This window comes from Microcaecilia unicolor, chromosome 9 (genome assembly GCF_901765095.1).
Source record: "Microcaecilia unicolor chromosome 9, aMicUni1.1, whole genome shotgun sequence".
NCBI lineage: Eukaryota > Metazoa > Chordata > Amphibia > Gymnophiona > Siphonopidae > Microcaecilia > Microcaecilia unicolor.
Window position 1 is genome coordinate 9,780,948 of NC_044039.1, and position 144,179 is coordinate 9,925,126.

The 144,179-nt window shown below is 44.7% G+C and overlaps 1 protein-coding gene across 2 annotated transcripts; it reads left to right on the forward strand.

Moving 5' to 3' along the window:
• Positions 1 to 14,151: 14,151 nt before the first annotated feature.
• TPH2 (tryptophan hydroxylase 2) lies at positions 14,152 to 97,541 on the forward strand. 2 transcript variants are annotated; one of them, XM_030214697.1, is made up of 11 exons: positions 14,152 to 14,256; positions 20,527 to 20,703; positions 24,978 to 25,161; positions 25,260 to 25,360; positions 40,969 to 41,036; positions 42,395 to 42,591; positions 46,601 to 46,736; positions 55,698 to 55,824; positions 90,773 to 90,868; positions 97,091 to 97,224; positions 97,367 to 97,541. In XM_030214697.1, the coding sequence occupies exons 1-11, from the start codon at positions 14,152 to 14,154 to the stop codon at positions 97,539 to 97,541; spliced, it is 1,500 nt and encodes a 499-aa protein (XP_030070557.1). The 2 variants fall into 2 exon arrangements, with proteins under 2 accessions (XP_030070557.1, XP_030070558.1); XM_030214698.1 differs by having other exon boundaries at positions 20,551 to 20,703.
• The last annotated feature ends 46,638 nt before the right edge of the window (positions 97,542 to 144,179 follow it).

The window sequence follows — 144,179 nt, forward strand, 5'->3', positions numbered from 1 at the left end:
GGCCTGCCTCAGGGAGTCCCTGTGTGTTGATGTTCAGTTGATTCCTGAAGAAAGAATCTCTTTATAATTGATGACCACTCAGGAACCTATATGCAATACTATAATGTATTATTCTTTACCATGTATGTAATGCACCTTAATGCAATACCATTTGTAATTCTGTTAACCGGCAATGGCAACCGCAAGCCACATTGAGCCTGCAAATTGGTGGGAAAATGTGGGATACAAATGCTACAAATAAAATCTGAAATATTTAGTAAAGCTGAAGTTTGCTCTGCTGAAGTAACTTCACTGTAGCACGTAAGTACGAGCGACACCGCTCGAACAGTATCTGATCCTGCGGCAGGCCAGAGCGGCCAAAACACGACTTGTGTCGAGTCCAGTTTTTATCAATAAACTCTTGCTGTGAACTTTTTCTGAGTCCAGTAGTAGTTTCATTGACATTCATCGTGTCACCTTCGCTGTGCCTTTCTCCTGGTTCAACCATTGCGGAGGTTTGTTTTCTTCGGTAGTTCTGGGTTACCATGCGCAATACGACTTGTGTCGAGTCCAGTTTTTATCAATAAACTCTTGCTGTGAACTTTTTCTGAGTCCAGTAGTAGTTTCATTGACATCATCCATCGTGTCACCTTCGCTGTGCCTTTCTCCTGGTTCTACCATTGCGGAGGTTTGTTTTCTTTGGTAGTTCTGGGTTACCATGCGCAACCCTTTAAAGGGCCCCCCCCCCAATTGTATTCTAAAAATCTTTGTAACTACAACAATAAAGTGAACAAAAATAAGTTATCACTAGCCAATGACAATACACTTGGGGACCCTTTTACAAAGATGTGTTAGGTTCTACACATATGCAGTGCACGCCAGAATGAGACTACTGCCAGGCTACCGCATCCCCTTGGTGGTACTTCCAGATTTGCCATGCTCCCATAACACCTGAATGATTTATTTCCTCCCAGTCATGGCATTTATGGTGGTAATTGGCAGTTGGCGCAAACCGACCACACATGCAGTGCATGAGCCCTTACCGCTAGATCAATGGGTGGCATTAAAGGCTCAGGTCAGTTTTAGGCACGTGCTGGTTTCACCTTTTTTTGCAGATGCAGTAAAAACTGGCCCAGTGTGCCCCCCCCCCCCAAAATATGCGCCTACACTTCCACAGGCCACTTTTTACCGTGGCTTAGTAAAAGGACCCCTTTGAAGACAAATGTGTTTCGTTAACCAGCATCAAAAACCTGATTTTAAAAAATATACTTGTTTTCCAAGCTTTAACAAATTCACTCCATTGTTTACTAAGCTGTGCGCAATGCCGTCGGGCTGTGTTGGCATTAGCGCACGGCAGCCACTAGTGTGGCTTAGAAAACGGGGGGGGGGGGGGGGGTCAGCAGTTTTCTTCGCTTACTTGGAAATTGATACCAAATAGAAGGGGCAGCAAAGACAAAAAAAATCCCATCATGCACCTGCACTAATCTGGCAAATTTTCTTGAAGGAACTTTTAATCTGCAACATAGTAACATAGTCAATGACTGCAAATAAAGACGTGTTGCATATTTCCATTCGGTGGAAAGATGGTGCTGGTTACATGTTCCAAAACTGCATTTTTATTCTTTCCAACCCAGTGGACCCCTGGAATCGAGAATGTTTGTATTTGTCTTTCTCGGGCAAAAGTCTAATGATATAGGAATTCATTTGGCATGAAGGAGTCAGGGAGTTCAAAAATAGGTCAAATTGGATTGGGGGTTCCAGAGAAATAAACTCCCCACAAAATATGGCCTAATGTATTTCTATGGGAGAAACAGTTCCAGCACTGCAGCATAAAATATTTGCTACACTGAAAAATAGCAGCTAGGTAATTGCTGCTTTCAAACTGTTTCTCTCTGGCAGCCACACATATGCACACACATAAAACAATAATTCTGTGGGGTATGCTCTGCACCCCTATTTCTAATGTGCTGCCGTGTAGTGATATAAATATTGTGAAACCTAGTTCCTGAACTGTGCACATTACTTAATGGTTGCTGGGTATGTGACTACATTCCTGTTATTGTGGAACAGTGGCAGCCATAAAATCTATCTTTGGAAAGCTGTTGAGAGTAGTATCTAGTGGGTTGATACATTATTACATATGGATTTCATTTTATTTTTCTTTCCGAACCAACAATGTATGGTTACCATCCCTTTCTTTTCTTTTTAACTGCCTTTATGAAGAGGTTTCAGCAAAGGTGGTGTACAGCAAGTGCTGTTTTGACATAAAACGTAACATTTTTCTTAATAGCATAACAATAGTATAAATACCAAATCTAAACATGCATTCAATCCATGAGGAAAACTTGGAGACAGAGGTGGGAAACTACAGACCAGTAAGCCTTACCTTAGTAATAGAAAGTGATGCTGAAGGAAAGGATAATCAACTTTTTAGAATCCCATAAGTTAAGGTACAAGGAAAATTATTTATTTACTAGTAAAAAAAAAAAAAAAAAGGCCCTTTTCTGACACAAATGAAACGGGCGCTAGCAAGCTTTTCCTCGGAGTGTGTGTGTGTGTGAGAGTGACTGTGTGAGAGAGAGAGAGTGAATGTGTGTGTGTGTGACAGAGAGAGAGAGAGAGAGAGAGTGAGACTGGGTGAGAGTGTGTCTATGACAGAGAGAGAGTGTGTGTGTGAGAATGAGTGTGTGCCCTGGTCCCTCCCTTCCTTCCTCCCAGTTCCAGGGTCCCCCCTCCCTCCCTCCTAGTTCCAGAGTCATCCCCCTCCCTCTCTCCAAATTCCAGGGCCGTCCCTCCATCCCTCATTTCCTGTTTCCGCAAGGGCGGGACCAGAGCTGAGAGAGAGAGAAGGGCCGAGCCTGCACGCCTTTTACCGCTGCTGCCGTCTGCTGTGAACCCGACTTTGTAAGTGAAGATGACTTTTAAAATTCGGAGGGAGGGGGCCTGGAAGGAAGGGAGGGACAACGACACCCTCATGTGTGTGACTTCGCGTTCCTTTGCCTGGCAACTCTGCAGCGTTCCCTTCCAGTGATTGGTCACTGCTGGTTGTGACGAACCAGGAAGCACGCAAACGTCAGGACAGGAGATGGATACAGCAGGTAGCATGAACCCTTCACTGCCACGGAGTCAGCTTCAGAACGTTGGAGGTGCTTTTTCATTATAGTAGATTTATTAAGGGGTCCTTTTACCAAGCTCCTTTGAGCAGGGACCGTCCTTCTTTGTTAATTTGTACAGCGCTGCGTAACCGTAGTAGCACTCTAGAAATGTTTAGTAGTAGTGCGGTAAAAGAGTGCTGGTTTGCGTCAACATATATTTTTGACTTGCACTGAGGCTCCCGTTTATCGCAGTGGATAAAAGACTGTCATGCTCTGGAAAAGAAACTGCCATGCGGTAAGTGAACTACTTGCCACATGGCCATTTCGGGGAGGGGGGGTGAAATGGATGGCGGTAAAGGTTCCTGCGCTAACCCGGCGGTAACCGGGTAGCATGCAGCGCTGCCTGTTTACCGCGAGGTAAGCATCGGTGCTACAAAAAGAGAAACTTTTTTTTGTAGCACCAGAAATGGCACGCGCTGGGGGTTGGGAAGTACATCCTGGCTTCAGCGGTAGCCCGGTGGTAGTTCCAGGTTGGAGCACGGCAAGCCTGTTGCCGTGCGGCAACCTTTAGTAAAAGGGCCCCTTAATTTGTTATATAAGTCTGGAAGTTATAGAAGTGATGCACATTCAGGTACAATTAGGATGCAGACATTTACGTTCGTGAAGAGAGTAAGGAAGAAAATCGCCTTTTCCAAAATTTGACAGGCTTTAGAGCTGGAGGACAGGAAAGAATGTTGCAACGAGGGAAACTTCAGCAAGTACTTTTTCATGAAGAAGATGGTGGATGCCTGGAATATTCTTCAGGAAGTGGTGGGGTAAAAAACAGTGCTAGAAATCAAAAAGGTGTGGGATAAACACAGAAGTTTCCTGTACGGCGTAGATTTAGATTTATTATTTACTACTACTTAACATTTCTAGAGCGCTACTAGGGTTACGCAGCGCTGTACAAATTAACGAATAAGGATGGTCCCTGCTCAGAAGAGCTTACAATCTAAAGGACGAAATGTCAAGTTGGGGTAGATGAGATTTCCTGAGAAGAGATGTAGTGATTAGGTGCCGAAGGCGACATTGAAGAGGTGGGCTTTGAGCAATGATTTGAAGATGGGTAGGGAGGGGGCCCGGCGTATGGGCTCGGGGAGTTTGTTCCAAGCATGGGGAGAGGCGAGGCAGAAGGGGCGAAGCCTAGAGTTGGCGGTGGTGGAGAAGGGTACTGAAAGGAGGGATTTGTCTTGAGAGCGGAGGTTACGGGTAGGGACGTAAGGGGAGATGAGGGTAGACAGGTAAGGAGGGGCTGCAGATCGAGTGCATTTGTAGGTGAGTAGGAGAAGCTTGAACTGTATTCGGTATCTGCTCGGAAGCCAGTGAAGTGACTTGAGGAGAGGGGTGATATGAGTATATCGGTTAAGGCGGAAGATAAGACGTGCGGCAGAGTTCTGAATGGACTGAAGGGGGGATAGATGGCTAAGTGGGAGGCCGGTGAGGAGTATTTATTTAGAAAGATGATTATTTATAGAGATGGAATAAAAGCATAGAGAATTTCCACTCACAGTAAAACTTAAATAACTTTGAACATTTTAAAGAATATTTTAAAAAGAGGCATAAATGAGTGGTAGACTGCAATGGGGGGGGGGGGGGGGGGGGTGTTAGTTATGACCTTAATAACAGAAGCGGGTAACCTACATGGAGTCACATGTACAAACCTGGGCAGGCTGGATGGGCCATGCTGGTCTTTTTTTGTCATCACTCACTATGGGGCCCTTTTTCTAAGGCACACTGAAAAATGGCCTGCGGTAGTGTAGACACGTGTTTTGGGCGCACGCAGAATCATTTTTCAGTGCACATGTAAAAAAACCCCCTTTTTAAAAAAAATGTTTGCTGAAAATGGACATGTGGCAAAATGAAAATTGCCGTGCGGCCATTTTGGGTCTGAGACCTTACCGCCACCCATTGACCTAGCAGTGAGGTCTCGCACGGTAACCAGGCGGTAATGGTCTACACGCATAAATTACTGCCTGCGTATCAGAAAATCAAAATATTTTTCGGCATGCTTAGTGGATGCACGTCAAAAATGAAATTACCGCAAGGGGGGGGGCAGTGTCGGGGAGGGGAGGGCTGCGGGTGGAGGCATCGCAAGGACGTGTCTGTAAGACAGAGAGGAGGGGGAACTGGAACTCGGGGGAGGGACAGAGGGAAGGAGAGAGAGAGAGAGAGAGAGGGAGGGAGGGCCTGGAAATCGGAAGGGAAGAAAGGGGGCCGTGGGACTTGGAGGGGACAGAGGGAGAGAGTAATGGGGGGAGAGAGGGGTAACCTTGCTTGCGCCCATTTCATTTCATACCGAAACGGGCCTTTTTTTACTAGTAATAGGAATAATAGGATACAATGAGGCATATTTTCAAAGCACTTTGGGAGGCTAAGTTCCATAGGTTTCTATGGAACTTTGGGAGGCTAAGTGCTTTGAAAATATGCCTCAATGTCAAACACAGTGGACCAATCACATAACAGTATGATAAATGTCAGCAGGGTCCAGATGATGTCATAATAGGCAGCATGGAAGAACATTCATATAACACATAGATGTCATATAAAACCCCTTAATAGGCAATGTATTAGAAAATTTTTTTTGTTTTTTTAAAGGGGATGGGATTTGATATACTGCCTTTCTGTGGTTACAATCAAAGCGGTTTACATATGCCCCCTGTTTCTATAAAGGTCACCAAAAATTGTGTGCGCAAATTTAGGCATGTTCCTGATTTGTACACACTATTTAAAAGAATAATGAGGCAATTTAATTGGGATCCACACCTTAAATTTACACACGGTCCAAAAAATGGATGGCGGTAAGTGCTCCCCCCTGAAATGGCCACGTGGCAAGTGGTTCACTTACCACACGGCCATTTCTTTCCCAGCAAAGTGGTGTGGTAGCCGTATCAGTCCACTTTTAAAGGTAATTAATAGAAATCAAACAAAATAAAACATGGAAAAGAAAATAAGATGATACCTTTTTTATTGGACACTAGTAAAAGAGGCCCGTTTCAGAGCAAATGAAACGGGCGCTAGCAGAGTTTTCGTCGGCAACACCACCCCCCCTCCCTCCCTCCCTGGCCAACCCCTTTGTTGGTCTGCCATTGCTCCGCCCCCAACATCATGACGTTTGACGCGAGGGCGGGGCCCAGAGCGATTTCCCACCCCCCACCCCGCCTCCCTCCCTGCCAACCCCTTCGTTGTTCTGCCATTGCTCTGCCCTCGAGGGCGGGGCCCTGAGCGATTTTGGTGGCTTCACCACCACGAACCTTCAAACCTTTTTGAAGGAAGTCAGGGCTTGGCTTCACTGACGTCAGTGTCCTTAGAACGTTGAGGGTGAGTTTTATTATAGTAGATAATACATTTCTTGATTAGCTTTCGAAGGTTGCCCTTCTTCGTAGCTTTAGGTCTTTAAACAGGAAGAGCTTCCTGTGGCCATATTGTGCGAAACCTGGTGACGCTGACAATGACAGTTCAATGTTTAGCTGGCAAGTACTCAATATTTTAAGCTTATTTTAAAATTTCCGATCTGAGGAAGAAGGGCAACCTTCGAAAGCTAATCAAGAAATGTATTAAGTTATGTCCAATAAAAAAGGTATCATCTTATTTTTTTTTCCATGTTTTATTTTGTTTGATTTCTATTGATTTCCCAGCAAAAAAAACACAGCCTTTTACTCACTTCAGTAAAAGGGGGTCTCTGCGTGCATCAAAATACGTGCTGATCCTAGCAAAGGCCCCCTTTTACCACAGCCTAGTGAAAGGACCCCTGCATGCCTTAGGTCCTTCAGGCTTGCCATACTGGCATCCAGAGATTGGACTCATTCTCTAGGAGCCAAGAGCTCATTGTGGAGTGGAGGAGTGGCCTAGTGGTTAGGGTGGTGGACTTTGGTCCTGGGGAACTGAGGAACTGAGTTCAATTCCCACTTCAGGCACAGGCAAGCTCCTTGTGACTCTGGGCAAGTCACTTAACCCTCCATTGCCCCATGTAAGCCACATTGAGCCTGCCATGAGAGGGAAAGCGCAGGGTACAAATGTAACAAAAATAAAATAGATACTATTGGAGATTCTACATGGAATGTTGCTATTCCATTAGCAACATTCCATGTAGAAGGCTGTGCAGGCTTCTGTTTCTGTGAGTCTGACGTCCTGCACGTACGTGCAGGACGTCAGACTCACAGAAGCAGAAGCCTGCGCAGCCACATTGGTGATCTGCAAGGGCTGACTTCTACATGGAATGTTGCTAGTGGAATAGCAACATTCCATGTAGAATCTCAAATAGTAGCAACAGTGGAGGAGTGGCCTAGTGGTTAGGGTGGTGGACTTTGGTCCTGGGGAACTGAGTTCGATTCCCACTTCAGGCACAGGCAGCTCCTTGTGACTCTGGGCAAGTCACTTAACGCTCCATTGCCCCATGTAAGCCGCATTGAGCCTGCCATGAGTGGGAAAGCACGGGGTACAAATGTAACAAAACAAAAAAAAATTGTATTGAGTACATACATACAATGGACCACCAACTGGTAGGCGGTCATATGCATAGAACTTGGTATGAAACGCTGGATAGCTCCTATCTCACTGCTGGACTGCTATCTGGATCCTAATAGTGTTGAGTTTTTATATATTTAAAGTTACTAAGGTAGGAAGGGATGTTTAATGTAAAGTCATCCAAATTTATTTGGTGTGGTTTTTTTTTATATTGGTTAGTAAATGAATTGCAAGGGGACTACAATTCATCTGTTAATTAGGTCAGGCTTATTCCCTTCTTTACCTAAGTCCTAAATTAACTGTTGTGAAAAATTTCTCTCGTCTTATTGGGAGTAGTTTATAAGATAAAGGATGTGTCAATGAGGGGAAGAAGATGGGAGAGAATAAATTTACGAGGAGTTCAGAAGCCTCTAAAGACCATTGGGTACACTAAGACACGAGGATTTTACAATTCAGCCCACAGACTCTCTCACTGGCAGGCCACTGCATCCATGTTCACTCCTGAACTGAGAGGTGTGCCTTTACAGTTCGTGATTCTTTCAAATACCTGTGTGTTACCCTCAACACTAAAATGACCTTCACTTCTCATTAATATTTTTGTAGCGCCGGTGTGCACCCGGTGGTAATTGGGCAGCGCAGCCCTTACTGCAACTTCAATCAATGCCGGTAAGTACTCCCCCCCCCCCGGCGCAAAAAATGGCTGCGCAGCAAGCGCTTCACTTCCCACCAGACCGCTGTGGTAAAAAAAGGGGCCTCGGTATGTGTCAAAAAACACGTGCTGATGCCAGTGCAGTCCCCCTTTTTGCCGCAGCCTCGTAACAGGACCCCCAAATTTCGATTAGCTGCAGCTATCCCTAACTTCTACGGATTGGGTAAACTTTGGTTAGCAGCTTAACGTATGCTAAAAACATTGGATGACTCACCGTGGTTCCTTTTAATATCCCTGCTGTGTTATCCTACATCAGTTAATAACAAGTCCACACATTTAGCAAAAGGTAACGAGTCAAACTTGACATCCCTGGCTGTCTTTCATTTCCTTTGCAGGAAATTAATCCAGAACACCACGATACCCTTTTGATCCTGCTCAATGCTGTCCTTTTGGAACTTTTAACGTAATATTTCAGGGATCTATTCTGGCTTTATGTATTTGGAATAGAAGAGTAATTACTTAAGCATGTTAGTTTTGAAACACTGTTTTAGGGAGAAAACCATTAAAGAAATGTTTTAAGGAAAGCCCTTGATTTTAAACACAACGTAACATAAATGCAGCTGTCCAACCCAGAATGCACGGAATAGATCTGATCTGCACGTCCAGGATGATGATTTTAAACAATCGTCACACCTTTTAGGTTGGAGGGGTCAACCCCTTCATCTCTATTTCTGTCCCCAAAATTTCTAATTGCTGATACTGTGTTAAGCGAAATATTGGCGGGACTTTGGTCTTACTGACCGACTCCATTCTATGGCTTACCCTTTGCAGCTGCTTCCTAATCATTTTCCTCATTTTATCATAGTCTCTCTTTTGAAAGGTATGAGAATGGTGTGGAATTTGCGTTACAAGACGCATGAGGAGAGACTTGCTGACCTGAACATGTATACCCTGGAGGAAAGGAAAAACAGGGGTGATATAATACAGACGTTCAAATATTTGAAAGGTATTAATCTGCAAACGAACCTTTTCCGGAGATGCGAAGGCGGTAGAACGAGAGGACATGAAATGAGATTGAAGGGGGGGCAGACTCAAGGAAAATGTCAGGAAGTATTTTTTCATGGAGAATAGTGGTGGATGCTTGGAATGCCCTCCCGCGGGAGGTGGTGGAGATGAAAACGGTAACGGAATTCAAACACGCGTGGGATAAACATAAAGGAAATCCTGTTCAGAAGGAATGGATCCTAAGGAGCTTAGCCGAGATTGGGTGGCAGAGCCGGTGGTGGGAGGCGGGGCTAGTGGTTGGGAGGCGGGGATAGTGCTGGGCAGACTTATACGGTCTGTGCCCTGAAGAGGAAAGGTACAAATCAAGGTAGGGTATACACAAAAAGTAGCACATATGAGTTTATCTTGTTGGGCAGACTGGATGGACTGTGCAGGTCTTTTTCTGCCGTCATCTACTATGTTACTATGAAAGTGAATTCTTAATGCTGCAGTTTTCCGTAGTGTTTGCATTCAATTATTTGTAAGGCATTGCATACATATTTGATGCAGTATCATTTTCCTGGCTCTTATGTACCATTTTATGTTTGACACAAGAGTCTTTATAAGTAAACAAACATACAAACCTTGTGAGGTCTTTGTATAGTAACCAATGTATACATTTTTATCTGTTTTTCAACTGTATATCTACATATGCTTTTTTATTATCGTATTATTTTATAAGTATTGTACCTTGTAATATTATTTATTACAAATTATTTTAACTCTTTAAACACTTTAAGTTTCTCGATAAAATATGTTTTTGTTTTTATTTAATGTTTATGTGTATATATGTGTTTTGTAGACTCCTGATACAGGCCTGACGGCCGAAACACAACAGTTGTGTCGAGTTTTTTTTCATCAATAAAAACAAGTGTTTTTAAGATCCATCTCTCCAGGCTTTGTATTCCCGTGGTCAAACATCCCACTTTCGCCTATTCCCATGACTAGGGCAGACCTAAAAATAACTGCATATTTCCCATTTCAGAAGGGGGATGCATGTCTGTGCCCAGAAAGTTTGACATTTACCCCAAATGTCTAGGTTGCAGAAAAGTGCCCCTATACAGCAGCGCTCCACTGGAGGAATTAGGAGAGGTCACCACCTTCATCCCCTTGTGGTTGATGTCTCTAACCCCCTCCCCAAAGGAATAGCGGGGGTCTGTGACAGGAACAATAAATATTGTGTAGCTGTGTCATAAGAGCCCTTTACTGTGTTAGACATTTATGATTCCAAAATGGCTGCTTCTCCTGCATTGTAACTGGTGTATAAATACCTGCTTCTCCATTAGTAGATCCTGTTCTAAAATACCTGGACGTCTTAGTTATCGTTTGTACATTACATCCTTCTCCGAAATCTGCCTCCATGTATCGTATTTCTTTTTTGCTTCTTAATTATAGTTTGATTTTCTACCGGGATGTCATTTTGTTCAAAGACTTATTGATATGCCTAATGCGCCCTACAGATCTGGCCTATATTTTACCTCCGACTCTCTACAAAATGTAAAGATCTGTACCATTTCCCACAGTATGTCTCCCTCGACCAAGTTTCTGACTCTAAAGCGTGCAGTCACTTGTGGCCCAGCGCATTTCATGTCCCAAACGCCTCCCTCTCCACTTCAGAATTTATGTATTCTTGTGATACCTTCATTATCTGTCTACCTTGATCTTGTCACTGTTTGGGCTCTCAATTTCCTTTGAGAAGAAGAATGTCCTCATAGTCGTGAAAAGTATTTTCTAATGCAATAGCGTTTCTTAAGTGTTAATGTAGGAATAGGGTAGTATAGGCCGAAAGTTGCAGAAGTCCATCGGTTTCAATCTTCTTCAATCTCTTGTCTCACTTGTCTCTATTATATACAACAAACTCATTTTCCTCAGTGTCAATCTATTCATTTTCAGTCAGTTCTTTAAATATTCCCTTTCATGGATACAGTGTACTGTATTATTTCTCTTAAATGTGTGCGAACACAGGCAAGGATACAGATTATTACTGTTGGGTTCATCTTTGTAATGAACTTACGGACGTTTGTTCAACGTAGCTTCGCCAGACATTCTCTATGAAGCAGAGAATGTTGAGGTTTTTTTTTTCTATTTTCTTCTTTATAGAATTTCAGTACACATTTTACTATGACTGTTTATTTGCTTTTATGATGCTTCATTTGTATACAACACTCTGTTAATAAAGACGGGGAAGATTTTTCCCCTCGGGTAAAAATTCATCATTTAGTGAGGAAATTCAGGTAGATTAAGTCATTCTCCATTCTGTTCTCTTAGGAGAGCATGATTTCACATCTATAAAATATGTAACACAAAGTATTTTACTGAATGTGTTTGAAATCAAAGAATGGAGAAAAGACTTGTGTCCGATAAGCCTCCGCTGCTTCCATATCACTTCTTATTGGGAGAGTGTTATCCTTTAGAATTTCATGGGCATCTTTTGGCTGTTGTGGGCTGTAGATTCAGTAAATGGCACTCAAGGGTATTTGCTTAGTGTGCCCTTTACAGAATAGTAGCTTGGTACACATTGGGTGTGAGAACTTACTCATGCCAAAAGCTGACACAAACAAGTAGAAAACCAGCGACCCTGTGGTCAAGGGACCATGGTCTGCCTCCCGTAATATCCATCCAGAGAAGCAAGGGCGGGCCTCTGCATTGATCTATTGGAACTAATGGAAAGGACTAATTTTACCTTCCATAACGTCCCACAGATCAATTCAGAGACAAGTGGGATGTACCAAAGCCGTCCCCAGGTAGAGTGGGACCATAAAAACAGAACAAACCTCGACCGGAAGCACCGGTGCCAGATTCCAGAAATGGAGGCTAGATGAGGGACAAGACCCTGCAACCATGCCATCCCAAAATGGTGCCACATATGTCCTCCAGCTATCCCGTGGGAACATCGCTGACCAGAGCCATAAGCAAGCATACCCGACGATCGGGCAAGGAGAAAGTCTCAACCAAGAAGGGTGCAAGACCCAAGGATGAATGAACAAGGAAGGTTGATGCCCCGAGACTAACCAAGGGCCGACCTTCTGAGTCCAGTATCCAGTGACAGAACAAACTGCACCAGCCAGTGATGGAGCCAGACCCGACAAACCCCAATAGTCAGAGGCAGTAAGAGTCATACTAACCAGCAACCAGACCAAGTGTAACAGCCAGAGAGTGCAAAAACTCAACCATTGAACACAAGCGCCAGGCTAGTGAGCGAATATTCCCTGTGAGGCAGAAAGAACTGGAAGAATCTTCCTTGAAAAAGTCAGGAAAAAAAAACAGAGGCCGGGTCCCAAAAACCGTAGCAACAAAATTGTTGCTTATTATCAATTTGTGTGCGTGTGGTTTTTTTTTTTTTACAAAACTGACTCAACAAGCCTGCAGCGAGGCTCTGAGAGAAGCGCACCTGGGCCAGAGAGCCGACCCCCCCCCACCCCAACTGATCCCTAATTCTTCTGCAAATGTTGACTGAGCACTACCAGAAGCTGTCTGAAAGCAAAGCAAAGACTAGCTCGAACCGTGGGACGGCAACTGCCTGGTTGTGGCACTGAAACCTGGCTGTTTCTTCTTTGTTGTTGGGTTTTTTTTTTTGTCAGCAATCCAAGATTGTGGGTGATGGACAGCCATCAGCTTCTGAGCCTGTGAAAAATGCAATGTGGTCCTCCTGGCCGAGGGGTAAGCCTCCCAAGAGTACCAAGAAGAGCAGTAGCATACAAGCCGACGCCCGCACCCTGCCACAAGAACATGGGAAATCATCCCATCCCAATGCAGCAAGTATCCGGACACAGAAGCAGTGCAAAGACCGCTCTCACTGGGGGAAAATAATAAGCAACAATCACCACTCCAGCCATGTAGAACAGCTCACAAAATGGGGCAAACAGAATCCCAGCTCCTGCAGGGTCCAGAACTAAGCTGCAGACGTGAGGACCCTCCCCCCTTTTTAAAAACATTTATTTTGAGACAGGAGTTCCAGGTAGCAGGAGTAGAGTGACAAAAGGGAAGGGGGAGGGGAGGGACCTGGCACCAGCAGGTGTGCCCCACACTGGCCAAATACAGCCACGACCCCCCCAAGCTCAACTACGGGAACAGGTAAGAAGCGTCTCAATCCAGACAGCTGCACAGGATAGGTCCATCCACCTGCTGAGATAAGAGAGAATACTGAAAGTGAGGCTGCTGCACAGTATCCTTTATGGCAGATGTCTCTATCTCCACCTGCTGGTAGAGGGACATAACCCACTCATCTCTGGATTGATCTGTGGGACGCTATGGAAATATGTATTTAGATGAATAGAATTTTGGGGGCAAGTCTGGGGGGAAGAAAGGTGCATTTATGATGACTCCTCCACTCCTGCATGATCTAGATACCTGTTTTGTCAAATATTTGCTTTACAACATTTGTTAGGGTTTGAACTCAAGTTGCCCCCCTCCCCCCGGGCCAAACAAAATAGATTCTTGAAACTATGAGTAATAGGGTATATGCATCTGGTAACAGCAAATAACATTTTTTTAAAATGGTGCTTAGAGATATATTTGTAGCCATTTCAGTTTAAAGGATTTTAGTGACGGCAGTAACATTTTAAAAACTAAGCACAGAAAACCTCTTTGGTCCATCAAGAAAATCCTTAAAAACCACCTCATGTTCACTTGTTCTTTTATTTTCTTTGTATGCCTTGGGGAAAAAAAAAATCAGTGCAAAGGATAGGATTCCATTCTGAAAGATAAGCCAGGCTTTTGAACGCTTTAATCTCCTGTTAGCTATCAGCTGGCAGTAATGAGTGAGTCCTAATCTCTGCTCCATCAGAGCTGAGCCTAGCATATAAATAAGGCCCCCTTCACTTTCCAACACCACACTCATCCTTTCCCCCTGCCAAACAGGAGGGGCTTTCCACTGCCCCAATGCAGCCAGCCATGATGATGTTTTCCAGTAAATACTGGGCAAGGCGAGGACTCTCTCTGGACTCAGCTGTGCCCGTGGACCACCAGCTGCCTGGCCATCAAACAGTGAGTTACAGACTCTACACAAGAGGAGAGAGGATTTTCTGGGTCTTCCTGAATTTGATCAAACATTTGTTTGAAAAATGCACATATAGCAGTATCGATAGTTATATACACCCCAAATGTGTGTGTGTGTATATATATATATATATATATATATATATATATATATATATATTATATTAACATCTCACAGGAGCTGAATAAAAATACATTGCCGTTACTGGTGACTTGTTAGCTCAGTGAAGTACAGGAAATCCTAGTACCTGATGAGCTGAGAAAAACAGTTCATGGGATAGTCTGGTTATGTTGCAATGTTTTAAAATACAGAACCTTTCTGTTACCATACCAGCTGGGTACAAACTGTGTTGTGAATTTCTACCCTTAGAATTACATTTTTGGAATTCATGGCTGGATGTCTGATGTAGTCAGATTAGGTTCTGCTCTACCTGAGCAGTTAATTGGTAAATCAGAAAAGGAACAGTTGAATTTGGGGATTTGTTGAAGGGTTTGCTCTGATGAGTCTTGGTCTCCACATCCCACCAACCCTTCTGTTTCCGTATAACGTGTTTTGTTCATAGGGTTGTGCAATGCACGGGCAAAGGTTTTCTCAGGCTTGCCTATCAATTTATTTCATTTCAGACTTCTGTTTCATATTGTTTAAAATAACTCTCCTGCAGTCCATCCTGTGATTGTCTTTAATCTCTCATTATTTTTTTTTTGTAAACAAAGGTAGAATTTAATCTTAAGTGACTCATAAATGAAACTCAGTGACCAGAAGGGAAACAATTTGTACTATTGCTATTAAAACATTGCCTTTTCTGGTTGGCAATTTAATGGTGTACAGCACAGTTATTTCCTTTAGATTATCTCGTAATGGAAAAATTAGAAAAGCGATGTACTGAAGCACTTTCAAGGGCGGAATTTGAAATGGAAGTGAAAGGACCGTTCTTTTGCTAAGAACAGTAATCGGAACTAATGAAAAAGGGGAATTGAAAAAATGTCACACATGAGGCTTATTTTGAATGAGCAGCTGTTGAATATTCTGCTTATGATAAAGAATGGTATTTCCTCAAAACACGCTGATCTAATATTGCTATTTCAGATGATTGCGAGTTTAACAATCATAGGGCCGTGTGCGCAAAGGTGCGCTAGCATTTTTAGAGTACGTTAAAAATTAGCATGCGCTAACTGTATAGATGCCTATAATATTCCTATGGGCATGTAAATGGTTAGTACGCGCTAAAAACGCTAGCATGCCTTTGCGATGTTTGAGGCATATTTTCGAAGCACGCCAAAATGGAGTTACCACCTGGCTACTGTGTGGATCTTGTGGTAATTTCATTTTTGGCATGCATCCGATACCATTTGACGCACATAGGTCATTACCACCTGGTTACTGTCTTAGATTTTACTGCTAGGTCAATGCTGGCGGTCAGGTCGTAGACCCAAAATGGACGTGCGGCAATTTTGATTTTTCCGCACATCCATTTTCGGCAAAATGTTTTTTAAAAAATGCCTTTTTTACAGGTGCGCTGAAAAAGGGATGGGTGCGCGGCCAAAACCAGCGCCTACACTACTGCGAGCCATTTTTCAGTCCACCTTAGTAAAAGGACCCCTTAGACTTACAAAGTTCCATAGTAACCTATGGAACTTTGTAAGCCTAAGCGCTTTGAAAATGAGCCCCAGAACCTATCACTGTGTGAGCAAACTCTGCAAAATTTACTGCCTTCATTTAGGAGTGTGTTCTGCCCTTGTTTTTATATTCCTTCCCAAATTAGCTCAGCCCTAACCCAGAGGTTGCAGACTGCAGCTCTCCACAGAACTCAGCTAATGTGGACCTTAAATCAGGCCACTCGAGATCGCTGTAATGAAAAAAAAGTGATCTTGCAAAACTGTCCACTCCGCAGACTTCACTTACTTAGGAACCAAATGGTGGAACTCCTGACCACCCAAAATAAGAAATATACAGGAATATCCTAGATTCTGCAAAATCCTCAAATCATTCCTATTCAAACAAACCCTCACAAAGAACGACCATATCTCAAACAACTAATTATTACCTGAATTGGTTATTACTCTATTTGCCATTAACTTTCTCTTTGCTTCATGTACAATTTCTCATTCATAATAGATTTTCTAAATGTTAAAGTTCCATAATTATCCCAGCACATTTATGATACTGTATTGTACAATTGGATTCTCACAACAAATTACTTTCTTATGCATTATTCTTTGTTATATTTCCTATAGTGTTTATTGTTTTTTTTTTTAATGTTTTTATTAACTTTTCTTTAACTTTACATAACAGCATTTTAAACAGCACAATATTCTAGTCATCAGCTCATAAAACAGCTTCAAATTTCCCCATTCCCTCCCCCTCCCCCCTCAGAGCATCTCAGGAATATATCAATCTCTTCGTGTACCGTAAGTCCCCCAGTGATCAGATCACAAGTCTAGTCCTTGCATTTCCAGATATGGTATACATGATTTTAAAAATCTCGCCATTCCTCCACGCCGCAAGGCTGTGAGCTTATCCATCAGACAACAGTAATCTACCTTTGTCAGCACTTGGTCCATCGAGGGTGCCACCAGTTGTTTCCAATGCCTTGCAATTAATATCCTGGCCGCTGTAACAATATAGGAGAGCAAACAGCGGGGTAAACCACGGCTGTCTTGTTTCGGTACATTCAATAAGCATAGGCCTGCAGTTAGTGTGACCTCAGACCCCAAGCCACTTCGCAATCTCGCCTCCTATAGTGTTTATTGTAAGCCACATTGAACTCAAACTTGCTTGGGATAATGTGGGATATAAATGTTGCAAATAAGTAAGTAGAACTCCCCTGTCCCTTTCCCTCTGAAGGTTCCCAGTCAGCAGTGGGGAGCAGAAACTCAGATCAGGCATCAAGTGTGATGATGCTCAGCACTTTTCACTAAGCTGGTCCTAGATCTATATTTTTTATGGTGGCTATTACCTACACAATAAAAAAATGATTTATATCTATATATAGAGAGCGAGAGCGAGAGAGAGAAAGATATGGTCCTTTGAAGGCAGTCATAAAGATGTTAACTGTAGACATGCCTTGGATGTTTTTGGAAGACGTTACCTCTCACCCTTTGACCATGTCAGCACATCAACCCCCTTCCCTTTCACACCCCCAATGGAATGTGTGGTGTTTTTTTTTTGTTAAATAATTCCTTCATGTTTTCCGACTGGTATATTTTGCTTAGTCTGTTCTGAGGTTGTTTGCTCTTGGAAGCTATTCAAGCAATACATGAAATTAGTTCAGTAGAAATTCATCACCTTAAGTTCTTCTAAAATGTAGAAAAATGATGGTAGATAAAAACCATACAGCAGGGGGTAGTCCACAGTCCAGTCGGGTTTTCAGAATATCCCTAATGAATGTGCATCGCCTCCAATAACTGGGCGAGCTAAATCCTTAGATGCCAACAATTAGTAGGACCAATCTAACCACTTTTGTTGACTCTTAATTATTGTCTAAGGTGACTTGATGCATTGTAAACCAATCAAATTAATATTCCAAACATACTTTGCTGTTTTTAAAATATAGATATTTTAAATTTATTAGGTGCTCCCACAGTCGTATACTGGACAATTATGATGTTTTGATGAAAATCATTGCGCCAACAGCGCTATAACTTTCAAAAAATATACACGAAAGATGACATAAATGCTAACTTATCTTCAAAAGATGTCCTGCTGGAGTTCGCCTCATCTACGAAAACATCCCAGATGTGGTTTACCCAAAAAATGTCACCCTCATGATAATCAAATCTTAAAACCAACGCTAGTGGAATAGGACAGCAATAATCCATTGTAGACACGTCAATCTCTGTCCAGAATCTGCTATCAAAGTCCTAACAAAAAAAAGTCCAAAAATAGATTCTAAATACAAAACGATAGTGTCCACTCTAAAACAATCAGCTTTTTATTGACCATCTCTCCTCTTACAGTGTTCTAGTTGATCTCTTGAGATTATGAAGTTCAAAACTCTTTTGCTGTATTATATTCATTTAATGAACTTATGCTGAAAAACTTTCTTCCAACATACTTCCAATGGATTTCATGCCTCAGTCTCTTATCGATATGCATATGAGAGATTTGCCTGTCACATCCATTATATGCAAATCTCTTCATGCATATTCATTAGAGATATCTTGAAAACCCGACTGGCCTGTGGACCCCTTTGAGTACCCTTTCCATATAGCCTATCCAATCTGCTCATCCACACCATCTTCTAAGCTCTACAATCCCTCTAACTGGAAAATCTTCTGTACTTGTCCCATGCTTTCCTGAGTTCAGATACTGTCTTCATCTGTCTATCTCTTCCACTGGGAGAATGTTCCATGCATCCACCAGCTTTTCTGGAAAGAAATATCAATGCTTCTCAACCCAGTCCTCAGTTCACACCCAGCCAGTCAGGCTTTCAAGATATCTACAATGAATATGCATGAGATAGATTCGTATGTACTACCTCTTTGATATCCAAATCTCTATCATGCATGTTCATCGTGGATATTCTGAAAACCCAACCGCCTGGGTGTGTCCCAACACAAGGACTGCATTGAGAACCACTGCTTTAGATTACTACTGAATCTCTGCTCTCCCCTTTCACCTTCATCCTCTGCCCCCTCATTCCAGAGCTTCCTTTCAATTGAAAGAAACTTGCCTCCTTTGCATTATTGGCACAGAGATAATTAGAAGTCTTTTGTCTCCAAATAGAAACATAGAAACATGACGGCGATAAAGGCCATATGACCCATCCAGTCTGCCCATCCTCTGTAACCCCTAATTCTTCCTGTTCCTAAGCAATCCCACATGCTTATTCCATGCCTTTTTAAATTCTAGAACAGTCCTTGACTCCACCACCTCCACCGGGAGGCCATTCCACGCCTCCACCACCCTTTCTGTGAAATAATACTTCCTCAGGTTACTCCTAAGCCTAGTCCCTCTTAATTTAGTCGTATGCCCCCTCATTCCAGAGCTCTCCTTCATTTGAAAAAGGCTCTCTTCCTGTACATAAATGCCCTTGAGATATTTAAACGTCTCTATCATGTCTCCTCTCTCCCAGCGTATACATGTTGAGGTTCGTAAGCCTGTCTCTATAATTTTTGCGTTCAAGACCACTTATTAATTTCGTAGCCGTCTTCTGGACTGACTCCATCCTGTTTATATCTTTCCGTAGGTGCGGTCTCCAGAACTGCACGCAGTACTCCAAATGAGGCCTCACCAGAGACTTATACAGAGACTTTTTCCTGCTGGTCATGCCTCTCTTTAAGTACCCAAGCATCCTTCTGGCTTTGGCCATCGCTTTTTCTACCTGTTTGAAAGCTTTAAGGTCATCAGACGCAATCACCCCCAAGTCCCGCTCTTTTTATATCCTTCTTTTTATTCCAAAGTATAAATATTGAGGTCTTTAAGTTGTCCTTAAACGCCTCTTGGTGAAGACTATTGACCATTTTTAGTAACCGCACTCTAAACAGACCTCATCTTGTTTATCCTTTTGGAGGTGCAGTCTCTAGAATTGTGCAAAGTACTCAAAGTGACATCTCAGAGAGTTATACAGCGGTTCTATCACCTCCTTGTTCCTGCTGGCTATTCCTCTCCCTATGCATTCAAGCATCCTTATGGCTTTTGCTGTCACCTCATCTATCTGTTCGGTGTCTTTAAGATTCTCAGATAAGATCACTGCCCACTTCTTTCCATAGGATCAACTTAATACATTTTGGGCCCTGTTTACTAAGGTACACTAGTTCTAATTTCCAGCGCACGCCCATTTCCCGGGCCATTAAAAAAAAGTCCTTTTTTCCAGCTGCGGTAAAAAATGGCCCAGTGCGTGCCCAAAACACACACCCACACTACCGCAGGCCACGTTTTACAGCAGCTTAGTAAAAAGACCCCTCATTGTGGCTATTCTGAAAACCAGCATATGGCACACAGCTCAGAACACCTGTAAAATGACTTTTGCACTTCTCTTAAGAAATCGTGGGGAAAGTAACCTTCACGGTGTGGCAAGAACGTGCCCAACACCTTACTGAGCACTGGAAGGTCCATGTTGCTCTTGATCTGCTGTCATCCACTCCGTTACTAGATTAGGGGACCCAGTGGCTGCCACCAGTAGCATTGCAGACGTCCCAATCCTGCCATAAAGAAACAAAATAACGGGAAGGTAGCTTTGAAAAGAAAAGTCTCCCCCCCCAAAAATAAAGCATTGTTTTAATAATAAACAAATGACTGTGGAATATAGAATGTAGAAGTCTGTCTTTATCATTATGCAGCTAAACAAAGCCAACTTTGGTAAAATCAATGAACAGCATGCAAGCAAAGGAAGTGGTAAAGGTGAAACCTCGACGGAAAGTGGGAAGACAGCTCTTGTGTTTTCAATAAAGAATGAGGTTGGTGGATTGGTGAAAACCCTGCGGCTATTCCAGGTAAATGTCCAGTGTTGGGATGGTTCTGTTCACCGGATTGGGATTACCATTTGTTTGCTGTCTGATATGAGATGTAATTTCCAGGAACAAAAATTTGATTACTATCGTGTTAAGGACCATGAACAGCAAATCCTTTTTTTTTTTTTTTTAAATCAAAATGAGAATGTAAAATACAGGACTGCAAATATGTATTTTGAGAGTATTAACATGACATACTCTTTGCCTTAATACCATACGTTATTGTCTGAAGGTCTATTTGCCGCCTGCTTCTGGCCACTCCATCTGATGCTGTAGTGCATGAATGGCTGTGAAGCGGTGTAGACTGGACAACAAGACAGAAATAGGCCTACTTTAATAAAATGGGCCAGATTGACCTGAAATATCTGAAGGCAATGAGTCCATAAATCATTAAGATGGACTTGGGGAAAATCCACTGCTTATTTCAGGGATAACCAGCATAAAGTCTATTTTACTGTTTTGGGCTCTTTCCAGGTACTTGTGTCCTGCATTGGCAATTTTGGAAACAGGATACTGGGCTTGATGGACCTTTGGTCTGTCCCAGTATGGCAACATTTATGTTCTAATGTGGTGGGAAACAAAGAGGCTGGAAAAAGTGGTGTCTCATAAGACACAGATCTGCTAAGGGCAAAACTTGTGATATGATTGTGGTTGATTTTTTTTTCATTTTTTTGTTACATTTGTACCCCGTGCTTTCCCACTCATGGCAGGCGCAATGCGGCTTACATGGGGCAATGGAGGGTTAAGTGACTTGCCCAGAGTCACAAAGAGCTGCCTGTGCCTGAAGTGGGAATTGAAATCAGTTCCTCAGGACCAAAGTCCACCACCCTAACCACTAGGCCACTCCTCCACTGTTGCTACTATTTGAGATTCTACATGGAATGTTGCTATTCCACTAGTAACATTCCATGTAAAAGTCAGCCCTTGCAGATCACCAATGTGGCCGCGCAGGCTTCTGCTTCTGTGAGTCTGACGTCCTGCACGTACGTGCAGGATGTCAGACTCACAGAAACAGAAGCCTGCGCAGCCTTCTACATGGAATGTTGCTAGTGGAATAGCAACATTCCATGTAGAATCTCCAATAGTAGCAACATTCCAAGTAGAATCTCTAAAAGTAGCAACATTCCATGTAGAATCTCCAATAGTAGCAACATTCCATGTAGAATCTCCAATAGTATCTATTTTATTTTTGTTACATTTGTACCCTGCGCTTTCCTACTCATGGCAGGCTCAATGTGACTTACATGGGGCAATGGAGGGTTAAGTGACTTGCCCAGAGTCACAAGGAGCTGCCTGTGCCTGAAGTGTGAGGTACTAGACGTAGTTGTCACATGCGTCAAAGCTACCATCAAATTGACAGTTAGGTATCTATAAGGTAATTCCTGAGTGCCATAGCACTGGCAGTGGGCTAACAGTCTGACTCTCATGCTGGAACTGTCTCCCAAAACCTTGTAAATTTTCATCCTACCTACTTACAATTCTGAAAATTGTTAAAACTCATTTCTTCACTAACTCATTCCAGAAATTATTACATTAGTTAATATAACAATAACTAGTTGACATATTGTAAATCTATCAATATGTAAACTACTTGTAATTTTATTTGCTATACTATTACTCTCAGCCACTTCATCACATTACTTCAAACTCTGTATTTTTAATCTAAACTGTAAGCCACATTGAACTCGAGCTTGTTTTCGGGATAATGTGGGATATAAATATCACATGACAGTTGTTAAAGCCTACAGTTGGCTCCTCCCTAGCTCCCCCTCCTCCTCCCCAGTGTCTACTGGATCCCTTTGCCAAGGCAACCCCAAAATATGCCCCTTCCCCCCAGCTTCCCTGGGGAGGCCTAGGAACCCATATGGTTAGTAGTATCTTCCCTCCCCCCCCCCCCCAGAGGAGAGTGTCATTGGGAGCTGAAAGCAAAACAATGTTGGGTAATTTGAACTCCAAAGGTGCACTAACGTTTTTAGCAAGCGCGTGCTAATGCATAGGAATATATGGGTGTCTCTAGCATTAGTGCACGCTAAAAGCGCTAGCGCACCTACAGCGTAGCTTAATAAACAGGGACCTAAAATTGTTTGAAGCTGTGGCTGAAAGATTGGATTTGATTCTCCGCATAATCAGTAGCAAGAAGGAGGTTGGAATATGGATCTCTCCTCTGGACCCAATATCTCACACTTCCTAGACAGTTCATATAAAAAATAAATAAATGTAAAAAAAATATATAGAAAATAATGCACTGGTTATTCTTAACAAAGATGAGGAAAAGTAGAAAGAATTGCAGCTCTCTAGGTTTCTTATTCAGCGGCGACAAAATCTGTGCAACGCTGTTCACGGGACAAACCAGTGTGATGATGTAGAGTTGAGGATGACTTTCATTTTTATGGAGTCGGTTTTAAAGAACCCCAAAGCTAGCAAAATATGTTAGCTAAGGTGTGCTAACAGATTTAGCACGGCCTAACGATTAACATGCCCTAAATACCACACAGCCCGTTATATTCCTATTGGCTGCATGGCATTGACTGGGCACTAATCATTAATGCACGCTAAATCCGTTAGCGCACCTTAGTAAAAAAAAGATCCCTTTCTCTTATGCATTTGTATCTTCTCTGTCCAATGAAGGACTTTGTGCAGAGAACTAAGTGGCTCTTTTACTAAGCCGCATAGGCGCCTACGCATGCCCAATGTGCGCCAATTTAGAACCACCTGGCTACCTTGTGGCCTGGGCGGTAATTTCATTTTTTTTAATGCGCTTCACTACGCGCGCTGGAAAATATATTTTATTTTCCTGCACGCAGTGCTATCCGGGCAGTAATCGGCATTGTACGTGTGTAGACGATTTACCGCCTGATTAATGCGTGAGACCTTACTGCTAAGTGAATGGGCGGGTAAGATCTCAGACCCAAAATGGACGTGTGCCAATTTTGATTTTGCGCATGTCTGTTTTCAGCCAACAAAAAGGCATTTTTTTAAACAGGCGCACACTGAGAAATGGATCTGCGCGCATCCAATACATGCGCCGTACACTAGCTGGGCAGACCATTTTTTCAGTGCACCTTAGTAAAAGGACCCCTAGACTATCTGCGCTGCAGATCTGATGTGTTGATCTGAAAAGTGCTATTAAACAAACTCTTTTGGTTTGAAACATGAAATTCACCGCTTGCAGTGTTGAAATTATATACTTTCAGCCTAATTGTAGTGTTTTGGCACATGTTATTGTAAGTCCAATATAATACTCTTTTTCTGTACGTATGGAAATAAAGAATAATAGACAAAAACAGAATATAAAGCGATTAACCTTCTTATTCTGTCTTGACGAGAGGAAGGGGGTTGTCTAGCCCGCAAAAAGTAGTCAAAAATATATTAACCACATAAACACTACCCTACTGTGATAGACTGAAGGTCCATCAAGCCCAGTATCCTGTTTCCAACAGTGGCCAATTCAGGCCACAAGTACCTGGCAAGAACCCAAAAGATTTTGCAAGAGCTGCTCAGCAACGTTGCCAAGTATTTCTAGCTATGTGTGAAGAAATGTGTGGGGTTTTTTTTTCCCCTTTGCAAATGCCTTGTTAAGTATTTGGGTGCTCATTATATTTTCTATCTCAGAGCATTTCTAGATGCAAAGAAATTACTTAATCCTGTGTCTTCAACTCCAAACTCGAGAAGGAGTCGAAGATGGATAGTCTAATGAACATCTCTGCTGTTATTAATGCTTAAAACCTTTTTCTTTAAATATTTTTCCTCTGTTATTCCCTTATTTTCTTCCGTCTCCCTACAAGTTTGTGGTCTAATGGGAACTGTTTCTTTCTATGTAATCTTGTTATTTCTCATTGTTTCAGCTCATATTTCCGTAATATGTGTTATTTTTGCTTATGATTTTGGAAATTGCAATAAATATAACATTTTAAATAAGAGTAAAATGGATTTTAAGCTGCTTATCCCAGGAACGAGCAGTGGATTTCCCCAAGTCCTCCTTAATAATGGTTTATGGACTTTTCTTTTTGGAACATGTCAAAACCTTTTTTTAAACCCCGCTAAGTTAATCACTTTTAGTTTGCCCAATAAAAAGGTATCACACTACATACTTTTTTTGTATTTTTTTTTGTATTTATTGTCCTTCATTTCTATACTTTCAGGTAAACTGGCAATCACATTAGTTTCTATAAATATTGTTTCCTATTGTATAATTGATAAAAACTAATGATTTTAACTTCATTGTGTAAGATGCCCAATTGTTCCTCTTTCCATAGGAGAAACGTGTTAATATGGTCCATATTGAGTCCAGGAAATCTAAGAGAAGGAACTCCGAGGTGGAAATATTTGTGGACTGTGAATGCGGTAACAAAGAATTTAAGGAGCTCCTTCAGCTGCTGAAGTTGCAGGCTGACGTCCTGTCTCTCAACCCAGCCGACAAGATCTGGACTGAGGCAGAAGGCAAGGCTTTTTTTTACATGTCGGCCTCTGTAGGGATACAAACTGCTCATACATGATGCCCTGTGCCTAACGTGTGACATACTGCGTGTCTTTAACAGAGCTGAAGGATGTTCCATGGTTCCCTAGGAAGATCTCGGAGCTAGACAAATGTTCGCACAGGGTTCTGATGTACGGATCGGAGCTGGATGCTGATCACCCAGTAAGTGTACAGTAAAACACGTTATTCAGAAGAATGAAATCTTTGGGGGGTGAAAATATTAACGCTGTATAAGTTCAAGTAGGTTTATGAACAAAAAAAATAATTTCAGGATCAGTTACAGGCAGTACACGAGCACTGGTTACTCCAATTGTACTTAGTTCATCTCTAGCTTGACGCTGGGAGATCAATCAATATTCTAAAAGAAGGAATGTGATAAATTGGTTGAAATAAAATCTTTAAAATAGACGATATAGAAGCCTAAATCAAATAATGGTTTGAGAAAAGTTCTGTTTAAAGATGGATTGCTTTTTGCTGATGGGAATGAAAAAGGGGTGAAGCAGAATTTGCAATGCAAAAAGAACAAAAAAAACTCATGTTCCAGTTTGGATCTACCACCCGGGTACTGAGTGGCCAGGGTGGTAATTTTATATTTTACGTGCGCCCACTATGCACGGCGGAAACTTTCTGGTGCATGGTGCTAACAGGGCAGTAATCAGCATTGTACGCACCAGGGGCATAGCCAGACTTTGGCGGTTGGGGGGTCCAGAGACTGAGGTGAGGGGGCACATTTTAGCCCCCCCCGGTGCCGCCGACCCCCCCGCCATTTTTAACCTTCCTGCCACCACCACCACCACCTTTGACCCCCCCAGTGCCAACCCTTTCGACCCCCTCTTCCCGCCTCCGCCAACCCTCCCCCGCTGCCAGCACATGCAGCAAGTCAGACTCACAGAAACAGAAGCCTGCCCTTGCAGATCAACAACGCGGCCGCGCTGGAGAAGAGGACCGGCTGGCGGGGGAGGGTTGGTGGTGGGAGGGGGGGTCAAAGGCCAAATCTATGGGGGCCCATGCCCCCGTGGCCCCACGTAGCTACGCCCCTGGTACGCATGCCGATGGTTACCACCCGGTTAATGCATGAAACCTTACTGCTAAGTCAATGGGTGGCGGTAAGGTCTCAGGCCCAAAATGGACGAGCACCAATTTTCATTTTGCTTCACGTCCAAAAAAAAAAGGCCTTCTTTTGCAGGTGCGCTGAAAAATGAACCTTTGTGCGTCCAATACATGCGTCTACACCAGCGCAGGCCACTTTTTGGCGCACCTTATTAAAAGGACCCCTCAGAGTGGAACGAGAGAATCTCACAGGGCCGGTGTCTAATGCCACCTCCAATAATCCAGTCTGATGGCAAAAAATTAACATGCCACTTAGACATTCAACCACATTTCCATGGGGCCAAAAATGAAATTTTAACCTCAAAAATGCATACAAAATTCTATGGGAAATGTTCAAGCTTAGATTTAATCACATTGCATCCAGCATTTGAAACTGTATGCAAAGTTTTAACAATTAATACACTGAATTTTTCAAGTTTTTGCATGACTGGAAATCAGGCTTAGTAAAGAATATATAATCCACTGGCTTTGACATGGTTCAATGACCTATGTTACTGCCGCCATTGTATGCAATTTCACTCATGCATATTCACTGTGCATATTCTGAAAACTCAAACAGCTGGGGGATTCCCCCTGGACAGCTTTGGGAAGTACTGGCCTACGTGAATAGGTCAGTGAAATTCATTCCTCTAATGGTTAGATGTTCATATCACAAATCATTGAAACTGTGGCCTTCAATAAATAACCTAGTTAAACATCAACTTAGCAGAGACGTGAACGATAAAGTGAAGAAACCCAAAAGAGTTTTATTTGCTAGAGGGTGAAAGGTGGCTGAGCACAGACTGGGAGAGGGACCTTGGGATGATAGTGTTGGAGGATCTTAAGGCAGCGAAACAGATCGGGAGAGGGACCTTGGGGTAATAGTGTTGGAGGATCTTAAGGCAGCGAAACAGATCGGGAGAGGGACCTTGGGGTAATGGTGTTGGAGGATCTTAAGGCATCCAAACAGATCGGGAGAGGGACCTTGGAGTGGTAGTGTTGGAGGATCTTAAGACAGAGAAACAATGTGACAAAGTGGTGGCTGTAGCCAGAAGGATGCGAGGCTGCATAGAGAGAAGTATATTCAATAGGTGTTAATGCCTTTGTACAAGTCATTGGCGAGGCCCCAGTTGGAGTATTGTGGTCAGTTTTGTTGGATTATTTGTAGTAAATAATTAGCAGATTTTAGTACACACAGCTTCAGCTTTAGAAATGTTAATTTCTTTCTTCATCTCTCTCTCATTCACCCCTGAATAATTCACTGCTGAGTCACTTTAAAGTTGAAGTAACAAAACATCTGTTTACTCACAGTTTGTAGTTAGATTATAATCAGACAGGCTTATATATACATATTACTATACATTTGTATTATCAGCTCCTTCCATGTGCTTAGATGGTAATGGATGCTCACACCACCATAGATCCTCTCAGGTTAGGAGAGATCATGAGCTCCATGTGCTGCATGTGCTGCATCTATCCCCCACAGGAAGTTGCATAGCTGTGTGACCTCTCTAAGTAATTCACATCAGAGGTCACAGAGTAATCACAGAGAAATAATAGGTGACAGGCAATGCATGTAAAAAATACAATACATTCCAACAAACCCCTTCTCATGCATAACTGTCATGCAATTATTTATTCATACAAAGTCCAAGCTTTATACGCAGATTCACAAAATGTTCTCTGGGTAACGGTTTGGTCATGATGTCAGCTGTCATCTCACTGGTGTGACAATAGTGTAGACTGATGACCCCTTCTTTTGCCAACTCTCGCACGTTGTGGTATTTCGTTGCGATGTGCTTGGTGCGTGACTGAACCTTGTCATTCTGTGACAGTCGGATGCAGCTCTGATTATCTTCCATTATCTGGATTGGTCTCTGTTCAGCTATTCCAAAATCCAGCAAAAGTTTTTCAATCCACATCAGTTCTCTGCACGCTTCCGATACGGCCACGTATTCAGCTTCTGTAGAAGACAAACTCACAATACTTTGTTTATGACTGGCCCATGAAATTTGTACATTTCCATACATAAACACATATCCACTTGTGGATTTATAATCAGAATGATCCCCTGCCCAATCTGAATCACAGTAACATATTAGTTTTGGATTACTATTGGCTGAAATCTTTAATTTACAATCAATGGTACCCTTTAAATACCTTACCATCCTTTTAACTGCAGTCCAATCTGATTTGGTAGGTGAGCTGACCCTTCTGCTCAAAATTCCTACTGCATTTGCTATATCAGCCCTGTATGTGGTAGCTAGATATAAAAGCTTACCTATGGCTGATCTATATTGGATGTTATCTGGTAAAGGTTCTCTTACTGTTTCATCCTTCAGAAAATCAGTGATCATGGGAGTGCTTACAACTTGGGCATCTTGCATACCTAAACTTTCAATAAGCTCATTTATTTTCTGCTTCTGGCTTAGAAGATAAGAACCATCATTTTGTTTCTCAATTTCTATACCAAGATAGTATGACACATTACCAAGTTCTTTTATCTCAACATTGAGGTTTAAACACTTTACAATGTCCTTGTACTCTTGCTCACTTTCGCTTGCAATGAGCAGATCATCAACAAAAGCTAAAATGTATGCATATTGTCCATTTGTGCACCTAGTGTACAAGCATTTATCTGCTTCACCTTGCTTAAATCCTAAATTGGTCAATATTTCATGCAATTTTTCATTCCAACATTTTGCACTTTGCTTTAATCCATAAAGACCTTTGTTTAATTTACACACTAGCTGTCTTTGTTTTGTATTTATGAAACCTGTTGGCTGTTCCATGTACAAGTCTTCAGTTATATCTCCGTGAAGAAATGCTGTTTTCACATCAATGTGGTTGACTTGCATGCCTTTTGAGACTGCAATGCTCAGAAGTGTTCTGATTGTCGTGTGTTTCACTACAGGTGCAAACACTTCATCAAAATCTTCTCCATATTTTTGAAGATATCCCTTTGCCACTAATCTGGCTTTATACCTTTCCACTTTTCCTTGTGCATTCCTTTTTAACTTGAATACCCATTTGCATCCTATAGCTTTCTTGCCAGGAGGTAATTTTGTAAGAATCCAAGTATTATTTTTATCCAATGCATCAATTTCTTCTTGTGCAGCTTTATGCCATTCAGCAGCTTCTTCTGCTGGCATTTTCTCAATCTCATCCCATGTTAAGGGCTCTTGAGCTTCTGCTGACTTTGTTAGGTAAGACAGTCTTGGGGGTGGAACACCTTTGTTTTCCCTGGATGAGCGTCTGACAACAGGTTGGTCTGACCTTTCCGCATCCTCTAAATCTGAGAGTCCTTCTCCAATTGATTCCCCTTCTCCAACTGTACTGTCTTCTTCAATGATCCTTTCTGTGTCTGCTTCCTCTGCCTGTTCCTCGTTAGATACAGATGAGTTGCTTTCAGACATCTGCCTTGGTATGGCATTTATATACACTGGCATGTCTATTATGGTTCTAGTTTCATATTCTGGATGATAAGGCTCATCTGGGATAATCCAGCCTTTATCAACCCTTTTGTTTTCATCAAAATATGTAACATGTCTTATGCCAACAATGCCAGTTTTCAGATTCAAAATTCTATATCCTTTGTGTCCTGGAGCATAGCCAACTAAAATGCCCCTTTCTGTTGTGGAATCCAGCTTATGCCTTCTTTGCTTTGGTACATGAGCATATGCTGTACTTCCAAATGTTCTTATGTGTGACAGGTTTGGCTTCCTACCATGCCATGTCTCATGTGGTGTGCGCTCAGCGCCTTTAGTTGGCATTCTGTTTTGTAGGTACACTGCTGTGAGAATGGCTTCCCCCCATAGTCTTTTAGGGAGATTGCTATCTGACAGCATACATCTGGTCATTTCCACAAGTGACCTAAATTTTCTCTCTGCAACAGAATTTTGCTCTGGTGTATAAGCTACTGTTGTGATATGCTGAATGCCTTCTTGTTCTAGAAATGTGCGCATGCTTTGTGAAATGAACTCACCACCATTGTCGGTCTGAAGAACCTTTGGTTTTCTTTCAAATTTATTGCTCACCATGGCTACGTATTTCTTCAGCATGTCTGTGACTTGACTTTTCTCTTTCAGCAAATAGGCCACACAATATCTAGAGAAATCATCCAAGAATATTAGCACAAATCTGTTATTTCCCAATGATGGGATATTAAACGGTCCACATAAGTCACTGTGTATTAAGTCCAGCACTTTATTACTCCTATTTCCTGTGTATGCAGGAAATGAGGGTCTCACACCTTTTTGAGTAACACAGTCTATGCATTTCTCCATTTTACCAGCATCTGCACTTATCTGAATGCCGGTGGCCAGTTGCTTACTGTAAAGATCCTGGATCACCTTAGAATCACGATGTCCCAGGCGGCGGTGCCAGATTTCCGGACTACATTTACCATCATTCTTCCTTACTTGCGCCATATGTGAGGCTTCACCTGAAATGCTCAGTTTATAAATATCATTATGCATAAAAGCTTCAGCATACACTTCATCATTTTTAGAGATTGTGCACTTACTGTTTTCAAAATGAATCACAAATCCCTTCTTATCTAATGTAGATACACTAAGCATATTGCAAACTGCTTGGGGAATATACAAGACATCACTTACAGGAATTTCTTTAACTTCATTAGACACTTTGCATTTTAAGAATCCAATACCTTTTGCTTGGATCTTAGCAGTCCCTGCGTTTGCAGTTTTAAGAATACCTTCCTCTGGACACATTTCCTGAAAGAAATCCTTACAATTGGTTAAATGGCATGTGCTCCCTGAATCCAAAATCCAAGTACTTTCATTTGAATTATTATTTACCATAGTCAAAGATTTTTCTGCCATTAGAAAGCCCTTGTGTTTATCTTTGTCCTTCATACATTTCCTGGTTTGAAAATTCTTTAGTTCCATTGGCTTAGGTGAGCTAGAGGAAGTGTTTTGTGTTTCCTTACACCATTTAGATACATGTCCCTCCTTTCCACATGAGTAGCAAATCAGCTTGCCCTTGGGTGGAGTTTTCCCATAGCTCCGCCTTCCTCTGTTCTTTGCCAAGAAGTTTGTTTCATTTCTCTCTGACTTGCTTTGAGAACACATCTCCTCAGAATCATTTATTATGCATTCCTGCCTTAGTTTTGATGTTGCCTGTTCAAAAGATTGCCCTTCAATGGCCTCATTTACAGACCTAAAAACATCAAACTTCTTTGATAGTGAGGTAAAAAGAAATGCTCTTTTCAATGCATCACACATGGGAATTCCAGAAAGTTCTAGCTTTTGAAATGAAGACATAAGATGCATAATGTGATCATTACATTTACTTTTATCCCTTAATTTGGTTTCATTCAACTCTGCCAACCAAATTGGTTGCTGCTTTGCATATGTAGTTGCATACATAGTTCTCAGCTTATATAAAATGTCCTTTGGTGTATCTTTTCCCTCCACTAATATGGCTTGTTTCTCTGAGAGAGCTTCCAAAAGCATGCACTTCACATAATAGTTTGCATTGTCCCATTCAGCCATATTTTCAGCTGTTCTGTCTTGGTCTAAGCATATATCTAATCTTTTTGCTCGAAGGAGACATATGAATCTTAGTTCCCACTGCCGATAATTAAATTCAGTTAATTTAGGCACCTTGAGAGAATAGAACAATGGTGAATTTCTTCCCTCAGCCATTTTCTTAGCCTTCTGTCTGCTGTGTGGGGGGAGAGAGAGACAGACTGAATCTTTCCTTTAAAACTTAAGAGAAAAATGTGGCCTTTTTTTCTGCCTGGTAATATTTCTCTTCTTTTTCAATTCCTGGACCCTGGGCCCATAACCCTTTTGTTGGATTATTTGTAGTAAATAATTAGCAGATTTTAGTACACACAGCTTCAGCTTTAGAAATGTTAATTTCTTTCTTCATCTCTCTCTCATTCACCCCTGAATAATTCACTGCTGAGTCACTTTAAAGTTGAAGTAACAAAACATCTGTTTACTCACAGTTTGTAGTTAGATTATAATCAGACAGGCTTATATATACATATTACTATACATTTGTATTATCAGCTCCTTCCATGTGCTTAGATGGTAATGGATGCTCACACCACCATAGATCCTCTCAGGTTAGGAGAGATCATGAGCTCCATGTGCTGCATGTGCTGCATCTATCCCCCACAGGAAGTTGCATAGCTGTGTGACCTCTCTAAGTAATTCACATCAGAGGTCACAGAGTAATCACAGAGAAATAATAGGTGACAGGCAATGCATGTAAAAAATACAATACATTCCAACAAGTTTTAGAGATCATATCTCACTAAGGAGAGCAAATGACTTGAGGCGGTTCAGAGGAAGGTGACAAAAATGATATGGGGCTTGTGCCAAAAGACTTATGAGAAGAGACTTGAAGATCCCAATATGTATATCCTAGAGGAAAGAAGAGATTGGGGGGGATATGATACAAATGTTTAAATATTTAAAAGGTATTAATATGCAAACTAATTTCTTTCAGAGATGGGGAAGTGGTAGAACTAGAGATCATGAGTTGATGTTGCAGGATGGAAGACTTAGGAGCAATGTCAGGAAACAGTTTTTCCACAGAAAGGGTGGTGGATGCCTGGAATGAGGTTGTGAAGACAAAAATGGTAATGTAATTCAAGAATGTGTGGGAGAAACACAGAGGACCACTATATAGAAAGGATGGAGTCCAATTAAAGCAAAACTTAAATGGCCTCATGGGAAATAGGACCAATGCCAGGCAGACTTCTATGGTCTGTGTCCCAAAATTTACAAATATAGAGAGAGATTAAGAGAGGCATTTTCGATATGAAATCTAAATCTGATTTTGGACATTTTGTGAAAAACATCCAAGAATCCAGTAGTAGCGAACATACCCATTTTCAAACCAGAAAAATGTCCAACTTTTTGTTGGGAAAATAGCCATTTGGTAGATGGTTTTTGTGCTCAGTGTGTCCATCTTTTAGGACCATTGTAGGAAAAAAACAATCCAAGGGAAAAATGCACAGAAACAAGCCATTGGGATGTATGGAGGCCAGCATTCTTAGTAGACTGTCCACACAGACATCCCAAAAGAGCAGTGGGGCACCCTAGAGGGCACTGCAGTGGACTTCAGATGAAGGGTCCCAGGTACACATCTCACTGTTACCCTCTCATATTGTATAGTGAGCCCTCCAAAACCCATCAAAAACGTACTGTACCCAACTAGACATCACTACAATAGCCCTTATGCCTGCAGGTGTCACCTATATGTAGGTACAGTAGGGTTTGGGTGACTTTTTGAGGGCTCACACATTCCACCCAAATGTACCCGTTAGAGTGGGATATGGGCCTGGATCCCCTTCTCTACAGTTCACTGCACTGACCACTGGGCTATTCCTGGGACCTGCCTGCTGCTCTGATAGGAATATCTGAAGCTGTCATAGAGCCCGGGATGTATTGTCACATCTTAGGGGGGAGTAAGGGGTTTATGCCTTAATCCCTCCACTGGGCATTTGGTCATTTAGGGCACCTTTTGGTCACTTAGTCATGATTGAAAGAGGTCTAGCCAAAAAGTCTTAGGGATCCTTTTACAAAGGCTGGCTAGTGTTTTTAGTGTGCAGTAAAAATAAACGCTAGAGACACCCATATACAATCCTACAGGTGTTTCTAGCAGTTAGCGCATGTTAATCCTGAGCGTGCACTAAAAACGCTAGCGTGCCTTTGCAAAAGAACCCCTTAATTTTGACCCTAGACCTTTTCATTTTATTCTATTATTGCAGAAAAACATCTATCTATTGGTACCACCCATGTCCCACCCAAAACACGCTCCCTTGAAATTTGGACAAACTGTGGAGCAAAACATCTAAAATTGTGGTGTCGAAAATTGCAACTTGGATGTTTTTAAGAGAAAAACGTCCTTCTGCCATCTTATGACCTTTTTTTGGACTTTTTTTTTGTTTTGAAAATGAGCCCCTTTAAGTATACCTGTATCTAATCATGAAGGGGTGTGTGCAGAGGGCCAGCTTCAACTCTGGCCTCCCTGTTCGGCAGACTAGCCTGCTTATTTTCGAAAGAGATCGACGGCCAGCTTCCGACACTAATCGAACCCAGCCAAATCGGTATAATGGAAAGCCGATTTTGGCTGGCTCCAACTGCTTTCCATCACAGAGCCGGCCAGTTAAAGGGGGCGTTTCGGAAGGGTATGGAAGGCGGGAAGTGGAACCTGTGCAGAGGGCCAGTTTCAACTCTGGCCTCCTTGTTCGTCAGACTAGATGGACCATGAAGGCATTTATTTGTTGACACTTACTATGGGGCCCTTTTACTAAGGAGTGTCGAAAAAATGGCCAACGCTGTTGTGGGTGCATGTATTTGGACGTGCGCAGGCCCATTTTTCAGCGCCCCTGCAAAAAAGACTTTTTTTTTGCCAAAAATGGACGTGAGGCAAAATAAAAATTGGTGGGCATCCATTTTGGGCCTGAGACCTTAATGCCACCTTTTGATTTAACAGTAAGGTCTCGCGCGTTAACCCGGCGGTAATCATCAGCATGCGTACACTGCCGATTACCACCCGGTTAACGCCACACGGTAGAAAATGGAATTACCACCCGGGCCATGCGGTAGCTCCAAATTGACGCACGTTGGATGCGTGTAGGCGCCTATGTGCTTTATGTTACTGCTAGCCGTTGAGCCCGTAAAAACGGGCTAGTAAAGGAATGGGGGGGGGGGGTTGAAAGGCCCCCCCCCCAGATAGGTCGCCGCCACCGCCCCCCTCCGCCCGGGCCGGGTACGTGGCTTGACTATTCAAACCGCCGGAACGCAGCACACAGCTCATCTGAGCTGCCGTCAGCCTTCCTTCTTCTCTGCGTGTGTTCCGCCCTCGTGTGACGTAACGTCGGCGAGGGCGGGACACAGGCAGGTAAGGAAGGCCAACGGCAGCTCAGATGAGCTGTGTGCTGCGTTCCGGTGGTTTGAATAGTGAAGCCAGGTACCCAGGCCGGGTGGAGGGTGGGTGGCGGCGGCGGCGACTCCGGATGGGTGGGGGGAGCGGTGGCGACGGCGGTTCCCTCACTCGCAGGTGCGCAGGTTCCCTGTCACGCCCCATCATCACGTATTGACGCGGGGGCGGGACAGAGAGGGTCTCTACTACGCATTTGCGAGTGAGTACGCCTCTTGCCATTTATATGTTTGATGTAACATGCTGACTAGACTATCCTTTCATTTTCATGGGGATGAAGCACAGGAGAGTTTAAACAAACCTTGGTAAGTGCCTGTCGGTTGTCTCTTCTCCGTACTGTGAGTATTTCACGTGCATTAAATTCTCGATAGTACACAATGGGACAGGACAACGCTGATATGTGGGTGGCTTCAGCTGTCTCTTCTCTGTACTGTGAGTATTTCACATGCACTAAATTTTCAATAGTACACAATGGGACAAGACAGCACTGATATGCAGTTGCTTCATGTATCAAAGACTTCATCGATCCAAATTGTTCATTCGTATCAGAATTTGGCTCCAGCTCAAGTTGGCAATTTCATTTTAAGCTGATTTTTATGTCTGCTGGAAACACATGGGATGTCACGGGAGCCCAAATTGAGACTGATGTGTCTGATATTTGATGGAATAATGCAGGTTGCATTAGTAGTCATGAGACATATAGCTCAGGTATACAGTGCATTTTCTTTACTGCTTTAGCAATGATCAGAAGAAGGCTTAATGTCCCGTTTTTGAATCTTTATAGCGCAAGCTCCACTGCGATCAGAATGATGCGTTCGTTTGCTTTAATGAGAGATGGGTGTGCTTACAAATGTCGCCCCGTGAAACAGTGGGACATGATATGGTATTTTGCAGCTTTTTCATGAAGTGCATAAAACGTTCTTTACTGTAAATCTGTGATTGATTGGACAGCCCGAGTCACATGAGGCAGCTCAAGTGCACAACTGAATGCCCGGTTAGCAAAGTTCAGGTACAATTAAAATCTGAACGTGCAAATAAGGAAGAGGAAAATGATTTCAGGCTTCATTGGTAATGCATTATAGGGTACACACCTTATGGGATTCAGCGAGGCTAAAAACTATTAATTACTCATAAATGTATTTTACGACATATGAGTTATATTCAGGCCTGTACTTTTGACATTCTCTGACTTTACTGAAGGCAGAAAGCAGTATGTCTTATGTATTAACATCTGGTATGCCTACAGCTGAGCTGTGCTTGAAACAGACACACAAACAAAGTATACAGGGAAGTCAATAAATCAGGTAAAGTTTTACTGTTTTGGTGTTGTACTTTAATTCACCCTGTTGATTCTCTTTGTCTCTCTCTCTCTCTCCTTCCTTCTCTCTCTCTCTTGCCTTCCTTCCTTCTCTCTCTCTCTCGCCTTCCTTACTTCTCTCTCTCTCTCTCTCGCCTTCCTTCCTTCTCTCTCTCTCGCCTTCCTAACTCTCTCTCTCTCTCTCTCTCGCCTTCCTTACTTCTCTCTCTCTCTCTCTCTCTCGCCTTCCTTTCTCTCTCGCTTCTTTCTCTCTCTCTCTTCGCCTTCCTTCTCTCTCTCTTCGCCTTCCTTTTCTCTCTCCTTCCTTCTTCTCTCTCTCTCGCCTTCCTTCTCTCTCTCTCTTGCCTTCCTTCTCTCTCTCCTCGCCTTCCTTCTTCTCTCTCTCTCGCCTTCCTTCTCTCTCTCTCGCCTCCTTCCTTCTTCTCTTCGCTCCGCCTCCTCTCCCCCCTCCTCTCACCTTCCTTCTCTCATCGCCGTCCTTCTCTCTCTCTCTCTCACCTTCCTTCTCCTCTCCCTCTTCCTTCTCTCTCTCAGCCTTCCTTCTCTCTCTCTCTCCTCTCTCTCTCTCTCTCGCCTTCCTTCCTTCTCTCTCTCTCTCTCTCTCTCGCCTCCTTCCTTCTCTCTCTCTCGCCTTCCTTCCTTCTCTCTCTCTCGCCTTCCTTACTTCTCTCTCTCTCGCCTTCCTTCCTTCTCTCTCTCTCGCCTTCCTTACTTCTCTCTCTCTCTCTCTCTCTCTCGCCTTCCTTCTCTCTCTCGCCTTCCTTCCTTCTCTCTCTCTCGCCTTCCTTCCTTCTCTCTCTCTTTAAGTTAGTACCATGCTCCTAAATTAGCCTTTTTGAAAACGTGCTTGGTCTGAGTGTATAACTTTATACTTAAATTGCACTAAACTCCTAAATGTAGGAGCATAAAAAGTGGGTGGGAACAGAGGCAAATTTGGGTGGGGAAAAAAGTTAGGGGTTTAGCACTGATTTTTAGCACTAGGCTCATAAATCTAGGCAAACGAATGGCAGTCCTAAATTTATAAGCGTAACTTTATGCTCCTAAATTTAAGAAGAATTTTCATCTGAGAATTTATGCTCCTAAATCTGGTTGAAAATAGGACGCAAATTTAGGAGCCTAAAACCTAAGAATTCAGCTGTCAATATTCAGCCACTGGCGCTCCATGTTATGCTGACCTCTGCCAGGTTTACGCCTGGAAATTCAATGCTGGGCCATGTGTGGGCTTTTGGCATTGAATTTCTAGGTTTCCAGAGCCAGCTATACCATAGCTGGTTAAGGGGACCTTTTACTAAGGCGCATAGGCATGTACACTGGTCCAATGTGCGCCAAATTGGAACCACCACCTGGCTAACACATGCCCCAGGTGGTAATTCCATTTTTGATGCACGCCTAAAACACGTGGTGTGGCGCTTACCTGGCAGTAATCAGCAATTTATGCGCACTGGCCGCTTACCGCCCGATTAGTGTATGAGTCTTACCACTAAGTCAATGGGTGGCGGTAAGGTCTGAGGCCGAAAATGGATGCACGCTGGTTTTAATTTTGCCACGTCCATTTTTGGCCACAAAAAAATGCCTTTTTTCCAGGCATGCTGAAAAATTGACCTGCGCGCGCCCAAAACATGCACCTACACTAATGCGCCTTAGTAAAAGGGGCCTCTAAGTGAGATATTCAGTACTTGATTAGCTATGGGGCACTGCGTAAAGATAGACGGAGCCACCGAGAGACAGCTGCAGCCACCCCCCTCAACTCGGGCCGCCATCTTGTAAATTATCTACCTGCAGGATGGGGTTTTAGTACCTTTATCTATCAAACATGATGACCCTACCTCAGCGTCTACGGACTAGTGCTTCCTCTCGGAGTTGGACCGGACTGGTTGCCTAACTTCTGCTGCTCTGCAGCTCGCGTTGTGTGCCAGCTGGGACCGGGTTATCACGTTAACGGGTTAACCCTGAGTCTCAGCCTGCAGATCATTCCTGCCGCGCCCCGTAGTGTGGAAACAGGAAGTGACACAGTCAGGAGGAGGAAGGGTGAGGCAGCAAGAAGGATGAGGACCTGCAGCAGCACTGCAGCAGAGAAGACAACATGACATGTTACACGTTAACGCAATAACCCAGGAAACTAATGAATGCATTGCAGCCTTCTTTCTTCTGCCTGCTCGGTTCGGCTGCTAGCGCCACCCCTGACTGCCGTGAAGCCTTGCCGAATGCCAACGCAGCAGCACCAGGCCCAGTGAATATTGCCCTCCCTGCCCCCCTCTGGGCGGCCCTGAAGATAGGACTGATTTTTATGCAATCATACTTATGTGGTAACCTTGGCCACTTTGACACTTAACTGGCCAAGTGCTGATCTGCCACAGTAAGTCCTGGGAGACTGGGGGGGGGGGGGGGGGTCAGATGGGGAAATCTTGATGGGGGGGGGGGGGGGAATGGAACAGAGGTGTGGCCCAAAGCAGCTGTGCTTTTGGATTTCCGATAGCTTTGCTGCCCCTACTGCTTCCTATTTAGGTGGTGCAGCACTCTTGACCGTCATGACCCGCGCACTAGCTCCATGCCTCTGCTCGGCCCTGAACTTTATCGTACCGCTTTTCTACTGACGTTCCAGAGAATTTACACCTAGTGTGGTTTTGAAAACGGATCCACGAGCGTCCCAAAGGAGCCAGATGCAGATTAACAATTATCCTATATAATAATTTGCACCTCCAACGTTCTGAAGCTGACTGCCAGGAAGTTGAAGCCCGGTTCATAATGTCTGAAGCCTTCTGGTGACGTCACCGTGTTGTAGGAGGGAGGTGATGAGGAGGGGGTGGAGGGGGGAAGAGGAAGGGGGTGGAGGGGGAAGGGGGGGAGGGGGCACTGGAACCTTGCTAGCGCCCGTTTCTTTTCTGTTGGAAACGGGCCTCTTTTACTAGTGATAACTATTATGAGTAGAATGAAGCATATTTGTATTGTTAGACTTGTGTCCACGGTTTATTATGCCTTTGGGTTTTAGGAAACACTTGTTACTGTGGGGCCGATGCAGGAAGCTACTGTGAGCTGAAGGGTGTGGTTACTGCGGGTTGTACTTTCTCCACATACCCCCGAATGTAGCGCACCTAGAGACCCACTCTGAAATCCAAGCGTATTCTATAACAATGCGCATAACTTAATTGGCTTAACAAGCTAATCAGCATTGATAACAGCTCTTAACAAGCAGTAATGAGCACCAATTGGCAATAATTAGAATTTACACGCACAACTCGCTAAGCATATTCTGTAATGCAGTGCACCTAACTTGTAATGCACACGGGCAAAAAGGGGCCATGGCTATGGGTGGGGAAATGAGCATTTCATGGGTGTTCCAAAATTTACTTGCATAGTTATAGAATATGGCCCAGTGTGCCTAAATCTGCATGCCGAGATTTATGCCATATTTTTATTGATGTAAATGGAGGTGCGTAGTTTTAGGCACTGAGAGATTTTATTTATTTGTTTCATTTGTACCCTGCACTTTCCCACTTGTAGCAGGTTCAATGCGGCTTACATAGTAGTAAAACAAACAAAGTACAGTGCAGAGAAAACAGGCTAAGCTAGTAGAGTAATGGAGATGTGTAGGTAGGTAATATTAAAAGGGAGAGGGGGTAAAGGAAGTAGGGGGAGGTGCTAGTTTAGTCAAGATTAAGAAAATCAAGGGATAAGGTCTGGGTATGCACAGGGAAAAATAGGGGGAGGTATGGTCTGAGTCAATGCCGTTGTCGCAGGACCAGGTGATGAAAAGGTGGGTACGTATGGTTAGGTCGTGGCATTTGGATAAGCTTCCTTGAATAGATGGGTCTTCAGCGATTTTCTGAAGGGTAAGTAGTCTTTAATAGAACGAATGGGTCTGGGTAGGGCGTTCCAGAGTTGATATCAACTATTCTATATACCGTGCCAAACTCTAGGCATCGCTTATAGAATACACTTAGTTGGCATTGATTTTTGCGCTGATTTTTAGGTGCCATATATAGAATCTCCCCCATAATGCAGGAAGGGGTTGAGTATGGGAGTTAACATGGACAAAGGGTTCTTTCCAGATTCTTTGAAGCAAGCTGTAGTTAGGCCATTGTTGGAGAACAGTAAATTGGATCAATCCTTGCCAGATAGTTATAGACTCACTTGTTCAAGAAAAGGAGATTTAAGATCAATTTCAATTTGGCTTCTTTCATAAATACAACACTGGAACTCTTTTAATTCACTTTTGGACTCTGATACATAGTGGTTTTGATTGAAGTCCCCAATTTCTTATGATTTCCTTGGACATTACGGCCACCTTTGACACTCTTAAAGTGTTTGGAAGCTTTGGGGATTATCTCGTTCAGTTGGACTTCATTGGGAAGCGCGGTGATCAAATTACAGAACGTAGTGTTAAATGACATGTTCCAACATATTAATGGTACATTCCTGTTTTTCTTTCCTGCTTAAGGGGTTTAAGGACACTATATATCGACAAAGAAGAAAGCACTTTGTAGATGCTGCCATGAGTTATAAATAGTAAGTAAAAATACTCTGCTTTTTTGTCAACTGCTATTTTCATTAGAAGTAAAAGAAAGGCAGAGATTGTGTCCGTTAACCAAGCTGTGACAGATTCATGGTACCGAAAAGGTTGCTTCTACCGTCTCCTGTAAGTCAACGTTAACATTAAGTCTTTCTGCCCCAGAAGTAGATGTCCTGCATATTTGTGAAGTATTGCACAGTTGTTATCCAATCAAAGTGACTGTTTTAGGCGTGGCTGTCCCAAGGCCAGATAATAATTGGAAAAGATTCAGATAACTGATCTTACAGCCGGACACAGCTGACAACCAGAGATGAGTTCTCCGATAAATCAGCTGCCTTGCCTGGTCCTTGGAGATTCGTACCATATCCACACCTTGCTCACACAACTGTTCAATAGAGGTGTGCAGCCTAAAATGTTCATTTTGTGCACTTTCCCTTATCATTTATGAATTTTTTTCATTTTGTTTATTTGCTTTATTTGGGGGGGGGGGGGGGCAATAAGTGCACTATTGACACTATAGACAAACATGACTTTGGGTTTTTCCTATTAATTTGACTTAAAAACAATATGAAATGACAGGACATTTCATTTCATATGAATGCATATCTCTGCTCCTTTGGCAATGTCCGGGTAATGTCCACTTAGGTGTCCTGCCTCATAAGAACATAAGAGTAGCCATACTGGGTCAGACCAATGGTCTATCTAGCCCACTATCCTGTTTCCAAACAGTGGCCAAGCCAGGTCACAAGTACTCGGCAAGATCCCCAAAATGTGCAAAACATTTTATACTGCTTATCCCAGAAATAGTGGATTTTCCCCAAGTCCATTTAATAACGGTCTATGGACTTCTCCTTTAGGAAGCCGTCCAAACCTTTTTAAAACTCCGCTAAGCTAACCACCTTTACCACATTCTATGACAACGAATTCCAGAGTTTAATTACACGTTGAGTGAAGAAAAAGTTTCTCCGATTCGTTTTAAATTTACTACATTGTAGCTTCATCGCATGACCCCTAGTTCAATTAGCACCATTAATTGATTATTAGCATTCAATTATCACCACTTAATTGCTTATTTGTCGATTTAAGCTACGTATGTAAATATGGAATACACCCGCTGTGGGCCAAGTTTCAGTGCGTGCTTTTTGGCACCAGGTGCAAAATCCTGCATTAACTGTTGGGAAGGCTGCCTTTAATGTTCTCTTTAAGCTGTGCGAGAGAGATTTTGTATATGCTGAGGAAATGTGTAGCTAAGCACGGGAACGACAGGAATTTTTCTATTACAAAGGCCTTTAGGATCACACGGTTAGCAGAAACAATCACTTGCCTCTGAAAGTTTGTTTTTATTTCTAACTAGTGGTCAGCCCATTCCCAGAATCGAGTATACAGCAGAAGAAATCAAAACATGGGGAACGGTATTCAGAGAGCTGACGAAACTCTACCCTACACACGCCTGTCGAGAGTACTTGAAAAACTTTCCGCTGTTAACAAAATATTGTGGATACAGAGAAGACAACGTACCACAGCTGGAAGATGTTTCTACCTTTCTTAAAGGTAAGCCCTGAGTTTTTCTTTTGACATTGGACAAGAGGGGCTGTGTAAAGATATGTCAAGAAGCAGTCCTTGTCTTCTTAAAGGCACAAGACCCTTGTCTTCTTAGTGTAAAGGCTACGCATTATTCAATTGTATTGATGCAGGTTTCTGAGCAAAAGTCTCCAGGGCTGGGCAGAAAGCCATATTGAAGGCTCAGTCCTGTTCATGCTCTCAAGTGATAGTACATTTTTCATATTTATTTGTTCTGTTTGACTTTAGCTCACACGTTTTTCAGTAGTAGCTCCAGGTGAGTTACGGTCAGGTATTTCTCTGTCTCTAGGGGAATTCTACATTTTGGTACTTCCCTTTTAGGTGCACTGAACGTCATTTCTCTAGCAGCATCTATGTGTCAGGATGCCATTATAGAATACTAGTGTAAATCCAAACTGTGATACCTAAATTTAGGCGTGATCCACACTTTAATAGGTCCAGATGTACTCCACACATTAACCACACATATATATTAAAATACTTTCAGAAATAATTAACTTCTCTTGCCACAATAATTTCTTAGGGCAATCCTCATAGCACTAAATTCTTCATCAGCTTACTTATTTCGTTTATACATATATGTTAAGTACTTATCTTCAAAAAAACTTTTCGGACTGGGGGTGTTACCCATTATTAGTAGCTAGGTCTCGTTGCATAAAATGGGACCTGTGATAAAATAGCACGAGTTAGTGGTAAAATAACCTGTCCTAACAGTAGCCCATGTTGATAACTTCCCCCCTTAGTGTGAAGAGTTTCAGTCTCTGGTAACCAGAGCTGATATTGTGAAATGCCTCAATCCACTACTGCCTAAGAGCCAACCTCATCAGTGATGTCACAATGGCTTGATTGTCCTATATTTGGCTCACTCATTACATATAGCAGTGATTTAACCAGAGCTGAGATTGTGATGTCATAATGCCTCATTCCACTACTGCCTAAGAGCCAACCTCATCAGTGATGTCACAATGGCTTGAATGTCCTATATTTGGCTCACTCTTATTACATATAGCAGTGATTTAACCAGAGCTGAGATTGTGATGTCATAATGCCTCATTCCACTACTGCCTAAGAGCCAACCTCATCAGTGATGTCACAATGGCTTGATTGTCCTATATTTGGCTCACTTATTACATATAGCAGTGATTTAACCAGAGCTGAGATTGTGATGTCATAATGCCTCATTCCACTACTGCCTAAGAGCCAACCTCATCAGTGATGTCACAATGGCTTGATTGTCCTACATTTGGCTCACTCATTACATATAGCAGTGATTTAACCAGAGCTGAGATTGTGATGTCATAATGGCCTCAAGCCACCAATTCCAAAGAGCCAACCTCATCAGTGATGTCACAATGGCTTGATTGTCCTACACTTGGCTCACTCTTATTACATATAGCAGTGATTTAACCAGAGCTGAGATTGTGATGTCATAATGGCCTCAAGCCACCAATTCCAAAGAGCCAACCTCATCAGTGATGTCACAATGGCTTGATTGTCCTATACTTGGCTCACTCATATTACATATAGCACTGATTTTGATTTCTAGAGAGATTTCTTTTTTTTCTTTATTCAAGGGGAAAGTTATAAACATGGTCTACCATTAAGACAGATTATTTTACTGTTATAAAATGGGACCTGTGCTAAAATAGCACGAGGTAGTGGTAAAATAACCTGTCCTAACAGTAGCCCATGTTGATAACTTCCCCCCCTTAGTGTGAAGAGTTTCAGTCTCTGGTAACCAGAGCTGATATTGTGATGTCATAATTCCACCAATAAGAGCCAACCTCATCAGTGATGTCAGAATGGCTTAGCTCACTATTATTACATATAGCAGTGATTTAACCAGCTGAGATTGTGATGTCATAATGCCTCATTCCATCAATGCCTGAGCCAACCTCATCAGTGATGTCACAATGGCTTATTGTCCCGTACTTGGCTCACTCATCGCATATAGCAGTGATTTTGATTTCTAGAGACATTTCTTTTTTCTTTAATTAAGGGGGAAGTTATAAACATGGGCTACCGTTAAGACAGGTTATTTTACTGTTATAAAATGGGACCTGTGCTAAAATAGCATGATTTATTGGGAAAAACAACCTGTCTTAACTGTAGTCCACATTAATTACTGTGCCCCTAAATTGTAGAACCAACAAAATACTAAGGGCATCTGTCTTAATGATGTAAGAAAAGATGTGAGTTGCTATGAAGGTTTAATGTCATCAGGTTTAGTTTGGCTCGATCCTTCCAGCAGCCTTTTTTTCAACTGCTTTATAAAATGATAATGTTATTAAAGTGTTTGATTAGTAATCAGCAATCACGAGTTACAGAGCTATCCAGGCTGATTGGCCATGGTTGACTACACTGGAGCAAAATCTCTTCTCTTGAGAGCGGCATCTCCGAAAATTATTTAATGAAGAAGAAATGCAGCAGGTCCAATGGCAAAACATTTTTCTCCAACTAAATCGGTGAATTCTGGCACTTGTGGACATGCACTCTAACAACATTAATAATGCAATCAGCAGCGAGAACAAATAAAACCATTAAGAGATTACTTTCAATGCCTGATGTTTAGTTAATTGTAGAGTCTGAAAGCCCCCTCTGTTCAGGCACTTTATCACTTTAAGTAAAGCGGGATGCTGCTTTTCCGATCTTATCTGTATTGGTCCCTCCGAGCACTGATACATTCAAACTATGAACGGTATGCAAGTTAAGTAAAGGGAATTTTGGCTGAGGAGACCTTTAGAAACAGGTGGACATGGGCATGAGACAAAATGCATGCCGAAGAAATGTGGAAAATGAACACTTGGGAATCAAGAAATGCAGCCCAGGGTGGGAGAGACGAGACACAAATAGAATATAATTCCATAACAAAATGCACCTAGATTTAGGTGTCTATTCTATAAAGGAAAGTACGTGCCTACTTTTCTTTCCAGAATACGAGTGTAACCCGATACTTATGTGAGTATGCATTGCGGTGCAATCTGTTGTAAATGTTTGTGCCGAATTGCAAGATACACATGCATTACTTCTAGTGTTCCAGGTGTATAAGTATCTGTGATGTAAGATGCGCATATGGGGCCCTTTTACTAAGCTGCAGGAAAAAGTGGCCTGCGGCAGTGCGAGCGCATCTTTTGGGTGCATGCCAGGCCAGTTTCTACTGCATCCTGGAAAAGGGCCTTTTTTCTTAATGGGTCAGAAAGTGGATGTGCGACAAAATGCAAGACAGAGCGCGTCCGTTTTCGGCCTGAGACCTTACCCACCACCCATTGACTTAGCGGTAAAGTCTTACGTGCTACCTGGGCGACAGACATGCAGTGCGCATCCACTGCCGTTTACCGCCGCGTAAGCCCCATGCGGTAGAAAATAGAAAATATTTTCCACCGCGTGTTTTTTGACGCATGCCAAATTCAGAATTACTGCCTGGGGCACGTGGTGGTTGAGTGGTAATGCTGATTTTGTGCGCACTGGACACGTGTAGGCCATTGCACACCTTTGTAAAAGGGCCCCAAGTGAATTTCTTTTTTTAGTTTCATTATTTTTATTAATTTTAAATATAACATCCATCCAAATACAGTACAGAATAATAGTTTTTGTATTTCCTTGACTTATTGGAAATAAAAGGGTTGAAATAGTACCGGTTTGCTGCGCTTCCTAGATATTCCAAAGTAAGGGGCGGAGTCCGTGATGTGACTGCTGCTAGTGGGGTGCAGAATCTCTCTTCTCCGCTGCAATCTCTGACTTCCCCTTCACCGCTAGGCTCACGCCCCAACTCCTGGCCTCTCTCATCTTTCGTATGCACTATGGTAGGTGCTTCTCTCCCAAAACCTGTGCCAATTGAGCTCCTTGCTGTGCATTTCTCTTGATTTTTGTTCCATATACTGCTGAAGCGATGCACTGAATTGCAGGTCTCTAGTTTGGATATTTGTGGTGCGGGTGTGTCAGGATCACACTCTCATGCTACTGTTTTTTTCCTCTTCAGAAAGATCGGGCTTCACGGTGAGACCAGTGGCTGGGTACCTGTCTCCCAGAGATTTTTTAGCTGGACTGGCTTATCGAGTTTTTCATTGCACTCAGTACATACGGCACAGCTCGGATCCTCTCTACACACCAGAACCGTATGTATCCACCCCCTATTTGAAGGGAAACATGAGAAACCAGCCATATGGTCTGTTAGCTGGTGGGGATGGAAGGTAACCAGGCAGAATTAAGAGGGCTAATTGATTGACAGCTCAAGGCGAGATACATTCAGGTACACAAGGTACTTTCTTGTCACAGGACGGCTTATAATCTAAGGGGTCTTTTTTTTTTTTTTTACAAAAGTGCACTAAACAGGTAGGATGCAATTCTATACCATGGCACCAGTAGTTAGGCCTTTGTAATATAACATGAAACACAATATCATTCTCCTTTTAAAGGTAGGAAAAAGCCAAGATTGGGTGGCAGAGCCAGTTGTGGGAGGCGAGGCTGGTGGTTGGGAGGCGGGGATAGTGCTGGGCAGACTTGTATGGTCTGTGCCAGAGCCGGTGGTGGGAGGCGGGGCTGGTGGTTGGGAGGCGGGGATAGTGCTGGGAAGACTTATATGGTCTGTGCCAGAGCCGGTGGTGGGAGGCGGGACTGGTGGTTGGGAGGCGGGGATAGTGCTGGGCAGACTTATACAGTCTGTGCCAGAGCCGGTGGTGGGAGGCAGGGCTGGTGGTTGGGAGGCGGGGATAGTGCTGGGCAGACTTATACGGTCTGTGCCAGAGCCGGTGGTGGGAGGCGGGGCTGGTGGTTGGGAGGCGGGGATAGTGCTGGGCAGACTTATACGGTCTGTGCCAGAGCCAGTGGTGGGAGGCGAGACTGGAGGTTGGGAGGCAGGGATAGTGCTGGGCAGACTTATATGGTCTGTGCCAGAGCCGGTGGTGGGAGGCAGGGATAGTGCTGGGCAGACTTATACGGTCTGTGCCAGAGCCGGTGGTGGGAGGCAGGGATAGTGCTGGGCAGACTTATACGTCTGTGCCAGAGCCGGTGGTTGGGAGGCAGGAATAGTGCTGGGCAGACTTATACAGTCTGTGCCCTGAAAATGACAGTTACAAATCAAGGTAAGGTATACACAAAAAGTAGCACATATGAGTTTATCTTGTTGGGCAGACTAGATGGACTGTGCAGGTCTTTTTCTGCCGTCATCTACTATGTTACTATTAGGCATATTTTCAAAGTACTTAGCCTTCCAAAGTTCCATAGGTTTCTATGGAACTTTGGAAGGCTAAGTGCTTTGAAAATATGCCTCTATGTATTACAAGGTGTTTGCTCCCTGCTTTTCAAAACACTGGCTTATAAAACCTCCTTTTAATTTTATAAACTCTGTCAGGAACACGCAGCTGTTCAGAAAACGTTTGAAGTTTCAATATCACTTATAATCTGTTTTATAGCTACTTTTTTTTTTACTTTTTACTTTACCAAACTCACTTCAAAATGTGATTAATAAAAGAAATCACTTATCTCAGGGACTCTTTACACAATGCAGCTCACAAACTCTTATAGAGCAGCCCAATACATAAAGTCCACATGGCAGTCCAATATAGAAATTCCATCTTCTGACGTGGCCGCTATTTTGGACTTCAATGTGAACTTTATGTATTGGGCTGCTGCATGGTGTGAAGAATACCTGAGATAAGTGATTTATTCTATTAATCACACTTTGAAGCGTAAAGTAAAATGAAAATAATTGGCTATAAAACGATCATTAGTGATATTGGAACTTTAAAAGTTTTCGGAACAACTGCCTGTTCCTGACAGAATTTATGAAATTAAAGGGAGGTTTTATAAGCCAGTGACTGAAAGAAGGGAGCAAACACTTTATGGTAAAGCTACTCAAATTTCTGAGGCTTTTTTCCTACCTTTTAAAAGAAGAGAGAAAAGGAGAAAGCTATTGTGCTTGATGTTATATTAAAAAGATCTTTATAAGCTGTCAAGGTTATCAATAGAAATCAAACAATATAAAACATGGAAAAGAAAATAAGATGATACCTTTTTTATTGGACATAACTTCATACATTTCTTGATTAGCTTTCGAAGGTTGCCCTTCTTCATCAGACCAGAAATAAGCAAATGAGTTAGCTGACACTGTATATACACATCTCCTACCCACCCTGCTAGACCATCTGTGAGGGACCGATATATACACTGTCAGCTAACACATTTGCTTATTTCCGATCTGACGAAGAAGGGCAACCTTCGAAAGCTAATCAAGAAATGTATTAAGTTATGTCCAATAAAAAAGGTACCATCTTATTTTCTTTTCCATGTTTTACTTTGTTTTATTTCTATTGATTACCTTTAAAAGTGGACTAACACGGCTACCACACCTCTCTACTTAAGCTGTCAAGAAAATTTGAATGTTAGTTAGAATATTACAGTGGTATCTATAGGATTAGTTGACAGCTTGAATTACTGTCCTCAATTGTTTGGAGTAAACCAACAGGTGCCATATTTGCACAGGTAGTAAATCTATTCTACAAGAACAATTGTGCGTGTGTTTTCATAGAAACTAACATAAACCCACACTGGTAATGCTCCTAAATTTACACTCCTAAAATTTATGCTCCTAAATCATGAGCGTAATCTATTTTGGAGCATAGATTAGGCTCCTAATTTAGGAGCACAAATTTAAGAGCGTAAATTTCGGAGCTTAACCTTTATAGAATAAGGCCCAATATGTGAACCTCTTTGATTGTAACCACAGAAAGGTGGTATATCAAGTCTCATCCTCTTTCCCTAATTGGCTTGTTAAACAATTTAGTTGTGCCTGCATGTCTCAGGATAGCACGCAATTTTGCACATGTAAATTTGTACATCATTTATAGAATCTGAGGGAATATATAAACTGCTTTGATTGCAACCTCAGAAAGGTGGTACATCATATCCCACCCCTGTTCCCTGGAGTAGCCTAGTGGTTAGTGCAGTAGACTTTGATCCTGGGGAACTGGGTTCAATTCCCACTGCAGCTCCTTATTATTCTGGGCAAGTCACTTAACCCTCCATTGCCCCAGGTACAAAGAAGTACCTGTATATACTATGTAAACCGCCTTGAATGTAGTTGCAAAATACCACAGAAAAGCGGTATATCAAGTCCCATTTCCCTTTCCCTATTTGAGATTCTACATGGAATGTTGAAACTATTTGTAGATTCTACATGGACCGTGCAGGACGTCAGACTCACAGAAACAGAAGCCTGCGCGGCCGCGTTACTGATCTGCAAGGGCAGGCTTCTACATGGAATGTTGCTAGTGGAGGAGTAGCCTAGTGGTTATTGCAGTGGACTCTGATTCTGGGGAACTGGGTTCGATTCCCACTGCAGCTCCTTGTGACTGTGGGCAAGTCACTTAACCCTCCATTACCCCAGGTACAAAGAAGTACCTGAATGTACTATGTAAACCGCCTTGAATGTAGTTGCAAAATACCACAGAAAGGCGGTATGTCAAGTCCCATTTCCCTTTCCCCTTACTTTAGTAAAAGGGCCCCTTCATTTGTACCCGAGATGATGGAGGGTTAAGTGACTTGTCCAAGATCACAAGGAGCATCCCTGGGATTTGAACCCCAGCCTCCCTGGTTCTCAACCCACCAATGCTAACCACCTAGCTGCTACTCCCCTAATGAGATAGAGGTGCCAGAAGCTTCCATTTCTAGTTCCTGCAAGGGAACCTTTTTGAACACGTCAGAAGTATTCTTACGTACCTGAATATAATGTGTCAACCGCTTTGATTGTCCCCACAGAAAGGCGGTGTATCAAGTCCCTTTCTCTTTTGCAATGTTTTCAAATGTTAGCTTGTTTGCCAGATGCTGCAGCGGACTTGGGTTTCTCATAGTGATCTTACTTCCTGGAGAATACATCTTCCAGCCCCTTTTTCATTCTAGCCCAGGATATCATAGGCATGTATCACTATGAGAAAAAACAATTTAATGAGTCACATGCAGCCAGCAGTTGTCAGCATTAAAAAACATTTTTTAATAGTATTTCAATAATTCAATCAAATAACCAAGCTTGTAGAAAAATATTTCAAAACGCAACCATTATATCAATAGGGAAAAAAAACGATACTAAACACTTTACAATACACTTAACTCAAGTCTATCATTATATAATCCTGGCGAAACAATAAATAAATACATCAGAAGAAATAGAATAGAATATGTGTCACCTTTGAAGCAGATTATCTATTGCCCCTATCTAATCAGGTGGACCCAGCAAAGAAATCTGCCCAGATACCCCCTTAGAACTGAAAAAGATTGCCAAATGAGAGGGTTTCCTAACACATTTCACAGAATGGTAATATTATCAGTGGAATTGTGCTGGGCCCTATCCAGACATTGGCACAGAATATCTTCTTAAAAATCCTCACTGTAAACTTAGCCTCAACAGACTCCTACTATCTGGCTATACAGCTCTTGAGTTACAGGAGTTCTCACTGTCATCATAGGCTTAAGAAACCTCTGTAGTTAACAGTTCTTTAGTCCAAAAAACTTTAAGTAATGACACTTATCTCAGCGTTTGAGTCGTCTTCAAACTGCCGTCATTTGGTCTTCTTCCCATGGCTGACATTGGCCAAGGTTTCGGTTCTTCTCTCTCGACCTGCTCCAGTGTCCGTGGAAATGTCGATTCTCAGTGGACGACTTCCAAGGTCCGTGGAGCTAGCGGTTCTCAATGGACGACTTTCACTGCAGTCTGGTCTCCAGAATCGCCATTTCCACGGACCCTGAAGCAGGTCGAGAGAGAAGAACCGAAACCTTGGCCAATGTCGGCCGTGGGAAGAAGACCAAATGACGGCAGTTTGAAGACGACTCAAACACTGAGATAAGTGTCATTACTTAAAGTTTTTTTGGAATAAACAACTGTTAACTACAGAGGTTTTTTAAGCCTATGATGACAGTGAGAACTCCTGTAACTCAACAGCTGTATAGCCAGATAGTCCATAAGTACATAAGCACCGCCATACTGGGAAAGACCAAGGGTCCATCAAGCCCAGCATCCTGTCTCCGACAGCGGCCAATCCAGGCTTCAAAAACCCAGCAACCCCCTCCTCCAAAATGTATAATGTTCAATGGACTTTCCCCTCAGGAATCTGTCCAAACCCCCGTTAAACTCCGTGAGGCCAGCTGCTGTCACTACATTCTCCGGCAACGAGTTCCAGAGTCCAACTACACGCTGAGTAAAGAAAAACTTTCTCCTATTTGTTTTAAATCTACCATATTCTAGCTTCATCTTGTGTCCCCTGGTTTTGTTGTTGTTTGAAAGTGTAAACAAAGGCTTCACATCTGTCCGCTCTACTCCGCTCATTATCTTGTAGACTTCTATCATATCACCCCTCAGCCGCCTTTTCTCCAAGCTGAAGAGCCCTAACCTTCTCAGCCTTTCCTCATAGGGAAGTCGTTCCATCCCTTTTATCATTTTCATAAGTACATAAGCACCGTCATACTGGGAAAAGACCAAGGGTCCATCAAGCCCAGCATCCTGTCTCCGACAGCGGCCAATCCAGGCTTCAAAAACCCAGCAACCCCCTCCTCCAAAATGTATAATGTTCAATGGACTTTCCCCTCAGGAATCTGTCAAAACCCCCGTTAAACTCCGTGAGGCCAGCTGCTGTCACTACATTCTCCGGCAACGAGTTCCAGAGTTCAACTACACGCTGAGTAAAGAAAAACTTTCTCTTATTTGTTTTAAATCTACCATATTCTAGCTTCATCTTGTGCCCCCTGGTTCTATTATTGTTTGAAAGTGTAAACAAACGCTTCACATCTGTCCGCTCTCCTCCGCTCATTATCTTGTAGACTTCTATCATATCACCCCTCAGCCGCCTTTTCTCCAAGCTGAAGAGCCCTAACCTTCTCAGCCTTTCCTCATAGGGAAGTCGTTCCATCCCTTTTATCATTTTCATAAGTACATAAGCACCGTCATACTGGGAAAAGACCAAGGGTCCATCAAGCCCAGCATCCTGTCTCCGACAGCGGCCAATCCAGGCTTCAAAAACCCAGCAACCCCCTCCTCCAAAATGTATAATGTTCAATGGACTTTCCCCTCAGGAATCTGTCCAAACCCCCGTTAAACTCCGTGAGGCCAGCTGCTGTCACTACATTCTCCGGCAACGAGTTCCAGAGTCCAACTACACGCTGAGTAAAGAAAAACTTTCTCTTATTTGTTTTAAATCTACCATATTCTAGCTTCATCTTGTGCCCCCTGGTTCTATTATTGTTTGAAAGTGTAAACAAACGCTTCACATCTGTCCGCTCTCCTCCGCTCATTATCTTGTAGACTTCTATCATATCACCCCTCAGCCGCCTTTTCTCCAAGCTGAAGAGCCCTAACCTTCTCAGCCTTTCCTCATAGGGAAGCCGTTCCGTTCCCTTTATCATTTCCGTCGCCCTTCTGTTGAGGCTTTTTCCTCTGTTTCAATGCACACTATTTGCTTAGTTTACAGTGAGGATTTTTAAGAAGATAGTACTTGGGTAACGTGATCCTAGCTGATGCTCATTTATACTACATTGGCACAGAATACCCAGGGGTTACCCGAATCAGCCAATGTGCAACAGTAGGTACCCAGATATCTAACCAGTTAACTTGGGTCAGCCTGGTTAATTAGCACCAAACAGCACCTGTGTGTCTGTTGAATCTGAAATGGGCGGTGGAGCTGTTTTATTTCCCCCCCTAAAGTAGTCTTCTGTTACGTTAAGATCTCCAGATTTTTTGTTAAATTGACTGGGAACAGGGCCTCCAAGGCCTCGGAGTTGCTGTTCCTCCAGCTTGCTTTTGTGGACAAGCTTTTGAAGCTGCGCTTAATTGGTGTGCTGGGGGCTCGACGAGCAGGAGAAGGACTGAGGGAAGAGTTCTCTCTTGACTGACTTCACAGATCCAAGTTAATTAAATGAAATACTGCCGGACTGCGCTGGCAAGTAACGGTGCTGGTACTTCTTCTTTTTAAAGATGATCAGGTTTCTCCTTCTGCTCCCGGCTAATTACGGTGCTGCTTTAGAATCAGCTTATAAAAAATGGAAAAGGTTCATTGCTTGAGTTATTCAAACAATATGCTGTTTGCCTAGTTAATTATTTATTTCCCTCTTGGTTCTTTGGGCTTCCAACTCAGTCAGAACTGGGGTTGGTATCTGTTGCCGCGAACCTTTATTTGCAAATACCTAGAGATATTTTTACCATATCTATACACCCACCCCACTTCTTAGGGCCTAGTCATTGGAATGACAGCCCTTAGTTGGGTTGCCCATTCATAAATGCTCTTCTGGAATCCTGCCATCTTGGGCACTGAGGGCCGCATTCTATATAAGACGCCTAAAAAAAATCCAAGCGGTAAATATTTCTGGCTAAGCGTATTCTATAAGCGGCACCTAGGTTTAGGCGTGGTATATAGAATTTGCTTAGAGGACCTTTTACTAAGGCACGTGGAGGGGCATAATCGAACGGGGCGTCCAAGTTTTCCTGGGGACGTCCTCGCAGGATGGCTCCGTGAAGGGGCGGGGAAACCCATATTATTGAAACAAGATGGGCGTCCATCTTTCGTTTCGATAATACAATCGGGGACGCGCAAATCTCAACATTTAGGTCGTCCTTAGAGATGGTCGTCCCCGGTTTTCAGCGATAATGGAAACCGAGGACGCCCATCTCAGAAACGACCACATCCAAGCCATTTGGTCGTGGGAGGAGCCAGCATTTGTAGTGGACTGGTTCCCCTCACATGCCAGGACACCAACCGGGCACCCTAGGGGGCACTGCAGTGGACTTCACAAATTGCTCCCAGCTGCATAGCTCCCTTACCTTGTGTGTTGAGCCCCCCAAACCCCACTACTCACAACTGTACACCACTACCATAGCCCTAAGGGGTGAAGGAGGGCACCAACATGTGGGTACAGTGGGTTTCTGGTGGGTTTTGAAGGACTCACAGGTTAATAGGGTAGGAAGGTGCCAGTTTTATAAGGTCACTAATGTGTCCAGGCACCAATCCTGGAGAAAGTGCACCTAGATTATGTCTGCTTTGAACAGGCTTTTGTCCTCTGATTCTATAGAAGTTGCCAAAAGTTTGCACGTGCAAATTTAATAGAATCATGAGCCAGTAAGTGCCAATAACGGGCTTTTTAAGAAAGAATTATTGGCACCAGTTGGATTTAATTTGGACTTCTGCACATAAATGTAGGCACTGGATCTACGCCTAAAAGGGGGCATGGAAGTGGGAGGGTCATGGGCATTTTGGGAGTGTGATTTTGAGTTACACGTGCAATTATAAAATATCGGTGCTTTTGTGTGTAAATTTAGATGCCCGTATTGGCACTGCATTTTTGTTGGTGGAAATGGCGGCACCTAAATTTATGAGCGACCTGTTGGCTTCAGTGTTATTCCTTTTTGCCATGATGCGAAAATGGATAGGGAGCCAGTGAAGGGTCTTGAGGAGAGGGGTAGTATGAGTAAAGCAACCCTGGCGGAAGATGAGATGGGCAGCAGAGTTTTGAACCGACTGGAGAGGGGAGAGGTGACTAAGTGGGAGGCCAGCAAGAAGCAGATTGCAGTAGTCTAAACGAGAGGTGACAAGGGTGTGGATGAGGGTTTTGGTAGAGTGCTCGGAAAGAAAGGGGCGGATTTTACGGATGTTGTAAAGAAAGAAACGACAGGTCTTGGCAATCTGCTGGATATGAGCAGAGAAGGAGAGAGAAGAGTCAAAGATGACCCCAAGGTTTCGAGCTGAGGAGACAGGGAGAATGAGAGAGCCATCAACAGAAATAGAAAATGGGGGGAGCGGGGAGGTGGGTTTGGGGGGGAAAATGAGAAGCTCGGTTTTGGTCATATTTAATTTCCTGCTGCACAAGTATGTGCCCTGCTTGCACTTCCATGCGTGTCTGCAAGTGTTCTATATCATATGCGCACAAATGGCAGCTCAATTTCGGGGATGGAGCAGTTAATCTAACATACTTAGGGGCTGCTGTTTCAAACAATAGCAAAGTGCTTTCTTTTGCAGGTTAAGATGCTGATCAGTCTGACTCAGGTTTACTGAATATTTCTCTCTTCCCTTTTTTTTTTTGTTAATTTTAATTCTTATCAGAGATACGTGCCATGAACTCCTGGGACATGTGCCTTTGCTTGCAGATCCAAAGTTTGCTCAGTTTTCGCAGGAAATAGGTCTGGCCTCTCTCGGAGCGTCCGATGAAGATGTTCAAAAGTTAGCGACAGTAAGTCTGTAAAAGTTTCGTTTTTTGTTTTTTTTTAAACGCTCTCAGTTCCTGCCAAGTCCTGTATGAAAGGTGTTGCACCAGGGGCGTAGCCAGATGGTCAAATTTGGGTGGTCCTGAGCCCAAGGTGGGTGGGCATGGAATTCACATCCCCCCCCCAATCCCCTTCTGGTTTGCTCCTCTCTCCACCCTTCCCTGCCCACAGACCCCAAATATTAAATACTTGAGCAGGTGGGGATCCCCAAACCCTGCTTTCTGAAGATTTCTTTCAAACGGCAGCACTTGCCTCGAACTGATGCTGCTACCACCGGCTTGTCGTGCATGCTCAGTGCTTATGCATGTGTGAAAACTGAGCATGTGCAGAAGGGCCGGTCTCCAGGCAAGTGCCGCTGGCTGACATTTGGAAGAGCGCTGGTGCCCAAGGAGAGAAAATCTTCAGCTGGCAAAGTTTGGGGATCCCCACCTGCCACAGCAAGAGTGTAACAATTTTGGGTGGGCCTGAGTCCAAAGTGGGTGGGCCCAGGCCCATCCAGGCCCACCTGTGGCTACGCCACTGTGTTGCACACTGGTGTACCATGGGCCACCACGTTTACAATGTGTCTCCCTAACGCATACCACATTGCAAAGGCCCCAGCTTTTGCTTTTTTGACCTTCCTCCACTGCCCCCTCAAGCTGGTGTCTGGAGTCCATGGCCCCTCCCATTCTCCCTTCCCTGTGCCACCAGTGTTGCTGTTCTGAAGCGTATTGGTGCTCTGTTTTGGTTTTCTGTGAATTAATGCCACTGGCATGTCAGGAACTGGACAGAGGCACTTGTTCCTGTTCTTAGGATGTGGAGAGGGGCTGGGCTTCAGGAACCTCTTAGACAGATTGTCAGAATGTCCATCATGGATGTGCATGACATCTATATTAATAATTCTCACCTGGAAAACATTCTGAAGCTCACTCTGTGGGAGGGAAACAGTGAAGGCTAGGCTGTCAGCTCACTCACTCTCACTCATGCACCACTCACAGACCCGCCCTCAGCCACGCCCCTTCCGGACATAATTCGCGACCCCAACGTTCTAAACGAAGCCTACAAACTGGAAGTGTGAAGCGCCAGAGATATCCTTTTTGCCCATGGCTCAAACCCGGAACTGTGAGGCGTCCTGTGGCCCGCCCTCGCGTCAGAACGTGATGACGACGAGGGCGGAGCACAGTCCAAGGGCACACGCGATCTCACTCTGCCCCTCGGTGGCCATGGTTCAGACGGGACCCTCATCACACAGCGCCCAGGTGCCTGGAGGGGGCTTCGGGCCCAGCTGGGTCGCTGGGCGGCGGTGCCAGGTGGGTCGCTGACCACGGGACAGCTGGGTCGCTGACGATGCGTGCGGATGGGGTGCCGGGGCTGGAAACGCGATCTCCCCGTGCCTGCATGGGGGTTGGGGGACAGCTGGGTCGTTCACGATGCGTGCGGATGGGTGGGGAGGCTGCACGCGCCGGCCCCCACGAGGATCGCTGCACACCAAAACCTGGAGGTTGGGGGACAGCTGGGTCGCTGACGATGGGTGGCGATGGCTGGGGAGGCTGCACACGCTGGGAGACATGAGCGTCCCTGCACAACACAACCTTGCTAGCGCCCGTTTCATCTCTCCCAGAAACGGGCATTTTTTACTAGTATTTGCATAAGTTGGGAGGTGGAACATGCAAATATATTGCCCGAGGACCCACTTCCATGAAGGACAGGCTGAGCTGCTAGTTCTGCTGATCTTAGAAAACTGAAACTGCAAGTTTGCGAAAGCAGTGAACAGAAATCCAGGACTGGCACAGCCGGTTCCTTATGACCTGGAGCTACCTGGTTACTTTAATTTAAACCCAATGTAGTCTTTTTCATGAACCGTAGCTGTATGGGGATCGTTTGTGCTGATGAATCCTTTCAACACTGGAGCCCTTCCCTGCACACTGGCACCGCTGAAAGCTCGGTAACTGAATCCAGCACAGTCAATGCACCGAATTCCCCTGTGAGAGACATCCTTTAAACATACGCATTCATTCAGCCCTCACTTTCTCCACTGCTTTTCCTCTCGGAAAGCAAAAATGCCAACATGTAACAAACAAATCAAACATGCAGTCTCTTGTCAGCCCCATGCGTCCACCTAGAAAGCCAAATAAAAGTGTAAACTCAATAGGATGTCAGATGGCCCTTCGTATTGAGGAGCTTTGATGTGACCAGAATGGCTTCCCCTCGCATCACCCTCCATATGCCACGCTTTAAAAAAAAATATTCCTTTTGCATGCTATAAATGAAGTGGGAAGAGGGGAGACAATTAAACAATTCACCAGATCACTGAGCAGCACCAGGCTGGAAGAGAACAGCCAGACATATGGACAAGCCATTAAAAAGCCCCAACTCTGAAGCCAACCAAGCATTTAATTTTGCTGCCCTGGCCAGGCAGTCTGCCAGCACATCTGCCACGCCTGGCACCTTTACAAGCATTAAATACCATCCCCCCCCTTTGTCTTGCATATGATGGATGAAAATTCTTCCAATTGTGGACTTGTAGGCAGATATAAATTAGTCTAGCAGCCAGGCGCTCTGCTAATTAAGCTAGTCTCGTCAGTGCTTTCACTGAAGCCATTGATTATCCTTCTGGTGCTGATCCAGAGGCACGCCTGGTGTTTGAAGGATGGAAATGCCATGTTTCTAGACGACCATTGCTAGAGGCGGGCGAGCCACCTAAAATACGCTTCCAGTTCGGGAATGGAAGGGGTTTTCTCAACTATGCTTTTGGATTCAGCTCACTCCTTCTTTTTTCAGTTTTAGCTCAGGGTGAGGTACATTCAAGTACAGTAGTTATTTTCCTATCCCTCCCTCTCCTTCTCTGCCCATATCCAGCAGATAGCCAAGACCTGTCGCTTCTTTCTCTTTAACATCAGCAAAATTCGCCCTTTCCTCTCGGAGCACACCACCCGAACTCTCATCCACTCTCTCATTACCTCTCGCCTTGACTACTGCAACCTACTCCTCGCTGGCCTCCCACTTAACCATCTATCCCCCTTTCAATCCGTTCAGAACTCTGCTGCACGTCTTATATTCCGCCTGGACCGATACACTCATATCACCCCTCTCCTCAAGTCACTTCACTGGCTTCCGATCAGGTACCGCATACAGTTCAAGCTTCTCCTCCTAACCTACAAATGCACTCAGTCCACAGCCCCTCATTACCTCTCCACCCTCATCTCCCCTTACGTTCCCACCCGAAACCTCCGCTCACAGGACAAATCCCTCCTCTCAGTACCCTTCTCCACCACCGGCAACTCCAGGCTCCGCCCTTTCTGCCTCGCCTCACCCTATGCTTGGAATAAACTTCCTGAGCCCATTCGCCAAGCCCTGCCCATCTTCAAATCCTTGCTCAAAGTCCACCTCTTCAATGTCGCCTTCGGCACCTAACCATTTTACCTCTATTCAAGAAATCTAGACTGCCCCAATTTGACTGCCCTATTTGACTGACTGTACATTTGTCCTTTAGATTGTAAGCTCCTTTGAGCAGGGACTGTCCTTCTCTGTTAAACTGTACAGCGCTGCGTAACCCTAGTAGCGCTTTAGAAATGTTAAGTAGTAGTAGTAGTTTTAAGGGGGCATCTAGAGGTAGGTGCCACTTACATGTGTCAAAGACTCCATCAAATTGACAGGTGCCTAAGAGACTCAATTTCAAAAGAGAAAAACATCCAAAAAGTGGCATAAATCTGCATTTGGATGGTTTTCTCGCAAAACATCCAATTTTTAGACGTCTTTCTATGAAGTCTGTCAGAAATGCATTCAAATAATAAGGGAGCATTGTCAGGGGTGTGTTAAGGGTGGGATCTGGCCATTCCTAACACTTGGATGTATTTATTCGCTTCTGATTCTTTTGCGTTCCTGAGAATAATATATACTCCAAGCAGCTTATACAGATGTGTTTTTTTGCCATGATGGAAGAAAACAAAAACATCCAGGGCTATAAGTTGGATGATTTGGTCTAGACCTGTTTTATTAACGAATAAGGCACAAAAAAGTGCCCTAAGTGACCGGATGACCACTGCAGGAATAAAGGAATGACACCCCTTACTCCCCCAGTGGCCACTGACCCCCTTCCACCCCGCAAAGATGGAAATGAAACGGTACATACCAGCCTCTATGACAGCCTCAGATGTTATGGCCAGTCCTATTAGAGCAGCAAGCGGGTCCTTGGAAGAGCCTAATGCTCGGTGCAGTGCGCTTTAGAGAAGGGGACCCAGGCCCATAATCCACTCTAACTATTACACTTGTGGTGGAAAGTGTCAGCTGACCCCCCCCCCCCAACTCCACCAAAACCTACTGTACCCACCTGCAGCCATAAGGGCTATCGTAATGGTCTATAGTTGGGTACATAGGATTTTCTTGTGTTTTGAAGGGCTTACCATACAATATAAAGGAGTAATGGTGAAACCTAAGGATAAGTGATTGATAGGTGTAGCCCAGGACAGTGGATATAGATACAAGATGGTTCACAACAATTCTAGAACAGAAAATGGCAAAACAGACATATAGATTCTGTTAGAAAGAACTGCAAATGGTTACTTATATCACAGCTGGCTGCAAATTTTCTGATGGCAGAGAATTTCTATGCAGAAAGGCACAATAAAGTGGCATATCTCATCCGTTTGGAAATGTTACTGCAAAAACACTGGAATCATGGCCATAAGAGAATTACAGAGAATTATAGAGAACATAAGTACATAAGTAATGTCATACTGGGAAAAGACCAAGGGTCCATCGAGCCCAGCTTCCTGTCCACGACAGCGGCCAATCCAGGCCAAGGGCACCTGGCGAGCTTCCCAAACGTACAAACATTCTATACATGTTATTCCTGGAATTGTGGATTTTTCCCAAGTTCATTTAGTAGCGGTTTATGGACTTGTCCTTTAGGAAACCGTCCAATGAAGAGACTGCCACCTGGAGTATCAGCATTCCATACTGATTTAAAAAGCTGGCTGTGTTGGAAGAGTGTTATTAATGCTTGATGGTACCTCCTGATCATCTGCTATTCAAAAGAAGTTATACGTTCACTCAGGGCCGGTCAAACCCAGTAAGCGGGGTAAGCACCGCAGGGGGGAGCTTGCCTTCAAGGGCGCCGCTGCGGTGCCATACTGCACCGCCCTTGGGGGTTTAAATCTTTAATTTACCTCCGTCCCAGTGGCCGTGTCATTTCAAAGCCCTGCCTGTCTCTAGGCTTCCCTCCCTTCATGAGTTTGTTCCGCAGAGTCCCGCCTTCTGATGCCATTTCCTCAAGGGCGGGACTCTGAGGGAACAAACTCACGAAGGGAGGGAAGCCTAGAGACAGGCAGGGCTTTGAAATGACGCGGCCACTGGGACAGAGGTAAAATAAAAAAGACTTAAACCACGCAGGGTGGCAAGAAGAAAAAGGGGGATGTTGGGGGGAGAAGAGGGCGGGTAGGTGGCCATAAATGGGAGGGGGATGGGGGCGAAGGAGAATCGCTGGACAGGGGCAGGGTGGGAGAAGAGAGAAAGGAGATGCTGGGGGGGGGGCGCCAACATAGTCTGCAGGGGGGCGCCAGAGACCCTAGGACCGGCCCTGCGTTCACTGGTGAACGCTAAGCTTCCTTATCTGTGGATTCCCAGCCACTGTATTATCCATAGAGCTGGCATAAGCACTTGTGACTAAATGTATTCATTTGTGACATTGATATCCCACATCTCAAATAGGATTCAAGTTCAACGTGGCTCACAATATAACAAAAGTAGAACCGATTACATAGAACAAAGTAGATATATATATAAATACAAAATTTCTAATAACAGCATAACATGAAATCCTGATCATATGACATGTTTGTAATACATAGGATAGAATATGAATATGGACAGAGTTGTTGTTATTGCAGGTTTAGTTATTTCTATTGTTAGAGGTCGATCTTATCAAGTGAGTTTTCAATAGTTTACGAAATATGAGATAGTCTTCAGTTTGGCGGACTTGTTTGGGCAAAGAGATCCATCTGCAGTGGTGTTCCTTGGTCGTCTGCCACCCGGGGCGGTCACCACTATGCACCCCTCCCCCGGGTGCATCGTCTTCCGTCCTCCCCGGGTGCAGCACGACACTGCTCCAGCGCATCATCTCAAAGCTGCTCCCCCCCCCCCCCGGGTGCATTCTTCTTGCCTGCTGGGGTGCAGGGAGCAGTCACGCAGCTGTTGGCTCCACTGGTTTCCTGCTCCCTCTGCTGTTACTTCTGGGGCGGAAGGAGCAGGGAACCAGCAGAGCCGACAGCCGCGCGGCTGCTCCCTTGTGCACCTGGGGCAGACCGCCCCCCCACCGCCCCGCCCTTGGTACGCCACTGTCCATCCGGTTGTACTTTGGTATGAAAATCCAGCATTGTGGATAGTTTTTTATCTATAAGTTTCGTGTGTAAATGTGCACCTGCCCACAATCCACCCCTCTGCCTATGGATGCATTTACTTGCATAATATCTGGTAGGCATGATGCATGCGTATTTATAGGTGGGTCTTGCCAGGTATTTGTGACCTGGATTGGCCACTGTTGGAAACAGGATACTGGGCTTGATGGACCTTTGGTCTGTCCCAGTGTGGCAATACTTATGTACTTATGTAATCATTTACACGTGCAAATTGGTATGTAAATGTTAATACACTTTAGTAAAATGAGTTTATTTATTTGTTTCATAAAAGTTGATATACCATCTTTCAAACAAAAGTGTATCAAATCGGTTTACAATTTAAAGTGACATCCAATCTGAAAAACTCACTAAAACCAATAAAAACAAACACTAAAAAAAAAGCAACACAAGGCACAAAAATAATAACACAGCAATGAAAAACTAAGAAAACCCCATGCTAATCAACTGAAAGCAGAGACACAATAGGAGAAATCCTCCCCTCCCCCCCATGATTCCGGGGTGCTACTATCACTATAACTAAGAAAACCCCATACAAATAAACCAAAAGCAGAGACACAATAGGGGAAATCCTCCCCCCCCCCCCCCATGATCCCGGGGTGCTACTATAACTAATACTATTAAGGAGGTGGGGATAGTGCTGGGCAGACTTATACGGTCTGTGCCAGAGCCGGTGGTGGGAGGCGGGGCTGGTGGTTGGGAGGCGGGGATAGTGCTGGGCAGACTTATACGGTCTGTGCCAGAGCCGGTGGTCGGAGGCGGGGCTGGTGGTTGGGAGGCGGGGATAGTGCTGGGCAGACTTATACGGTCTGTGCCAGAGCCGGTTGTGGGAGGCGGGGCTGGTGGTTGGGAGGCGGGGATAGTGCTGGGCAGACTTATACTGTCTGTGCCAGAGCCGGTGGTGGGAGGCGGGGCTGGTGGTTGGGAGGAGGGGATAGTGCTGGGCAGACTTATACGGTCTGTGCCCTGAAAAAGACAGGTACAAATCAAGGTGTAAGGTATACACAAAAAATGGCACATGTGAGTTTATCTTGTTGGGCAGACTGGATGGACCGTGCAGGTCTTTTTCTGCCGTCATCTACTATGTTACTATGTCTAAACAGCCATGTTTTCAGAGCTTTTTTAAATCTTGGGACTGAGGCCTTCATCCTCAGATCCAAAGAGAAGGCGCTACGTTGCTAAAAGCTGCTTTACTTGAACAGGGCCAGAATCTTGAACAGGAGGGGGATAACTAAAAAAAATTTGTTTGCGAAAGCTGTAGCTGTCTGATGAGATCATATGGGATTATGCAAATATTGTGGCCTGCCGCTCACTATTGCCTTGATGAGACAAAGCTAAAATTTTGTATTTGATTTGGGCAGCACAGTGAAAATGATCCCTCCCTGGACACAGTCGGGGAGTTTGTTCAATATTGGCTCCTGTGCCCCGAGTCCTTTTCTCTGCTCAGATCCTCCCTGCATGCCACCACGTACACGCTTTCGCTCATTTCTTTGCTAGTCTTCATAGTTCCTGTCGTTTCCACCTTCTTTGTCTCTTGTCCGTCAAGACTTGTGTCCCAGCAGTTTTCTCTGCGCTTCAGTCTCCCTGACAGTTTGACATTTTCCCAATGCAGCCTGTCCTCGCTTATCATTACAAGCCAGCAAACTGAAGTTCTTTCTGGAATTTGTTTGTTCCTTTGCGGTCTCTCTTTCCTTACATCAAACATTTTCCATTTGTTGTAGCAGCCGTTTCACGAGCTTGTTAGTATTAACGGCAAATTGTGGCGCCCAGCTCAGAGCTTGTCCGATAATACTGGTGAACAGCCCGATTTTACCAGATTGTGTTCACATTATACCAAAAGTGTTTTATCTACAGTGGCACTAAACACTATCACAACTGTTGGAATTTGTAGAAACTTGGGGTTGAGGGGAGGCACATTCACCAATGGATTATTATTATTTGTAGCATTTGCATCCCACATTAGCCCACCTATTTGCAGGCTCAACGTGGCTTACGTTGTTCCGTAATGGCGATTGCCAATTCCGGAATGAGAAATACATAGTTATAATGCAGGCGACGGAGTGGATTAGGCAATCAAATAAAGAGGATTCATTGTCGTAATGAGAAATAAACAAGGTATTTCGTTAAAGTTCAATCTTCTGGGCAGGGACTGTCTTTCTTCATGTTCAATTGTGAAGCGCTGCGTACGACCAGTAGCGCTGTAGAAATGATTTGTAGTAGTAGTAGTGATAGGTTAACTTAAGCAGTCAATAATAGAGGGTTCGGTTTTGTCCAGTTCTGGTATGGGTTTTGTTGTCTGGTATTTAGGATGGATCATTGTGGTATGCCTTTTGGAGCAGGTTGGTTTTCAGTAATTTTCGGAATTTAGTTATGTTGTGTATTGTTATTGGATGGAATGATGTAGCGGCATACTGACAGAGGCTGGGGGCAAGGGACAAGGGGGGGGGGGCAGGGCAGAAACATTTGTAGGGGATGAGGAGAAGAAGTAAAATAGCAGCGTTGTCTTCCTGTTTTCTCAGGGTTTGACCAAACTTTGTACTTAGGCGTTTTTTCCCCCAGCCTTATTTACTGTTGCTTCTCTGACTTTTCTCAGGTCTTTGACGCTTTACTTCCCCATCGTTTGGTTCCCATTTTCCTCCTTCTTTCTTTGTTTTTTTTTTTCTTTCTTGCTCAGGGGCCCTTTTACAAAGGCACCGGAGGGCTAATGCGTGATTAGCATGTGCTCAATCGGCACGACCGCTGTGGAAGCATGTCACCCAGCGGTAATTTCGATTTTGGCATGTGCCAAATCCCACGATAGAAAATAATTTTCTATTTTCTACCACGGGGGCATTTCTGGTGGTAGCTGGCAGCGTGCCCACATTGGCGTGTGCTGCATGGTTACTAGTTGGGTAGCGCGTGAGCTCTGACGGCTAACGGCCCTCAATGGCTGACGGTAAGGGCTCAGGCCATTAATAGACGCACGCTAGTTTTAATATTATATTATTAACGCAGGCCCATTTCCCAGCCCATTAAAAAATTTGGCTTTTTCCCAGCCACGGTAAAAAAAATGGCCCAGCGCGCGCTTAAAGACACACCCACACTACCGCAGGTTAATTTTTACCACGGCTTTGTAAAAGGAGTCCTCAGAAATGAGTCCCTTTTTGAGGTGTCTTTTCAAGCATTTATTTATTTTTGATTACATTTTCCCATGTTGAGCATGATCATTTTAAGCTGTTCACTTGGGCACCTCTATCTGTTTGTCTGATGGCATTTATTTATTTAGATTTTGCTCACACCTTTTTCAGTAGTAGCTCAAGGTGAGTTACATTCAGGTACTCTGGATATTTCTCTGTCCCAGGAGGGCTCACAATCTAAGTTTGTACCTGAGGCAATGGAGGGTTAAGTGACTTGCCCAAGATCAACAAGGAGCAGCAGTGGGATTTGAACCGGCCACCTCTGGATTGCAAGACCAGTGCTCTAACCACTAGGTCACTCCTCCGCTTGTTATGCTTTAGGGTTCTACATGGAATATTGCTACTCTTTGAGATTCTGCATGGAATCTTGTCACTCTTTAGGATTCCAGAATCCTGATATTCTTTGGGGTTCTACATGGAATGTTGCTATTCTTTGAGATTCTGAATGGAATCTTTATTTATTTATTTATTTATTTATTTAGATTTTGCTCACACCTTTTTCAGTAGTAGCTCAAGGTGAGTTACATTCAGTGGATATTTCTCTGTCCCAGGAGGGCTCACAATCTAAGTTTGTACCTGAGGCAATGGAGGGTTAAGTGACTTGCCCAAGGTCACAAGGAGCAGCAGCGGAATTTGAGCCGGCCACCTCTGGATTGCAAGACCAGTGCTCTAACCACTAGGCCACTCCTCCGCTTGTTATTCTTTGGGGTTCTACATGGAATGTTGCTACTCTTTGAGATTCTGCATGGAATCTTGTCACTCTTTAGGATTCCAGAATCCTGATATTCTTTGGGGTTCTACATGGAATGTTGCTATTCTTTGAGATTCTGAATGGAATCTTTATTTATTTATTTAGATTTTGCTCACACCTTTTTCAGTAGTAGCTCAAGGTGAGTTACATTCAGTGGATATTTCTCTGTCCCAGGAGGGCTCACAATCTAAGTTTGTACCTGAGGCAATGGAGGGTTAAGTGACTTGCCCAAGGAGCAGCAACTGGTACCGTCCCTTAACAACTGTTTGCCTGAGAACTGAGGTCCGCCATGTACCTGAAAGGGTGTATTCGTGTTACCTCCTGAAGCAGCAAAAAGATATTTAATGGGTTGATGACTTGGCACTATGAATTCAATTTGCTAAAGATTGTTGTCATAGGTACAGAATGGTTGTACAGTATTACTGAGCAGAGCCTATAAAAAGTTCATTAAGTTGATGTTATCAATCCAGTTCTACAAGGTTTTCTCATATGAATGTTATCAGCAAATCTGAACTGCAGATGCTCTACAGGGCTTGATTAAATCAGCCCCTGGCAGCGCTATGTGGCTGTTTTATGCACAAAAAAAAAAGGTTGAATCATTTATTCACCGTCTGAAATTTCATTCAGGTAATTTGCAGGCTGGGGGGACAAAATTCTTTCATTAGACCATATGGCTTGGAATCATAGATTTCAAATGCCAAGTACTTCAAAGATGATCAAAACACTCAGTCCAGATCCAGAAATAAAATGTTTAAAACGTCTTTCTAGCAAACTCAAATAAAACTAAATAAGGGGCCATTTGGAGGAATGCTTTGATATGAGGTGACCTATTCAGTGGCTGTGTGAAAAACAGATCTTCAACAGTCCCACTATCTTACAGATAAAGAAAATTTTTTTTTTGTTTTGGGGCCCAGCTTCTCACTCATATGTTCTTTCAAATAACGTATTTAACATCACTCATTCCTTCTTCTTAATGTTGGGTGTTATTAGGAAGGGTATGGAGTCCAGGTGTGCGGATGTTATAATGCCGTTGTATCGCTCCATGGTGCGACCGCACCTGGAGTATTGTGTTCAGTACTGGTCTCCGTATCTCAAAAAAGATATAGTAGAATTGGAAAAGGTACAGCGAAGGGCGACGAAAATGATAGTGGGGATGGGACGACTTTCCTATGAAGAGAGGCTGAGAAGGCTAGGGCTTTTCAGCTTGGAGAAGAGACGGCTGAGGGGAGATATGATAGAAGTGTATAAAATAATGAGTGGAATGGATCGGGTGGATGTGAAGCGACTGTTCACGCTATCCAAAAATACTAGGACTAGAGGGCATGAGTTGAAGCTACAGTGTGGTAAATTTAAAACGAATCGGAGAAAATTTTTCTTCACCCAACGTGTAATTAGACTCTGGAATTCGTTGCCGGAGAACGTGTTGGATTATTTGTAGTAAATAATTAGCAGATTTTAGTACACACAGCTTCAGCTTTAGAAATGTTAATTTCTTTCTTCATCTCTCTCTCATTCACCCCTGAATAATTCACTGCTGAGTCACTTTAAAGTTGAAGTAACAAAACATCTGTTTACTCACAGTTTGTAGTTAGATTATAATCAGACAGGCTTATATATACATATACTATACATTTGTATTATCAGCTCCTTCCATGTGCTTAGATGGTAATGGATGCTCACACCACCATAGATCCTCTCAGGTTAGGAGAGATCATGAGCTCCATGTGCTCCATGTGCTGCATGTGCTGCATCTGCTGTGTCTAACCCCCACAGGAAGTTGCATAGCAGTGTGACCTCTCTAAGTAATTCACATCAGAGGTCACAGAGTAATCACAGAGAAATAATAGGTGACAGTCAATGCATGTAAAATACAATTACATTCCAACAAACCCCTTCTCATGCATAACTGTCATGCAATTATTTATTCATACAAAGTCCAAGCTTTATACGCAGATTCACAAAATGTTCTCTGGGTAACGGTTTGGTCATGATGTCAGCTGTCATCTCACTGGTGTGACAATAGTGTAGACTGATGACCCCTTCTTTCACCAACTCTCGCACGTTGTGGTATTTCGTTGCGATGTGCTTGGTGCGTGACTGAACCTTGTCATTCTGTGACAGTCGGATGCAGCTCTGATTATCTTCCATTAACTGGATTGGTCTCTTTTCAGCTATTCCGAAATCCAGCAAAAGTTTTTCAATCCACATCAGTTCTCTGCACGCTTCCGATACGGCCACATATTCAGCTTCTGTAGAAGACAAACTCACAATACTTTGTTTATGACTGGCCCATGAAATTTGTACATTTCCATACATAAACACATATCCACTTGTGGATTTATAATCAGAATGATCCCTGCCCAATCTGAATCACAGTAACATATTAGTTTTGGATTACTATTGGCTGAAATCTTTAATTTACAATCAATGGTACCCTTTAAATACCTTACCATCCTTTTAACTGCAGTCCAATCTGATTTGGTAGGTGAGCTGACCCTTCTGCTCAAAATTCCTACTGCATTTGCTATATCAGCCCTGTATGTGGTAGTTAGATATAAAAGCTTACCTATGGCTGATCTATATTGGATGTTATCTGGTAAAGGTTCTCTTACTGTTTCATCCTTCAGAAAATCAGTGATCATGGGAGTGCTTACAACTTGGGCATCTTGCATACCTAAACTTTCAATAAGCTCATTTATTTTCTGCTTCTGGCTTAGAAGATAAGAACCATCATTTTGTTTCTCAATTTCTATACCAAGATAGTATGACACATTACCAAGTTCTTTTATCTCAACATTGAGGTTTAAACACTTTACAATGTCCTTGTACTCTTGCTCACTTTTGCTTGCAATGAGCAGATCATCAACAAAGCTAAAATGTATGCATATTGTCCATTTCTGCACCTAGTGTACAAGCATTTATCTGCTTCACCTTGCTTAAATCCTAAATTTGTCAATATTCATGCAATTTTTCATTCCAACATTTTGCACTTTGCTTTAATCCATAAAGACCTTTGTTTAATTTACACACTAGCTGTCTTTGTTTTGTATTTATGAAACCTGTTGGCTGTTCCATGTACAAGTCTTCAGTTATATCTCCGTGAAGAAACGCTGTTTTCACATCAATGTGGTTTACTTGCATGCCTTTTGAGACTGCAATGCTCAGAAGTGTTCTGATTGTCGTGTGTTTCACTACAGGTGCAAACACTTCATCAAAATCTTCTCCATATTTTTGAAGATATCCCTTTGCCACTAATCTGGCTTTATACCTTTCCACTTTTCCTTGTGCATTCCTTTTTAACTTGAATACCCATTTGCATCCTATAGCTTTCTTGCCAGGAGGTAATTTTGTAAGAATCCAAGTATTATTTTTATCCAATGCATCAATTTCTTCTTGTGCAGCTTTATGCCATTCAGCAGCTTCTTCTGCTGGCATTTTCTCAATCTCATCCCATGTTAAGGGCTCTTGAGCTTCTGCTGACTTTGTTAGGTAAGACAGTCTTAGGGGTGGAACACCTTTGTTTTCCCTGGATGAGCGTCTGACAACAGGTTGGTCTGACCTTTCCGCATCCTCAAAATCTGAGAGTCCTTCTCCAATTGATTCCCCTTCTCCAACTGTACTGTCTTCTTCAATGATCCTTTCTGTGTCTGCTTCCTCTGCCTGTTCCTCGTTAGATACAGGTGAGTTGCTTTCAGACATCTGCCTTGGTATGGCATTTATATACACTGGCATGTCTATTATGGTTCTAGTTTCATATTCTGGATGATAAGGCTCATCTGGGATAATCCAGCCTTTATCAACCCTTTTGTTTTCATCAAAATATGTAACATGTCTTATGCCAACATGCCAGTTTTCAGATTCAAAATTCTATATCCTTTGTGTCCTGGAGCATAGCCAACTAAAATGCCCCTTTCTGTTGTGGAATCCAGCTTATGCCTTCTTTGCTTTGGTACATGAGCATATGCTGTACTTCCAAATGTTCTTATGTGTGACAGGTTTGGCTTCCTACCATGCCATGTCTCATGTGGTGTGCGCTCAGCGCCTTTAGTTGGCATTCTGTTTTGTAGGTACACTGCTGTGAGAATGGCTTCCCCCCATAGTCTTTTAGGGAGATTGCTATCTGACAGCATACATCTGGTCATTTCCACAAGTGACCTAAATTTTCTCTCTGCAACAGAATTTTGCTCTGGTGTATAAGCTACTGTTGTGATATGTTGAATGCCTTCTTGTTCTAGAAATGTGCGCATGCTTTGTGAAGTGAACTCACCACCATTGTCGGTCTGAAGAACCTTTGGTTTTCTTTCAAATTTATTGCTCACCATGGTTACGTATTTCTTCAGCATGTCTGTGACTTGACTTTTCTCTTTCAGCAAATAGGCCACACAATATCTAGAGAAATCATCCAAGAATATTAGCACAAATCTGTTATTTCCCAATGATGGGATATTAAACGGTCCACATAAGTCACTGTGTATTAAGTCCAGCACTTTATTACTCCTATTTCCTGTGTATGCAGGAAATGAGGGTCTCACACCTTTTTGAGTAACACAGTCTATGCATTTCTCCATTTTACCAGCATCTGCACTTATCTGAATGCCGGTGGCCAGTTGCTTACTGTAAAGATCCTGGATCACCTTAGAATCACGATGTCCCAGGCGGCGGTGCCAGATTTCCAGACTACATTTACCATCATTCTTCCTTACTTGCGCCATATGTGAGGCTTCACCTGAAATGCTCAGTTTATAAACATCATTATGCATAAAAGCTTCAGCATACACTTCATCATTTTTAGAGATTGTGCACTTACTGTTTTCAAAATGAATCGCAAATCCCTTCTTATCTAATGTAGATACACTAAGCATATTGCAAACTGCTTGGGGAATATACAAGACATCACTTACAGGAATTTCTTTAACTTCATTAGACACTTTGCATTTTAAGAATCCAATACCTTTTGCTTGGATCTTAGCAGTCCCTGCGTTTGCAGTTTGAAGAATACCTTCCTCTGGACACATTTCCTGAAAGAAATCTTTAGAATTGGTTAAATGGCATGTGCTCCCTGAATCCAAAATCCAAGTACTTTCATTTGAATTATTATTTACCATAGTCAAAGATTTTTCTGCCATTAGAAAGCCCTTGTGTTTATCTTTGTCCTTCATACATTTCCTGGTTTGAAAATTCTTTAGTTCCATTGGCTTAGGTGAGCTAGAGGGAGTGTTTTGTGTTTCCTTACACAATTTAGATACATGTCCCTCCTTTCCACATGAGTAGCAAATCAGCTTGCCCTTGGGTGGAGTTTTCCCATAGCTCCGCCTTCCTCTGTTCTTTGCCAAGAAATTTGTTTCATTTCTCTCTGACTTGCTTTGAGAACACATCTCCTCAGAATCATTTACTATGCATTCCTGCCTTAGTTTTGATGTTGCCTGTTCAAAAGATTGCCCTTCAATGGCCTCATTTACAGACCTAAAAACATCAAACTTCTTTGATAGTGAGGTAAAAGAAATGCTCTTTTCAATGCATCACACATGGGAATTCCAGAAAGTTCTAGCTTTTGAAATGAAGACATAAGATGCATAATGTGATCATTACATTTACTTTTATCCCTTAATTTGGTTTCATTCAACTCTGCCAACCAAATTGGTTGCTGCTTTGCATATGTAGTTGCATACATAGTTCTCAGTTTATATAAAATGTCCTTTGGTGTATCTTTTCCCTCCACTAATATGGCTTGTTTCTCTGAGAGAGCTTCCAAAAGCATGCACTTCAACATAATAGTTTGCATTGTCCCATTCAGCCATATTTTCAGCTGTTCTGTCTTGATCTAAGCATATATTTAATCTTTTTGCTCGAAGGAGACATATGAATCTTAATTCCCACTGCCGATAATTAACTCAGTTAATTTAGGCACCTTGAGAGAATAGAACAATGGTGAATTTCTTCCCTCAGCCATTTTCTTAGCCTTCTGTCTGCTGTGTGGGGGGAGAGAGAGACAGACTGAATCTTTCCTTTAAAACTTAAGAGAAAAAATGTGGCCTTTTTTTCTGCCTGGTAATATTTCTCTTCTTTTTCAATTCCTGGCCCTGGGCCCGTAACCCTTTTGTTGGATTATTTGTAGTAAATAATTAGCAGATTTTAGTACACACAGCTTCAGCTTTAGAAATGTTAATTTCTTTCTTCATCTCTCTCTCATTCACCCCTGAATAATTCACTGCTGAGTCACTTTAAAGTTGAAGTAACAAAACATCTGTTTACTCACAGTTTGTAGTTAGATTATAATCAGACAGGCTTATATATACATATTACTATACATTTGTATTATCAGCTCCTTCCATGTGCTTAGATGGTAATGGATGCTCACACCACCATAGATCCTCTCAGGTTAGGAGAGATCATGAGCTCCATGTGCTCCATGTGCTGCATGTGCTGCATCTGCTGTGTCTAACCCCCACAGGAAGTTGCATAGCAGTGTGACCTCTCTAAGTAATTCACATCAGAGGTCACAGAGTAATCACAGAGAAATAATAGGTGACAGTCAATGCATGTAAAATACAATTACATTCCAACAGAACGTGGTACGGGCGGTTAGCTTGACGGAGTTTAAAAAGGGGTTAGATAGATTCCTAAAGGACAAGTCCATAGCAGGGGCGTATCTGGACTCCGGCGGTAGGGGGGGCCAGAGCCAGAGAGAGGGGGCACATTTTAGCGCCCCCCCCCCCGCCGCCGCCCCCACCGCCGAGCCCCCACCGCCACCAATGACTTAGTCTCTCCACCCCCCTCCCGCCGCCAACCCTCCCCCGCTGCCGTTCTTACTTTTGCTGGCGGGGGACCCCAACCCCCGCCAGCCGAGGTCTGCTTCCACCTGCCGCTGCCTTCAAAACTTCTTCTTCAGCCGGCGGGGGACCCCAAACCCCCGCCAGCCGCCCCGCGCTGTTTAAATTCATCTTCGGCCTCCGTGGCCGTGCTGCTGGGATAGGCGGCGCTGTTGAAATCCACTTCAGAGTCTGACGTCGCAGCACGTACAACGTACAACGACGTCAGACTCCGAAGTGGATTTCAACAGCGCCGCCTATCCCAGCAGCACGGCCACGGAGGCCGAAGATGAATTTTAAACAGCGCGGGGCGGCTGGCGGGGGTTTGGGGTCCCCCGCCGGCTGAAGAAGAAGTTTTGAAGGCAGCGGCAGGTGGAAGCAGACCTCGGCTGGCGGGGGTTGGGGTCCCCCGCCAGCAAAAGTAAGAACGGCAGCGGGGGAGGGTTGATGGCGGTAGGGGGGTCCAGGGCAAAATCTGCGGGGGCCCAGGCCCCTGAGGCCCCACGCAGATACGCCCCTGGTCCATAGACCGCTATTAAATGGACTTGGAAAAATTCCGCATTTTTAGGTATAACTTGTCTGGAATGTTTTTACGTTTGGGGAGCGTGCCAGGTGCCCTTGACCTGGATTGGCCACTGTCGGTGACAGGATGCTGGGCTAGATGGACCTTTGGTCTTTCCCAGTATGGCACTACTTATGTACTTATGTACTTATGTACTTATGTTACCACAACTGGATGATTCAATTCCCTTTTTTAGGGGACCTCAGTAGCGTTTACTGCTGAAAACATGTTAATACTAGCCGTTGAGCCCGTAAAAACGGGCTGGTATTGGGGTTTCCTTCCTTTCTTCCTTCCCCCTCCCTCCCCGCGAGGTCGCCACCGCTACCATTCCCCCCTCTACCCGGCCTGGGCCCTCTCTCTCTCCGCTACTAAACTTACACATCCATTCGCCGGAACGCAGCACGCACATCAGCTGAGCTGCCGTCGGCCCTTCCTTCTCTGTCTGTGTCCCGCCCTCCTGTGACGTAACGTCAGCGAGGGCGGGACACAGGCAGGGAAGGAAGGCCGACGGCAGCTCAGCTGATGTGCGTGCTGCGTTCCGGCGAATGGATGTGTAAGTTTAGTAGCGGAGAGAGGGCCCGGGCCGGGTGTGGGGGGGGGGGGGGGGGTAAAGGTAGTGGCGACCTCGGGTGGGGGGGAGCGGTATCAACCTCGGCGGTGCAGTTTCCCTCTGTGTCCCGCCCTCGTCATCACGTATTGACGCGGGGGCGGGACAGAGAAGGAAGTCTCTACTGCGCATTTGCGAGTGAGTCGGTCACTCGCCGTTTATATGTTTGATGGCAGCATCAATAACGCAAACTTCGTCATTGGTACACCCCATTAATATAATTTGTATAAACTTTTCTTTTCTACTTTTAATAGATATCTAACAATAAACTTATCTTCAACTATCAGATCCAGGGGCTCTGCTGCCCGGCATGCATGTTTCGCTCGAATATGAGCTGTCTCAAGGACCTCCCCTAAGATCTAATCTAGCGCCAGCTCTGACAGTTAGGTTCTCATTGATTGATATGAAGTGAGTCATGGTATCTGACTAATTTAAAATCTGTGAAATAATGGCATTTTGACCATCGGAGTATTGGATTCCGTTCGTAAAGGATTTATCAATGACAACACTATTGCCCTAAGGAAAATGTGCCCATGAACATAGATGCCAGCTCTGTGGGTGCTACAGGAAGCTAAGCTCCCCCATTATTGAACAAGCTCCTTTACTGTGTCCAGGGAGGGGTAATTTGTTCTAGATCAATGCGGATGATGTGCAGCTACTCATACCCATTGAACCTGACTTACCTACAGCCTTGAATAAAACTGATCACTTGTCTAACATCAAGTCAAGAATGGGCTAAACACAACAAACTTTGCCTGAACCCAAGTAAAACCGAGCTTCTCTGGGTCCCTAACACAAGTGGATACATACCTGACATCAAAATCCCTTTTGGGAAGTATGAACTCCCCCTCAAATCACAAGTCAGGAACCTTGGAATACAGTTAGATTCAACACTTCCTCTGATTCCCCAAATCCAAGCAACCTTCAAGAGCTGCTTCTACTATTTGCGACATCTACGCTGCCTCTCTCCTTACAACGAGAAGGTAAACCTTATCCCAGTTGTGCATGCCATGGTAACATCAAGACTGGATTACTGCAATGCACTATATACAATGGTCTGACTACAAAGGGCCTGCACCAGCTCCAGTTGATTCAGAATGCAGCAGCAAGACTCATAGAAGGTTGCAAACGACGTGACCACATCACACCATTTTTTAAAAAACTTCATTGGCTACCAGTACAATACAGGGCTAAATTTAAAACTCTATGTCTGATCATCAAGGCCCTGAAAGGAAATGGCCCCGAGTATCTGAAGAATAGGATGATCCTCCACACACCGCCAAGGAAACTAAGGTCCTCCCAAGGACTTTCACTAACTACACCCTCTCCAAAAGACATTACACGATGTGATACCCGCAAGTGAGCCTTCTCCGGAGTAGCCCCCACACTCTGGAATGCTTTGCCTGAAAGGTTCTGCCTAACACAAGACTACCTCTACTTCAGGAAGCAGGTGAAAGCTTGGCTCTTTAACCAAGCCTTTAATGGAAGAAGTAACTAACTTGTTAGTCTCACACACACAAGGATTGACTCGGGCTGCACATACTGCAGCGGGACATGTTTATCCACTCCTACCCTAGCTGAGATAATATTTAACCATCTCTCCAACCTCACGTGCAACTTTCTTCAAATCAGTCACCTTACTTTCTAATTCTTCCTACTTTCTTACTCATCTATATGTTACAACTTTGCCTTACCCTTCACTACCAATTAAAATGTTCTAGTACGTATTGTGTTGTCATTGTAAATAGTATACCATGCCATACTTTGTATTGTTGTTTGAATATTTTTACTGCTCTAATTGCCTATTGCTCATGTTTGATCTATTCTTACTGTACACCGCCTTGAGTGAATTCCTTCAAAAAGGCGGTAAATAAATCCTAATAAATAAATAATAAATAAATATTTAGCATCCTCACTCAGTGTAGAATGTTGATACCGATGCCCATAAATCACCTTGTTGATCACGGTCTGTGTTACGCTCAACTGCTATTCAGGAAGAACTGAAAAGGCAGCAAAACCTTTAATAAAAACTTGACACCAAACCGCTGACGTGTAGTAAAAACTAATTAATCATGCCTCCAGCTTGGTTGCCTAATGCACAAAACTGTCAGCTTTATATCAACCAACACCAAAGTACTGATAAGGAATTCACTATCACCAATATTTAATTGCTGTATTCTTGGCTGATCTATTTTATTTGATACTCAAATATTTATCTAAGCAGATTTTGTCTACTGTCTTGGCCCTTTCTTGGGGATCGGACTGAGTGCAAACAGAGGAACGGACTGAGTGCAAACAAAGGAAAACAGGTGACGCTTCCCTCCTCCCCCCCCCCTACTGATTTGCGCCGTCACACTCCACCTAAGCCATTAAAAGTTGCAGAGCAAAATCTGGAAGCAGAAAAGAGATTTTGTGCCTCTTTTCTGGAGTTGCCTGTAAAATGTAATTGAAAAAAGAGCGCCATCACCTAAAGGAAGTGGTAATACCTCTGTACAAATAATTGGTGAGGCTTCATCGAGAATACTGTGTCTAATTACATTTACATTTGAATTAACAGCCTGCTCAATATCCAATAGCGACATCTAGGAGGTGTACAATTTATTGTGCGTGATGCATTTGCAAATATTTGTGCTACATAAAGTACATGATAATTAAATCATAAAGAAGGATCATAAGATAATTCAACACAAAACAAAAAAGTTTTACAAACCAAAGTCAGCACGGATTTAGTGAGCACGGATTTAGTGAAGGGAAGTCTTGCCTCACCAATCTAATGCATTTTTTTGAGGGGGTAAGCAAACATGTGGACAATGGGGAGCCGGTTGATATTGTATATCTGGATTTTCAGAAGGCGTTTGACAAAGTGCCGCACGAAAGACTCCTGAAGAAATTGCAGAGTCATGGAATCGGAGGTAGGGTATTATTATGGATTAAGAACTGGTTGAAAGATAGGAAGCAGAGAGTAGGATTGCGTGGCCAGTATTCTCAGTGGAGGAGGGTAGTTAGTGGGGTCCCGCAGGGGTCTGTGCTGGGTCCGTTGCTTTTTAATGTATTTATAAATGACCTAGAGATGGGAATAACTAGTGAGGTAATTAAATTCGCCGATGACACAAAATTATTCAGGGTCGTCAAGTCGCAGGAGGAATGTGAACGATTACAGGAGGACCTTGCGAGACTGGGAGAATGGGCGTGCAAGTGGCAGATGAAGTTCAATGTTGACAAGTGCAAAGTGATGCATGTGGGTAAGAGGAACCCGAATTATAGCTACGTCTTGCAAGGTTCCGCGTTAGGAGTTACGGATCAAGAAAGGGATCTGGGTGTCGTCGTCGATGATACGCTGAAACCTTCTGCTCAGTGTGCTGCTGCGGCTAGGAAAGCAAATAGAATGTTGGGTGTTATTAGGAAGGGTATGGAGTCCAGGTGTGCGGATGTTATAATGCCGTTGTATCGCTCCATGGTGCGACCGCACCTGGAGTATTGTGTTCAGTACTGGTCTCCGTATCTCAAAAAAGATATAGTAGAATTGGAAAAGGTACAGTGAAGGGCGACGAAAATGATAGTGGGGATGGGACGACTTTCCTATGAAGAGAGGCTGAGAAGGCTAGGGCTTTTCAGCTTGGAGAAGAGACGGCTGAGGGGAGATATGATAGAAGTGTATAAAATAATGAGTGGAATGGATCGGGTGGATGTGAAGCGACTGTTCACGCTATCCAAAAATACTAGGACTAGAGGGCATGAGTTGAAGCTACAGTGTGGTAAATTTAAAACGAATCGGAGAAAATTTTTCTTCACCCAACGTGTAATTAGACTCTGGAATTCGTTGCCGGAGAACGTGGTACGGGCGGTTAGCTTGACGGAGTTTAAAAAGGGGTTAGATAGATTCCTAAAGGACAAGTCCATAGACCGCTATTAAATGGACTTGGAAAAATTCCGCATTTTTAGGTATAACTTGTCTGGAATGTTTTTACGTTTGGGAAGCGTGCCAGGTGCCCTTGACCTGGATTGGCCACTGTCGGTGACAGGATGCTGGGCTAGATGGACCTTTGGTCTTTCCCAGTATGGCACTACTTATGTACTTATGTACTTATGTAATACTGTGTCTAATTACATTTACATTTGAATTAACAGCCTGCTCAATATCCAATAGCGACATCTAGGAGGTGTACAATTTATTGTGCGTGATGCATTTGCAAATATTTGTGCTACATAAAGTACATGATAATTAAATCATAAAGAAGATCATAAGATAATTCAACACAAAACAAAAAAGCTTTACAAACCAAGTCAACCTCCTCTCACTTCACAGATCCCCCGAAATATAGCAATGATCACAGTTTAGCCAAGAATTTCTCAAATAAGCAAGACCTTCTTTTTGTTTTTGTGTTTTTTTCGAAAAGCTAGATAAAATGGCTCCATCTTGAGTTCAGCAGATAAGACTCTTCCTTAATTGTGGTGCAGTTTATTTTATAAAAACCTTTGGAAGTAAAATATATTGTCAGGTTGGCAAATGAATGTTTAGAAAAATTCTCTTTCTTTGAAATGTGATTTTTTTTTTTTTTTTTTTGCAGATACAGGGGTAAATTCTAAAAATGGTACCTAAATGATCAGCGCTGAAAAAAACCCCACGTAAGCAGTATTCTATAAGGCATGCCTAAAGTTTGGCGCGGTTTTCAGAATAACGCTTAAGCTGAGAGGTCACGCGTAAATTTAGGCACCGCCATTTAAATCAAGGTAAACGTGATGCAAATGCCCACACCTTAATTTAGGCACAGAGCTCCGATATTCTAAAATTATACGTGTAACTCAAAAACACACCCCTGATCTGCCCCAAAACGTCCATGACCCTCCCATTCCCCCTTTTTCAGGCTACATGTAAATTTTAGGTGTGGATCCCTCGCCTAAATTTACGCACATAAGGTCCCAATTAAATCTAATTAGTGCCAACAATTGCTTGTTACAAAGCTAAAAGTTCAAGAATATGTATGTAGTATCACATCACATCTTACGCTATGAGTTTATCTTGTTGGGCAGACTGGATGGACCGTACAGATCTTTGTCTGCCATCATCTACTATGTTACTATGTGATTATTGGCACTAATTAGCTTGCTATTCTATTAAATTGCATGCGTAAATTGGGGACATGCCCAGGGCTGCCGAGAAGGGGGAGCAAGATTTCCCTCGGGCACTGCCTCCAATGGGGGCCTGGTGCTGACGGGACCCGGGTGATAGCATCCTGACAGGAGCAGGAGAGAGAAAATTCCGGTATTGGGGCCCCCCCCTTAGAGGCTGGGCTGGAGCAGACACTGGGCTTCGGGGCCTCTGGTTTGACCGACGGGGGTCTCCAAGCCCCGCCCATAGAAGCCTTCCTCCAGCACCGTTCTCTGCCACATTGCCTGCCCTGCAGCTGCTTTCCCCCTCACATCACGGAGAACAGCGCAGGAGAAAAGCTTCTGCTGGCGGGGCTTGGAGTTGCGGCGGGAGGCAGGGAGGTGGGGCAAAATGTGCCCCCCCCCCACTTTGGGCTCTGGCCTCCAAATTCTTGTAATCTGGCTATGTGGCGGTGCTGGGGGCCACAGCGGCAGTCTTGGGGGGGGGGGAGGCCAGCAGTGGCAGCCCTGCCCCGGGTCCGGCTCAGTCTCTCAGTGGCCCTTTGCACGCCTAAATTTGCGCACATAATTTTTGGCAGCTTTTGTAGAATCAGGGGGACAACGTTCATGCTTAACAGTATTTTATAAGTGACGCTCAGAACTGGGAAGCATGCCCGTGTCCTGTCCTTTCGCCATCTATGTGTACACCCTCTTTTGTTTCCACGCTATGCCACTTACGTGTGCCCCTTACAGAATAGCACTGAATGGCACTTAAATGCAAATGTTTTGTGCATTTACTCACACCCTTAAGCACTTTGTTGTAAAACTGCCCTTCATATGCATACATTTAAAAAAATTATTCTTAAATCAATCGGCAACCGGTAGAGCTTGATCAAGGAGAGCTCAGCTCCTTCCTACCTTTTCGAATCCCACTGCGGCTCTTCGTGATTCTTGAACAAGTCACTTAACCCTCCATTGTCTCAGGGTATAAAACTGAGCCCAAAACCCTCCAGGAATAGGGAAGTAGTTACTGTACCTTGAATGTAGCTCATCTCGAGCTACTGCTGGAAAAAGCATGAGCTAAATCCAAAATCCTTTTCTATCCCCCCCCCCCCCCCCCCCGAGAGAAACCTTGGCTACAGTATTTTGCAGGAACTGAAGACAATTTGTAAATGTCATAAGGAGACTCAAATAAAGAAGACAGTTGAAAGATACAGCATGAACAACTTGTAGGTCAGATTCATTTAAAAAAGAGCGAATCCGCCTGACCATTGGCAGTCCTCCAAAAGACCTTTTAAAAACAGAAGAAATCTGATCTGCAACAAAAGTGCCAAGTCAATCAGACTCCCAAGCCTTTCATTTTAGACTGTTTTTGAAGGCTAATCCCCAAATCTGCAGGCTCTGAAGTGACCGACTACCAATTTTTCCTAATCCTAATTTTTAAAAGAAGCTGCATCGCCCCTCTTCAGTGCTATTCATACATTTTGGAAACTGATTTGCAGCTTCGTTCAAGATAACCGCTTAAACTGGGCCGCATAAGTAGCAGACTTATCTTTAAGCAGTTCAACTTATGCGGTCAAGGGCTGAATATTGCACTTAACTGCATAAGCTTTAGTGGCCAACCTAGAACCGGATAATCAATGCTGGTGCCTGGCATTGAATATCCGGGAACACTGCCACCGGCTGAATATCAGCCGGATTGTATGTTCCTGGTTACAGCAATGCAAAGTTAGCAGACCAGTGTGAGGAGGAATCCCAACCTTTGATACCTAATATCAACTTTTTCCATCCTGACACCCATATCAAGCCCCCATCCCCCCCAATCCCTTCTTGGTACCTACAGAAGATTTCCATGGTGCCTTCTGACCCCCATTAGGAGAGTTTTCTAGTTGCTTCTGCCCCTTTGGGCACTGGGTTCAAAATAGCTCCAGTTGATCCCGTGTAATGTTGTGGTACTACCAGTAGGAGTCAGACTGCTAAATAAGAACATGCACTAAATAATGGGGTGGGGGTTGACTCCCTGGGGTGTTGGGGTGGGGTTTGTTTTTCTTGTTTAGCAATGGTTCCTCTAAGAGTCTCTCTTGAAACATCAGGTTGGGAAAGAATGTCAATTCCAGCTCGAATCGGGTGTTATCTTTCTATGAATAACACAGTTGCAAGGTTAAACACAACCTGCATAATTCAATCTGCATAACAATGAGATGCTTTGCATCTTATTATTCATCTTACATTGAGGGGCATAATTGAACGGGGCACTCATCTCTAAGGACGTCCCAGCGAAGGGGCGAGGCATCCCGTATTATTGAAACAAGATGGGCATCCAACTTTTGTTTCGATAATATGGTTGGGGACGCGCAAATCTCAACATTTAGGTCGACCTTAGAGATGGGCGACCTCGGTTTTCGCCGATAATGGAAACCGAAGACGCCCATCTCAAAAACAACCAAATCCAAGGCATTTGGTCATGGGAGGAGCCAGCATTCGTAGTGCACTGGTCCCCCTCACGTGCCAGGACACCAACCAGGCACCATAGGGGGCACTGCAGTGGACATCACAAATTGCTCCCAGCTGCATAGCTCCCTTACCTTCGGTGCTGAGCCCCGCAAAACCCACTGCCCACAATTCTACACCACTACCATAGCCCTTAGGGATGAAGGGGGGCACCTACATGTGGGTACAGTGGGTTTCGGGTGGGTTTTGGAGGGCTCCCATTTACCACCACAAGTGTAACAGGTAGCGGGGGGAGATGGGCCCGGGTCTGCCTGTCTGAAGTGCACTGCACCCACTAAAAACTGCTCCAAGGACCTGCATACTGCTGTCATGAAGCTGGGTATGACATTTGAGGCTGGCACAGAGGCTGGAAAAAGTGTGTTTACATTTTTTTTGGGTGGGAGGGGGTTGGTGACCACTGGGGGAGTAAGGGGAGGTCATCCCTGATTCCCTCTGGTGGTCATCTGGGCACCTTTTCGAGGTTTGGTTGTGAAAAAAGATGGACCAAGTAAAGTCGGCCAAATGCTCATCAGGGACGCCCTTCTTTTTTCCATTATTGGCCGAGGACACCCATCTCAACCACACCTCTGTCCCGCCTTCGGTGCACTGCTGACACGCCCCCTTGAACTTTGGTCGTCCCCGCGACGGAAAGCAGTTGAGGGCGCCCAAAATCGGCTCTCAGTTATGCCAATTTGGGCAACCCTGAGAGAAGAACGCCCATCTCCTGATTTGTGTCGGAAGATGGGCACCCTTCTCTTTCGAAAATGAGCTGGATTGTGGTAAAATAATGTACGTTATGGGCAAAACCCCCCCCTCACAATTTTCCCATTTAACCTGGATTATTTGGGAAAAAAATCATGTGTTATTCCCTTAACACACATTAGTAACTACACCCTACAGTAGAAGTGCAACATATCACCACGAATACCACTCAGATGCAGGGGCGTAGCCATGGGCGGACCTGGACGGGCCCAGGCCCAGCCAGTTTCCCTCCAGGCCCGCCCAGCCAACATCCGCCCCGCCCTGGGTGTCAGCAGGTGGGGAGGGGGGTGCTCTGTTGGCGCTGCAGTCCCCACCTGCCTACGAGCTCCATGATCGACGAGCAGACGACCCTCGTCTTCCATCCGGCACCGAGCCTTAAAAAAATAAACCCCAGAGAAACGCCTCGCTTCTGCTGTGCACTGCTGTAAAGCAAGCAGCAAATCGCTTCGTCGCATCGGCCCTTCCTTCACTGTGTCCCGCCCTCCGCTGCAACTTCCTATTTCCGCAAAGGCGGGACACAGTGAAGGAAGGGCCGACGCGACGAGACAATTTGCTGCTTGCTTTACAGCAGCGCACAGCAGACGCGAGGCGTTTCTCCGTTTTTTTTAAACGCTCGGTGCCGGGTGGAAGACGAGGGTCGTCTGCTCGTCGATCATGGAAATGGTAGGCAGGTGGGCACTGGGTCGTGCAGGGGGGCTCAGATGGGAATGTCGGGGTGGGGAGGGGTTCAGATTTATAGTATTTAACTTTTAAAGTTCATGATGGTGGGGGGGGGGGAGGGGGTGGAGAAGGGAAGAGGAAATGCATGCCCACCCAACCTACCAACCAACTGACCCACCCAAAAATTACCTTCTGGCTACGCCAGTGCTCAGATGTCAATATGCTGCACAAGACAGATATTTTAAACGCTTGTTCCAGGGCATCTTGGTGGGACAGAATTATAAACGATAGCAGTTTGTTAGCATACTAACTTTATTGCTCTGAATATCAATGAAATAAGCTTATTGTTTACAGGACCCATCAACTAATATTTACGGCAAAACTGCAGTAATCATGTCATAAGGAAGACAGTTATAATTGTTGCTTTCTATCTACAGCCATCTGGTCCTTCCATACAAGGCTGCTTTCCATTTCCAAGTTTCAGTCTCTGCATTTTGGAACGGTTTATTAGTTCTGACATGTGTGCTGCTCTCTAAGCGTGTGCCCTAACTGCTTTTGAATGCGTTGAGGATAACATTAATCGGCATAGGCTGTGTCCTTCTGGTGTGCTAAAGGGGATTAATGCGCGGCTCGGTCGTGCTGCTACAGCTCAATAAGAGAAACCCGGTAGAGGTGTAAGACAGGATCAAGTTCCGAAATAAAGGATGAAGGGCCCTAATGAAACAGCTATATGTAAATTAGGAAATTAGGGGCTGATAACCGTGAAAACAGCTAATCTCCTAAATTTATGAACCTGGGGGGGTCTACTTGGGGCCTGTCCTAGGAAGAACAAACACTCACAAAGAACGACCATATCTGAAACAACTAATTATTACATGAATTGGTCATTACTCTATTTACCATTAACCTTCTCTTTGCTTCATGTACAATTTCTCATTCTTCATAGATTTTCTAAATGTTAAACTTCCATAGTTATCCCGGTATGTTTATGATACTGTATTGTAAAATTGGATTCTTACAACAAATTACTTTCTTATGCATTATTCTGTGTTATGTTTCCTGTACCGTTTATTGTAATCCACATTGAACTCAAACTTGATTGGGATAATGTGGGATATAAATGTCATAAAAAAAATAAAACATAATAATATAATATATATGGTCAAAGTAACATAGTAACATAGTAGATGACGGCAGAAAAAGACCTGCACAGTCCATCCAGTCTGCCCAACAAGATAACTCATATATGCTACTTTTTGTCTATACCCTACTTTGATTTGTACCTATGCTCTTCAGGGCACAGACCGTATAAGTCTGCCCAGCACTATCCCCGCCTCCCAACCACCAGCCCCGCCTCCCACCACCGGCTCTGGCACAGACCGTATAAGTCTGCCCAGCACTATCCCCGCCTCCCAACCACCAGCCCCACCTCCCAACCACCGGCTCTGGCACAGACCGTACAAGTCTGCCCAGCACTATCCCCGCCTCCCAACCACCAGCCCCGCCTCCTGATCTTGACTAAGCTCCTGAGGATCCATTCCTTTGGCTCAGGATTCCTTTATGCTTATCCCACGCATGTTTGAATTCCGTTACCGTTTTCATTTCCACCACCTCCCGCGGGAGGGCATTCCAAGCATCCACTACTCTCTCCGTGAAAAAATACTTCCTGACATTTTTCTTGAGTCTGCCCCCCCTTCAATCTCATTTCATGTCCTCTCGTTCTACCTCCTTCGCACCTCCGGAAAAGGTTCGTTTGCGGATTAATACCTTTCAAATATTTGAACGACTGCATCACATCACCCCTGTCTCTCCTCTCCTCCAGAGTACACATGTCCAGCTCAGCAAGTCTCTCCTCATACGTCCCGTAACGCAAATCCCTTACCATTCTCGTAGCCCCTCTTTGCACCGCTTCACTTCTTTCTACATCCTTAACAAGATACGGCCTCCAAAACTGAACACAATACTCCAGGTGGGGCCTCACCAACGACTTGTACAGGGGCATCAACACCCCCTTTCTTCTGCTGGTCACACCTCTCTCTATACAGCCTAACAACCTTCTAGCTACGGCCACCGCCTTGTCACACTGATTTGTCGCCTTCAAATCCTCAGATACTATCACCCCAAGATCCCTCTCTCCGCCCGTACCTATCAGACTCTCCCCGCCTAACACATACGCCTCCCGTGGATTTCTATTCCCTAAGTGCCAGTCTTCTAGCTTCCTCAGATCCTTCTTGTTATGTCATTGACAACACCCATGCATGATGGCTGATTTTAATAACTATACTGTATGTAGATAGAGCAATGATTTTTATTTTGTTTTATATTATTTTATGTCATTATTTCATTAATTTTATTTATCTATCATTTACAGTTAAACATGGGCAGGTGTTTCATTTATGTATTTTATGCATTGCTTTTTGTTTCGTTTTCAAAAAAATTAATAAAATCTTTGAACATAAAGAATACATATAACATGCCAAGACCACGTCTATAGATGCAGTCATGTGCACCAGGCACAGAGCCATGATCGTGCCTTGAAACCCCAAAGAGTGCGCATATCGGATGCTAATAATCTGAGCGGAGCGCACACCGATGCCAGTAACCACCTACCTGAGGGGCCCTTTTACTAAAGGTTGGTGTTCGCCAATCCGGAACTACCACTGGGATACTGCAGGAGCCCGGTGCTAGTTCCCACCCCCAACATGCGCCATTTCCAGCGCTACAAAAATATTTTCTATTTTTCTTGCACCGGTGCTTCCCAGCAGTAATCGGGCCGTGCGGATACCACCGGGTTAGCGTGGGAGCCCTTACCGCCACCTCAGTGGGTGGTGGTAAGTGCTCACACCCCCCATCAAAATGACCATGCGGTAAGTGAGTCACTTACCACACAGCCATTTCTTGTCGAGAGAAAAAGACAGACTTTTACCTGCTGCGATAAAAGGGGGCCTCAGTGTCAGGGCCGCCGAGAGACTGGGCTGGGCCCGGGGCAAGGCCGCCTCCGGGGCCCCGCCCCTGTCGTCCTCCACCCTCCACCCCTCCGAGTTCACCACCGCTCCCCCCTCCGCCCCCCCGAGGTCGCCGCAGCCACTGCTCCTGCTCCCTCCTCCACCCTCTGAGGTCGCTGCCGCCGTTCCCCCCTCCGTCCGCCACCGGGCTGGGCCCCCTCCATTGAAATCGCAGTCTCACCTTGGTGAAAGCAGCACTGCAGGCAGCAGAATGCCTCCCTTTGGCCTTCCTTCCCTCTACTTGTGTCCTGCCCTCGTGGAAGTTACGTCAGACGAGGGCGGGACACAGGGAAGGAAGGAGGCCCGAAGGGAGGTGTTCTGTTGCCTGCAGCGCTGCTTTCAAAGAGGTGAGACTGCGATTTCAATGCACGGGGCAGACGGTTGACGACGGAGGGCAGGTGGGACTGTGGCGTCCGGCCCTCCTTGGAGGCCCGGGCCCGGGGAATTTTGTCCCCCTTGCCCCCCCTCTCAGCGGCTATGCTTAGCGTGCATCAAAACATGCACTGATGATAGCGCAGTCCCCCTTTTATCGCAGCTTAGTAAAAGGACCCCTGAAAGAGCACATCATTACATCCAGGTGCCATTTTACAGAACAGTGAGTAGCTGGAATAGTAGCATTTATGTCTCTGTAGACACACATGGGTGTAACTTCTGGTTTTCAAGTTATTTACACCTTTTTTTTCTGCCCTCCTTTTAGGCTCCCTGATCAGGGCCGTGCCAAGGGTCTCTGGCGCCCCCCTGCAGACTACCAGTTGGCGCCCCCCCCCCCGCACCTGCCTGGCTCCAAGGCAGCAATTCCCCTCTCTCCCCTGCCCTCCCGCTCCCATGTAGGAACTGCCCGCCCTCTTCTCCCCCCCAAGATCCCGTTCCTTTTTTTTTCTTTTAAATTTACCTTCCTCCGGCAGCGCAGCGTCAGTGAAGGAGGCGGCGCTCCCAGTCCCGACGTCTCTAGCCTTCCCTTGTTCGCTGCTCACTGCCCCGCCTTCTTCTGACATCAAGGATGACATCAGAAGGGATCTTGGGGGGGAGAAGAGGGCGGGCAGTTCCTACATGGGAGCAGGAGGGCAGGGTAAGCACGCAGCGGCGGCGCCCCCCAGAGGATAGCGCCCCCTGCGGCGCTTACCCCGCTTACCGCATCGGCATGGCCCTGTCCCTGATGCCACTTGGTTAGAGCAGATGATAGAATGGCTTCTGGGTGCCCAAATACCGTTCTAGAACACTGGCATAACCCAGCATTGCCATCCTGTTATTTTCATATCATAAACACTGCAAGCCCTTACTGTTTGAGACAGATCTCTCGCCTGCAAAAACTTGTTCCACGGTGGTGATGCAGTGCTGGATACGACCCTCTAGGTGGCAGTATTGGGTGAACTATTTCGTTCTCATCCCACACATACGGTAGAGAGATATCCCATTATCTAGCTTTCACTGTATGAGGACTGCTATGCATAATACTGCCATAAATTGATACAAGACGTATTCATTGAAAAGTCTAAATGGGAATTATGCTTTGCCATTTGGTCATTTAAAAAAAAAATATTTATTTCAATGAGTTTTCTTTACTGGAGTTTTACTACAGAGATAAGGTTAGACTGCTTGAATGGACTCCTTTTTTTTATAACAGCTTATTCAATTTTTGTACAAAGCCTCTGATTTTTTTTCCCCAATGCTTCTATGCTTCACATTATATTCTGCTCATTTGCATTGCCACATGGTTAACACCTAAAGGACTGAGTCGATGAAAATGAAAAAGTAGCTGCTTGATTAGTCTGTTTCCCTGTAGATTAGTCAGGATGAACTAGGATTTAAAACTCAGTTTATATGAAATTTTGGAAAAGCTGCTAAATGCCTGGAGACAAGGTCTTCACTTTTTTTTCCATTGGTAAAATCCATCAAGAACAAGCATCATATCTTATCTCCCTTTCCCATCTCCAAGGGCAATAAGCAAGGAAAATAGAAAATGATTTCCCAAACTGTTAGTAGTATTTTATTATTATTACTAGTAAAAAAGGCCCGTTTCTGACACAAATGAAACGGGCGCTAGCAAGGTTTTCCTCGGCTCCCCTGCAGCCACCCATGTCCAGTGACCCTCCTCTCCCCCTGCGCCCACTGCAGCCACCCTTGTCCAGCGAACCTCCTCTCTCCCCTGCCCCCCTCCTGCCACCCATGTCCAGTGACCTCTCTCCCCTGTCCCCCCTCCAGCAACCCATGCCCAATGACCCCCTGCCCCCCTCCAGCCACCCATGTCCAGCGACCCCTGCCCCCCTGTAGCTACCCATGTCCAGCGTCCCTCCTCTCTCCCCTGCCCCCCCTCCAGCCACCCATGTCCAGCGACCCTCCTCTGGACATGGATCAGCTGTGAGGTATGTTTTCCCCCTCCCCCCCCCCCAGGTTCTGAAGTTGACATCATAATGGCTATGGTGATGTCAGCCTGATCTACGGAGCCTAGCAGACCAACTCGGAATGAGCCACGGTCCCAGGCAAGTCAGAACGTTGGAGGTGAGAATAGGATTATTTATTTGGATTTTGCTCACACCTTTTTCAGTATGGAAGACTTTGTTTAAATTCCTTTTATTAACTGAAAAGCTGTGGAAAAATACCATCCCTGGAAAACAGGCAAATTGTTTGTAGACTTGCTCTCGGCCAGAGTTTCTCTCATCTTTCCCAGGAGTGGAAATGCCAGTAGAGTCTCATGGAAGTAAACTTCTAGTTGAGACGACAAGGATAATGGCCTGATGCAACACTGCTCCCAATTACGGGAGAATCCTTCATCGCACTGTGTGATACACTCTAACAGACCCATGAGCTCTGCTGTCACTCTCAGCTTTCCCTTTTATCTTTGGGAAGGCACATTTGTAAGATACAGTACCTGAATGGTTATCCCTCAGAGGGAAGAGGAGTTTTACTGCATGTTAATGTACTATCTAATCTGCTTACTTGGGGTTTAAATGAATAACCAAAAATAAGACAATGTAGTGTGAACAGATGAAGAAATGGGATAAATAAAATTACATGGAAATACTTTTAAAACAAATAGGAGGAAATATTTTTTCACTCAAAGAATAGTTACGCTCTGGAACTCGTTGCTGGAGGATATGGTAACGGCGGTTAGCGTATCTGGCTTTAAAAATGGTTTGGACAAGTTCCTGGAGGAAAAGTCCATAGTCTGTTAATAAGATGGATACGGGGCAAGGCACTACTTGCCTTTGGGATTGGTAGCATGGAATGTTGCTATTCTTTGGGATTCTGGAATCTTGTTGCTCTTTCGGATTTTGTCAGGTACTTGTGACCTGGTCTGACCACTGCTGGAAGCAGGTTACTGGGCTACGTGGACCACTGGTCTGATACTACTACTACTTAACATTTCTAAAGCGCTACTAGGGTTACGCAGCGCTGTACAATTTAACATAGAGGGACAGTCCCTGCTCAAGGAGCTTACGATCTAAAAGACAAGTGAACAGTCAATCCGAAAGGGGCAGTCAAATTGGGGCAGTCTGGATTCACTGAACGGTAAGGGTTAGGTGCCGAACGCAGCATTGAAGAGGTGGGCTTTAAGCAAAGACTTGAAGACGGGCAGGGAGGGGGCTTGGCGTAAGGGCTCAGGAAGGTTGTTCCAAGCATAGGGTGAGGCGAGGTAGAATGAGCGGAGCCTGGAGTTGACGGTGGTGGAGAAGGGTCCTGAGAGGAGGGATTTGTCCTGTGAGTGGAGGTTTCGGGTGGGAACGTAAGGGGAGAAGAGGGTAGAAAGGTTGTGAGGGGCAGCAGACTGAGTGCATTTGTAGGTAAGAAGGAGAAGCTTGAATTGAATGCGGTATCTGATTGGAAGCCAGTGAAGTGACCTGAGGAGAGGGGTGATATGAGTATATCGGTTCTGGCGGAATATAAGACGTGCAGCAGAGTTCTGAACAGATTGAAGGGGGGATAGATGGCTAAGTGGGAGACCGGTGAGGAGTAAGTTGCAGTAGTCAAGGCGAGAGGTAATGAGAGCGTGGATGAGAGTTCGGGTGGTGTGTTCAGAGAGGAAAGGGCGAATTTTGCTGATCCAGTATGGCTAGTCTTATGTTCTTAAATAACTGACACATCTATAAGCTGAATAAGCCTCATTTCAGCAGTGAACCGATGAGATTTAAAAAAGGTTTGGATGGCTTCCTAAAGGAAAAGTCCATAGGCCATTAGGGGAAATCCACTGCTTATTTCTGGGATAAACAGCATAAAATGTATTCTACTTTTTTGGGATCTTGCCAGGCGTTTGTGACCAGGATTGGCCACTGTTGGAAACAGGATGCTGGGCTTGATGGACCTTTGGTCTGTCCCAGTATGGCAATACTTATGTACTTAGGATTCGGAATGGAATCTTGCTACTCTTTGGGGTTCTAAATGGAATGTTGCTATACACATTGAAATTCTGCATGGAGTCTTGTTATTCTTTAGAATTCTAGAATCTTGCTACTCTTTGGGGTTCTACATGGAATGTTGCTATTGTTTGGGTTTCTGCCAGGTATTTGTGACCTGGATTGGCCACTGTTGGAAACAGGATGCTGGGCTTGATGGACCTTTGGTCTGTCCAAGTATGGCAATACTTATGTGCTTATCTTTCTTATCTGTTCCTCAGTGCTATTTCTTTACCATTGAATTTGGCCTTTGCAAGCAGGAAGGACAACTGCGTGCTTATGGAGCTGGTCTTCTGTCTTCTATTGGAGAATTACAGGTATGTGTCACTTCAAGGTCTTTATGCATAAAATGCTACAGGGGGGTTCACAAAATGTGAAGAGCAGTCCTATTAAATGTCACAAATACAGCTGCACAGCAAATAGCAAGAGAATTTATTATGTTGGAAGAAAACATGAGTTCTTAGAGATTAACCTCTTTTTCAGAAATGTTGATATCTGAACCTTTCAATTTATGCACAGAAGAACAAAAACCCCGCAGACTTGTAATCACACAGGAAACAACGAAGTTGACTCAAAGAGGAAGATTGGCCAATGCTCTTGAATACAGAGTTTATTGATCAATCTACAGACTCGACACGGCCGTGCTTCGGCCAAAGGTCCTGCCTCAGGGGTCTTAAGATGCTGCAAGTGTTACCCTATGTCTCAAATCGGGAAGATGAAGTAGAAATCAGTTAATGCTGGTCGTGGGTCTTGGCGGGAAGCAAAAAAGCCGCCATTGCTATTAAAACTGGAATACTCTGACGTACCAGCTGCAGTTCACGTATAAGTGGTGGAGGCATATGCCGTTGGGCGTCGAAGAAGCAATGCCCCATGGCATATGATTTCTACTTAATCTTCCCTTAACTGAAAAGATGTCGGCATTCCCATAAGCTTCTCCTGAAGCGGTCTTTCATTTCCTAGTTCCAAAGTTATTTCACCCTCGTCTCACAGCTTGTTCCGTCTGATAGTTTTCTTCATTCTTCAACAAGAGCGCCTTGTTTCACTTCTCCAGCCACTGCATCAGGAAGAGTCTCTTTAATTACAATGGATCCTTCATCTTTAGTAACTGCCACCAAGATGGCTACAGGATTCAAAACATGACGCTACAGAATCGAACAGCTATTCAGCTTGCAGGAACCGACCAATTGATCTCAATAGGGGAAAACAATCTTATTTTTATTCTTGTTCAACCCCAGCGGTTCTTTTATTAAAGAACAAATTAATGTCCAAAGACCTATCCATTCAACATTCTTATTTAACCCCTGCAGTTCTACCGTATTTAATCTAAATATCCATTGTTGTTCCTTTTCGCCATAAGGCTTTTCTCATATCCCCCCTCTCTTACTCAAATTAACTTTATCAAAGTCTACGCATTTCATTTGATTGAATTGATATTCAAACTTCATCCTTATCATGAGATATACAATGACAATGTTCTATCACTTTTGTTTTGAATTTCTTTGTAGTATGTCCTATATATTTGGGAAAACAAAATATGAAAGCGCTAAACCCCTAAGAAAGAAACTGCACTGGCTACCACTGAAAGAATGTACTGCATTCAAAATCTGCATGATTGTTCATAAAATCATATATGGAGAGGCCCTGACATACATGCTAGACCTCGTGGACCTGCCACCCAGAAATGCTAAGAGATCTTCCCGCACCTTTCTTAACCTACACTTCCCCAACTGCAAAGGAATAAAATACAAACTAACACACGCGTCTAGCTTTTCTTATATAAGCACGCAGATGTGGAATTCTCTTCCAATACATCTAAGAATGATCAAAGAATTGACAGATTTCCGCAAATCCCTGAAGACATACCTCTTTAGCAAAGCCTACCATGAGAACCCTTAACTAACTACAACACAACACCTAACCAAAATGGCACAGAATGTATCTTTCAATAACGACTTGTCCAAACCTCCTTCTATTCCTTTACCTCTATGTAACACTAATTGTTTTCTTTAGCCTGGTATAGATATGCTATAACAGGTCTCTGTAAGCCACATTGAGCCTGCAAATAGGTGGGAAAATGTGGGATACAAGTGCAATAAATAAATAAAAAAGCTCACAAGGGCATTTAAATGCATACACCACATTCTCTGAATCACAGGAAGTAAAATGTCTCAATTTAAATTCCTTCCCATTTTTTCCAAATCAATGTTGAACTTTCTATGGTCATCGGACAAATAGAACAATGTCGACGTTGTTACTGGAGTTATTTTTGAGGACATCTTAGTGTATTTTAATATACAAGCAACCTCCGAAGATATTTCTTTCGTCGCCCTTGTTATGCTGTAAATAAAATTGTAAGTCTTATGTCATGTTGTGCCTGCTGTACAACACCTTGGATGGATCTCTTTATAAAGGTGGTTAATAAAGCCCAATGAATGAACAAATGAACTAAGGGCTCATTTTTCAAAGCTGCACAACTGATTACCCATTCTGTTCCTATGAGCTTCTTTGCTTTCAGTGGACTGCTAATTAATTAATTTGGATTTTGCTCACACCTTTTTCAGTAGTAGCTCAAGATGAGTTACATTCAGGTATACTGGGTTTTGGTAATTGGTAGCACAACTTTGTAGAAGGAGGCCTTAACTCAGGAAGTCTATTCCAAGTCCTACAGTGCAAGAAAGTAGAAAATGCAGAGTCATAAACTGGAGGATTGGGGACAGGAGTGTGTGCACTCAAAATTTCCCTCTTAAAAAAAGGAAATGCTCCCTCTTGGTAGTTCTGTATTGGAAAAGCCATATAAACATGCTTTTCTAGTGTTAATGATCACTTTTCAACCAATCCAAAACAGCTGAGTTCATATAGCATCCTAGGCTGCAAGGCCCATATCCTGAAAAAACTTCAGACTGCCCAAAATACAGCAGCGAGACTCATTTTTGGCAAATCTCGTTTTGAGTGCGCAACACCTCTTCGCGAAAAACTTCATTGGCTCCCTATCAAAGAACGAATCTATTTCAAGGTTCACACATTAATCCACAAGATTATCCACGGTGAATCTCCGGACTACATGCTCAATCTGATTGACCTCCCAACCAGGAACATGTCTGAAGCATCACGAAATTACCTCAACCTGCATTACCCCAATTGCAAAGGACTCAAGTACAAAACCTATTATGGATCCAACTTCTCCTTCTTAGGCAGCCAACTCTGGAATGCCCTCCCCAGACCCATCTGATCAATCAGCGACTATCTACCCTTCCGGAAAGCACTGAAAACCCGCCTATCCAAATGACCCAGACCAATCTTATGAACACATCTACCCAACACATATCCAGACGACAACAACTTTGATCCAGACTATATCTCCCATCTTTCTCCCTTCTCCATTGCCTATCTCTACCTACTTATCCCTTTTGTTATTCCACTATACTTAAGTTATACTTTCTCTAACAATATGCTGTATTCACTATTAATATGTAAGTCGCATTGAACCTGCTTTGAGTGGGAAAGGGCGGGATACAAATGTAAAAAAAATAAATAAATAAATAAATAAATAAATATATTAGATGATGTCCAATACTAAGGCTACTGATGAAAAGATGTGGGGATATTGTATACAGTGATCTCTAGCTAATGCCTGTGATGAAGGGGATTCGAGCAGAAGCAGAGAAACTCAACACATCTCCTATCACAGAGTCAAAAGGTGGCAATTCATTTACCTCAGGTGGTAAAGTTACTTTCTTTAGCCCAGATATTTTAATACAATGGTGGAGCAGCAACCCATTGGAAGACATCATAATTCTCATTCCTTAAACCAGAATACAGTAGAAGTCTGGAAATCCAGAACACTAGAGAATCTGGACCTTTTAAATTTGCGTGCTGACAGCCCAAGAATCCGGATGCCCCCTCCCCTACATGGTACAGCTGTTCCTGGCCCTGCACATTTTTCCTCCGTTTCCAGCCCTTCACTCACTCTTCCAGGTCCTCAAGGCCTCAGCCCTGTAGCTACGCCTCCCCCTTCCCTCCCCGCATGGTCTGGCCTTGCCCACTTGCTCTCTCTGTAACCTGTCGTGAGGTCTTTGGTACTGAAGCACCAGTGGTAGGCCTTACTCAAAGGCTGCCTCTGGCATGCACTGGGTCTTTCTCCTCTGATCTGTCCTGCCCCTTTTGATGCAACTTCCTGTCATTGGAATGGGCGGTATGGGTCAGAGAGGATTGGCCTGCTGCATGTCGGAGGAAGCCAGTGAGTAAGGCTGCTGCTGGCACACTGAAGACTTTAGGACAGGTTAGAGAGAGAGAGCAGGCAGGGGGAAAGATGCTGGACTGTGCGGGGAGGGAAGGAAGAAAGGAAGGAAGGAAGGAAGGAAGGAAGGGGGAGGCGTAGCCATAAGGTGGGGGCCTGGGAGAGTGAGTGAAGGGGCATGCAAGTGGGCTGCCTGAGAATCCAGAAAATTCAAAAAATCCAGACTAACCTGCTTCCCAAGCAGTCCAGATTTTTGGACTTCTACTGTAGCTGGATAGGATTCACACAGTGTTTCTTTTAACTTTTGGAATCTATACAAGTAAAGACACTTTGCATTTAGCTCTCACTTTTTTTCAGTTGTATCTTAAGGCAAGGTTACATTCAGGTACAAATTTCCCTGTCCCTGGAGGGCTCACAACCTAAGCTTGCACCCTAACTGTTAGGCAATTCGTCTATTAGCTTACAATGGAAAAATGTGACTAATGCCTCAGATCTCGGGGCCAACATACTTGGCTGCTACATTTCTTCTGAAACAGAAGTTCTGTATGCAAGTACTCCACATTCCTAGCTTTGATGTATGGTTTCTCCTGTGGCTTGGAAATGTCTCGTTCTTGCTTATGAAATGTTAACGGCGTTCACCATAGCTGCTGCGCTCTGAAATGTTTTAAGTGCATGCTGGGAGGCCTGCACAAGCATTGAGCCACTGGGTTGATATTCTCTCTTTTCAGGCCATTGTTTCTCTTTGCTTCTGCAGTCTGTGTGCTCTGAATGCAGCCAATGTTTAATGAGTAGCATAAACGTAACCTTCGTTTTATGTATTTGTATCGTCTGGTTACAAACCATCCGCAACTCGTCTGAGTGAAAAGCCCTCTCTGTTTCATGTGCTGCTTCCCGCGTCAATCCTGATTTTGGGGCCACAGGATGAAAAAAACCTCCATGTAAATTTTTAAGAGACTTAGGGGGGGGGGGTCCTTTTACTAAGCTGCGGCAAAATGGGGGCCTGCGCTGGCGTCGGCGCATGTTTTTGATGCGCGCTGAGACCCCCTTATACTGCGGTGGGTAAAAGACTGATTTTTCTTTTTTTAAGGTAATCAATAGAAATCAAACAAAATAAAACATGGAAAAGAAAATTAAGGTATTGGACATAATACATTTCTTGATTACTACAGACAGGACCAGTGCCGTAGCGAGGACGGCTGACACCCGGGTCGGGTCACCGCTGCGCCCCCCCCTCCCAGGTGCAGCACGGTGCACCCCCCCCTTGGCGCGCACCCCCCACCCCCGGAGTGCATTCTTACTGCCATATGAAAGTGGGGGGGGGGCGGGCGGGTGGGAACGCCGATCCGCCCCGAGTGCACGTCACTGGGAGCTGCGTCAGCTCCGCTGGTTCCCTGCTCTCTCTGCCCTGGAACAGGAAGTAACCTGTTCTGGGGCAGAGGGAGCAGGGAACCAGCAGAGCCGACACCCCCCCAGCGGCATGCACGCGGGGCGGACCGCCCCACCGCCCCCCCTTCCTACGCCACTGGACAGGACTTAACAAGGATCTGGGTTTTCTAGCCCATTATAAACCGTAAAGTTGTATTGGTCTGTTTATCACCCTCCTTTCTCACTTATCCACCCCCATCCTGTTAGACTATCACTGAAATGCTTTGATGTTCCCATGCATACCTCCTACCCACCCCCACCCTGTTTGACTGTCAATGGAATGCTTGGAAGTTTTTCTTATATATACTGTCATCTACCACATTTGCTTATTTCCGATCTGATGAAGAAGGGCAACCTTCGAAAGCAAATCAAGAAATGTATTAAGTTATGTCCAATAAAAAAGGTATCATCTTATTTTATTTTCCATGTTTTATTTTGTTTGATTTCTATTGATTACCTTTAAAAGTGGACTAACATGGGTACCACACCTTTCTTTTTTTAAGAAATGGCTGTGCGGCAAGTGAAGCACCTGCCGCATGTCCATTTCGGGGGGGGGGGGAGCCCTTACCGCCACCCATTGAGGTGGCGGTAAGGGCTCCCACGCTAGCCTAGTAGTAACCGGGCAGCACACGGCACTGCCCGATTACCGCCACGTAAACGCCGAAAATGGCGCTTGCTGGGGGGAACTACTGCTGGGCTGCTGCGGTAGCCCGGTGGTACTTCCGGATTAGCGAGCGGTAAGCCCGCGTTGGGCTTACTGCCGCTCAGTAAAAAAAACCAAACCCTTAGCCATGGAGTGGAAGACAGCATCTGACGCTAGAGTGGATGAACGAAACAGTATTTGCAGTTTCATGAAATCTTGATTTGCACTTTGTAGCACGCGTTGTCTGACAAGGCCAGTGTAAAAAGCTTTGATCCAAAAACAACTTGTTTGCAAGAATGCCTGATTACTACTTTTCAAGAGGCTTATTTTGTGTCAGAAAGTTTTGAGGAAGCCAAAGAGAAAATGCGGTAAGTGGCGTCATCCCTGTCTGCTGTCATCTTCTCTAAGGTTGGCTCTTATTTCATCCCAACACTCCTTTAGCTAAATTTGTTTTCCAGGGAAAGGTGAAGTGGTTCTAATTTTTTTTTTGTTTCTCCCCCCCCCCCCCAGGGAATTTGCAAAATCTATCAATCGCCCTTTTTCTGTCTACTTCAACCCTTACACGCAAAGCGTCGACGTATTGAAAGACACCCGAAGTATTGAAAATGTTGTCCAGGACCTGCGGAGTGATTTAAACACAGTGTGCGATGCTCTAAGCAAAATGAACAGATATTTAGGGATATGAAACGCTAAGTGACAGGTGACCCTTCTTTAGCCGACACTGCTATCACATGGTACATTTTAACCCCGTAAAGCACACGGTATCTTTTCCACCCGTACAGCTCAGTCTGCTTGTATGTCATTCTACCTACATAATGTTATGTCATTTACTTGATAAACAGTACAAGAACCTCAGTGGTAAATAAGTTAGAAAACCAGTAAGTTAGATATCTGAATTGTATACGCACTGTATGTCCTAATGAGATAGTTATATTAATTATGACAATGAAAGGTTGGTGCATAACCTTTCCTTAAAAGTTGCAATTAATGAGACTGAAAAGGGATCCTTTAACTCAGTGGCGTAGCCAGACAGCCAATTTTGGGTGAGCCTGAGCACAAAGTGGGTGGGCACAAAATTTTCTCTCTCCCCCCTCTCCCCAAAATTGGCTGGCTGGCTACCCACTGCCCCAAACCCCCCCCCAAGCCACCGCTGCAGGTTTCTCCGGCACCACCTACTGGCACCCAATGGGCCTTTCCCCTCCCTCCATCGGGCAGCGCCAGCCTAACTGTACAACAAAGCTGCACGGCACCGGGTCCGTCAGCATGCTGCCGCTAGCTCCTACCTTGTCATCTTTCGGTAGAGGTGTTAGTTCTGCTGCTAAAACTGCAGCGAATCCACGCGGTGCCAGGGCTGTCTCTCTGTACGCTGCTTCGACTGCTTCCTCTGCGCTAGCCCCGCCTCACCTCCGATACTCTTTCTGAAGAGGCGGGGCTAGCGCAGAGGAAGCAGGTAGGAGCTAGCGGCAGCATGCTGACGGACCCGGTGCCATGCAGCTTTGTTGTACAGTTAGGCTGGCGCGGGCTGCCCGACGGAGGGAGGGGAAAGAAGGCCCATTGGGTGCTCCATTGCTGAGTGGGCCTGAGCCCAAATTGGGTGGGCCCAGGCCCACCCGTGGCTACGCCCCTGCTTTAACTGCTTGCCTTACCCAATGCTTCTGCCTACGCATATGCAAATTGTTGACAGGTCCCTAGAATAGTTAATATTTAGAATGATAAATGGACATTATTGTGGAGGAGGAGTGAGGAATTGGAGGAGATGAATTCTTTACCGGTAAAGTAGCTGATGCGTTCTTGGGCACCAGTCATGATATCGGGTGCAACGTAGACTGTAAGCCCTCTCGGGCAGGGTCTGTACTTGACTTTGTAACTTGCCTCCAGCTTACGTTTGCAAAAGCAAATAATTAAAACCTTTAAGATCTAATGCGAATCCAATCAATGCACAGTCGACAGAGGGCTGGTGCTATAAAATGAATACTGAAATGCTCTGAAACCCTTACTTGCAAATAATAGAAAATGATCTTTGTACAGATTCAGCCAACAAGTGCCATACTTTGTATTGTAATTTGATTGTTTTCACTGCTTTAAAATTGTCTGTCGCTTACGTTTGATTTACTCTTGCTGTACACCACCTTGAGTGAATTCCTTCAAAAAGGCAGTAAATAAATCTTAATAAATAAATAAAATAAAATAGTAAACTGACTGCAGGAGAAAAACAAAAACCCCTCAAACCACGCTCCTATTTGGAGAACAAAAAAAGAAAAAAAAATCTCTATTGCCGCTCCTTATTTTTCAACCTGTCAGCTTATCTTGTATCTAGAAAAATGTCTGTGAACATCACTTATAAGCTTACATGCCAGGCCTAGTACAAGAAGCAGAAAAATGAGTCCAAGTTTTAAGATCAATAAGTTAAGGCTCGACATAAACAATTCTATAGGCAGTTCAGTTTGCAAAAATGATTTGTGGGATACCGAAATAAAACCTAGGGGCCCTTTTACGAAGCCACGTAGGCAAGTTTGCACGTCCTACTCGTGTCAAGTTTGTACTACCCCCCGCCTACTGCACGGCCCAGGTGGTAATTTCATTTTTTACGTGCATCCGCTACGCGCGCCAGAAAATGTTTTGGCGCGTAGCGGATGCACGTAAAAAAAAATGAAATTATCACCAGGGCCACGCGGTAGCCGGGCTTTAATCAGCATTGTACGCGTGCTAATTACCACCCGGTTAACGCGTGAGACCTTACCGCTAAGTCGATGGGTGGCAGTAAGGTCTCGGGCTCAAAACGGACACGCACCAATTTTCATTATGCCACATGTCCATTTTTGGCCCCCCCCCCCCCCAAAAAGGCTTTTTTTGCAGGTGCACTGAAAAATGGACCTGCGCACGTCCAATACATGTATCTACACCAGCGCAGGCCATTTTCAGCACACCTTAGTAAATGGACCTCCTAAAACATAATATATCCCTTTTTATGGGTACAGCATCAGTGGGCTATCCTACTATATAAATGAGCTGTGACTGACTTACCTGCAAATGCGCAGTAGAGAGCAGCTGTCATCAACGTTCCGCGCATGCGCAGCAGGTCACAGTGATCCATGGCTGGCGTTGCTGTCCTGCCCCTTCCATTGACAGCGCACCAACGTCCACCCCCCCTCCCCGACATCACCGCTGCTGCCGCTCTCGCTCCCCTCCGTGCTAGGCCCCCTAACTATGCCGCCGCTCCCACCCCTCCACCCCCATGAGGTCGCCGCCGCCGATGCTACCCCCTCCACCCCCTCCCCAATGTTGCCGCCGCCACTCCCGCCCCCCTCCGTGCCGGGCCCCCTGCACTGACATGACAGCGCCTCTCACCTCCTCCGTGTGAAAGCGCTGCAGGCAGCAGAAAATCGATCTTCTGCTGCCTGCAGCACTTTCACACAGAGGTGAGAGGCACGTTCTGTTTCTGTGAGTCTGACATCCTGCACGTACAATGTGCAGGACGTCAGACTAGAATGAAGCCTTGTGCGGGATTGGGAAGAAGAGGACCTCGGCTCGGCTGGCGGGGGTTGGGGTCCCCCACCAGCAAAGGTAGGCGACGGCGGGTTGGTGGCAGGAGGGGGGGTCATTGGCAGGGGGGTCCAGGGGCAAATCTATAGGGGCCCAGGCCCCTGTGGCCCCATACTGGCTACGCCACTGGCCCACAGTTAGGGGTAGTCTGAGCAGAGTGCCCTTTATAGCATACTAGTTTACCACGGATCTTACGCCTGCTGAAACCTGGTGTAAATTCTTGTGCACAACTAATGGTAGTTGGGTGTGTAAATAACCCTATTCTATAACATTGCACCTAATTTCTGGGAATGTCCCTGACCCCTCCCATTGCCGCACCCCCTTTTGAGTTACACGCTAGAAAATCTAGGCATGCACTTTATAGAAGAGGGCGCAAGGAAGATCTGCACATGAAGAATTATCGATTGTCAACGGCTCATTAACTAATTAGCTTGCACGTGGATCTGGAACCTGGGTCCAAATTTGGACGACCTATATAGAATCCAGGGATTTGTGTCTAACTTTCTTCCTTATTCTTCTTAGTTATTTACAGTCTCAAGGTATTGATGGGTCCTTCCAGAAGATAGAGAGTTCAACTTTGGATGCAGTCCGTCTTCTCCAGCTGAATTCCTTCTGCTCTTCACAGGCAGTGTTGGAGGACAGGGTCCCTGGACCTATGCTCCGTCGAAGCAGTCCAGCAGCTTGATGGGCTGTGAGGCTGGACTTCTCCAGCTCAGTGACTGTGTTAGGCCTAGACCTGTTTTTCCCAATAAAGAGGCCTGCTATAGCTCGGCGGTTAAGAGGGATGGTTTCTCTCCTAACATGGTTCTAGTGCAATGACTCAGGGCTTTAAGCCAAAGACAATGACCCACCCCTGGGCTGGGTATTAAGGAACCCTGTTTTCCCTCCAAGGGACGGCTCTTTCTACTCTGTCAGGCAGGGAAGGTGCAGGCCTTGGCTTTGGAAAGTGTTGGGGTTGGTGAAAGGACAGAACTGTTTCTGGTAGAGTTGCTGAAAGTTCTGGTACTGCTGCACAGGCAGAACTTTAGCCATCTGGACAATAACATGGCCAGAGATTGTAGACAGAGAGTATAAAGGCCCACCCTTCCCCCTTCCTCTTGCATTACTGAACATCCTATTTGAAGTCTAGCTTGTCCCTTTCCTCCCTCTACACCTCAATCCTGTGCATTTATCCAGTGCCTTCATACATCATAATGTGAAATGCATGGTTTGTACAGTGATTCATTAATACTTCGACTTACAAGGTTTCCATTCTAGGGTGCATTGTGGCCAAAAATCAGCTTGGACATAAAGATTACTATTATTATTATTTATTGCATTTGTACCCCACATTACCCCACCTATTTGCAGGCTCAATGTGGCTTACAGAGTGTTGTTATGACAAAGTCATGACAGGATCTAAGATACAATCGGTAGTAATCAGAAGATGTATGAGGAATTAGAGAGGTAAGTGATTATAGGTTGGTGTAAGAGGTGTATTTTAATCCTTGAGTGGGTTGGGTGGAATTAAGTCATTAAGGGTTCTTTTTGTAAGCTTTTGTTGAAGAGAGATGTCTTCAAAGATCCTGTTTCAGGCTCATTCCCACAATTTCTCTCTTACCTCCTTCGTACCTATGCTTGATAATGCATCAGACTCCGGCTGCTATTGCTCCACACCATTAACCATGTCTGCAATCCATATAAATAAACTGCAGGGGGCAGTAGGTGTCCTCCCAGTCTGCCCTCTTAAAGGCACAGGGTTCTAGAACGGGAAAATATGTGACTCCTTGGAGATGGGAGAGGTTTCACTGGATTGGAGAAAAGCAGATATGGTCCCTCTTCACAAAAATGGTTACAGAGAAGTAGGAAACTACAGTCTGGTAAGCCTCACTTCAGAAGTTGGAAAAGTAACAAAAGGCACTCTTGAAGGAAGGGATAGTGAACTTCCTGGAAGGCAATGGGTTGCAGGATCTGAGGCAACATAGTTTTTACCAAAGGAAAATTGTGTGCCAAGCAAATGTGATTTCTTTGACTGGTTGCTTAAGAACTAGATCGAGGACACACGGATTTCAGCAGAACCCTTGACGTGATTCCTCATGGGAGACTCATGAATAAACCCAGTGGGCTGAAGTGAAGACCCAAAGTGGTGAACTAAAGTAGAAACTGCTTGACTGACAGACAACAGAGGATGGTGGTAAACAGAATTCAGTGGAAAGTAAATGTGAATAGTGGAGTGCCTTGGGGGGGTCAGTACTGGTGGACAGCTATTGCTAAACTGCATCAGTTTTGTATCAGCAGTCCCCACAGGGTTTGTGTGTGGTGGTGGTGGTGGGATGGGGCTCCCTGATCTTCTGATAGGGCAGTCTGCCTCTGTTTCCACTTCCTCTTCAGCAGTCAGGGGCGTAGCCAGACAGCAGATTTTGGGTGGGCCTAGGCAAGAAGTGGGTGGGCACCAAGTGTTCTCCACCGCACCCAAAAAATATCTCAGCTGGTAGAAAAATGCTTCTCTCTACCTTGGCAGTCTGCAGCAGACATGCGCTGAAAATTGAGCATGCGTAGGTGCCAGTATCGTGGAGAGCAGTATGTTCGTTACCATCAGGGGGAAGTCTTCAGCTGGTAGAGATTGGGTTCTCCACCAGCTACCGCTAAATGTATACTACTGGTGGGTGGGCCTGAGCCCTATGTGGGTGGGCCTTGGCCCACCCAGGCCCACCTGTGGCTATGCCACTGCTTCAGCTCCTCCTTGTGTAGTGGAAGTGTGCAAAACGCAGTTTGGAAACTTTGTACTGATTTATTTTGAGACAATCTAGATACTTAACAGATAGAAATCTTTGTCCAGTTGCTGCTGCCGCCATGTTTCTCTTCTGAATCCTGTCATTAAACTGGTTCTGCCTCTGTTGGCTTCAGTATACTAATGTGTGATAAGACACCCCGAAACCTCTAAAAAGAGGTTTGTGGCTTTTTATGGTATTTTATTTTTGAATATGGTGTTTTCAGTTCATAAGGTTTTGAAATGTTTATGATTTTTAATTATTTTCTTTTTATTATGTGTTTGTATGGTATGTTCTTTATTTATGATATACTAGTAAAAGAGGCCCGTTTCTGAGCAAATGAAACGGGCGCTAGCAAGGTTTTTGTCGCCAACACCCCCCCTCCCTGCCCAACTCCTTCGTTGTTCTGCCATTGCTCCGCCCTCAACGTCATGACGTTTGACGCGAGGGTGGGGCCCGGAGCGATTTCGCAACCCCCCCGCCTCCCTCCCTGTGAACCCCTTCATTGTTCTGCTATCAAGGTTTTCATCGGCAACACCCTCCCTGCCTCCCTCCCTCCCTGCCAACCCCTTTGTTGTTCTGGCATTGCTCCGCCCTCAACGCCATGACGTTTGACGCAAGGGCAGGGCCTGGAGCGATTTCCCACCCCCCCGCCTCCCTGCCTCCCTCCCTGCCGACCCCTTCGTTGTTCTGCCATTGCTCCGCCCTCGAGGGCGGGGCCCGGAGCGATTTTGGTGGCTTCACCACCACGAACCTTCGAACCTTTTTGAAGGAAGTCAGGGCTTGGCTTCACTGACGTCAGTGTCCTCAGAACGTTGAGGGTGAGTTTTATATATATAGATTTGTTTTAGATGTTGGACTCCTGGTGCAGGCACATTTTGCTGAAACATGGCCATGTTGGGTCATTAATTATTTCAATAAACTGTTGTGATCATATGCTGCTTTTTCAAATCCACTCCGCTCCTTACTTGTGTCTATTAATCTGTGGATTTTGTTTCTCCACTATTTGCTCCTTCAGTATTCAGTGACTCAAGACTGTTTCATGCCCTCGGTGGTTGAGTCCAGGAGATAACGGGGCCTCCTGCTGTAATAGAAGGTTCTAGCAGTGGAAGGAATAGGTTGTAAAGGTTAAAGGTCACATGTCTAACTAGCCACTTTTCTAAATGTACTACCAGCTTTATTTAATAACGGCAAGTAATAATCTGTTTCTTTTAAGCCTCTGAGGACAAATATGAATGATAGCAGGTAAATGTATTTAGCGGCAGTTCTGCTTCTCAGCAAATTCTCCTACGTCAGCTCTCACCTTTCTAATTCATATTGAACTACAGATGTTCATCATGCAAAGCAGCTGCTATTTTTTGCAACGTCTTCAGTTTAGGAGTGGAGACGAGCAGACACGATCCCTCTTTGTGACAGCGTAAATAGAGAGGAGGTTGGTCACCACAAGTCTGATTCTAGCGGTGGATAAATTTAACGGAGTCACTACTGAAGGGAAGGGAAGGAAAGCAGAGTATTAAGATTACATTGCAGAATCTAAGGAGCTGATGCTCAAAACCTAACGCCAACATTAAAGGCGAATGTGTGTAGAATGTTTAGAGGGTTCTAGTGCAGGTATCGTCTAGCATACCAAGGGTGGGGCGTAGGGGTTGTCCACCCAGGGTGCAGGCAGCAAGGGGGTACACTGAGCAGTTAGACATCTGTTGGCTCTGCCTGTCCCCTGTCCCCTCTGATGTCAACTTCTTGTTCTGGGGCAGGGTCCAGCAGAACTGCTGCTGCATGACCGCTCAACGCACCCCCTTGCTCAGAGGAGGGAGGGTGGGGGGACATGCCTGGAGGAGGGGGTGCTCCGCCCCAGGTGGCAACCAAGGTAGGTAGGGTCGAGCAGAGCTACCACTGCATCACTTCTCAGCACACCCCCTTGCTCAAAGGAGGGAGGGAGGTGGGACATACCTGGAGGAGGGGGTTCCCATAGCATCTTATTAAACACCCCCTAAATACTTCGAAACTGCCCATCCTGCTTCAAAGTCCATGGGCACTTTCCTTTGGAAAATGTTTTGCACCTGCTTCTAGTGAAGGGGACAAAATACTGTAGCTAGATTTCAAATATCAACCTACTTGCAGGAACCTCACCAACGTGCACCTGGGTACACTTCTCTCTACCTGCAGCCTACCTTACAGATGTGCTCTAGGAAATCCCATGTTAGCCAGACTGAGGGAAGATGATTTTCAGTGAAGCTGGTGTTTCCTTGCTAAATCACTATTTACCCAAGTGAAGGTCTCTTAGCTGCTGAGGAATTTACAAGTTTTCTGATGCCAAAATGAAGCTGTAGCCTGTCCTTTTGATGCTTGTATTTCATATTAAATAAATGCTTAAGTCCAACTTTTCCTATTCTGGAGGGATGCGTGGGATGAGGGTGGCAGGACATGGATGAGTGTGCCAGCAGTGAAAATGATCCAAGTCAGGTCATGCTGTTTTTGTGTCCCTCATAGTGCCGGAGAAGCTTCTGAACAGAGCAGGATTTTAGCTCTGCAGTTCTGTGAGAGATAGAATCAGGTCTGTAGCTCGGCGGTGGAGGATGGGTATGTGCTAAGTGAATATGGAAAATGAGAATATTACCCAGCAGAAGAGCCGCTTCTCTTCATCTTTGCAGCTAATGGACTGAACAAAAAGTGAACAATTTATTTCATACAATGATTTTCTAACACTTCAACTTGACAAGGTTTCAATTTCTGAGCCCCTGTTTCACATTCAGCTGCTTGTTGTGTAGTGGAATTGGTACAATTATTTGCCTATCTGCTGCCTATTAGACACTGGGAGGGCTGAGGACAGGAGAATAAAAATAGGTTTGTAAATACTTCATTTCTAAAAGGAGAAAAAAGAAATGTCTTTGTTTCAGCATTGTGAAGTTCCTTAAAACAAGGCACTTAACAACAGTTTCTGTACCTTCTACTATTGACAATACAAACAGAGCAATTCTCTATGAGGGTGTCTACCGCATTTAGCTCCTTTGAATTTCGACTCTCCAATACATCACTCTGCACTTCTTTGCTTTAAATTTTAACTGTCAAACATTAGACCATTTTTGTAGATCACTTCTCATGTTTTCCACTCCATACAGGATGTCCTCCCTGTTGCAAATCGTTGTGTCGTCCACAAAAGGACACTTTCCCTTCTAACCCTTCTGCAATGTTGCTCACAAGGATACTGAATACAATCAACCCTCCAGTACTGACCCCCCCAAGGCACTCCACTATTCACACTTACTTTCCACTGAATTCTGTTGACCACCATCCTCTGTTGTCTGTCAGTCAAGCAGTTTCTAATTTAGTTCACCACTTTGGGTCTTCGCTTCAGCCCACTGGGTTTATTCATGAGTCTCCCATGAGGAATCACGTCAAGGGTTCTGCTGAAATCCGTGTGTCCTCGATCCAGTTCTTAAGCGACCAGTCAAAGAAATCACATTTGCTTGGCACACAATTTTCCTTTGGCAAAAACTATGTTGCCTCAGATCCTGTAACCCGTTGCCTTCCAGGAAGTTCACTATCCCTTCCTTCAAGAGTGCCTTTTGTTACTTTTCCAACTTCTGAAGTGAGGCTTACCAGACTGTTGTTTCCCACTTCTCTGTCACCATTTTTGTGAAGAGGGACCATATCTGCTTTTCTCCAATCCAGTGAAACCTCTCCCGTCTCCAAGGAGTCACATATTTTCCCGTTCTAGAGTACCAGCATACTTTGGGTATTAACATGCCTAACATTAGGCAGTGGCGTAGGAAGGGGGGGGGGCGGGGGCGGTCCGCCCCGGGTGCACGCTGCTGGGGGGTGTCAGCTCCACGCTGGTGCACTGCCCTCTCTGCCCCGGAACAGGTTACTTCTTGTTCCGGGACAGAGAGAGCAGTGAACCAGCGCGGAGCCGACACACCCCAGCAACGTGCAGTCGGGGCGGATCGGCCCTCCTGCCCGTCCCTCGCCGCAGGTATGTGCTTCAGGGGGGGTGTGTGCTCCAGCGGGAGGAGGGTACGCCGTGCTGCACCAGGGGGGGTGCGCAGCGGCGACCCGCCCCGGGAGTCAGCTCCCCTCGCTATGGCTCTGACATTAGGTGCTCACACTTACACCATCCATATATTTATTTATTTGTTGCATTTGTATCCCACCTTATCCCACCTCTTTGCAGGCTCAAAGTGGCTTACAATACATCATGAGTAGTGAAAAAGTGTTCGTATCATAAACATTTTGTATTGCATGATAATGGTTAGTATAATGATAAAAACAAAGTAGTAATATACAGGCAGATTTTATATATATGTTATGTTTCTGTTTATTAAATATTTGATAACCTGCCAATATTCCAAAAAAATATTTCAAAAATTTACAGTACTAAAATCAAACAAAACATCAGAGATGAATGCCAAAATCGGGATTGAACAGACAAAACAATCACACAGCAACAACAGCAGCAAAACTATTACAACAATAACATCAAAATTAAGAACAATAACAGTTACTTCTCATCTCACATAGAAGGTGTCAAGAAGGTCAACTGGGATTTGGTAATTTAGAGCCAAATGCCAGCTCAAAAAAAAATGAGCTTTGAGAAGGGATTCAAATTTGACAAAAGACAGTTCCGTTCGGTGATAAGGAGGAAAGTTATTCCAAAAAAAGGGAGCCAAGAAAACGTAAGCCCAATGACACGTGGTTTCATAACGTGCATTTTTTGGTGAAGGAAGAACTAATCTATTAGAGTCATGAGAACGAAGAGACCACGAAAGGACTATAAGGAATTGTGACAGTGGAGAGACAGAGCGAACACCCCTGATGAAATGGCCTGGTAGACAGAGAACCTTAAACCAACATCTAAATTGAACCTGAAGCCAATGTAACTGAATGAAAAGAGGGGTAATGTAATTGAACGGCTTTGTATGACATAAAAAAAACTATGCAAAGGTTGCAAACGATGAACGACATAAGAAGAGACCCTGCGAAAAACAGAGTTACAATAATCAATATGTGTAATGACGAATACATGAACCAAATTATGATTGGATGGAGGAGTCTAATGGTTAGTGCAGTGGGCTTTGATCCTGAGAACTTGGGTTCAATTCCCACTGCAGCTCCTTGTGACCTTGGGCAAATCACTTAACCCTCCATTGGCCCAGGAAGAAAAACTTAGATTGTGAGCCCTCTAGGGAAAGAGGAAGTTCCTGCATATAATGTGTACAGCACTGCGTACGTCTACTAGCGCTACAGAAATGATTACTAGTAGAATAGCAGAGAAATCTAGATAGTGGCTAATAGATTGTATCCGTCAGAGCCGGGAGAGAAATGAAAAGATAATTTAGAGTCAAAAATAATTCGTACGTAATGAAATGAAGTTACAGGTGTACCAATATATAAAACAATTTGAGTGGAATAGAAGGAACTGAAAGAGAACCAGAAATCCAACATGCCTACTGTTTTAGATGGGTTAAGAACCGTTCCACACTGTGAAAGCCATTGAGAGATGGCCAAAAGATAGGTTTGTAACCAGGAGATATCTGGAAGTGAAGGTGAAACTGACTGGAAAAATCAACAGAATGTCATCTGCATACGGAAATGTTATGTTCTTGAATGACTAAGAAAAATGATACAACGGAACAAAAAAGGAGGCATTTATCACGTCACCGGTTTTCCACTAAGACGTTGCTGCATCACAGAGCGGTTTCTTTTTTTGGGAAGATACGACATTTCATCCAGCCATGATATTAACATCTTTTTTAAAGCTAAGTTTCTTTACCACAACCCAACAGATTTGTTTGACCCCTGAGGTAGGCCTTTGTGCCAAAACACGGCCGTGTTGGGTCGTTTTTATGACTTTTATAATAAAGACTTTTATATATTTTTTTTATCCTCTTTGGATTTGCCGCACTCTTTTCTTTTGTTTTTTTGTTAAGAAAAATGTTAAACAGGAGGGGTGAAAGAACTGGTATAAAGCACATGTGCCTAGGTGTGGAAGGGACTTGTCCTGAGTAAGTTACAGAATTCTGTAAGAGTCCTGCCGAGGTCCCGTCCATACTTTGCCCCTATGCAGAGCCATAGCGAGGGGAGCTGACACCCGGGGCGGGTCGCCGCTGCGCACCCCCCCCGGGTGCAGCATGGCGCACCCTCCTCCCGCTGGAGCGCACCCCTCCCGGAGCGCATACCTGCGGCGAGGGACGGGCGGGAGGACCGATCCACCCCGACTGCACGTTGCAGAGGTGTGTTGGCTCCGCGCTGGTTCACTGCTCTCTCTGTCCCGGAACAGGGAGTAACCTGTTCCGGGGCAGAGAGGGCAGTGCACCAGTGCGGAGCCGACACCCCCCAGCGGCGTGCACCCGGGGCGGACCGCCCCCCGCCCCCCCTTCCCCCCTTCCTACGCCACTGCCCCTATGTACACCCCTATATGTAAACCGCTTTCAATGTAGTTGCAAAACAAAACACAGAAAGGTGGTAAATCAAGTCCCATTCCCTTTACACACTGATTTTGTGTATAAATGTTTAGGATACCCGCATATAATAAAAAAAAAGAAGGGAACTAACAAGCAGGAAACAGACCTGTGTCTAAATTTGTGGTAAACACACGCCTTGATGCAGAGATTTTTTGCGAAACTGAGGCCTGAGTCGGTGTGTTTGGAATCCATGACACTTCTTTATCTATACCTGCATGCTTAAAAGTTACGTTCAACTTGTTATTATTAGTTCTTTCGATATGAATCCCCTCCTGTTTTGATTTTGTGGATTCTTTTAGTATCCTTTAGCTTTTGAAACACAAGGTTTTTTCTGTCTGTGGTGAGAACCCCCTCCGACGTCAGAAGAGCACTACGGCTCTCAGTGTGAAGCCTTATTATTATTATTACTAGTAAAAAAGCCCCGTTTCTGATGCAAATGAAATGGGGGCTAGCAAGGTTTTCTTCAGAGTGTGAATGTGGGAGTGTGTGTGTCCCTGCCTTCTCTCCCTTCCCCTGTGCTGTCTGTCCCCTCCCCCCTCTGAGTGGAGTCCTTCAGTGTTATGTTTCCTGCTGTGCTGTGTTTGTGTTTCAGAGAGAGTGAGGGCATCTCTCTCCCCTCCCCCCTCTGAGTCCTTCACTGTTACAGAGAGAGCGATTTCGTGCTGCGCTGTTTTCCTTCACTGTTTGTGTTACAGAGAGAGCGAGGGTGGGGCAGACATTCATGGGGAAACCGGATTTCTCTGGTGCATCACACTTACGGCTGGAGGCTTCATTAGAACGTTGGTGGTGCCTTTTATATATATAGATTATTATTATTATTAGCATTTGTATAGCGCTACCAGACGCACGCAGCGCTGAACACCTGACATAAAGAGACAGTCCCTGCTCAAAAGAGCTTACAATCTAAATAATATATATACTAGCCATTGAGCCCGTGAAAACAGGCTACTTTTGGAATGGGGGTTCCGAGCCCCCCCGAGGTCGGCGCCGCCCCGCCTCCCCCGGAGTCGCCGCCGCCGCCCCTCCACCTGGCCCGAGCAGCACTGTAAACTTACATCAGCACGCAGCAGCAGGCACATCAGCAAAGCTGCCGTCGGGGCAGGCTTCCTTCTCTGCCTGTGTCCCGCCCTCGTGTGACATAACGTCAGCGAGGGCGGGACAAAGGCAGAGAAGGAAGCCCGACGGCAGCTTTGCTGATGTGCCTGCTGCTGCGTGCTGATGTAAGTTCACAGTGCTCGGGCCAGATGGAGGGGCGGCGGCGACTCCGGGGGAGGGGGAGCGATTCTGACGTCTGCAGCATGCCAGTAGAGACTTCCCTCTCTGTCCCGCCCCCGTCATCACGTATTGACGTGGGGGCAGGGCAGAGAGGGAAGTCTCTACTGCGCATTTGCGAGTGAGTACGGTCACTCGCCGTTTATATGTTTGATAGATAGGCTGGAGGTTGGGGAATTCTGAGGCTTTTTCCCTTGTCGTATTTTCAGAATTAGAACAGATACACTCCACAGAATCTTTAGTGGGATAGATTCAAGTACTTTTTTCTGTGCCACAGCTATTTTGAGAGCTTTTTTTCTTTTTTTGATTACTTGGTACCCTGTTTCCCCGAAAGTAAGACATCCCCCGAAAATAAGACCTAGTAGAGGTTTTCCTGAATTGGTAGATATAAGGCCTCCCCTGAAAGTAAGACCTAGCAAATTTTTGTTTGAAAGCAGGGCCGCCGAGAGCTGGACAAGGCCGCCCCCCCCACCCGAGGTCGCCGGGCCCCCCCTCCACCCCCCCTCCGTCACTCCCAGAACTAACCTTAAATGCCTCCTTTCACCTTCACAGCAAGCAGCAGCAGGGCAGACCTCTCCTTCCTTCCGTGCCCCACCCTCACGGACGTTACGTCAGGCGAGGGCGGGTCACGGAAGGAAGGAGTGGCCTGCCCTGCTGTTGCTTGCTGCGAAGGTGAAAGGAGGCATTTAAGGTTAGTTCCGGGAGCGACGGTGGGCGGGCGGGCCAACCCCGATGTTTCCCCGAAAAATAAGACAGCCCCTGAAAATAAGACCTAGCGCATTTTGGGGGGCAAAAATTAATATAAGACAGTGTCTTATTTTCGGGGAAACACGGTAGTATTGCTCTCTTTCTCTTGTGTGATATATTACTATAGGACACTGGCATATACACACAAAAATGCCAAAATTCTGCCTAAGCACTGTTTTGTAAATATGTACATATCTTATATTTTACAGATGGGTGTGCACATAAGCAAAGGCTGGGCGGGGCACGGTCAACACTCACACTTGTTGCACCTCACTGTCCTTTATTTTGCCGGTTCCTGTAACTGCTAGAAAGAAGCTGATCTTTATATCGATCCAAAACTGTCAGCTGATCCCTCCTTTGCATCAATTCGTGTGCAACTGCTGTGGCTCCTTCAGAACCTCATGATTTGACTTGAGACAAGTAACGGTTGCTTGACTTCTTTCCACATCCCCTTTGTCATTGATCACTTTAGCCCCTGTTGTCTTTCAGGATAAGCAGTGGCATCCATTCTCTCGTTTCTTGCTAAACTTTACCACTGATTCCTTTTTAAGTTTCAAAAGTGCTCAAATAGAATTTACAGGGCCGTCTCATTTCTAAATTAACTCTGGTGTCATTAATCTCCTAGGAGACCGTTTTCTAATTCACGATCTCTATTCTTCTGCCCATCCTCAACTAATAAGTTGAAGGCACTGAGGTACATCCTAATTGTGTTCATTTATCAAGTGCTTCCATTGCTTTCAACTTTTCCACCAAGAACTGAGAGAGAGAGAGAGAACTTCTAAAAATAAGGCACAGAGGACCAGCGTCAAGTGCACAAACAAAAGACTAAAAGCTTTAATTCAGAACGTTCTGGGAGTAAAGAAAGCATTCACATTGTTTTTATAACCACACCTTATTTTTCTGCTGTTTGAATACGTCTCTCTTTGTAGGTAAATATTGATTATGATCCCATACCTTGAATTCCATGTTAAGTAGTAGCTGGAATATGGATCACTCTCCCTTTTCATTCAAGATTTGTTTATAAAAAATTTGATTGGCCAATCCTTGAGCAAAGAAGCATATGGAGGAAGTTTACAGCAAGGATAAAAACAATTAGTAGACAAAAATGGATAATAAATGACATAAAAAGATTTGCATGAGAACATAAGCATATAAGCATTGCCATACTGGGACAGACCGAAGGTCCATCGAGCCCAGTATCCTGTTTCCAACAGTGGCCAATCTAGGTCACAAGTACCTGGCAAGATCCCAAAAAAGTACAAAACATTTTATGCTGCTTGTCCTAGAAATACCAAAATATAAATAGGAGAATATATCTTAGAACACTTGTAAATTGCAACCGAGGTGGAGTCTCATATCACTTGGCACGGTTTCTCAAATCACTCCCATGGTGAATCTATACTCGTGCATCAACCTTTAATCATTGACTAAAGCCACCTCCACCCTATTGTTGCAATTACAATTCATTTATCAACCTGTGCTGTCCACTTTATCACATAAAAATATATTCCAAAGACACTTAGCTTAAAGAGCCGATGTGCTCAGCATTCCAAACTGGTGTGTGTGTGTATGCCCCGACAGGTGTCTGTTTCGCCACGCTTCGTCAAAGGGGGTTCTCACACCATTTAGCTATTGTGTGTCTCATCGCAGCTTCTTACTTATATCCTAGAAATAAGCAGTGGATTTTCCCAAGTCCATCTTAATAATGGCTTATGGACTTTTCTTTTAGGAAGCTATCCAAACATTAAATGTTATCTGCCATTTGGATGCCCAGTCTCGTAAGGTCCTCTTGCAATGTTTCACAATCTTCTTGCAATTTAACAACTTTGAATAACTTTGTGTCATCAGAAAATTTAATTACCCCACTAGTTGTTCTCATATGTAGATCATTTATAAATATTTAAAATACAGTGGTCCCAGCATAGACCCCTGTGGTCAAGTGCCTTTTGAAAATCCAGATACACAATATCAACTGGCTCGCCTTTATCCACATGTTCATTCACTCCTTCAAAGATATGAAGTAGATTGGTGGGACAAGATCTCCCTTCGCTAAATCCATGTTGGCTTTGTCTCTTTAATCCATTCTTTTGAATATGCTCTGTAATTTTGTTCTTTATAATAGTCTCTACCATTTTGCCCGGCACCAATGTCAGACTCACTGGTCTGTAATTTCCCGGATCACCTCTGGAACCCTATTTAAAAATTGGCGTTACATTGGCCACCCTCCAATCTTCTGGTACCATGCTTGATTTTAAAGATAAATTACATATTACTAACAATGGTTCTGCAAGTTCATTTTTCAGTTCTATTAATTCTCTGGGCAGAAGGTACATGTGGTCAATTGAACCTTCAGCATAATGACCCAGTGACTCAAGGAAATTGTGTCACCATCACAGAGTCTTTCACCTCTAGGTCACTGGTTCAAATCCATTAGAGATGCAATTTAGGTTCGGAAAATTTTATGGGAGTAAAGCATGCGTACCAAATTGACTTTACATGCGCAATGAATGCACAGTTGATTTATGCTCATTAAAACAAAATGACATGCTTTAATCAAATTTTATATACATTAATATCTGAAACAAAGCAAAAAACTTGGCCCAAACAACCCAAGATTATCTGAAGAGAACCCCATTTTTTTTCCATGGACATCCTTAAAGCCCAGCTTAGGTTGTTAGGGATGTAAAAAGGAGGAGGGCCTACTTAAAATGTGCTGGCGATCTTTGATTAGTTTGGTAGCCATAGCAGAAGCATTCAAATCACTGACCCTGTCTGATTTCTTTGAATTCTTCTGCATTTCTGGTTACTGATTTGTGACAAGGAGAAGGGTAAAGACAGCAGGAAGCCCTCTGAAACTTGGTGACCCAATCAGCTTCAATGCCTCTATGCCATAGAAGAGGACTGTAGGACAGAGTAAGGGAACAAGTTCCCACGTTCTTCCATCACATCGAGGGGAGGGGGAGGCATTCCTCAGGGTGTGTTTAGGATAGGGAAGGAAAGGTCCAATCACAGATTTCATTTCACATCTTTCTGCATACTTTTACAGAAAACACCTGCCTGTAGAAGAATCAGGTGTGAGTGACCACACAGACCTTCTACCGTGGGCGTTTCAAAGTAAATGCACTTATCTGCAAGGATCAATTTTAAGCTTTGTGTGCTTATCTCCCAAATATTATATGGTATGGCCCCTGACTATATGTTATTTCTTGTTGATCTTCCACCACGTAATGCTGTTCTTGGAGCAAAAGATTACTAGTGCTTCATTATCCAAGATGTAAGAAAATTGTTTTCAAATTACACGATGTGATACCCGCAAGCAAGCCTTCTCCGAAGCAGGGGTGTAGCTACGTGGCCCCCACTGCCGCCAACCCCTTCGACACCCCCTCCCGCCGCCAACCCTCCCCCGCCGCCTCCGCTGTCGGGTATCTTTGCTGGCGGGGGTCCCTAACCCCCACCAGCCGAAGTCCTCTTCTCTGGCGCGGCTGCGTTGCTGATCTGCAAGTGCAGGCTTCTGTTTCTGTGAGTCTGATGTCCTAACAGAAATAGAAGGCTACCCTTGCAGATCAGCAATGCGGCCGCACCGGAGAAGAGGTCTTCGGCTGGTGGGGGTTGGGGACCCCCGCCAGCAAAGATACCCGATGGCGGGGGAGGGTTGGCAGTGGCGGGAAGAGGGGGTCGAAAAGGGTTGGCGCTGGGGGGGGGTCAAAGGTGGTGGTGGCGGAGGGGAGGTCAAAAATGGCAGGGGGGGGGTCGACAGTGCCAGGGGGGGCTAAAATGTGCCCCCGCACCTCATGCTCTGGAACCCCTCCCGCCGAAATCTGGCTACGCCCCTGCTCCAAAGTAGCCCCACACTCTGGAATGCACTGCCTGAAAGGCTCCGCTTAACACAAGACTATCTCTACTTCAGGAAGCAGGTGAAAGCTTGGCTCTTCAACCAAGCCTTTAATGGAAGAAGTAACTAACTTGTTAGTCTCACTCACACACACAAGGAGTGACTCGGGCTGTTTATCCACTTCCTACTCTAGCTGAGATAATATTTAACCCTCTCTCTGACCTCATGTGCAACTTTCTTTAAATCAGTCACCTTACTTTCTAACTCTTCTTACTCTTTTACCTATCTATATGTTCCATCTTTGCTTTACCCTTCACTATCAATTAAAATGTTCTATTACGTATTGTGTTGACATTGTAAATCGTATACTATGCCATACTTTGAATTGTTAGTTGAATATTTTTACTGCTATAATTGCCTATTGCTCATGTTTGATCTATTTTTACTGTACACCGCCTTGAGTGAATTCCTTCAAAAAGGCGGTAAATCCTAATAAATACATATATAATAAATAAATCAGTGAGATTTGCTTATCAGGGCACAAAATGTTTGTGCAGCGCTGCGTACGCCTTGTAGCGCTATAGAAATGCTAAATAGTAGTAGTAGTAATAGTAGGAAGTCCTTGCCGAAGTCAATTAGGGGTCAGTGTGATTTCTTGATACTCCATAAAATGTTAAAAACTTTCCTCTTTGGAAAATTCTAGGTGTGGATATTGATCTCCCTGTTCAGTCAATTCAATTCTATTCAGGTCTTATATACTGCTAATATCCCCCGTTCGGAGTTCAGTGTAGTTTATATCATAAGTGGACCTGTCAATTTTGGTTATTGTTTTACTCTACTGAATCTTTGTTTTCATTGTTAGGTATTGTTCTTTCCTTTTTATTGCAATGTATTCTGTATTCTGTATGAACATCGGTCTCAGGTTGCCGGCATAATGTGGGATATAAATGTCATAAGTAATAATAATAATAATAATCCACTTTCCCTTCAAAATCTGGTGAAAAGCACAGAGGTAAAAAGCATAGGCACTATTTGGTCTAGTGCAGATCATTTGAAAATGATCCGGTGGCGTTCCTAGGGGGGCTGACACCCGGGGCGGATCGCCGATGCGCCCCGTCCCCCGGGTGCAGCGCCCCCTCCGGATGCAGCGTGACCCCCCCCCGGCGAAAGGACACCCCCCTGCGAAAGAACTCCCCCAGGTGCACGCCGCTGGGGGGGGGGGGGGTGCCGCGTGCGCCTGTCTTTCATTCGTTTCATGCTCCCTCTGTCCCGGAACAGGAAGTAACCTGTTCTGGGGCAGAGGGAGCATGGAACGAACGAAGGACAGGCGCATGCGGCACCCCCCCAGCGGCGTGCACCAGGGGCGGACCGCAACCACTGCCCCCCCCTAGGAACGCCATTGAAATGATCCTTTATGTTTCAACGTTTTTTATTAAAGATAACAGTGCAAACCACACATACTTTGTCTCAAATACAAGCATGACCAAAAACAAAAGAAACTGGTTTACCTCACCCAAATGTCTTTTAACAGAAAGCCCAAGTTTTTATATATATCTTTCCCCCCCCCCCTCCCCCCCCCTCCTCCCACTACCCTGCCCCCCCGTGTTGTGTGCCTTACATAATAAGTATTCCCGTGCTCTCCCCCCCCAAAAAAAAACAAACAAACAAAAAAAAAAAAAAAACACATATATTATTCCTTTTTCCCTTTTCCCCTGTTTCCTTCTTCTTCCCCTTCCTTTCCTCTTCCCCCTTTCCCTTTCTTTCCTTTATAATCCATTTAGCACTGAACTACGCGCTCTTGGAGATAGCGACTGAAGATAAGGACCCCAAACCTCCAGGAAGCGGGTTCTTTTCTTTGGGGAGGGTCCCACCGCCCTTCGCTCATGCAGTAATAGATCATGGAACCTATTCCTCCAATGCCAGAAGTCTGGTGGGTCTGTTCCTACCCATCCATTCATGATCACTTTTTTCCCCATCAGGCAGGCCTTGCGAATCAACTGTCGCGTGCCCCCCCTTTGACAGGGAAAAAGTTCATATTTATCAAAGATAACCCCCAAGGGAGTGCAGCTAATGCGGACTTGTAATAAGCCCTCCAAATACTTCATAATCTTGCCCCAATACTGATTTATGAAGGGGCACTCCCATAAACAATGGTATAGTGTACCGTCATTCCGTTGACATTTAGAACACAGGGGTCTGGCGCCCCTCCCATCTTGAACACCTGTGGTTTAGCCATATAGGCTCGATATAAAATGCGAAATTGACATTCCCGCAGACTTGCATTTATAGACATCTCAGGTATACAGGATACCAACTTTGTATAATCCACCACCAAATCCGGTTTCTGCATGTCCCTTGCCCAGCGCTTAGTTATTGCTGTTGTGTCTTTTTGTGGACATCTAGCCCAGAGTAACTTATATAGTCTCGAAATGGAGAGCCTTTCCCCAGGTATTGCCTTAAAAAATTCTCTCATTTTCCTCCCATGCCCCTCATTCAGATGTGCCATGTCAAGCGACCGAACATAATGTGCCAATTGCTGGTAAGCAAACTCATGGCTGGCGTTGATGCCTACGCCCAATGCTCCCAGATTCAGCAGGCCCCCTCTCAACCCCATAACATGTTCTAATCTTGTAATGCCTAAGCCTGCCCATTTTTGGAACACCCTATTTTCTGAGCCCGGCGAGAACATAGGATTACCTTGTAGCGGCATAATATCTGATATATCTGCTGTCACTCCCCATATTCTAGTTAAATCTTTCCAGACTGCCCGCATTGGGCCTAATAGTAAACTGTTCTTAAATTGGTTTGGCACCAAGGTCCTCGGTCCCTGGAGTAGATAGTGCAAGTGAAAAGGTGCAAAGAAAGCCTGTTCCAACTGTTTCGGGGTAAAGTCCTGCTTGTCTAGTAACCAGTCTCCCAAATGCCTTAACAAGCACGCTTGGTTATATTTCTTTATATCAGGGAGCCCTATACCCCCCTCTTTCCATGAGCCTGCCATTAAGTCCAATGGCATTGTAGACTTTTTCCCCCCCCAGACAAAGCGCCTCAAATATTTATGAAATAACTTAACATCTTTATTGCTCAAATACAGCGGTAAAACTTGTAAGGTGTATAACCACCTGGGGAATTCTGTCATTCTGAAGAGCTGCACCCTCCCATGCAACGTCAACGGTAGTATGGCCCATTTTTGCAGCCTGTGCTTCATGTTATCCAGCAATTTTGTGTAATTAAGACTGTAAAAGGCCGTCGTTTTCATGGTCACCTGTACCCCCAAGTAGGTGAGACTGTCCTTTGCCCACTTCAATGGAAACTCCTCCCCCCATTCCCTTCTCACTGCATCTGTGGCTGTTAATGCTAAAGATTTTGAAAAATTGATTTGGAAGCCCGCAAAATCCCCATACTCCCTGAATAGTTCGAGTAAAGCCTCAAGCGACTTCCCAGGGTTAGTAAGATGCACTAATATATCGTCCGCAAATGCGGATATCTTGAAACCCAGTTTACCCATGTCCACTCCAGTGATTTCTGGATGTGTCACTATCTCTCGGACTAAGGGGTCCAACGTCAGAGCGAACAGCAGCGGGGAGAGAGGGCATCCTTGTCTCACTCCTCTCCGTATTTCTAAGCTCGATGACCGTGTCCCATTGACCCAAAGAAAAGCTTGGGGGCTATAGTACAGAGCTCTGACCGCCCTTTGAAAGAGGCCCTCAATACCTACTCTTTCCAGTACAGCAAACATAAAGTTCCATGCCACCCGATCAAAGGCCTTCTCTGCGTCAAAACTTACTAGCAGAGAAGGTTGTCCCTGTTCTTCCACTCTCTCCAACGAGGCTATAAGGGCCCTCATATTGCTTACCACTGATCTGCCCTTTACAAATCCCACCTGTGGTGATGCCACCAAGTCCGGCAGCACCCGGGCCAGCCTATTTGCCAATATTTTTGCGTATAATTTAGCATCGCAATTTAACAGTGATATTGGTCTATAGGAGCTTATATCTTCCGGGTCTTTGCCTGGTTTTAACAACACTATCATTTTAGCCATCCTGAAAGTCTCTGGGGCTGAACCTGAGGTCGCCATAAAATTGTATAGGTTCAATAAAGGTGGGGTCACCTGTTCCTGCAACAATTTGTAAAAGGCCATGCTATAACCGTCTGGCCCTGGTGCCTTGTGAATATCACTCTGTTGCAACGCTAAAATTAATTCCCCTTCCTCTATAGGGGCGTTAAGTTGTGTTTTCTGTGTCTCCGACAATGTCGGAAACTTAATGTTATCTAGGAACAGTGCGCTATCCGATATTATTCTCTTGTCCTCCCCATAGAGTCTTGCATAATAGTACCTAAAACTTTCTACTATATCCTTTTCCAATCTGACTAGTTTTCCAGATTGGTTTCTCACTTGTAGGATTTGAGTTGTTCCTTTCTTCCCCTTAGCCAGGCGGCCCAGCAAGGCCCCCGCCTTATTCCCATACATAAATAACTGGTGTTTATAGTATAGGATAGATTTATTTGCCCTCTCCTGTAAAAGTTCATTTAGTTCCCTCTGAGACTGCAAAAGGGCAAACTTCTGCTCTTCTGTCTGGGTTGCCCCATATTTCAACCTGTGAGTTCTAGTTTCTCTTTCCAGACGTAATATCTCGTTATCTCTCCGTTTCCTCTTCCATGCCCTATATGTGATTATTTCTCCTCTCATGACCGCTTTTGCTGTCTCCCAAAACAACCCATATTGTTCTTTATGACCGCTATTATAATGCTCATAATCTCTCCATTTTGCCTGTAAGAGTTCCTGAAATTTTGCATCTCGGTACAGTTCAAACGGAAATGTCCATCCCCCTGACCCTTTATTGCCGCCCACCCCCTCTAGCGTCACCCAAATTGGGGAGTGGTCCGAAATCTCACTGGGCCCAATCTCCGCCCCGATCGTTTTGGAAAACAAAGGCTTTGAGATAAATATGTAGTCGATCCGGGACAAAGAAGAGTGGGCCCGGGAGAGATGCGTATAATCCCTACATCCCGGATGTAATACCCTCCACACATCAAGCAAATCTAAAGTGTCACATAAGAACGGTAGTCCCCTCAAATAGTGTCTGGTCCCCAGACCCCCTTGGCTAGTTTTGTCTATCTGCGGATCGTAAACCATGTTAAAGTCGCCCCCTAATATTACATTGCTCCTCTGATATGGGGTTAACAGTGTCACCAGTTCTTTGTGAAATTTCTTATTATATATGTTAGGTGCATATATATTGCAAAATATGTATGGGACCCCCCCCAACTCCACCTCTACCAATATGTATCTACCCTCTGTGCTTCTTTTAATCAATTTTATAGTCAGCTGCAGCCCCTTTCTAAACAAGATCAAGACCCCCGCCTTCTTTTTTTGAGCAGGGGAACCCACCACTGCCTCCACCCATCCCCCCTTGAATTTTTCATGTTCTGAAGAGGTCAGGTGCGTTTCCTGGAGGAACGCTACGTCTACTGCATGGCGCTGCAAAGCTTGTAGAAGTTTTTTCCGCTTTATAGGCGATGAAACCTGCCCCAGTCTTCCAATTTATTGTATATCTCAGCTTATACCGAATTCTAATCTGTGGAGAGTGTACCCCCCAGCCCTGCGGTACCCCTCCTCGTTCATGCTGTATCTCCCACAGCCCCTCTCCAGCGCGCACAGCCAGCAGTCCAAGCACTTTCAGCATAATAAGGATAACATAACTAAAAGAAACCCCCGAAATCCCCCTCCCACCCCCCCTCCCTCTCCCTCCCCTACCCCAAGAACCCAGAGCTTGTCCGGAATATCTCCGGCTCCCTTCCATTCCAGGCTTGAAGCCCCCTAATACCCGGATTATGCAAATAGCTTCAATCCCCCTTATATCCTATCCCATACAGAAGTCATCGATAAACAACATAAATTGTATACTTGGTACCCCCCACTCATTGCCCCACCAGCCCGCACACATCCTATCAAATGTCTGCCTCTGATGTTGTTCCAGTCTTTGCAGGACCTTAGTAGGTAGCCGCCTACCCTTGCTCCCTCCTTCTTATCACACTTACAGTAAGTTTATCAAGATCTAGGTATTGAGAAGGAGGTAATTATCCTACTCAGCCGTAACTGTCCGCACCTTAAGGTTTTCCTTCTCTTATTAGCTGGCCCATCTCCTGCCACAGGCCTACGGCAAAATGTACGCTTCCATCAAGCCTCCACTGTATGGACTTCCCTCCAACAAATGTCCAACCAGCCGCACTCTGTGCCATAACGCCTTCTTCCAAGGTTCAATTCTGCATATAGGCCGCCGCCTATGTATCTCGTTCCCTCTCAGGTTCTTGGCGTCCCCAGAGTGGATTCTCTTGCCACCAGCAGCATGCTGCAAATATTCCAGTTTTATGGCTTGTGGCTTCTACAGTCCATGTCTCCCATTTAAACAAACATAGGTAGTCGCCCTATACCCAACGAGGCAAAGGCGTCCTCCTGTAAGGCCAGCAAATTGTCCAACTATGTCAACTTGTTGTAACTAATTTTATTTGTATCCGAGGTACAGCACGTAGCCTCTGTGATCCTTGTATTTGCAATTGTCAAATCCATCCATTTAGGTGTAACAATATTACCAGCCATATAGATATTCATCTTTAAACAGCCTCGTCCGCCTTATCCACTGCTCTCCTGTTTTGCCATCTCATCCAAGAATGTCTTAGCGTCCTCCACCTGCTCAAACATGTGCACCTTGCCATTAGCTGTTATTTTCAATTTTGCTGGATACAGAAGGCTAAATCGAATCTTCTGAGCAAAAAGTTTGGAGCAGATTGGCACAAACGCCCTCCGCGCTGCTGCTACCTTAGTAGAATAGTCCTGAAAGCAGAGGATTTTGTTATTTTGGTAGCGCAGATGCTTACCGCCTCGGAGCGCCTGCAAGAGCTGTTGCTTGTGGGCATCGTTGAGTATCTTTAGAATTGTCACCCTGGGGCGCGAATCCTCCACCCTTCGCGGCCCCAGTCTATGTGCACGCTCCACGCGGAGCTCTCCCTCCAATTCAGATAACTCTGCGGCCTCCGGCAGCCATTTTTCTAAGAAGCCCCTTAGATCTCTCTCTCCCAGGGATTCGGGGAGGCCCACCAGCCGGATATTATTCCGCCGCGAGCGGTTCTCAATATCCTCCAATTTCTCCTCCAGTTCCTGTACTCGCTTTTGCAGCGCTGGGGCCTCTCCTGACATTTTTTGTACCTCATCTTCCACATTGCTTATTCTCTGCTGCACCTCTTTTAAGTCCGTCGCCATAGCCGCATATCTCTCCTCCATGCCATCCAATTTGTCCAGGATTTGTTGGAACTTGCCGTCCACCGTTTGTTCAACAGCATCCGATACTTCCCGTATAATCTCCGCCGCCCATTGCGAGCTCGGAGTCGGAGACGGCGGCTGGCTCTTGTCCGCCATCTTGGCCTCCGCTCCTCGCCCCTTCTCGCGGCTGTCTTTTTTTACCGCTTTAGACGTCATGCCGTTCGGTTCTGCGGTTTTTTTCACACTTTTGTTCGCTACTGCACCCTACGGTGAATATCTTTTCCCTTTCGGGGGTATTTCAGCAGATTCTTAGTGATTGACTCTAACGGGCGCTTCGGAGCAGCGTGGCCACGCGTCCTCACTCCTCCATAGCCCAACCGGAAGTCGAAATGATCCTTTAAATGTATACTTAGGTTGGGTATTTCTATACAATCCATTTTTTAAGCTTTCATAATAAAATATGAAGACTTACAGACCATAAGAACATAGCAGTTGCCCTACTGGGTCAGATTAAGAGTTGAACTGGCCCAGTATCCTATATCAAACAGTGGCCAGTCAGGATAATTCAGCAGCAGACTAATGAGCTTATTGTCAAAAGAGATCGCCGGCCATCTTCCGACACAAATCGGGAGATGGCCGGCGATCTCCTGATCCCGGCCAAATCGGTATAATCGAAAGCCGATTTTAGCCAGCCCCAACTGCTTTTCGTCGCGGAGCCAGCCAACCTTCAAGGGAGGGTACAGAAGGCGGGAGGGGGGGGGGCGGGCTGGGACGGGGGTGTGGTTACGAGATAGCCGGCTTCACCCCATAATGGAGAAAAGGTGGCCGGCTCAGACGAGCATTTCGCCGGCTGCACCGTCCATTTATTTTTAGGTCCAAGTCACAAAAAATTGCCCCAATTGATCAGATGACCACCGGAGGGAAACAGGGATAACCACCCCTTACTCCCCCAGTGGTCACCAACCACCTCCCACCCCAAAAAAAAAAAAAAAGTTTTTTGCCAGCCTGCATGCCAGCCTGAAATGTCATACCCAGCTCCCTGACAGCAGTATGCAGGTACCTGGAGCAGTTTTTAGTAGGTGCAGTGCACTTCAGGCAGGTGGACCCAGGCCCATTCCCCCTACCTGTTCCACTTATGGTGGTTAATGGTGAGCCCTCCCAAACCCCCCCAAACCCACTGTACCCACATGTAGGTGCCCCCCCTTCACCCCTTACGGCTATGGTAATGGTGTACAGTTGTGGGGATTTGGGGGGCTCAGTACCCAAGGTAAGGGAGCTATGCACCTGGGAGCTATTTTTTTAAATTTTATTTCTAGAAGTGCCCCCCTAGGGTGCCCGGTTGATGTCCTGGCATGTGAGAGGGGCCAGTGCACTACAAATGCTGGCTCCTCCCACGACCAAATGAGTTGCATTTCGCTGGGTTTGAGATGGCCGGGCCCGGTATCCATTATGGCTGAAAGACGAAGCCGGCCATCTCCTCTAAACCCGGCGATCGATTTAGCCGGCCCCAACCCTATTTCGAAAATACGGTTGGCTCTGCCCCCTTGCGGAGCCGGCCATCTATTTGGCAGGCGCCGTTCGATTATGCCCCTCTAAGGATCCCATAATTCCCAAGCTCTGTGTACTTATTCATACTCCTTGTATTGGCCGTCAACCATGGAAATCACTACCTCTCTACCCTCATCTCCCCTTACGCTCCTACCCGTAACCTCCACTCACAGGACAAATCCCTCCTCTCAGTACCCTTCTCCACCACCGCCAACCCCGCCCTTTCTGCCTCGCCTCACCCTATGCTTGGAATAAACTCCCTGAGCCCATACGCCAAGCCCCCTCCCTGCCCATCTTCAAATCCTTGCTCAAAGCCCTCCTCTTCAATGTCGCTTTCGGCACCTAACCTTTGTACCTCTATCCAAGAAATCTAGACCACCTCAATCTTGATTGACTGCACTTTTTGTCCTTTAGATTGTAAGCTCCTTTGAGCAGGGACTGTCCTTCTTTGTTAATTGTACAGCGCTGCGCAACCCTGGTAGCGCTTTAGAAATGTTAAATAGTAGTAGTATGTAATTTATCATATATCTCTTTGTCGCTCAGTGAATTTTATTCCCAACCCAGAGAAATAAGCAACTTGCCTGTGATGGATGTGGTAAGTGTCTGTTCTGTTGACCCGTGTTGGAATACATGGAAACACGTGAGTATGTGTACACACACTCTAGCATATCAATGAATATCTGACTGGCAATAAATATACAATTATGTCACCCTGCTGTTGCTGCTTAGACAGGAACAGATATATATATAGAGAGAGATAATCACCCACACAACAAAGGAAGGAGAGAGAGAAATAATTAAAAAAAATTGTAGTATTAACTAATTAATTTACACAAGTTCCTGTAAGTAAAACCAGCACAGTATCTGGACCAGACCCAAGTCTGCTATTTCCCATCTTGAATCTGACTCAGTATCACATCCTCTGAGTGGGAAGCTTTCTTTGGCTGGTATTTGATTTCCACCTTCACTTTGCTGATCGGTGTCATCGCTGCTGCTGCTTCCTGTGAGATTTTTAGCGGAACTGACTCCTGTCTACATTGCAAGGTCCAAATAGAGAACATGACTGCGGGCAAAGGCCGTGCAGCCCACCCAGATCACCTGCCCCCAGGCTCACAACCCCTTCCTCTCCTCTCAGAGGTCCTCCGTGCTCCTCCCATGCTTTCTTCATTTCAGATAGACACCCTTGTTGCCACCTCCTTTGCTGGGAGTCCATTCCATCTAGCCACCAGCTTTTTTGGTAAACAATTATAACTTCTGAGCTTACACTAGAGTTTCCCCATTCAATATTTTTATTTATTTATTTGTAGCATTTGTATCCCACATTTTCCCACCAATTTGCAGGCTCAATGTGGCTTACATTTGCCGTAATGGCGGTCGCCATTTCCGGGCAACAGTATAACATATGGTATTACGTTAAGGTGCATACCTATATGGTAACATAGATGGAACATAACATACATGGAACAGTTCATGGTGTATATATATATATATATATATACCATGTGCATACATAAATGATAAAGACGAATACATTATGGTATTGCATGAAGGTTCCTGAGTGATAATTGAATTATAACACACATTAGGTCATCGACTATGGAGAGACCATATTCGATATACAGCGCTGCGTAACCCTAGTAGCGCTTTAGAAACGTTAAGTAGTAGTAGTAGTTATAGAATATGGCCCAGTGCACCTAAATCTACATGCTGGGATTTACACCACGTTTTCGTTGGTGTAAATGGATGCACGTAGTTTTAGGCGCTGAGATATCAACTAAGCGTATTCTATATACCGCACCTAAATCTAGGAGCTGTTTATGGAATATGCTTAGTTGGCATTCATTTCCACACTGATTTTTTTTCGGTACCATATATAGAATCTCCCCCTAAGTGACTTGCCCAGAGTCACAAGGAGCTGCAGTGGGAATTAAACCCAGTTCGCCAGATTCTCAGCCAATTGCACTGACCATTAGGTTGTTCCTCCACTACAGAATGCTGTATAGCCAGAAAATGATCATGTACAAGTGCATGGTCGATGTAAACAGAAGAACACAATTCTCCACACGCTCGAAATCGCAAAGGACACATCGAAGATGACACAAAGATATGGTCTCTAGACAATGCTTAAAGAGTCCAAATTTATTGTGTAGCTTAAAAGACTAAACATGGCTGTGTTTCGGCCAACCGGCCCTGCCTCAGGAGTCTTTACATTCTCTCAAGAATGTTTGACTGTTGACTGTGTATAGCTCTGGACTTTGAGCACTGGGTTTTAATATACCGGATTTTTGATTTGATGCTATATAGACAGGTTTATGGTTTTTCCATAGACATTCTTGAGAGACTGTAAAGACTCCTGAGGCAGGCAGGTTGGCCAAAACACGGACGTGTCGAGTCTTTTAAGCTACACAATAAATTTGGAATCTTTAAGCATCGTCTAGCAGGGGCGTAGCCAGATGGCCAATTGTGGGTGGGCCTGAGCCTAAGGTGGGTGGGCATGGAATTCATCCCCCCCCCCTTTTTGCTCCTCTCTCCACCTCTCCCTGCCCACAAACCCCAAATATTAAATACTTGAGCTGGCAGGGATCCCCAAACCCTGCCAACTGAAGATTTCCTCCTCCTCCTGAAGCAGCCAGCACTTGCTTCAAATTGATGGTGCTGCTGGCAGGCCATGCTCGCTGTGCACGCTCAGTGTTTTTGCTTGTGCGAAAACTGAGCATGTGCAGAAGGGCCAGTCTCAGCCTCAGTTCAAGGAAAGTGCTGCTGGCCGACATTTGGAAGGGTGGGGACTGCCCAAGGACAGAAAATCTTCAGCTGGCAAAGTTTGGGGATCCCCACCAGCCACAGCAAGAGTGTCACAATTTTGGGTGGGCCTGAGTCCAAAATGGGTGGGTCCCGGCCCACCCAGGCCCACCTGTGGCTACACCACTGTTGTCTAGAGTCCAAATCTTTGTGTCGTCATCGCTGTGTCCTTTGTCATCTACAAGTGCATGTTATTTTTGTTGCCTAAAATTGAGTGGTTCCTTACAGAATTAACCACAAACTGACTGAAAACAGAACAGCATCTCTCACAGATATTCTGGAGGCTACAGGACCCTTCAGGATCTGGTACAGGAGAGAGAGAGAGCAGATAAAATTACCCTAAAGGGTTAAGTATGAAAACATACTGTCATGGGGGAAGATAAATCTTTAAAATGTTTGTGAATATATCCTTTGAATACTCAGTTGTTGTCGGGGGGGGGGGGGAAATCTATCATGTGGCAGGCAGAGATGTTCATGAATTAATTGCTTTTTTTCACCCCCCCCCCCCTCTATGTGAAGTGGAAAAATCAAGCAGCTCTCCAGAATGTGGGATACATCTATGCAGCGAAAGTGACACACAAGAGAAAATACAGGAGGCCTGTGGTCTGGTCAGTCTGGCAACGCTTTCTTTGATTTACTTGAGCAAATGACTTTTAAGAACTGCTGTAAAAATGAAGTCAACGACGGCACTGTGGGTCTAAGAAAATAAATAGGCGGGCGATTCTCAAAATCCGGCATGGAATAGAACAAAGACGCGAATTGCCAGTGGCAATGTTGAGAAAAAGAATATATTCACCACGTTATTTAAAACAGGCCCAACGCAGCCGTGTTTCACCCTCCTAAAGGGCTTGCGTCAGGGGCCGGCATATAACAACACGAAATGCTGCTGATGCTTCTCAGGAGAGGAGTTGTTTTAGTCCAGTAGGTAACCATAGTAACATAGGAGATGACGGCAGAAAAAGACCCGCACGGTCCATCCAGTGTGCCCAACAAGATAAACTCATGCGTATACCTTACCTTGATTTGTACCTGTCTTTTTCAGGGCACAGACCGTATAAGTCTGGCCAGCACTATCCCCTCCGCCCAACCACCAGCCCCGCCTCCCACCACCGGCTCTGGCACAGACCGTATAAGTCTGCCCAGCACTATTCCCCGCCTCCCAACCACCAGTCCCGCCTCCCACCACCGAATCTGGCACAGACCGTATAAGTCTGCCCAGCACTATCTTCGCCTCCCCACCGCCACCTCCTCTTCCCCTCACTGGCTCCACCACCCAATTTCGGCTAAGCTTCTGAGGATCCATTCCTTCTGCACAGGATTCCTTTATGTATATCCCACGCGTGTTTGAGTTCCGTTGCCGTTTTCTTCTCCACCACCTCCCACGGGAGGGCATTCCAAGCGTCCACCACTCAACACTGGGTTGTTATATGCTAGCCCCTGACGCAGTCCTTTAGGAGGGTGAAACGCGGCCGTGTCGGGCCTATTTGTGTTCATGATGGTTGTGATTGCATTTGATATGCTGCCTGCAATGAAATATCTAGGCATCTTACAAATTTTATAAAACAGATAATGTAACAATAAAACAGATAACCTTAACAATCAGCATTAAGCAAACACGGTAACTAATTACACAGTCCAATAAACATAAACAAATAGCGAAAATGATGATAAATTAAATATTATAAAAATGCGTACATAAGTACTCATTCTTGAGTCTCTTTAGTTAATTCAGGAAACATTCTGACCTGTAATCCAGGGAAGGGTCCCCTAAAGAAAACTCACAGAAGCCATTCTCGGTCTGATGCTAATGGCAGAGATACCACCAACGTTGCTTTAAGTAATGTCTGACTCCGAGGTCTCCAAAATATCAGAAATGTTCAAAATATCGGCCTCTGCCTCAGGTACTGGATCTATAACAGGCTGAGCTTGTTCCTACATAAGCACACAACTGTGCAACGCACTACCGAAAGCCTTGAAAACGACGTATGACCACCTAAACTTCCGGAAATCACTAAAAACCAACCTGTTTAAAAAGGCATACCCTACCGATCCAACATAAACGCCTGATATCTGCAACACAACCAAACTGAAGCACGTAACGGACATAACACAACTCTTCCATTCTCCGATTCCCTAATGTGGCTGTGCCACATGAACTTGATCTTACCACAACATCACCCTGTATTTGTTCACACCGGAGCCTGCAAAGGCCTCTCCAGTACTATGTAAGCCACATCGAGCCTACAAATCGGTGGGAAAATGTGGGATACAAATGTAATAAATAAATAAATTAAACTTTCCATTTCAGTAGGCAAATAAGCGCGTGTAATCAATGGAATAGTCTCAAGAGGTACCACTTCCTTAAGATATCTTAGAAACATATCTCTTGCAGTTGTAAAAGGAGACTTATCTGGTGCTGCTTGAGAAACCCAAACAGTCAAAGTGAAATAAACTTTGTGAAATAGGTATTAAATTGCAAATTATCGGAGTACACAATGTTTGTTTGTTTTAGACTTAGGAGTGAGCATATACAATTGTAAAGATGCCCATGAGAAAATCAAGGTTAATACTGCTGTCTTAAGTGACTGTCCCTGAGCTTCATTAATGGAAAGTCAAGGAGAGAGAAAGAGAGAGAGAGAGACTGTTATTCTATTTTAGATAGAACATTGAAACCGGAATTGATACCTCCAGGTTAGGATGTGTCAAATTCCAGTAGTATTTTAGAAAAGAATCTGCCAATGTAGAGCCTCTTCTGAAATATATGCAGGAATGCACAGTTATGCATGACGGGAGCAACCATTTTCCATCCGTTCAACATCTAAAACCTCAACGCAGGCAGTTAGGCAACTAATTATGCATCTAAGTGTCAGAACCTAAATGTGTATGTACCATTTTGGAAACCTACATGTCTAAATGCTCCCAATTCAGTATAGAGCCTGTAATAATTTGGTACTATAAATTTTGTGTGCATGGGGGGGGAGGGGGAAGAAACACTGGGAGATTAAAGGGGTGACATCCCCAATCCCTCCTGTAGAGTGCTGCCTAAAACAAGAACTTTTACAAAACCTATAAGTCCCAGGGAGCAGCTTTAAATCCCAATGTTGATCACGGTGATTATAGACATGCCTTCTGCTTCTGAAATAGGGAATACACATGTAGTTTTTGGTCGTACCTTAGTTCCACCCCTTAATCCTGGCTTTCTAATCAATATTTATTGAAAAGGTGCGCTGAAAAATGATTTGCGGTAGTGTAGGCATGGGTTTTGGTCATGCGCCGATCCATTCTTTAGCACGCCTGTAAAAAAAAGGCCTTTTTAAAAATTTTTGCCGAAAATGGACGTGCGGCAAAATGAACATTGCCACACATCCATTTTGGGTCTGAGACCTTACCGCCAGCCATTGACCTAGTGGTAAAGACTCACACAGTAATCGGGCGGTAGTGACCTACGCATGCCAAACGCCACTTGGAACGCGTCCGTTATGCGCGTCCGAAAAAAAATATTTTAAAGATGCACGTATTGGACGTGTGCAAAAAATGAAATCACTGCAAGAGCCATGCGGTAGTTGGGCGGTAACTCCATTTTGGCGCATGTTGGGTGCGCATAGACGTTTATGCGGCTTAGTAAAGGGCCTCCAAGTGCTGATGTAATGTTTCTTGTTCACTTCTTCATGAATTATTGAATTATTGCAATTTTAAGCAAAGAGACACTTAGCTTAACTTTCGTGCCCAACGGGGTCTCTCCATTTCACTCTTCGATCAAGCTTCATCAGGGGACTAAGTGCTCCAATCATTTTACTCTAACTCACGCCAGACTTTCAACATGGCGCTTACTGGCTGTAGGACGCCAACCTTTTCTTCCTTATTAGAAGAACATAGATACAGAAAATGCCATCATAAACAGGGAAACCTGGTTTCTTTTTGATTTATAAAAGCCATAAATCTGTAGCTTAGTCCCTACTACTGGCAGGCTGAGGATTCCTTTCCTGTGGCAGCAGTGGTGCTTGTTAAACTGAAATAAGGAGGTTCAGAATGGTGTCCCAACTTGAGAGCCACATGTGCATTAGAGAAAGAGAGTGAGTGAGTGAGAGAGTGCATTAGAGAAAGTGAGAGAGTGCATTAGAGAGAGAGAGGTGAGTGAGAGAGTGCATTAGAGAGAGAGAGAGAGAAAGAAAGTGCATTAGAGAGAGAGAGAGAAAGAAAGAAAGAGAGTGCATTAGAGAGAGAAAGAGACTGCATTAGAGAGAGAAAGAGAAAGATGAGTGAGAGTGCATTAGAGAGAGAGAGAGAGAGAGAGGTAAAGAGAGAGTGAGTGAGAGAGTGCATTAGAGAGAGAGAGAGAGAGAGAGAGAGAAAGAAAGTGCATTAGAGAGAGAGAGAGAAAGAAAGAGAGTGCATTAGAGAGAGAAAGAGACTGCATTAGAGAGAGAGAGAGAGAAAGATGAGTGAGAGTGCATTAGAGAGAGAGGTAAAGAGAGAGTGAGTGAAAGAGTGCATTAGAGAGAGAGAAAGAGAGTGCATTAGAGAGAGAGAAAGAAAGAGTGAGTGAGTGAAAGAGTACATTAGAGAGAGAGAGAAAGTGAGTGAGAGTGCATTAGAGAGTGAGTGCATTGTGAGAGAGAGTGAGAGAGAAAGAGTGAGAGTGCATTAGAGAGAGAGAGAGAGGAAGAAAGTGCATTAGAGAGAGAGAGAGGAAGAAAGTGCATTAGAGAGCGAGAGAGAGAAAGAGAGTGCATTAGAGAGAGGAAGAAAGTGCATTAGAGAGAGAGAGAGGAAGAAAGTGCATTAGAGAGCGAGAGAGAGAAAGAGAGTGCATTAGAGAGAGAAAGAGTGCATTAGAGAGAGAGAGAGAAAGACGAGTGAGAGTGCATTAGAGAGAGTGAGTGAGAGTGCATTAGAGAGAGAGAGGTAAAGAGAGAGTGAGTGAAAGAGTGCATTAGAGAGAGAGAAAGAGAGTGCATTAGAGAGAGAGAAAGAAAGAGTGAGTGAGTGAAAGAGTACATTAGAGAGAGAGAGAAAGTGAGTGAGAGTGCATTAGAGAGTGAGTGCATTGTGAGAGAGAGTGAGAGAGAAAGAGTGAGAGTGCATTAGAGAGAGAGAGAGAGGAAGAAAGTGCATTAGAGAGAGAGAGAGGAAGAAAGTGCATTAGAGAGCGAGAGAGAGAAAGAGAGTGCATTAGAGAGAGGAAGAAAGTGCATTAGAGAGAGAGAGAGAGGAAGAAAGTGCATTAGAGAGCGAGAGAGAGAAAGAGAGTGCATTAGAGAGAGAAAGAGTGCATTAGAGAGAGAGAGAAAGACGAGTGAGAGTGCATTAGAGAGAGTGAGTGAGAGTGCATTAGAGAGAGAGAGGTAAAGAGAGAGTGAGTGAAAGAGTGCAAGAGAGAGCGCATTAGAGAGAGAGAGAGAGAAAGAATGAGTGAGTGAGTACATTAGAGAGAGAGAGAAAGAAAGAGTTAGTGGGAGAGTACATTAGAGAGAGAGAAAGAGAGTGAGAGAGTGCATTAGAAAGTGAGTGAGAGTGCATTAGAGAGAGAGAGTGAGTGCATTGTGAGAGAGAGTGAGAGAGAAAGAAAGAGAGTGAGAGTGCATTAGAGAGAGAGAGAGGTAAAGAGAGAGTGAGTGAGAGAGTGCATTAGAGAGAGAAAGAGAGTGCATGAGAGAGAGTGCATTAGAGAGAGAGTGCATTAGAGAGAGAAAGAGACTGCATTAGAGAGAGAGAGAGAAAAAGACGAGTGAGAGTGCATTAGAGAGAGAGAGAGTGAGTGAGAGTGCATTAGAGAGAGAGAGGTAAAGAGAGAGTGAGTGAAAGAGTGCATTAGAGAGAGCGAAAGAGAGTGCATTAGAGAGAGAGAAAGAAAGAGTGAGTGAGAGTGCATTAGAGAGTGACTAAGAGTGCATTAGAGAGAGAGAGTGAGAGAGAAAGAAAGAGTGAGAGTGCATTAGAGAGAGTGAGTCAGTGCATTGTGAGAGAGTGAGAGTGAGTGAGACAGTGCATTAGAGAGAAAGAGAGAGTGAGTGAGAGTGCATTAGAGAGAGAGTGCGTCAGTGAGAGTGTATGAGAGAGAGCGAGTGAGAGTGCATTAGAGAAAAAGAGAGAGAGAGAGAGAGAGAGAGAGAAGCGATAAGAAACAGGAACATCCTTGGTGGTGCTGGCAATGAGAGGCATCCATTTGGAAAACCCGCACAAGTGGGTGCAAATGGAATCAGATTGAAAACGGAGGGAGAAAAACTTCTTCCTTGCGTCTGCACACATAAGTTTAGAGGAAATGGTGGAAGCAGCTTTGCTTCTGAAAAAGCAATTGATAGTGTTTTATGATACTGAGATATTTCTGTGACCTGCGCTCAGTAAAAATCGTTGATACTTCTGCTTTAACTAGATTTGGCTACTTGTAGGTAGACAGCAGACCACTGCTGGAGATTCTGTTTAATTAAATCTGGCAGTAAGAAAAGTCTCAGGTTCTTCCTCAGAAATGCCTAGTAAAAAAAAAAAAATCCATTCTGCAGCTAAAGGGAGCTATTAATTATATCTGCAATGAGAAGTGAAAATACCACTGTAGGGATCTGAAAGCTCCATTCTTGACTCTGCCTTTCAGAGCAAGCTGCAAAATCTGATTCTCCAAGCGCTGCTCAGGATACACCTTGTGAGAATAGGGCCATTAAAACTCCAGCTGTCTTCTCTCCCTGTGCAGGGTTGATACCAGGGTTTTACCAGTAGCGGAGCCAGGTTGATGGCGCGGGGGGAGCGAAAGCGGACTTCTGCCGGCGCAGGTGCACATTTTCAATGAAACATGATGAGAAAAATAATAGGAGCCGACACCGGTAGAACTCCATTTGGGGGAGCGGCCGCTCCCCTGGCGCCCCACCTAGCTACGCCACTGGGTTTTACGCATTCTAAGCAAACCTGAAGCCTTTCATTCCTCCCTCCTCTGAAATTGTCATAATCGGCCTCAACGATCCTTATCACCCCGACTCCAAAGTGATACTGCAAAAGTGCATTTTGAACAACATAGTGTTAAATAGTAAGCTTTAGGGTGCTTTTACTAAAGCGTGTTAGATTTCGCAAGTACTGCGCTTTAATGCAAGAACGTGAGGGCCCTTTTATGACGCTGCAGTAAATATTGGCCTTAGTGCATCCTTATGTGGGTCATTCCCGTACGCTAAGGACATTTGTCCTGCACGATTTTTCAATTTTCTGTATTCCTGGCCATGCGCTAATTTCTCATTAGCCTGTGAGCCCCACCGCCACCTATTTTGTAAGCAGTATGGGCTCACGCGCTAATCACGTGCTAATTGGTTAGTGCGTGGCAATGTAGCTGCACTAATCGATTAGCGTAGAACACGCCCACTCTCCCAGGGCTAAAAAATACATTTTGTATGATTAGTGTGTGCATATCCAAAGTCGTTGCATTACATAAGCTTTTGAGACCATCAAAGATCCGATTTCAGATGTGACCAAAGTTGCCTTGGGGGTCTCAAACGTTCTTATACAATAATGTCTTTGAATTGCTTGTATATTGAGAATAATTCAGTAATGAAAAAGATCAACATGCACCAGTGGTGTAGCCTAGGGTGGGCCTGGGTGGGCCTAGGCCCACCCACTTTGAGCTCAGGCCCACCCAATAGCAGCACAGCTATAATGTGGCTGGGAGGGGTCCCCAAGCCCCACCAGCCAAAAACTCCCAATGACTGTCCCTCCTGCATACCTTGTAAATAGCAGATCTTCACCTGCAGCAAAAAGTGATTGATACGTACTGCTCGCACCAGCCCCACTGCCTTCCCTCTGATGTGTTCCTGCCTATGCGGAAACAGGAAGTTGCATCAGAGGGAAGGCTGTGGGGCCAACATGAGCAGTGCGTATTAGTTGCTTCTCACTGCCGGTGAAAATCTGTTATTTAAGAGGTATGCAGGAGGGGGGGGGGGGATGTTTGAGAGACCATATGGCATGCAGGCGAGAGAGGGAGAGACCAAATCACTTGTGGGACAAATGGAGTTCTTCTGCCCACCCATCTTGGACCCAGGCCCACCCAAAATTGGGTGTCTGGCTACGCCACTGAGTCATGCACAGAATCCATTTTGCTCCATAACCCGTGTACAGTAGCTGCTAGAACTTTGCACCACTTGGAATATGACATTCAAAAGCACATATCCACTCAGCAGTGTTGGCTGTACAGATCCCTGAATTTTCATTGGCGCTATCCGGGTAATGCCACTGCAAATTCTTACAAACCATCCCTGATGCTATTCGGATAGCTCTAGGCTGCAGCATGGGCATTACGCCTCATTCTATGGCTTGTCGGCGATACGAGGTCACTAGCCACATAGCTACACAGTTTATTTTATGCTGTATAATTGTACAAGTGAAGGTCAATTCTATGAATGGCCAACTGTATGGTAAAGTTAAAGAATAATAGCACTTTTCTGGCACATTTTAGGGCCCGAACGCACATTACTAACTGTCCCTCTTCGTGGCTGAATATCATTACTATCCGTGGAGCCAGGGCAGAACAACAGTCTCCGATGTTTGTTCAGCGCGGCTTGCTATATTGACAGAGAGGGCGTTGAATGTACTTGATATATTTAAATGCCACAGCCAACCTTAAAAAGAAAAACACTGAGTGCATCATTTGAATGTTGACCTACTTGATTTTAATTCCGATGGTTCCAGGTATGATCGACTTTAATTTTGCTTCATGCTGAGGCTGAGCTTCAGGGGCTCAGCATGCACCAAATGTAAATAAACTAAATTAAATGTTGTCAGTTTCAGATCTTTGAATGATTCTTAGGTGCTGAGCAAAAACTATAACATTCATCTGACATTTGTGCAGTCGAGAACACGCTTGAATACATCAAGGGGGTACAGTGTCTGATTTCTTGAAGCCCTAACATGGAACTTCGGTTTAGAATGTCATTTGAGAGGTGCAGATTATTAAACATTGAAAGGCAAATTTTTATTAAACATTGAAAGGCAAATTTCTGCCTTATTCTAGTTTGATAGAAAAGTCTGCTTTCCCTGAGACCTGATCTGAAAATCCATTGCATGTTTTCTCACAGATCTCCAGGAAAATGAGCAGTGATCTGGAGAAATGGGATATATGTCTCCAGTGATTTGCGAAGTCCGTGCATCCACAGCTTACTTCCAAAGATCTGTGGTGGATTTCCTGTGAACCCACACAGTTTTCCTAAGGCCGTGTATTGAATTTTCCAAGGATTCATACTGGATTTCCAAGGATCCTTCAGCAGGCAGGCCTCCTTAAGGCAGTTTTATTCTTCAATGAACCTTTCAAGTCTTGGCAGCTTCATTAAATGATTTCACAAGCCTCTTTTCATGCAGTTTGTACATTCCTAATAACCACAAACTGTCATGTCTAGCGAGGTGCCAGAACTCCTGAGAATTGGGTTCCCTGTCGTGAGTCAGTCGTTGAAAATGCACTGGTCAATATTCAGCTCACAATAGTGACCGTCGCGGGCAAGTTTGAGATTGGATAGTCAGTACCAGCTCATATCTCAGTCCTGGCACTGAATATCTGGATCGTTAGTGACTCCTGAGACTTAGCCGGGTACTGCCGAAATTCCGGATAGTTCTCTGCACCAGCGCTGAATATTGGCAGTGCCTGGGAAACGTCTGGCTCTACCCCTAGATGGCCCAAGCTCTAACAGGGAATTATGTACAGGTCGCCCAAAATTCAGTGCTCAATTTGCACAGGGATCCAAGAACCACGTGCAAAGTAATTGGCTTAATTGCTGATAACGATCAATTATTTGCATTAACAAGCTCTTAATTGGCAGTAATTAGGAGTTATGCATCTATATTCTATAACACATGCACCAAATTTTCATAATGTGCAACTCCAAAAGGGGCATGGACGGATCAGAATTGTTTCCAGAATTTAGTTGCGGTGTTATAGAATACTTGCATTTGCATGTCTAACTGCCATTAGCTGGGCACAAGCATTTACAACAGCCTTTGGTACAGTAGCGTAGCCAGAGTTCAATTTTTAGATGGGCCTGGAGGTGGACTGGGTGGGCACGGGCCTTGCATTTCCTCTCCACCCGCTACCCTCCTCCCCCACCACCACTGAACTGTTTCAAACTCCGGGCATTTGGCAGTGTTCTTCCAGATGTCGACAGCCCCCTGCACATGGTCAGTTCTGGTCATTTTTACTGCCCTGAAGCGCCGTTCTCCCTCCAGCACTGGCGATTCCCATAGCCAGCCTTCTGCCAGCGTGCGTCATTGGGGCCTCTCAGGCGTGCGCCCCACCTTTGCTGAAAACAGGAAGTTGCAGAGCAGGCGGGACACGCCTGAGAAGAGGCCCCGACGACGCATGCTGGCAGAAGGCTGGCTATGGGAATCGCCGGTGATGGAGGGAGAATGATGCTTCAGGGCAGTAAAAGTGAGCAGACCACGCGGACGGGCAGAGTGGGCAGAGAGGCAGGAAAAGATTGGAGCCTCGCTTGGGAGAGCTACGCCACTGGTTGGGTTGGGGCTAGTTAGGGTGGGCGGGCCTGGAGCAAAAGTGGCTGGGCCTGGGCCCGTCCAGGCCCGCCCGTGGCTATGCCCCTGCTTTGGTAGGGCATGTTTGTGCCCAAAGTTAGGCATGAAGGGCCAAATTCTATAACTAGCACTTTAAAAACCGGCGTTGAAAAACCATGCGGTTAGCGTGATTCTATAGACTACACCTAAAGTTAGGCATAGTTTATAGAAGACACGCACGCACCGTTCTTGTGACTAAAATTTAGGCCACCCTAAATCCAAGCCTAAATACCTGTACCTAACAGGCACAGATCGGGCGCTTTCCATAATAGTGCGCGTAGTTTTTTGAAACATCCACAACCCGCCCATTCCACGCCCATAGCCATGTCTCCATTTCAACTGCACACAGGAGAATTTATGTGCCTAAAATGTTGTGCATGGAAATTCTAATTAAAGCCAATTAGTGCCACTATCAGCATCAATTGGCTTGTTACTCAATTAAGTTGTGAACACTAATTTGGCTAAGATCCTAGCGGTTAAAGATGGAGCTGGGTGTGACATTTGAGGCTGGCATAGAGGCTGGAAAAAACATTTTAAAGTTTTTTTTTTAGGGTGGGAGGGGGTTGGTGACCACTGGGGGAGTAAGGGGAGGTCATCCCCGATTCCCTCCGGTGGCCATCTGGTCAGTTGGGGCACCTTTTTGAGGCTTGGCCATGAAAAAAAATGGACCAAGTAAAGTCGACCAAATACTCGTCAGGGACGCCCTTCTTTTTTCCATTATCGGCTGAGGATGCCCATCTCTTAAGCACGCCCCAGTCCTGCCTTCGCTACGCCTCCGACACGCCCCTGGGAACTTTGGTCGTCCCTGCGACGGACTGCAGTTGAGGATGCCCAAAATCAGCTTTCGATTGTGTCGATTTGGGTGACCCTGAGAGAAGGACGCCCATTTCCTGATTTGTGTCGGAAGATGGGCGCCCTTCTCTTTCGAAAATGCCCCTGAAAATATAGGAAAAAGTTATTTTTACAGCTGCAGTAAAAATGGTCTTACCGCACAGGAAAAGCCTATGTAAAAGTGTGCTAAGGTCACTTTTTACCATAGCTTAGGAACGGTTAGTGCAGTGGTCTAAGACAGGGGCGTAGCTACGTGAGGCCATGGGGGCATGGGCCCCACAGATTACGCCCTGGCCCCCTCTACATTTGACCCCCCCCCCGCCATTGCTGCCTGCCCCCCCCCCGCCGCATCAGGTACCTTGTTTGCTGGCAGGGGTCCCCAATTCCGGCCAGCCGAAGAGTTTTCTTCAGCGCCGGTCGACTCTGGCACCTTCGTTGTGGGATCATCTGTTTCTGACGTCTTACGTCCTGCACGGGGCTACATGCATGGTGCAGGACGTAAGGCGTCAGAAACAGATGATCCCACAACGAAGGCGCCAGAGTCGACCGGCGCTGAAGAAAACTCTTCAGCAGGTGGGGATTGGGGACCCCTGCCAGCAAACAAGGTACCTGATGCGGCGGCGGGGTGGGTGGCGTCAGCGGCGGTGGCAGGGGGGGTTGTGGTTGCGGTGGGGGGGGTCCAAAATGGTGGCGGGGGAGGTGGCTAAACAGTGCTCCCCCACCTCGGACTCTGCCCCCCCCTCCCGCCGAGGTCTGGCTATGCCCCTGGTCTAAGAACCAGGCAACCTGGGTTCAATTCCCACTGCAGCTCCTTGTGACTATGGGAAAAGTCACTTCACCCTCCATTGTCCCCACTACTTAATAAGTCCCCGCATATAATATGTAAACTGCCTTGATTGTAACCACGGAAAGGTGGTATAATCAAATCCCATCTCCTTTGCCTTAGTAAAAGGACCCCTTAATTCCATTCTGCTGCAAGGGGGGGGGGGGGGGGAAGTAGTTGCAGTTACACCTCTACTGTTGCGCCTTCCAGTGAATTTTGATCACTTTCCAGGCTGATGCGCTGCGGTTCCCATTGGCTTGTTGTCTTAAAGAGCCCTTTCCTTCGGAATGAAGAAATGTTAGTGCTGTATGAGTGAGCTATTTCTGAGACAGCGAACAAACGGTGTGTCAATCTCCCACGCTCTGTCCTCAACCCAGCTCCTGATTCAGAGACACCAGATATAGCTTCACACTTATATCCCATGAAAAGCCATCAGGGAAAAAAAATATTAATTGAGGTGGAGGTGGAACAGCAAAACTAGAACTTAATCTCTTTGGGATGTGAGCACACCTGCAGTGTATATACCTTTACCATAATCTTATATAATTACTGCTAGGATGCAGGGAAGATTTTCACCAGGAGCTTATAATATATTCCTTTAAAAATACACAATGACATGGAAACTCTCAAAATAAAATGGCCACATTTACCAAGATGGGTGTTTGGTTCTAATGATATGTTTGCACATAGACTTGATCATTTTATCAATCCACATATTCTATATTATAGGGAAAATGTAGAAACAATCTTATGCCTGATACTGAAAAATATTTGAGTGGAGCGTGTATACGTCAATCACCTTGACAGCAAGGTGATTGGCAAATGACAAATTCTTTTGGCTTTTATGCACAACGGCATGAATTATAATGAGCTTGTTGCTGTTGAATAGGTTATGAAGAGAATAGTTTCATGGAAATTTCAACTCTGCCACGTTTATTTCCTATAAGATAGCTTCTGGGTAGCTTTTGTATGTGAAGTGAAAAGGGCTGACAGTGATGGACACTGAAGCTCTCTTGTATTCAGCAGCCTCCGTCAATGTGTCTGGTAATTTGTCGGCTGAATTTAATAGTGTACAAGAAAGGTGGGGTATTTAGAAGGACACGTTGGTAATTATTAAAGAATGAGCCTTTTTAAAGCTTCCTTTCCTTGTACAAGAACAGTCGTTTTCAATGTGGAAGGATTTAGGAAGATAGCCCTGTAGGACCATGAAACTCACGTTCCTTTATTTATTTTGATATGGGACTTTTTTATATATATACCGTGTTTCACGGTGTTCTGTGCAGTTTCCAATAAAAATAACCCTTCCGTCACCTTTTCATGGTTTCAATACTCCACCCCAGTCACAGCTGTTTCATCTTCATATCATGACTTGAAAAGATTCTAAACAGCAGTCTGGATTTTCTTTTGGAAAATCTTTCAAATCAAGCTCTACTGTCATTCTAAAGTGACTGAGTTCCACAAACAAAGGCCCATAATGCAGCAATTATAATTCTTCATTCACTGCTCTCTTCCCAGAACACAAAGTAGGTATTTCCAAGGTCTTTTGACCATAAAAGTGAAAATATCCTTGGCTGGTATCCCGCTACGCAAATCACCTGTGCCAAACGGTTCACTAAGTAGAATATCTGAAACAACATTAGTAAAACCTTGAACTTTAACCCCTGCTACGAACAGCAACCAATGCAGAGAATAAAGGACCGTTCTTTCAATTTTGCTCTAGTTTAAAAGGTGGGTGGCCATATTTTGAACCATCTGTGGAGCTTTGATGGAAGCAGCTGGAAGCCTCGGAAATTGCAAGCTACAACAGTCCCATCGGCCACCTATGATCAATGACCTTCATTTAGTGGCCATATAGAAATAGAAGTTAATGAATAAAAATAAAACAAAATATAAAAGAATATTACTTAGTCCTTGTTATTGGACTAACAATAACATTTTTTGACTAGCTTTTGAGAACTGAAACCCCTTTTCTCAGGACAAGAGAGATTTTAACACAGCCCTTTTACCAAACTGCAGTAAAAAGTGGCCTTAGTGTATGCTTAAGTGGGTCATTTCCGAGTGCTGAGGCCATTTTTTTCTGCATGGCTAAAATGGCCAAATTTCAAAATTTTTTTAAAATTAATGACCATGCGCTAAGGGGCCCAACACGCACCAATTTGGAGTTACTGCCTGGCTACCGCATGGCCCATGTAGTAATTTCATTTTTAACACGCTTCAGCTACGCGTGCCAGAAATATATTTTATTTTCTGGCACGCAGAGAAAATCGGGCGGTAACTCTGACTTGACGTGCCTAGGCGACTGCCGCACGGTTAATGCGAGAGACCTTACCGCCAAGTCAATGCTGGCGGTAAGGTCTCAGACCCAAAATGGACATGCGCCAATTTTTATTTTGCTGCGCGTCCGTTTGCGGCAAACTTTAAAAAAAAAAAGGCCTTTTTTACAGGTGGGCTGAAAAATAGATCTGCGCACGCCCAAAACACGTGCTTTCACTAGCACAGCCCATGTTTCAGTGCACTTTAGCATAAGGACCCCAAATTTTCCCAGTCCATAAGTATTGCCATACTGGGAAAGACCAAAGGTCCATCGAGCTCAGCATCCTGTTTCCAACAGTGGCCAATCCAGGTCACAAATACCTGACAGGATCCCAAAAATGTACAAAACATTTTATACTGCTTATCCCAGAAATAGTGGATTTTCCCCAAGTCCATTTAATAACGGTCTGTGGACTTTTCCTTTAGGAAGCCGCCCAAAGCTTTTTTAAACTCCGCTAATCTAACCGCCTTTAACACATTCTCCGGCAACGAATTCCAGAGTTTAATTACACATTGAGTGAAGAAATATTTTCTCCGATTCGTTTTAAATTTACTACATTGTAGCTTCATCACATGCCCCCTAGTCCTAGTATTTTTGGAAGGAGTGAACAGACGCTTCACATCTACCCGTTCAACTCCACTCATTATTTTATAGACCTCTATCATATCTCCCCTCAGCCGCCTTTTCTCCAAGCTGAAGAGCCCCAGCCGCTTTAGCCTTTCCTCATACCTTAAATGCAAAACTTCAGGTGCAGAAAGTGCAAATTCCTTGCGATAAAAGTAGGAGGCGTGACCAGCATCTGCCGTACATGTACTACACAGGATGGACACTTAGGGATCCTTTTACAAAGACACGCTAGCGTTTTTAGTGCATGCTAAAAATAAGCATATACTAAAAGCAAGAGATGCCCATACATTCTTATGGGTGTTTCTAGCATTTAACACACACTATTCATTAGCATGCTCTAAAAAAAATTCAGTGCCTTTTATTTAATCAGGTCTATGGACTGCATTTCTTGGTACTTGAGGATTTTTCTCTTTCTACATGATGTACAGAGTAATCACTGGGATTGACACCTCTATGTTCAATGCCATTCTGGTATTTTTCTCTGTTTGCCATTAGGTTCGTGACTCTTGAGCCTCAGACTGTGTGCTTACAGTTGCTGCCTGCTCTTTTCCTCAGCCTGCAGCAGCTCCTCACACTTTTCTTCCACCCCCCCCTCCCATTCCTACCCCCTTCTCATCATCCCCCAGGAAACTCATTGAATCCACTGGCTCTCTCCAAGGTCAGCCCAGTGCCCCTTGCATAGTTCAGCTGGTGCATCTAGTGACACTGGAAGCAGGTGGGGAAGGATTATTCAGAGTAGAGGGAGGATCGGAGAATTGCAGATAGAGGTCTGAACTATGGACATTTTTGAGACACTTGAGCCATCCTTCTGTCTTCTGGACCTAAGTACAGAAGTGTTGCCATATTGGGACAGACCGAAGGTCCATCAAGTCCAGTATCCTGTTTCCAACAGTGACCAATCCAGGTCACAAATACCTGGCAAGATCCCAAAACAGTGCAATGTATTTTATGCTGCTTATCCCAGAAATAAGCAGTGGATTTCCCCCGAGTCCATTTTAATAATGGCTTATGGACTTTTCTTTTAGGAAGCTAGCCAAACCTTTTTTTAAACCCTGCTAAGCTAACTGCTTTTACCACATTCTCTGGCAACGAATTCTAGAGTTTAATGCGAAATCCAGACAGTTGGCAACCATAAGTCCTGAGCATATCTGATAGGCCACACCCCAAGCATTTGGCCACGTGCCTCGTTTGCCTATGTCTTAATTCAGCCCCTGCTGCAGCAAAGGAAGGCTCACGGCACCAAATCTTCAATAGAGCCTGGCTCTGAATGCGCTTGGAGGAGTGGCCTAGTGGTTAGGGTGGTGGACTTTGGTCCTGGGGAACTGAGGAACTGAGTTAGATTCCCACTTCAGGCACAGGCAGCTCCTTGCGACTCTTTACTCATACTACCCCTCTCCTCAAGACCCTTCACTGGCTCCCTATCCGTTTTCGCATCCTGTTCAAACTTCTTCTACTAACCTATAAATGTACTCACTCTGCTGCTCCCCAGTGTCTCTCCACACTTGTCTTTCCCTACACCCCTTCCCGTGCACTCCGCTCCATGGATAAATCCTTCTTATCTGTTCCCTTCTCCACTACTGCCAACTCCAGACTTCGCGCCTTCTGTCTCGCTACACCCTACGCCTGGAATAAACTTCCTGAGCCCCTACGTCTTGCCCCATCCTTGGCCACCTTTAAATCTAGACTGAAAGCCCACCTCTTTAACATTGCTTTTGACTCGTAACCACTCGCCTCCACCTACCCTCCTCTCTTCCTTCCCATTCACATTAATTGATTTGATTTGCTTACTTTATTTATTTTTTGTCTATTAGATTGTAAGCTCTTTGAGCAGGGACTGTCTTTCTTCTATGTTTGTGCAGCGCTGCGTATGCCTTGTAGCGCTATAGAAATGCTAAATAGTAGTAGTAGTAGTAAACTCTGGGCAAGTCACTTAACCCTCCATTGCCCCATGTAAGCCGCATTGAGCCTGCCATGAGTGGGAAAGTGCGGGG

What these genes read in the sequence shown, in the direction of transcription:
- TPH2 (XM_030214697.1), top strand. Translation starts at nt 14,152, where the DNA reads ATGCAGCCAGCCATGATGATGTTTTCCAGTAAATACTGGGCAAGGCGA. An exon ending in AAACCCTGCGGCTATTCCAG is followed by an intron (nt 20,704 to 24,977) that starts GTAAATGTCCAG and finishes CTCTTTCCATAG; the next exon opens with GAGAAACGTGTTAATATGGT. An exon ending in GATCTGGACTGAGGCAGAAG is followed by an intron (nt 25,162 to 25,259) that starts GCAAGGCTTTTT and finishes TGTCTTTAACAG; the next exon opens with AGCTGAAGGATGTTCCATGG.